Source organism: Manis javanica, chromosome 4 (assembly GCF_040802235.1).
Source record: "Manis javanica isolate MJ-LG chromosome 4, MJ_LKY, whole genome shotgun sequence".
In the NCBI taxonomy this organism is placed as follows: domain Eukaryota; kingdom Metazoa; phylum Chordata; class Mammalia; order Pholidota; family Manidae; genus Manis; species Manis javanica.
This window is the reverse complement of record NC_133159.1, coordinates 17,773,107-17,885,921: the sequence shown is the minus strand read 5'-3', so window position 1 is coordinate 17,885,921 and position 112,815 is coordinate 17,773,107. Positions and strand designations below refer to the sequence as shown.

The following is a 112,815-nucleotide window of genomic DNA, read 5'->3' as shown; positions in this document are numbered from 1 at the left end:
GAAAGGTGAGTCTGTGAGCTGTCACCTGCCCCTGAGGCCCAGCAGAGCCCAGCCCAGGAGTGAACAAGCAGTTGCGGTGGCGGGACGGGGTAGGAACGGAGCCCTGCAGCCCGGCAGTCCACTTCCTTGCTGGTGCATCCTCCCGCTAACCTTTCTGACAATTTGCATTACTGATACTTTGCAAAGGAGGAAAATGTGGCTCAGAGTGGTACTTGCCCAACTTGGTTTCCTAACTTGCCTTATCGTGAAAATCCCCTGGGGAGTTTACGGAAATTCCTGCTTCCCCAGCCCCACCCCAGGCCTGCTAAATCCAGGCTCCTGGGGAATCTGTGTCTTTAATCAACACCTTTGATGGGTCGCGGGCAAGCAGAGGGAACACTAACACCAGCCGTTTCCTGATCCATAGCCCCAAATAACCTCCCGAAAGGCCCCCCCTGTTATGCCCCCTGGGTGGAAAGTGAGGGCAAGGCTACTTGGGTGGCACTTCAGCATGTGGAGCCTGCAGACCCCTGGCCTCCCGAGCCCCAGCCCCAACAACATACTGAGGTTGCCTGAGTTTCCACCCGGGAATAGGGCCGATGGGTCTGGAGCGGATCCCTCTGGTCCCCTGGCCAGTCTGAGGGCCAGCCTGAATAAGGAAGCCATGGCCAGATATCACCACCAGTCTTGTCCCCTGTCGCTCTCCCCACCCCACCTTCCGGAAAGTGGGATAGAAACAATCAGCTGACGCAGAACTGGCCCCTGCCTTTTCTGCTGGTGCTGGTGGGCACAGTTCTGAGTCCCAGCCCCTGGGCTGCTTGAGGCCATTTTAGTTTCCCACTTTATGGAACAAGAGGCATAGTAAGACACATTTTGGCTTGTAAGTATGAGAAGAACAGTCATTGGAATTAAGGAACGGAGAGAGTGACAGAGGAAGGGAAGACAGAGGCAGGAGAAAGAAGGTAGCGAGAGAAAGCACCGGGCAAGACAGTTCTTCACTTAACCACCAGGTGGCGTCACTATCCCAAAAATGTGTTACTGTCTGGAAAATGATAGGGAGCTTCAGGGTGTTGGTAAGTGAAACACGATCCAAAGGTCTGTCCTTAACGTTCATCTGTTCAGGAAAGGCAATGAAAGGGGAAAGAAGAGAAGGAAAGGGAAGAAAGGAGGAAATATTTTGAGGAATACTAGTCATAAACCAGGTATTATACCAGGCAGTTTATACATTTTAAGTTCGTTTGAAACTCACGACCATTGTGCAAGAAGGGTAGTCATTCATTCACTCATTCATTTTTTAAAGAAGCACATATTCAGGGCCTAGCTGTATGCCAGTAATTCTGAGAGCTGGAAATACAATGAATAAGACAAGCAGGCAAGTTCTCTATAGTCAGAGCTTATCTCCAATTTGCAGATAAAGAAACTAAGGCCCAAAAAGGAAGCCAAGATATCCCCATTAGAGAGAGTTCAGGTACCAGAGGTCGGGATTTAAACCAAGGTTTGTATAACTCCAAGTCTAACTTCTGTTCTTCCTCATGACCTGAGGGCTGGCTGTGTTCACCTTAAGGCTCATCAGAACCTCCCTGAGGGGAGGTCCCCGCAAGGAGTGAGGGCATCGCAGGGTGTGGTCAGCAAAGGAGCCCGTGGGAATCCCACACCCAGAAGGAGGGTGAGAGAAAGCTCTCGGCATTCCTGGAGTGTTGGTGTTACCGGCGGAGCTCTCATTTAGCACCTCTGGTGGGGTCCACGTCTACTGGGTGCCGGGCACTGGTGAGTCCATGTCTTCTGGGTGCTGGGCACCGTACTGCAGGCTTCCCATTTCCCAAGTGAACCTTCTCAGTCAGACTGCAGTCTTTTCAATCAGCAGCCCCTCTGTACAGATAATAAAACTAGAATGGTGAAGTGCCCTACCCAGGGTCATACAGCTAGTAAACGGCGCCCCCACCAGGCTGCCTTGGGGATTACAGGACCAGTGTGAATGTCTGTCTCCCGGATTGGAAGCCCACTTACCACGGCTGTATGTAGGGATTCACACTAACCCCTCACAGAGAATGTGTAAATGTGGGTCTTGGAGAGCCTTTCTGAGGTTGGCTCAGTACAAGATGGGAGAGAGCCACAAAGTGTTCTCCCCTGAAAGATGCTCTCAACATGGCAGCCAGGGAGGAGGGGAGAGAAACAGGAGTGCTTAGAGAGGGGTTTTCAAATAGGGCAGGAGATTAAGATTTTGGATGAGCTCACTTGTTCTCTCTCTCTCTCTCTCTCTCTCTCTCTCTCTCTCTCTCTCTCTCTCTCTCTCTCCAGAGAGTAGTTCCTGAGACATAAGGAAGGTGACAGGCACAACGTTACTGGCCTCCTGGGGCCCCAGGAGGAGGCCAGGGAGGGAAGCCGTGCTATATGGACTGGAGCGGCACCCCCTTCCCCAATCCTCTGCTGAGACCTGGCTCAGGTGTACTTCCTCATCACCCCCTGTGGTAACTGCCTGTCTCCCAGCTAGATCAGGACTTCTTCTGTGTCACAGGAATTATTTTATCCCTTCTGCACCCTCAGTGCCCACCAGGCCTGGCAAAGTGTAGGTGTGAGTGAATGTGAGGAAAAGGACTGGAACAGGGTAGAGGGGTGTGGCAAAGCCTGGGAAGAAGGATTCCCCAAGGGCCACTCCGGAAGCCTGAAAAATCCGTACAGTGGAGGAAGAGATGGCTTTCCCCCACACCCCCCACACCCACAGTGATCGTGGCCAGGCAGGGCTGGGTCAGCAGCTGCTAGGGTGGTAAAGAGATGAGAAATAACCTACTTCCCTTGTAGTCAGTGATAACTTATGAGCACTGAAGACTTGTTTTTAGGTCACATTCCTCCATCCTCTTCATAGAGTCTGGGTGTCCATTCTCACTGCTTCCATCTTTCAGAAGGGGTATTGGATCACGGAAGCTGGATCTTCCCCAAGGTACAGTCAGAACAGCCACCCCTTCCTTATATGCTTTCCATGCAACCAGGCCTGAGCTGTTACCCTCTTTCCACTTTAGTGGGTGAGGGGGCAGAGTTGGGCAGAAGAGTTCAAGCACAGGGGAGGAGGATCTGCGGGAAGCCTGGTGGGGGTGGGGACGGCTGCACCTGTCGCTGGCCTGGGCAGTGCTGGACCGAGGAGAAAGGCCCCTCCCCCAGAGCTCCCGAGCAGTCATCACACTTTCTCAGTGCTGCTATATTTAAGGCCTGTGCAGGCTCCAGCACTGCATTCTTGTCCCTGTCCCTGCTGAGTCCGGGGCAAGCAGAGAGCAGGGACCCTCTCGTCCTCTGGAATCTTCTCCCCAGAGACACCTACGTGGGCATGGCTGCTTCTGTGAGTGACCTCCAGGCATCAGGGGTGTGGAGGGACAGCTCCAGGGAGTGAGACCCTCAGCTTTTTCACTGGGAAGTGGGGTGTGTGTGTTGGGAAAGGAGCCTGAGAGATTTGGAGAGAGCATCACAAGTGGGAACGGTCGGGGGGCGGGGGTCCCTAGCAATCCCTACCCCATCTCACTGTTCCTGTGTGGCCCGGGGTCTTCTGAGCTAAGCCCTCCGTGACATAAAAATGCAAAAGGCATTTGGGGATGCCCTGGGGAGGGGAGGCTCCCCTGCAATGGAGCGGGTAAGCTGGCAGGTCCAGCAAACGGGGGCTGTGCTGGAGCCCTGCTTGGCCAACGCAATGGGAAGACTAAGTCATCAGGACCCAGATCATCCAGCCTGGGTTCAGGGCCGGAACCTGAGGCCCAGCCACGGAAGGAGCGGCCTCAGCTCCTGGTGGCAGGGTCAGAATTCTGGAAGCTGGTGGAGCACTGAGAGCTGGTCCCAGCCTGCGTGGTCACACTCCGCCGGCTGCGTGTCTGCTCCCACCCACAGGCCCCAGCTTTCTGCCCTCAGGGCTCTGCCGGTCACTCGGCCTCTGGGTGCTTGTCTTTCCCTCTGGAGGAAGGGGACAGGCCACGTCGCTCGGCTGTCAGAGGGCTGGGTGGGGAGGCAGGCTGAGGCTTGGGAGGACAGGGGAGGCGAGTCAGGAAGTCCACGAGGCAAGAGATCTGGTCCCAGGCTTTGCACCCCAAGGAGAGGGAAACGGGGCAGTTTCCCCTCCTGGCCCACACCCCACTGACCCCTCCTCTTGGAGGCACACAGGGCTTCTGGAAAGCAAGCAGGGGAGGCTGCACCCTCATTGCTGCTTAATCCTGAGCCTCAGTCAGGGCTCTAAAAAGACTCAATGGCTCATCTGCTGAGACCTGGGGTCTGATTGCGGGAGGCCCAGCAGGTCAGGGATGTGTGCCAGGCCTGGCCCGCTGTGCCAATCAAGAACAGAGCATCCAGGGAATGGTGCCAGCAGCTGGTGCCAGGGATCGTTAACCCTCAGCTCCTGGAGCCAGCGCCACGGTACCCCAGGAGAGCTGGAGGGCCTGCCCTGTCTTGGGGGTACCCAGCAGGTTCTCCTCTTGCGCTGTGAGGAGGAAGGAGCAGAAAGAGCAGGCTGGCCATCCTCTGGGTGCGGGAAGAGCCTCTTCCTTGGGTGGGGCAGATGGGAAGCCCAAGGCACAGCTGTCCCTTTGCGTTCAGCTGAGGTCATGCACGGGGGGCTAAGGAGGCTTCAGGGGCAGCCCTTGGTCCCAGCTGACACTTGACAGTAATTGTCTCTCTTGGGTGTCACTTGTGGACACCCAAAGGGAACAAACTTTGGGAACTAGAAGGAGTAAATGCCACTAGGATTGACCGTTGGCAGTCTGAGCCCACTGACACCCCCAACAGGCTCTTCTCGACCAAGGATCTCTGACGAGGCCAGGGGCCCACCTCCCACGTCATGGATGTAGAAAAATGGTCACCCACGTGCCATGTTCACACCCAGGTGCAGGGTCAGAACACACCCTGCACCCCCACATGCACACACACACACACACACTCTCTCTGCCACCAACAGGCCGCTCAGCAGAGGCAGGGGCCAGGGCAGAGCTGGACCTCGAGAAGCAGACAGGATGGAGCTGTGGTGGTCTCCCCTTCTGCTTCATTCTTCTTGCTCAAAGTCTACATCAGGTCCAAGCCCAGCAGCGACCCTCCCAGCCCAGGGCCTGCCTGCCAGAATTCCTACTGTAGGAAGTGGAAAGCCATTCCAGGATCAGGAAAGCTATTCTAGGACCAAGTATCCCAGAGCTTCAGCATCAGACGGCTCGGGGACCTGCCGACACCGAGGCCCAGATTTGCGGAAGAACTTAATGCAAGAATGCAAAGCCAGCTAGCTCGCGGGCTTCCCGTTCTCCTTGCCTGCCTCTCCATATCCTGCCTGATCCCTGCCTCCTCCAGACAAGTTCAGTCCAGTCCTACCTGAGGGCCCAGACCTGAGCCTCAGGAATACAAAGGAAGATCCCTCCATTGTGATCCCCTTATGAGAAGGGAGGCCACTGCATCCCCAGCTCTCAAGTAGATGTGTGACAACATAGAAGAAGGCCAGCCAGTCATGGCCTCACCACCAACCCTCTGGGTGACCTTGGCCAAGCACTTGCCATCCTCATCAGTAAAATGGGATGCCAACAGTGTGTGTCATAAGGTTATTGAAGGAACTGGAGATAATGCATTTGAAAACGAACAAGCATCACACAGTAACCATTCACTGTTGTTACTTATAATTCACTTACATCTTGCTGAAGAGTAAAGATGTACAGATATGAATTAATTAAATAGTTAAAGGCAGCATTTTCTGAATCAGAGTTAAGTTGTGGAGTGCAAATAGAAAGCACAAAAGGGACAAACAGAGGGAAAATTCTAGGTGGCCTGTAGGTTTTCAGCAGGGCTTCTTAGAAAACTAATGTTAATGTCTAACGCTTACGTAGTGTTACGTGTTACTATTTTAACTCTGTGCGCCGGGCACCCATCTAACCTTTACAGCCACCCTCGGAGGTCAGTAGACTCATTGTACAGATAAGGACAGACACCAAGTCATAGAGTCTTGCCCGAGGCCACACACTTATAAGCTGGAAGGAGAAACTGGGATCACACTCACAGGGGCTGGCCCCAGAGTCTCTGTGCCCAGCCATTGTGCCAACTTAAGCACCTCAGGCTGGATTGTGAAGTAGGAGTGGGGTTAAGCTGGCCAGGAGGACAGGAAGGGTTCTCCAGATGAGAAACCCAGCGCAGGCAGAGGACTGAGTGTGGCATATGCAGAATGAGTGAGGCCGCCTGCCCATCTTGAGCCATCGACAGCCCTTGGACAGCACAGTGTTCGATTACTCATCATCTGGGAAGCCAAGATCCAGAGGAGGGAAGGCCTTGCCCCAGGTTGTGGAGCCAGGCAAAGGCCGGGCATGGCTAGAAGTGAGGGGCTGCTCCCCGATGAGGGGCTCTGCTCACTCAGCCGGAGAGCGCACGGGGTAGTGGGCAAGCCTGCCTCTGTCACCTTGGCAGGTCCCTCTCCCTCTCCGGCCTCCACTCCCCGCGTACCCCGCAAACCTCCCAGAGCGGCCGGGAAGGGGTGGGAAGATGCCAGGGGCGGTGACCATGCCCCTTGGCTTGGCAGGTCGTTGCTCTCACAGCCATGACTCTACCACACAACCCAGGACATGTGGGGGAGCCCCGGCCCCACCAGGCCATGGAGGTCCACAGGCTGGAGCACCGCCAGGAGGAGGAGCAGAAGGAGGAGAGGCAGCACAGCCTGCACATGGGCTCCTCGGTGCACAGGCGGACCTTCCACAGCAGGTGGGATCATCAGGTGCCCCTGCCGCGGGCGCGGCCCGCCCACAGTGTTCCCAGTCAGAGGAGGAGGAGGAACGCCCAGCCCTGTTCCCCAGAGACTCCTCTCCTAGGAGGCAGGCAGGAACAGCTTCTGTTTCTGGAGATCCCAGTCTGGGGTGGGAGGCACCACCTTGCCACTGGTGTCCCAGGACTGAGATGGTACATGCAGCCCTAACCTCAGGGGGCCCCCTGCCAGATCCCCAGCCAGTCCTGTAGGAGCCGCTAACTCCCATTTCCCTGGACAGCGAGGAAGAATACCAGTTCACTGCTGCGGACTACGCCCTCGCAGCAGCCCTGGCGCTGACGGCCTCCTCGGAGACATCTTGGTAAGTCAGGTGACCTTTCCAGAGAGCCCTGGGCTGAGCAGGGGCATCCTGCCCAGGCCACTGCCTACTGCCCAGGCTTCCACACTGAGCTTAAAGAACCTGCCTGAAGTTACACATGTAGAATACAGGACTCCACTGGGGTTTAAGCCCAGGGCTGTGTCACCACACCACCCTCTGGATGGGCCCATCCCCCAGAGAGTGGGCGGGGGTCTGCACGTCACCACCGCTGAGCAGGGTAGGGGGGGTGACTGGGGAGAGGGGGAGCAAGTGAGCAGCCCCAGTTCAGACGAGGGTCCTGAGCTGGGAAGGCCTGTGGATGTGACAGCATCCCCGGCTGCTTCCACACCCTGGGCCTCCAGGGTTACATGGTGTGCCTTCCTTACAGCCCAGCGCCTCCCTCCTAGGGCCCCACTTCCCCCCCAACAAGTTCTCACCACCCCACAGAGCCCGAAGCCAGGCCCCAAGCCTCAGGCCCCTGCCCAGCAAAGTGGGGAGACTAATGCCTGTCTGCTTGGTTGTCAGGGAAACCAGAGGAACAAAGGTTTGTGAAAGAGCTTTGTGAACCACATCGGTAGCATTTATTATGCACCTACTGTAAGCAGGGCACATTCAGAGTATCTCAGAGGAAAAAAAATGGAAAGCTGCTCTTGTTCTCAAGAAGCTTAGAGAGCAGCTGGCAATGCTGAGCATGCAGACAGCAAGGGCTGGGCTGCCCCCACCAACCCTGGGCTCTCAGCCCCTGATGGCTCTGTCACCTCAGGGAGGCCCAGCTCAGGCACCAGACTACCTCCGTGGAGCTGGAGGAGCGAGGGCAGAAGCGGGTGGGCTTCGGCAACGACTGGGAGAGGACGGAGATTGCCTTCCTGCGGACCCAGTGGCTGCTGCGCCAGAGATGCAACCGGAAGGCGCTAAGACGGCGGGTGAGGGATGGGCGGGGGGCCCTGGGACCTGGCACCTGGGGCCCATCACATGCTGCCCACTTCACACTGCCCCCTCTAGGAAAGAGTCCAGGCCCTGGACTTCCTCTGGGTTTAAATCCAGTGCCCCCACCCTCTAGCTGTGTGACCGTGGGCAAGCAGTTCGTTATTCTTGGCTAGTCTATAAAATAGATGCGTGTGATTGTACCAGCTTGAGGTGGGATTAAACGAGATGGGCTGGTCAAGTGGCTTTCCCAGCACCCAGGACAGAAGACCATCTGGAAATGCTATTCCTGACAAACGTCAGGGATCTGAAGCCCCATCCAGACCCCCTCCCCAGGGCAGTGAGCAAAGCTAATACTTACTTACAAGGGCTCTTTCAGTGCCCAGCTTTTCACATATGAACTCATTTAAGCCCCTCTGCAACCCCACAGGAGGGAGGGAGAATATTGCTATCATCCCCATTTCATAGAAATGCAGGACTTGCCTGTGGTCACACACCTAGCAAGTGGTAGAGTTTGGCTGTGACCCCAGGCCAGCTGGTTTCAAACCCCTGCCCTGTCCGCTGTGCCACATTGCCCCTCAGCTGCTGGTAAAGGGGGCTCCTGCACACGTGGGTCTGACTCCAGAGCCTGGGTGTGGTGGGGAAAGGTGGCAGCAAAGGTGTGGGAAATGCAAGCCCCTGGCTATCGGAGTCATGGACCCCTGCCCGCCTGCAGGCAGAAGAGAAGGTCCGGGAGGCCAAGGAGCTGAGAGAGCTGTGCTCCGGCCGGGGGCCCTGGTTCTGGATCCCACTGCGCTCCCACGCCGTCTGGGAGCACGCCACAGTCCTGCTGACCTGTACTGTCCAGGCCTCACCCCCACCCCAGGTGACCTGGTAAGCCACTGCGTCCCCACCCTGCTTCCACGCCCTGGGCCTCCAGGGCTACGCGAGTGTGCCTTCCTTACAGCCCAGTGCCTGCCTCCTAGGGCCCCACTTCCCCCACAAGAAGTTCCCGCCACCCCACAGACCCTGAGCTCTGCCCACCCCCTGCAGAGCAGCAGCTGCTGGGAGGCTCAGGCAGGGTTATTCTTAGCCTCCTCCCAGCCAGCCTAGGGCTGGAAGATGGGGCCACCAGTGAGCCAGCACTTGTAAACATGATTCTGGTGGCATGAGAAAGCATCTGGGTGTGTCTGGGGGCTGGAGGGACAGTAGGGGTCAGGGGAGCAGAAGAGGCGGTGGGAAGGGCCCTCCAGCGAGAAGGAGCTCAGGACTGGAGTGGGAGCCCCATGTTCCAGACTTAGCTCTCTGTCTCTCTGCTAACTCTGAATGTGGTCTTAGCCATGTCTCTTAACCTCTCTGGTCCTGCCTCAGTTTCCTCTTCTGTAAAATGGGTTGGAGACCTTCTGTCCAGCTTCCATGTGGTAAGGATTTAATGCCATGACAACATGGAAGCCCTCAGAACTCGGAAGGGGCTGGGAAAGCAGGAGACATCATTCCTGGGAGTGTAACCATAGCAGAACCACAGATCTAGGCCTTGCTGGCAGAGGGGACGGGAGGTGGCAGGGGCAGGTGTCTCCTGAATGGGTGTGGTGGATAGAAGTGGGCACGGCGGTGTCCCAGCTTGCAGCACTACCAAGGGAGGCTTGTCATCCAGGCACCTGAGCCCGCTGTTTACTCAGTTACTCCTGGGCCTTAGGCCCATCGTCAGGTGCACTGGGGGATGAGGAATATTCAACAGATATTTTCCAGGAGTGTCATCTGCCCCAGGCCTTCACTTAGGCAATGAGACATAGATATAAGCCAGACATGATCTCCCCTCAAGGAACATTGAGCCCAGAAGAAGAACATCAACCCACAGAGAGAAGTATCTTCATGGGTAATACTTGAGATAAAAGAGTGGGAAAGAAGAGGAGGAAGTAGTTGCCTCTACCTGGAGGATCCAGGAAAGCTTCTCAGAGGAGGTGACATAAAAGCCAGGTCTTGAGGGTAAACAGACTGCAGTGTCCTAGGAGAGAAGATAAGCACACAAACAACTGAGATCACAAAGGAAAAAGCAGCATTGCACACTTGGACCCACTTTATACTGACCCAGCCCTTTCCTCTCATTTGAGCCTTGGGGCCAATCATGGGGTACAGACAATCATCCCCATTTCTCAAGTGAGGATATCAAGGCTAAGAGAGGTAGTGTGACTTGTCTAAGGTCACAGAGCTAGTGTGAGCCAGGATTCAAATTTAGTCTCTTCCCTCCCCACCTGTAGCTTCTACTACTAGTCTAGAGAGAAGGAAAGTGATCGTTGCAGTTGGTTTTTCTATGAAACATACATAATGCTTCAGAAGTCAGAGAAACGAAAGCTCTTAGGCCAGGAGCAATCAAGAAAGGCGTCTTGAGGAAGGTGGCATTGGGGCTGGTCATTGCCAGACGGCATCCATTCAGGCAAGCGTGCCAGTACCGTGCTTGGCGCTGGAAGTCGTGGGGACCAAGGCAGTCCCTGCCTGCAAGGTGCTGGTCCAGCTGGAGGACTGCTCCCGCCGGCCAGCCTGTGCTGAGTAGGGGTCAGGCCCTCAGCTGGCCTGGCCTAGCAGCCCTGCCCTGCCCTACCCTGCCTGGGCACTGAGGCCCACATCCACGGCATTCTGTGGGACACTCTCGGAGGGGGACTCATTTTCACCCCTCCCAACAAGGTCGCTACAACAGGGAGCTGAGCATTCCTTGCAAATGGTGGAAACCAAGGCCAGGCCCACCTCCAGTGGGGGGGACCTCAGGGGGCCCCCAGTGCTCCTGGCTTTGGGGATCTGGTTTTCCATCATCTGTTGCCTTGGGCGGGGCCACACGTTGTCCTGGGACTGGTCTCCAGAGCTCTGTCCAGGCCCTGGTGGAGACCCAGCCCGCAGGTCAAGAGGAAGATCCTGGCTCCCCAGGCTTGTCAGGCGAGCACGTTCATGCAGCACTTCCTGAATGCAGGGGCGACACCAGGGCACGTTCAGGCAAGGCCCGGTCTGACCATGGTTATGCTGCAGAAGTGGGCCCTGGCCACGATTCCATCTAACGTCAGAATCAGTCTCCCAAGCCAAATAACCTTAGAGCAAAATCCAACACAAAAATGTGTGAGGGAAACAATTTACATAAATAACAAAAATCTCACTCTTCTATGAGAGCCCCTCTGAGCCACACTCTGGGCTGGAAGCCCCCTTGGCTGGCTCATGTGATGCTGTTCTGCTATGGGCTCTGCCTGGGATCCTCTGCCAGCCCGTGCCTCCAGGGCCTGCTGTACAGGCGGGGCACTGAAGCCCAGAGAAAGGGCAAGCGGAGTCTGAGGTCTGGTAAGGCAGAAGCTGGCCAGGAAGAGGTGTCTGGAATGTTCCTGACAGGTTGAGGTGGGGGGGACCTGACCTTGGCCCCCAGGCCTGGGAGAGTTGGAACCACTGGGCACCCGGATTAAGTGCCACCCTCCCCACAGGAGATCTAATTGAGCTCCTTTCAGAAGAGGGTGCAGCCAGGGGGCTGTGTGGTGGAAAGTGGGCACGGCTCTGTTTGGTTGCCATGGAGACAAACAAGGGTGTTGGGGAGCCAGGGCCAAGGAAGGGAATGCACTGAGGCTGGGGTGCCCTCTCACGGTCGAGGCCTCCTCTTCAACCTCAACTACCACTGGGGCAAACTGTCCATGGACACAGAGGCCCAGAGAGGGAGACTGACTTGGCCAAGGTCACGCAGCAGGCTGTGTCAAGAACTGAGGCCTCCTAACTTTAACAGACCCCTTAGGCCTTCAGACTTCCCTGATGGGCTGTGGACAGAGGCAGGCCACATCACTCTAGTGCTCGTGGCAGGGAGAATAAGACCCCAGAGTTCACCAAAAACAAACAGCAGTATCCAAGGTGCAGTGGGTGGGGCGACCCGCTGGGCCACCCTTGGGAATCACCCAGGAAGCTTTAAAAAAATACTGATTCTCAGGTCTTGTTCCCAGAAATTCCAGTTTCATTGATCTGGGATGCAGCCTAGGCAAGGAAATTTTTTTAGTGGCTTAAATTAAATCATTTATTTTTCTTTCATGTAAGTGCCTGATGTGACAGGGTGGCCCTGTTATAGCAACTGTACTCAGATTCCTCAGGGACTCAGGAATATTCTCCCTCACTGGAGGGCACAACCCTGGTCTTCCTGGTGCTGGAAGGCAGTCGTCAGGGCCATATCCTTGCTGCAGGATGGAGGGAAAGATGGCCCAGAAAAGGAGCAGAGTGTCACTGATGCAGCCGCATGGTACTTGTACTTATTTCTATTCACAAGATTTAGTCACATGGCCACACCTAGCAGAGAGGCTAGGAAATATGATACATATTGGATAGCTCAGCAATACATTCTGTTCCTTTAGAATAAGAGAAAGGCCATTGGGAAGCAATGAACAGTTCCTGGTGCAAATTCCCAAAGGCTTATGTTCAGAACCCAGGCGTGAAGATTTTTAAAGCCTCTCCAGGGATTCTGAGGAAAGCCGAGATGAAGAACTGCTGTCCTGAGGTGTTGGCAAGGGAAATAGGAACGGGGACACCCTCCTTGGCAACCCTGCTCAGAGAGGAGGGAAAAGCTGGGGTTGGGTCCCTGGTGGTAGCCCAGGTGTGGGGAGGGTCAACTACCCCTTATTACAGGCTCCCTCTTTTCTGTCCCCAGAAGGGGAGTGAGCCCCTGAGCATCTACAGTGTTCAGGGAAGAGGGAAAAGCTTTATGTATCTCATCCCATTTAGTTGTTCCAGCAACCCTACAAGGTTGGGGCTGTTATTACTCCCATTTCACAGATAAGGACAACTGAGGTTCAGAGCAGTGCTGTCCTGGGTGACATAAGCGACTTAGCAGCCCAAAGCTAAGGTTGAAATCCAGTCTGAGAACTCTGGATCCTTTCCAATGAGAACCACACTGCCTGCCACAGACCACCGTGTCTCCACAGGTACAAAGATGACATGCGAATCGATCTCCGCCTCTTCCCTGCGGGAAAGTACCGAATCACCAACAACTACGGGCTGCTGACGCTGGAGATTAGGAGGTGAGACTTTGAGCCCCAGCAAGACCCAGGACCCCCAGGGCAACACTACGGAGGCCAGAGCAGATTCCAACCCTTCCTCGGAGCTGCTAACCGAGTCAGCCTCATCTTCAGAAGTACCTGGGGTGCTTGTTACAGTCCTGGTTCATGGGATGGACCTCTTGCACCCAGAGAGTCAGAGGAAGCAGGTCTAGAGTGTGGGGCCCAAGAACCAGTATTTGACAGACACCCCCTTGTGATTCTGATGCCTTGGAATACACAGTGAGAAAGCTGGGCTAACTGCAAGGCCTGAGGCTGAGCTAGGCATGTTGGGAGAGCTCCTTGCTGGGAAGGAGAAAACACATGTATGTGCGTGCACACACACACACACACACACACACACACACACTCATGCAGGGACGCAGTTGGAGGGGAGAGAGTTTGACAGGCTTTTTAGGGGACAGTGAGTCTTAAAAATGGTTTTGAACGAAGAGGCAGCATGCATGGATGGAGGCCAACTGGGAATGTGAGCACAACCCTTTGTAAATATGCATGACGGCGTTCATTTGAGCTGCCATGTGTGGAGTTCCTCCCTGTGCCAAGACCTGTGCTAGGTCTTCACCTGTGTGATTCGATAATGCCTGCCATCACTGTCACAGGGAAGCACTGTTCATCCGTGTTACAGGGAACTGAGGCTCAGAAAGATGAAGGGGCTCGTACAGGTTACACAGGGTAGGGCCTGGGTTTGAGTTGGTTCTGTCCTTCTGGGGTCTTTCCAATGCACCAAACCCTCTGCCTCAACCCGCTTGGGCATCAATAGACACAAATATGAGCAGGACACTGATCCCACCCTCCAGAAGCAAAGTGGGGATCCAGGGACATTTAAATCCCTGCCCATATAGTTGCCCCATGCGTTGTGCAGTCAGGAAAGGCAGACAGGGCCAGGGGAGCCTGGAGGGGTGGGTGAGACCGGCGGTTGAAATGAGGATTCTTGCCCCGAGCTGGCCAGGGAAGACAGGGAGAACCAGGGCGCCTCTCTGCTGGCTGATGCGGCCAGATGTGCATCCTGCCAACTACTCTCTTTGTCCCCAAGGTGCCTGTGGGATGGAGCCAGCCCAAGCTTCCACTTGGAACAGGGTTGGCCTGGCTGGTGCTGAGACCCAGGCCTGAGAATGAGAACATCTGGGCATCTGGCCCAGTTCTGGCACAGACAGGCAGTATGCTCTGGGCAAGTCCTCTTGCCCTGCTCCTGCTCCAGGATTCTGATCTGGGGGTGTTGATAACACAGGAGGCTGTGCCTGGGATATGGCTTATCACCTGGAAGCTAGGTTGAATTCCAGTTGCTGCGTGACTCTGGACAAGTCATTTAACCTCTCTGATCCTACAAAGTCACTAATAACAAGATTTTCAAGGTACTTTCATCTTATGTCCCCAGTTTTTCAGAGAAGGACATGTGGCAGTGGCCAACCCAAAGACACACAGCTTTTCAGAGGCGGTACCTGAACTAAAGCCTAAAGGCTCCCCAGAAGCCTTCCCATGAGTCCCTGCCTTTCCCATCCACAGATGGACTTGAGTTTCACACAGAGCCCAGAAGTATTGGGGGCCACTCTCCCTCTCTCCTTTTCAGATGCACCATTGAGGACGCAGCCACCTACACGGTGATCGTGAAGAACGCCTATGGCCAGGCCTCCTCCTTTGCCAAAGTCCTTGTCCACAGTAAGTCGACCCATCCCCACCAGGCCAGGCCAGCCAGAGGATGAGCAGACAACGACGTGGGCCTGCGGTCATGCTCGAGGAAGGGCACAGGGGTGTTTGGCCTGGGGTGAGGTGACCAGGGCAGCCCTGGGGACTCACTTCCCCGGGGCCTTCGGAGCAGCAAGAATCGCCTCCTAAAGGTGCACAACCTGTACAACTCTCCCCAAAGAGCGTGCTTGTCCCACTGGGCTGGGCTCAGGCCCAGATCCAGCTCAGCACCTCTGGGGGGCGGCCTGGCCCTGCCAGTCCTGCTGAGGGGTTCCAGGAGCAGAAGCTGAGCCCGACTAACTCTCCTCCCGGCTCCCACTGCCTCGTTTAGGTTCTGGTGCGTATTTCCTGACTGTGCTCAGGCCTCTCCTCCCCAGGGGCATCTGAAATCACAGCCTACAGCAGGGGAGGTGCTCAGGAGTTAGCCAGACCTGAGGCCACATGCTGGCTGTGCCCCTGACGTGCACTGCGAGCCTGGGCAAGCCACCCCACTTCTCCTCTAAGGGAAACTCCCACTACTGCCCTCAGATGTTCACGGTGATTAAATGAGATGGTGTAGGTAAAGCTTGGCACGTAGTAGGCTTTCGGGGAGGAAATCTCCCTCCCCCACCCCATGACCAGGGCAGAGCACGGCCCAGGAAGCCACACCTCTGGGCCAAGGAGAGTGCCATGCCTTCCCCTCAGGACCCCGAGAGAGACAAGGTGTGCCCACACACACCCTCAGTGAGGGTGAGCCCAGCCCTCCTCCCCACCTCTCATCAGACCTTGTTAAACTGTCCTTCACAGTCCTCCCCACCCCTCTGCCCTGTTCCCCAAATAGCTCTTGAAAGCAGCTGTCCCCTCTGCCAGGCCAGGCTCTCTGCACAGAATCTGAGCCCTCCTTTTAGGTTGGGCCCAGAGTTAAGCCCAAGGTCAGGCATTGGGCCCTGCCTCCCTCCCTCTGCCCATCCTTCCTCCATCAAGGCCAGCAATTCTGGGATCCTCCAGGCTTCTTGGCCCCCCAGACTCTAGCCAGACTCCTCCCAGTAGCATCCACTCACCCCCATGACCACCCCTACCCTGCTCTCATCTCCACAGCAACTACAGTGGCCCTAGCGGAAGGCCCTGGGCTGGGAGGCAGGAGCTCTGGGTCCTATTCCCAAGTCTTCCAGTGACTGTGTGACCTTGGGCAGCCTCCTGGTCCTCTCTGGGCCCCACTCAGGAAGAGCCATTCCGGAAGCCAGTGTCATCTCATGGCCTCAGGCTGCCAGGGTGCTAGTTGGGTGATTATGCCTCTATTTCTTCATCTTTTTGAGAGGCTTATAATGGTACCAACAGACAGGGCTGCTGTAAGTTAATACATGACACGTGGTGTGCACCATGTGAACAAAAGCTGTTCTTATTCTCTGGTGGGCTGTGCCAACATCACCTTGGATTTCACCCTTAAGCCCCCAGATGGCTCTCCTGGCACTGCCCTGCTCCTGCCAGCTCTCTCTGGCTCCACCAAAAATCCCAGTCTGACCAGTCTGGCCTCTGTGAAGACTGATCCTGGCAGTGAGTTTGGGCTGAGGAAGGAAACCAGCATTTATGGAGCACCAACTATGTGTCACGCTCTGGCTGAGGGCCTTGCTCATGTGAACTCACTTGTTCAGACCCCCACTACCATCAGGTAGGAATCATTGTCCCAGTTTTACCAAGGAAGGAACTGAGGCCCAGAGAGGTGAGGGAATCTTCACCAGCCAAAGCAGGAGCCATTAACAGACCAGGATCCAAACACACTCCCCAGCCCATGCCTCCAAAATCCAGCGGGGACAGGGCTCTGAGCCTTCTCTGACTCTTTGCTCTGGGTTTTCAGCTTACCTGGGGAAGGATGCTGGCTTCGACTCAGAGATCTTTAAAAGTAAGGAGGCTGGGGGAGGGACGGGCTGTCGTAGGGACGTCATCTGGGACTCCTTGTCACCTCCCCCGCAGCCCCCTTTAGAATGTAGCCATCCATCGCCCACACGTGGGTGTCCATGTGGGTTTTATGAGCTGCTGCCACCTGCAGACTGGCTTTCCCAGATGCGCCAGGCACCCCAGAGCCGCCCCTCCTGCTGAGCCACCCAGTGGCTCAAACGGAGCAAGACAGGTAAAACCAAAAGGCAAATGGATGCGGCCTTGGATATGTGCTGTTTTGGCTTTCCTGCTCCCGCCTAGACAAACCTATTCCTCACCCCCGACCCCAGGACAAGGCCTCTCCTCCTTGTTAAGGCCACCTTGGGAACTGTGTACCCCAAGCCAGAGGAGTGGGGAAGTCCCAGAAGGGTTCTTGCCCCCATCTCAGCCCCAGACTAGGCTGGTGGCCTCAGAAAACTTTTGCCTTTAATCTCTGTTCCCACCCCAGGATTGAAACTTGGCCCCAACGTGGAATTCACATCAGTGCTAAAGCCAACTTTTGCCCGTGAGAAGGAGCCCTTCTCCCTGTCCTGCTTATTCTCAGAAGATGTGTTAGATGCTGAGCAGAACATTCAGTGGTTCCGAGATGGTGAGGACCCCGAATCATGGTCCCCGGCTTCCAGAGGCAGAGGTGGAAGCCAGAGAGGCCTGGCTCCATCCCCAACCCTGGGTCCCCTTCGCGGAGAGAGAAGCTTAGGCATGCCCACCCTCCAGTACAAGCCGAGTTATGGGTGCTGAAGAGGCAGAAGAAAGCAGGAGCACAGCCAGCTGCATTCAGACCAGGTGACCCTACAAAGGGTCCTCAAGCACCCACGGGTGCCAGGCCCTGTGCTAGGTGCCAGGGCAGGGGGAGGCACAGTGCATGAACTCAGGGGGCTCTCCGTCTGCGAGGAAGGAAACCAAACCGCAGTCATAGCCACTGCCCTTCGAGAACCTGCTGTGATCAGGTACCAGCCCAGCCCTTTACATCCGTGGGGTCCTCATCAGCATCCTGAGGGGTGAGGGTTGGCATTTGAAGCAGTGGGAAGAGAGGCCACGGCCAGAAGGTGGATGGCAGGAGGCGTATCAAGGAAGGCTGTGGCCGTTGCACAGGGCTTTTCAGAGTCGGAGTGTGGGTGCAGGTGAGTAATTGCTACTCATAAGCCAGATGACCTCCAGGGATGTCAGGGCTGGAGAAGGCTGGTCAGCCTAGGCAGGAGGAGGTGGCCCACCCAGGGAGGAGGAGGACAGCTGGATCTCCTGGCCCATCCAGGACCAGGCCTGCGGCCAGAGCACAAGGAGTTCAGCCCCGCCCCCAGCACCCCTGCTGTGGACCTGGTGGTGGTGGGGTGGAGGCAGGGGAGCCATAAGGAGCCATGAGAAACAGCTGCAATAACAAGGCCACGATGTTTACCCCAACCTGTAGATCTTCCAGAATAGAGGTGCTGACAGGAGGCAGGGGCCTTTGTGTGGGACAAAGAGCAGGATGCCATACTGCATGGCCTCGGGGCAGGCCCACTCCCTGAGTCCCAGAACCCCCTGGCCCTCTCACTGAAGGCACACCTCCTGAGTCCCCACTCTCTGCACTGACCCCCCTCAACAAACCCCCTACCTCCTCACTAACACCCCCGCTCTTTCAGTGAGCCCCACCCCTTTCCTGTCCTCCACCCCATCAGCAGCCCCCCACTCCCTTCATTAGGTTCATAATCCCCACCCACTGAGCCCCCGACACCGTCCTTGAGCCCCCAGACCCTCACAGAGACCCTGACCCTCACACAGGGCCCTGTCTCTCTTGTTCTCACTTTCTCATAGAACTCCCAATTCCTCACTGAGCCGCTGACCATTTCCCTAAGCCCTCATTCCCTGTTGAGCCCCAGCCCCTTCCCTGGGCCCACTCCCCAGGCCTTCGGCAGAGCAGATTCAGTGGCCATCTTGGCAGAGCCCTGGAGGTCACCACCCCCTGCCTCGAATCCCCAGCTGAATCTCAGGCTACAGCCATGCCAGCCACAAGTCGGCCTAGACCCCCAGAGCATCTGTGGGTTCCCAGGTGAGTCCAGGATCCCTTACAAGCTCACTCTGGACCCCTCTCCTCCTTAGGAAGGCTGCTGAGGCCCTCAGGACGCCGGCAGATCCTCTACGCAGACCGCCAGGCATCCCTGAAGGTGTCCTGCGCCTACAAGGAGGACGAGGGGCTCTACACAGTCTGGGTGCTTTCACCCCTTGGGCCCCAGGAGCAGAGCACCTATGTGTTTGTGAGAGGTGAGAGGGTGGGGTAGAGGGCAGGGTGTGCAACTGGAGCCCAGAGACTTGATGATTTGCTGTGGGACCTTGGGCAAGCCCCCTGCTTCTCTTAGGGGTTCCGTTTCCCTGCTATCAGTAGGAGTGTGGGTTAGAGGCTTCCGACAATCTCTGTGGCATCCTATGAACCTCCAGAAGGACATAGCCGAAGAATCTCAGACTTGGTGGAAGCTATGGAGGGAGGAGAGATGTGGGCTGGGATGACCCTAGTCTCCAGTTGATTTCTGCCTGCGGGCCTTTCAACCAATCTGGTTTCAAATCCTAGCTTTGCCACTTCACTAGCTGGGTGACCTTGGGCAGGTCATTTTGCCTTTATGGGACTCACTTGTCCCATCTGCAAAATGGAGAATTGCTACAGGGCTCGGAAATGAATTATGCAATTGTTCAACTGTGTGGTGTGTCATGGGCCCCTATTAAATGGTGCTCCCACCACCCACCAAATATTGTCTAAAAGAAGGAGGCTATTATTCAGGTTCTGGTTAAGATCAAAATTGAGCCCCTGGAGGGTTAACGACAAGAGGATGTCAGGCGCTAAGGGGAGGGGGCCATGGCCAGGAGGACATAGGAAGAGCTTACCCTACCTCCTCCCCCACCACCCCGGGTTTCAGATGCTGCAGCTGAGAAGCCAGGGGCCCCGGGCTCCCCTCTGAATTTGCGATGCCTGGATGTGAACAGAGACTGCCTCATCCTGACCTGGACCCCACCCAGCGACACCAGGGGCAGCCCCATAACCAGCTACTCCATCGAGCGGTGAGATGATAACCTCTTGATTGACAGAGCCCCAGGGATAGATCTCTGCCTGGTTTTGAGACCAAGAGTGGAGGCTATGGCAAAGAGGGGACCCCATACCCCACCTGGGAACAGGGCAGGAGGCAGACCAGGATATACAATTTAGGGGCAATAGAAAGGTATCCATGCCTCTAAACCTGTCCCACTGATACCTGGAATTCCAGCCCTGGACACTTTTCAGTGGGAGAGAGGCAAACATGAAATGCTTAAAACTTGAGCACATGTGGACTCGTTGGCTCCTTTCCTCCCTGAGTGACAATGACAGAGTAGCACTGAGCCCAGAGGGAGCAGGCACAGCAGGAGAGAGCCCACAGCATCCCACCTCCCTCCTGGGCGGCCAGCTGAGGCCTTAGCTTGAGTTAACACCTGATCCCACCAGGGAAGTGTTCACAGTCCGCGAGCCCCAAGCTGCATGTCTCATCTCACTGAATCCTTACTATAACCCTTCTCTAAGGGGGACGGGTTTCTCTAGTGCCCACTCTGCAGATGGGGAAACTGAGGTTCACAGGGCGATGACTTTGGCAAAGTCACATTGCTCATTAGTGGTGGGGTCAGGATTGGGACCCACATGTGACCACTGCCCCATAGAAGCAGTAACGTGCTAGGGTACCAGCTGAGGACGATGGTACCCAGAGGGCACAGAGAGCCCAGGCTCTGAGGGTCAATCTGGAAGGCATGCCATTTGAAGGAGTGGACAGCCCCAGGGTGAAATCCTAATTCTGTCCCTCACGAGCCATGTGACTCACGGTGCATCTTCTCAGAGCCGAGTGCGGATCCCGTTTGTAGTGTGAAGGTGACCACACCGAGCACCAGGGCTGAGAGGGGTAAGTGAGATGGCAGATGTGAGGGCACAGCACAGCTCCAGACACATGCTAGAACTCCAAGAAAGGCACCAGCTACTTTAATCAGCACCACAGTCAAGGGTGACGCAAAGGACTCCTGAGGGCCCGACCTGGAGCCAGGCTTTTAAATGGAGAGCAGGACCCTGACTGGCAGGGCTGGGCTGGGCGGTGTGAGTCATGGCACAGACCGAAGCTAGGGCCTCTCTCCTACAGGTGCCAGGGCGAGTCTGGGCAATGGGTTCCCTGCCATGAGGCCCCCGGCGGGACCTGTCGGTGCCCAGTCCAAGGCCTCATTGAAGGCCAGACCTACCGCTTCCGGGTGAGAGCTGTCAACAGAGCAGGAAGCAGCCTCCCCTCCAAGGCCTCAGAACCAGTCGTCATGGGTGACCGTGCTGAAGCCCAGAGGAAGACAGGTGGGGACAGAGGTCCTGAGGGGCATTCCAGAGCATCACAGGGCACACGTGGGACCCAGGCAGCACAGCCCCCATTCTAAGCCCTGTTCCAACTGTGAGAGACACAGTCCAGCCCTCAGGAACCCCTAGTCTGTTGGAGGAAACAGTGCTGAATTTAGGAAGCCCTCGCCTGAGGGGGAAGGCACCGCTAGTCTAATGGAAGAAACACAAACCTTTTCCACAGGCGATGCTAATCTGAGGGAGGGCTGCAGGAGCTTCTTCAGATGTAGTTCATCTGACTGAGGAAAACAACCCTGCCTCAGGGGCCCCAAGCCCAGGAGGAAGTGGGGGGACCCGGCCCTCTCAGCCCTGAGAAGTCGCCCTGACTTGGGCCTGCCTCCCAGCCCCGCGGTGCCCTAGGTATCTGACCCTGGGCGTGTCACTTCTCTCTGTCCCCGTTTGTCCCAAGAGGACAGAGCATCTCACAGGATCTACAGCAGCTGTGTTCCACTTTGGAGCCCTGAGAATCCTGGGGCCCAGAGAGGACCTGCCTGGGGAGAGGGGAGAACCGGCGCTGCCCAGACCCCTCCTGACCCCGCCTCCCACACACCCTGTACCTCCTACTTCTCCCCCCACGTGCTCCTTTCTCCACCCTAGAGATCTCCTTTGATCTGGGAAGGAAGATCACGGTCAGCACAGATGAATTTGAAGGTATGTGAACCTTCTGACAATTTGCCTCAAGATTCTAACCTCCTTTACTGGTCTGGAAACTCTGGGACACAAATTGGCAAAGAGGCAGGAGTCATCCACATGCAGGGTGCGGGGCGGTGAGGGCGGCTTAAGTCCAGTCAGACAGGGACAGGGTTCTTGGGTGGCTGTGGCCCATCTTGCTGTGGCCCTCACAGAGGAGGCAGCGTGTTGGGGAAAGTCCAAGGGAGACTGGGGTTCTGGCCCGGCTCTGCCTGGCCTTGTTGGGTGACCTGAAGCAACTTCCTGCCATTCTCTGGCCCAAGGTCCCTCCTCTATGAAATGAGGGGCCTCTGAGGGGCCATCCATCTCTGCCCCCGGATGACTCTTATTCCAGATTTTGTGACCATCCCCTCACCTCCGACCAATGTCCATGCCAGCGAGATCCGTGAGGCCTATGTGGTTCTGGGCTGGGAGGAGCCGCGTCCCCGGGGCAAAGCCCCATTGACATATTCCCTGGAGAAGGTACGGAGACCCCAAGGGCCCCAGTCCCAGGCTAGCCTGAAAAATGGGCATCTTGTGGTGCTGGGAGCGTGGAGTAGTTCAAGGAAGCACATAGAAGCCCCAGGCAGTGTCCCCCTCGGAGACCTTCAGAGAATAGAAGAGGATCCCTGGAAGGGCCTGAAGATAGCCCTACTTGGAGGCAGGGGGATAGATGAAATGACCTTTAGAGGTTACCCCAGCCTGAGAGGCCAGCTACTGATGGCATTTCCTGAGCCTGTTCATGGAAATACACAGAACTCAGAAACAGACGATAATTACAGTAAGATCCACCATTTCCTGGGTGCCTCCCCACCCCCAAGTCTGGCTGGCATCAGGTCACACATCAGGGCAAGCCAGGGCCACGTTGGGAGGGAAGCTAGGCTGGTACCCACCAGCCAGGGTCACAGCAGGACCCACAGGGCCTGGGGTGGGGTCAGCACTAGGAGGCAGTTCTCACTGGGGTCAGAGTCAGGGCAGGTGTCTGGGGACGGGAGGCGGCTCACATGTGGACCGAGGGGAGGCAGCATAGCAAAGGCAGAATGGTGTTAGGATCCATTCAAATCCTGACTTCTGCTGTGTGAACCAGTTTCCTACATTCTCTGAATCTCGGTTTTTCCAGCACAGGCTAGAGAACCTATCACATGAAGATGAAATCAGATGCAGACCCCAGAAACCCTGGGCATGTAAAGGCTTCCCAAGGAGATGTTCTTGTATCTGATGCCCCTAAAGGAAGGCACCAGGTTTCCCTTCTCTCGCTGTTCCCAGCATAGTGCCTGGCACATAGTTGGACAGTAGAGGTTTAGTGAATCAATGAATAAAAGATTTCCAGGGAGGAGTCGCTGGCTCTGGATGTTCAAATGAGTCTCTCTTTGCACACCCATGAGGGTTCCTATTTGTCTGACATAGAAAGTCACAGGTAGTTGAGGATTTGTTTTGTAAGCATGTAATGGTTAAGACTGTAGGGTCAGACTGCCTGGGTTCAAATCTTATCTCTGCTACTGCCTACCTGTGTGACCTTGGGCAAGTTATTTAGTCTATCTGTGCCTCAGTTTCTTCTCCTGTAAGACAGAGGTAATAATTATACACACTTATAGGATCAATATGAGGATCAGATGAATTAAAGCACATAAAAGACTGAGAACAGAACCCAGCACATAGGAGGTGCTCAGCAGTGTTCACTGTACAGCGGTTGCCTGGCCTAGCTGGGTTCTAGGCCACTGACAGGAGGGCGGGTCTTGGGAGGGGAGAACTTGCGAGGAGGGGCAGGGGCAGGGGCAGTGTCGCCCCCAACCCCCATACCCAGCACTCAGCAGAAGTGGCCCATTGACCAAAAGGCCCTGAACCTGAGTTTCTTCATCGGTGCAGAAATTAACACCAACTTTGCTGGGTTATTATGCGAATCCATCCATTTACTCATTTATTCATCTCGCATGCATAGACTGAGCACCTCCCACATGCCAGGGCTGTTCTCAGCCCTGGGGACACAGCAGTGGATATAAAAAACAAACCCCTGCCTCCGGGAGCTGAGATTCAAGTAAGGCATTGGGGGATGGAAGATGAAGAGGATAAATCAGTAAACTATTTAGGATGTTCACTAGTGGCCATCAGTAAGGACAAAGAAGGCAGGGAGGGGATTTGAAGTGCTGGGAGGTTGGAGGGGGGGGTACTGCTGGGGGACGGGGGTACTGGGAAGACCTCCCTGAGAAGGTGAATTTTGAAGAAAGGCCTAAAGGAAATAAGGAGCCAGCCAGAAATTTCTAGGGGAAGAATATTCTGGGCAAATGGACCAACATGTGCAAAGGCCCAGAGGCAGGAGTAGCCCTGGAGCATCAAGGAGCAGCAGAAAGGCAGAGAGCAGTGGGTGGGCAAAGGGGGAGTGGCTGGGGGCAGACAGGTAGCAGGGGTCAGGCCAGGGAGAAGTTTTCACCTTGAGGTTGATGTAGGTCGTGGGAGGGTTCTGGACAAGCAGGGACATGATCTGACTTACGTTGTAAAGGCCCCTCTGAGTGTCATTTGGAGAAAAGACTGACATGGCTTAAACGTATAAATGAACAGTCCAGTTAGGAAGCTATTAACATAACTCAGGTGAGAGATGATGGTGGCTTGGAAGAAGGTTGTGGCAGGCGGTGTGAGGGTGGTAAGCCAGGGCTGGAGTCTGGATAGATTTTGAAGGTGGAGCCAGCTGGGTTTGTCGATGGAGCATATTTGGGATGTGAGGGGAAAGGGAAAGAGTCAAGGACGGCTCCAAGGAGTTTATGGCTCTGACCCCACTGGACAGGTGTGGGGCTGAGGTCCAGGGCCGACTTCTAGACATGCTGAGTGTGATATGCTCAGCAGGCATCTAGAAGCAGTGTCACGGAGACAGGTGAGTCAGGGCTCAGGGGTCAGGGGCAGCCTGGGCCAGGATAGATGGCAGGGCAGCAGGTGTGACAGCCGCCCAGCACAGAGCTGGGCCCAGGCAGCCGCTTAACCAATGCAAGTCTCTCTCCTTTGTCACAGTCAGTCACAGGTAGTGGCACCTGGGAGGCCATCCGCTCAGAAACTCCTGTGAAGTCCCCAAAATTCGCCCTTTTGGATCTGGAGAAAGGGAAGTCATACGTCTTCAGAGTGCGAGCAATAAACCAGTACGGCATGAGTGACCCCTCGGAGCCCAGCGAGCCCATCACCTTGAAGGGGAAGCCAGGTACCCATGTGATGCAGGACAGGACCTGAGGACAGGCCAGATCAGGCTGTCAGCATCCAGGGCCCAGCACCCCATGGCTGCAGGGAAAGAGCTATGTCCGTTTCCCCACCCCTGACCCTTCCTACCCATCATGAAGGTGAGGAGCCACAGGATCTTAGGCCTATAAAGTTTTAGGACATCAGAGTCACATTTCTCTGGGCAGAAGGCTCTGGAAAGTATGGACATTTTTCCAGATTATCAATTCACAGGTTGCAGAATCAGCTGGTCCAGCACAGGAGCCAAGAGTGAGCAAGTGGCCCCTTAGCTGTAACAGTGTCTGACCAGCGCCCGAGCCTGCCTCGGGCTGCCAGCGGTGAGCCTGGTGGTGGTGAGCTGACCCACCCCAAACTCTGGCTCACCAGGCTGGGCACCGCTGATCGGCAGCACAGCGTGGGCCTGAGCAAGTCATTTTCAAGCCGCAGATCTTGGTGTCCTCACCTGCCAAACCCATTGTTCTGAAGGCCTCGTTCCTTCTCCCACCTCCAGCTGCTTCCTGAGATTCTGAGCCATGGCTCTGTCCTGGTCCCGAGCTCCCTCCCTCCTCTGAGGTCTCTGGATTCTGGGGCTCTTTCTGTTTTTGATAAGACCAGGTGAGAAGGTTCCCTGTGCAGCTGTCATCAGCAACTAGCCCTTTAAGGAAGCCAGTCCAAGAAAAGCCTGATGTGCTGCAGGGCCCATTGGGGAAGGTCTCAAAGTCCTAGATTTGTAATTTAAGGGAAAAAATATATTTTAAATATATATATATCCATAGAAACTATAAATGGGTTGGTGGGCAAATGGTGTTTTTCTTTGATTCTGGTCTGGTTAACATTTAGAGTGACCCAGGGCTGGCCAGTGAGCCGTTGGTGACTGGGTGTGGGCAGTCTCTGGACCACGAGGCCGCCCTCGGGCAAGGTTCTAGTCCAATTCAGAAAAGAAAACAGAGGAGAGGGGAGGGGAGGAAAAAGAAAAGACACTTACTTGTATCAAAGAAGTACAATTATATAAAAATGGGAAAATACAAAAGAAAACTCAAAAGCGAAAGAAAGAGAAGGAAGGAGGAGGGGAGAGAGCGGTATGAACGGAAAGAAGGAAGGGAAGCCAGAGAAACGAGTGCCCCACCCCATGGCCCCCCTGCTCAGGGTTGACCACCGTGAGCACCGAGGTGCCTGGCATCCAGCCTTTTGACCACACATGTATCAGTGCATCTTTCTCAAAGTATGACCAGACCATGTGTAGAGCTTTGCATTCTGCTTTTAAAAATTGACATTATATCGCAAACATTTCTCCAGGTCATGAAATCTTCCTTGCAATCATAATTTTTATATCTGAGGACTACTTCATACCATGGATACCCTCAGCTCAAGTTCTTGTATTTGGGTAGAATCAGGTCTCTTGTGCACAGGGGCTCCTTACATGGCCTCCTTCCAGCCTCTCCTTCCCACCCAGTCTTCACCCACTGCCACAGGTCTTCAATCTAAGAAGCTGAAGTTGTTGGCAAGATATTCCTGAGACCAGGACCTCCAGGCTATTTCTCAGTACCGCCACTGTCTTAGAGAGTAGACACTCAATAAATATTAGATTTATGTGGGACAAATGCTGAGTTCAGCCTTTCCTGTTGATTTGGAGGCACCACCAGAACACAGGGAGGGGTCCAGGGGAAATGGAAGATGAACGTCCAGAATTCAGAAGGAGGGCAGGGCTGGAGGTAAAGTCTGGTGAAACACCTGCAGAGGGGGAAGGTTGAAGGCATGGGAACGGGCAGGCCCTCAAGATGAGAGGAGAGGTTAAAAATGGAGCAAGTTAAGGAGCAGAAGCTTGGAGGAATCCCACAAGGGGAGATTAAAGAAGATGAGCACCAAAGATAGGAGTCTGAGAAATAAAGAGTGAAGGAAGATCCTGCACCTGCCATCCATCCATTCATCCATGCATCCATCTTTCCTTCTGTCTACCCACCCATTCGTCTGTCTGTCCATCCATCCATTCATCCATCTTTCCATATGTCCATTTGTCTACCTGTTCATTCATCTATCCACCTCTCCACCCATTCTTCTATTTATCTATCCATTCATCCATCCATCTTGGCATCCACCCATCTGTCCATTCATCCACCCATCCATTTGTCCATTCATCCATCCATTCGTCTGTCTATCCATTTGTCCATTCATCCATTTGTCCATCCATTCATCCATCCATCCACCCATCCATTTGTCCATCCATTCATCCATCAGTCCATCTATTCATCCATTCATCTAACCATCCATCCACCAATCCACCAATCCACCGACCCATCCATCTGTCCGTTAACACATCGTGGCAGGCCCTACCTCAGGGAGCTTTGTCTCAGGGAGTCATGAAAGTCAATAGAGAAGTTTCAAGGAAAGAAAATCAGACTTTCTAAAGATTGAATATAAAGACTGTGGAAAACTCTCAGATCTGGTGATTTCCTAGAGAAAGAGAGATTGTAATGATTAATTATTGGAGGCTTTAGTGAGGAAGCAGAGATATTTGGGCGTAAGCAGGGAGAGGACTTTAGAATGTAAGTCTGGGACATACCTGTGGGCCTGGGAAAGAGCTGCGCAAACCCCAGGGCGGACCTGAAATCCCCATGTCACCTTTGATTGCGGTGAGGGCTCCTCCCTGCTTCCCCCCACACCCCTCCCCTCCCCAGCCTGCTGTGACTCAGCGTCCTTACTGATCCCATGTCTCTGTTTTTAGCTACTCTCCCTCCTCCAGCTCAAGTTCAAGCTTTCCGAGATACACAGACCTCTGTGTCCCTGACCTGGGATGCAGTGGAAGGCGGTCCTGAGCTCCTAGGTTACTACATTTACTCACGGCCGGCGGGATCATCTGAGTGGCAAACAGTTAACAACAAACCTATCCAGGACAACAAGTGAGTTTGCCCGACCCGGCCCTGCCCAGGCGCATCCTCAAAGGAGGGGCCGGAATAATCACGAAGCCTCCCATTTCACACTGGGGTACTGGGCACTGAGCATTGTTCTAAGCTCTTTTCATATATTAGGTCATTTAGTTTTAACTGCAACCTATGGGCTTATTATTGATGTTTATTATATTATTTTTATTATAATTGTGCAGATGAAGAAACTGAGGCACAGAGCGGTTAAATAGCTTGCTGAAACTCCCCTAGTATCTAGGGGAAACTGGGACTTGCCCGGAGGGCCTCTTTTCGGCAAACACTTGCTGAGGGCACGCTGCTTGCAGACAGAGGTGGCTGACTAGCTCTCATCCCCCCAAGGAGCTGACACAGAGAGAGGCAGAGAGTGCCATAGGGAGGCCTGGGTCCAGCCTCTGCACCCACCCCTTGCTTGCCCAGTGCCCCTGCACAGAGACTGCCCTTCTGAACCTCAGTTCCCTCCTCTGTAAAGTGGCTGATGGGGCCAGACCCTGTCCCCTGGCCTTTCAACCCCCACTCCCCTCTGAGGCTGCCTCCTCACTGGGCAGCTCTGGTCCTTGCGGGCACATTGAGCCTCGGGGCTTCTGGGCTCACAACTTCTCTCACTGCTGAGGCTCCTTACTAAGGGGCTAGGAGGCGACACCCCTCCCCGCCCTTTCCACTGGGTGACTGGCCAGACCCTGTGCACACCTGGCTGGGCTCCCCTCACCCTGGGCCCTGAGCCCCAAGATCATCTTACCTAGAAATAGGGACAGGACTTTGAGCCCCACCTCACCATCAGCTGTGAGGGGTCACTCATAATTCGTTACTGCTGAAGTTCCCAAGCTGGAAAATAATTGGGTTTTTGGCAAATGAGCTAGAAGCCCCAGTTGTCCCCAGAATATCATCTCTCCCCCAACTTGTCATTTAATGTGCAGGGCAGAGGTTATAGGAGAGTCAGATGAAGGTGTGGCAGTCTGGGGCACATGTCACTCATGGGAGGAGGCAGGGAGGTGACATATTCCCCTGGTATGTCTGGATAACTCATTACACATGTGCACGTCATCAGGTACCTGCGTGATGGCTGGAAAGAGGCCAAACCCTGCTGCCCTGCCATGTCACCAGGGTGATGGCATAAAGGGAGCCCAGCTGGGCTGTGGTGCCCTGGTTCCCTGCCATGTCATGGGCCCCACAGAGCCAGGCTCACAGGAGGTGCTCAAAAAATGTCTGAATGAATGGATCAATGGAGGGATGGATGGATGGATAACGGATGGCTGGTGCTGTGTGGGGGCTCGGGAGACCTGGGCTGTTGTCCAAGCTGTGTTCCTAATTGGCTGTGTGTCCTGGCGCACCTCTTTCTTTCTGGGGGAGCCCTTCGCCACCTGTAAAATGAAGAAAATTTGATCCCTAAGGGCCCCTCCAACATTCCAATGCTCAACCCCATCCTCATCTCCAAAGCAGGGGTAATTAATGGTACCTTCCTCAGAGGGTGTTGCGACGAGTGCCTGAGTTTGCACAGCTAGTATTACACAGAGTCAGTGCTAAACAAGTGCATACTATCACTATCATCCTTACTGTCACTGTCATTATCTGTCATCAACAGGGGCTGGTCTGGGGAGTCACCCCCAACCTCACCTCCTCAGGAGCTCCTGAGCATCACACCCCTGGTGCTTCATCCCTCTGGTTAGGGCATGTTCCCCAGTAGATGTGCAAGTCCCTGGGCAAGAGCTTGTTGCTGTGTCAGTTATCTACACTTGATTTAAGTCCCCAGGGCTCCTTGGGGGCAACTGGCTACAAGAAGCTCCTGGTAGAACAAGATCTGCTACAGGAAAATGTTGATAAATGAAAGAGAAAAAGAAGTCCACAATTTGGGTTTTATTGAAGGGACAGGATGAGAAGGACATTTTTCTCTAAGCCAGAGTGTCCTGGCATGTCTCTGGCTGATGGTTCTCTTTGGGAGTCTTTAAAAGGACTCCCTGTTCAGGAGTCACAGCCTTCGTACAGGTAATAAGAGCCACTTGTTGAGTTTCAAGGACAAGGCCCGAAGTCCTGGGGATGTTCCAGGGAGCCGAGTTCAGGGGTTGGCTACCTTCCCAGTATATTCCCATTTTAGGGGTGGGCTCTAGAAGACCACATCCTTTAAAATACTTTTTTTTCTAGTTTTATTGGGAAATAATTGACACACATCACTATTGTAAGTTTAAGGTTTATGGCATGACAGGTGTATAGGCTTGACTTACATATATTGTGAATATTGCCACAGTAGGTTTAGTTCGCCTCCATCATCTCACATAGATACAATAAAAAGAAAAGAAAAATAATTTATCCTTGTGATGAGAACTCTTAAGTTCTACTCTCTGAACAGCTTACCTATATGTCACACAGCAGAGTTGGCTCTAGTCATCCTGTTCTACCTTATATCCCAGTGCTTGTTTATCTCATAACTAGAAGTTTGTACCTTTGACCACCTTCCTCCAATGTTTAAAATCTTAAGGACTTCATCCTCCAGGAAACAGGCATCATTTGGGGAACAGGGGCAATATCTTCAGGTAAGAACTGGCCCAGAACTCTTAAAATCTACCCCACTGGTGGCCACTTACCCCACAAGGTTTGTTATAGAAAGTTCAGGAATGTCTGCAAGCTGTTTGGCCATCCCTGAAGACTACACATTTCTTTCCCAGGTTTACAGTTCCTGGGCTGAGGACAGGGAAGGAGTATGAGTTCTGTGTCAGGTCAGTCAGTGAGGCCGGGGTCGGCGAGAGTTCAGCTGCCACGGAACCCATCAGAGTCAAGCAGGCGCTGGGTACGTGCGAAGGGGCAGGTCCAGCCTGCAAGCCTCTGGGGGCAGCCCTGGACTGGGAGAGCATCAGGACCTTATAGGCCACATCTGGTGGTGGTGGTCGGGGGGGTGTCCAATCCCAGAGGCAAGGGATTGAGGGTAGCTGGAGCTGACCCTGACCACCCTTTCCTTTGAAAAGGAAGTAACAATGGCCTGAGGCCATGGAGTGAAGTCTGACTGGCTCTGAGGCCCAGGTGCCCTCCAGGTAGAAGATGCCAGCTTAATTAGTGTCCCCAGGGCAGAGTTGGCACCCTTAGGCCCCACTGCCCTATCTGGCCTCCCCCAGGAGGCAGCAGCCCTCACCTCCTTGCCTCCCCGTAGCTACACCATCTGCCCCATATGACTTCGCCCTCCTGAGCTGTGGGAAAAATGATATGGTCATTGGGTGGAAAGCCCCCAAGCGTTGTGGAGGTGGCAAGATCCTGGGCTACTTCCTGGACCAGCATGACTCAGAGGAGCTGGACTGGCACCCGGTCAACCAGCAGCCTATGCCCACCCGAGTGTGCAAGGTAAGGTTGGAACGTGGCCAATAGCCAGGTGTCCTGGCTTGCACAGGGAAGCCCAGAGCTCCCTGCTGGAGGTTCTGAGGCAGAAAGAGGCCTCAGCTTCCCTGGCCTCGATAATCCAGCTAATTTTTAAGGGCAAACCCACTCGACAAACCTTGTCTAAAGCCCACGGACTTCCTGCCCTGACACTCTCCCCCGCCACCGCTGTGGCACCCCTCCCCCTTTCCTCCCCAGACTCCGCTCTCACAGTCTGTATTTCTGCTCCTCAAGGTCAGTAACCTTCATGAAGGCCACTTCTATGAGTTCCGTGCCCGGGCAGCCAACTGGGCAGGTGTTGGTGAGCTGTCGGCGCCCAGCAGCCTATTTGAGTGCAAAGAATGGACAATGCCCCAGCCAGGTGAGCAGCCTGGAGGCGCTGAAGCCCAGCACCCGCCCCGCCTTCCCTCCTTCCCCGAATCTGACCCCTGAAATGAACCCCCGGAGCCATCTGTGCATCAGGCTTGCTCTCGTAGGGCAGGACCTCAGGCCTCTGGCCCTTTCCACCAACTGACCCCGTAATCTCTGACACAGACGGTCATAACCACGCCTTAGAGGGCCCTTGACCTTGGCCATCAGCTGACCTGTACACCCAGCACAAGACGTAGCTCAGCACACATCTGAGCTCTGCTTCTGGCTACAGACCGCTCTCAGACCCCAAAGGCACTCTGCTCGGGTGGCCACCACCCTACACACTGCTCCCACCACCCCACCGGCCTTCTCATCCACGAGCCCCTCAGCTGCTCCCGAGGAAGGAAGGATCACAACCTTCCGTCATTCTGTTCAGCTCAGTTCTGTTTTCTACACAAAACTTCTAACTGATGGCAGATAACTGGCATGCATGATGCTTTAGACAATTACAAACAATATTCATTAGGTATTTACTAAGCACTGACACTTTCTGTAAGTTATGTCATTAATTCTCCCAACAGCACTCTATTATAAGAACTATTATCATCCCCATTTTACAGATAAGGAGACAGGAATGTAGCTGCTAAGTAACTTGTCTAGAGTTCTCATAGCCGGAAAGGCTACCCTCAGCTGGGACATGAATCCCCGTGATCTGACTCTGAGGCCACATCCTTAGCCGCCCCTACACTAAACGGTGATATGGCAAAGGCATCAGAAGAGTTAATGCTGTCTGGGGTAGGGGTGGGTGGATCAGGGAAGCTTCAGGAGGAAGTGGTGCTGGGCACATGTTGAAGAGTTAACCCTATTTCAGGCTCAGACCAAGCCTGTCATGAACGCAAGGCCTGCTGGTCCCCACTCTGCCCAGAGAAGGTGCTGCCAGGCCTGGTTGTGACTGATAGATAGACAAGCTTGCTGACTAACCGCCCAGCTCACCACCCACCTGTCTGGATGGCCATTTGGCTGCCTGGCTGCTTGCCTGGTTGCCCAACCCCTCTCTACCCATGTCCCACAGGACCCCCGTATGATGTGCGGGCGTTTGAGGTGCGGGCCACTTCCCTGATGCTGAGGTGGGAGCCCCCACTGTACACGGGGGCTGGGCCCGTCACAGGCTACCGCATCAGTTTCCAGGAGGAAGGCTCTGAGCAATGGAAGCCAGTCACTCCAGACCCCGTCTCTGGCACCCACCTGAGGGTGAGTCCCAGCCCAGAGTCCTCTGACCCACCCTGAACCTTCCCTGCCACTGGACACGGCAGGACTACAGAGTATCAGAGCTCAGAGATCATTGCCCTCACTTAATGGCAGCTGAGAACCAGAAAGGGGAGCAGCTGACCCAGGGTCACACAGCGAGTTGGAAGTAGGTGTAGCTGGCAGGCAGTCTTAACCTGCTCCGTGCTAGGCAGACTTCTCCCTAAAAACTCTGAATCAGCCAGGTATATCAGCATTTGGATATGCATGTCCCTTCAGCCAGGAATTCTACCTCTAGGATGGAATTGTAGAGAAATAATGAGCCAAGTGTGCAAAGACCTCAGGACAGTGGTGCTCAGTATAGTGCTGCTTATAAAAGCAAAAGCTGCCAACAACTTAAATGCCCATCATAAGTAAGGGTTTGCTTAAATAAATCACAGTGTGTCCTTAAAGGGGAACCAGTACTAACTAGGATAGGGACTGTGGATGTTTAAAAGACAACAAAGGTAGGCCTGAATATATATACTGACATGGAAATATATCCATCATATGTGGCTAAGAAAAAAAAGAATAATACAGACTGGGATTCTTAGGTAACATGTTAGATAACATACCTGTGTATCATGTCATACCTGTTACCTATGAATGAACATACATGCAGATAGATGTTTCTTAATTTAAATGAGGCACAAACCCTAAACTCTTTGGATAAATGAGAAATCTAGCAGAATCATTGGTTTTCTTCACCTGTCATGGTTGTTAGGACTTCCACACATGGAGGAGAAAGGAAAGCATAAACAATTCTCTCCTGGCATAACGGAGGCAGCTCACACATTTGTTTCATGTCAGAAGACTCAGTTGAAGCATTCAGAGCAGACACAAGTTATGTACAACCGGTCAATCAGGATCACGGGTTTCCAAGTCACAGGGCATTTTCACCAAGCACCTCTGAAGCAAACCTATCTCACGGGCCTCCTCCATGTAAGAAACGTTTGAAAGGACAGTTCCACGATGTGGATTCGATTTTTTTTTTCCTGTAGCTCTAGGGAAACAGGGAGTATTTTCTCCAACTCACCTTCCTGAGGTGTCCTTCTCCAGGAGGTGGAGGGGAGGGTATGCAGTTTTCAGGACCACACATTAGCGTTCCATTAGTGCCCAGAGAGAAGCCCATGGTCTTTCCTGCATGGGCCCCTGTTCCTTTCTGCATATGAGGGCTGGGCACCCCAATAATCAGCCAGCACCTGAGCTTTCAAGAGCCACTCGATTCTGATCTGACAGCAGATCTGCAGGGGGTACAAGAGCCCCTTACCGAAGCTGTACTTTCATGTCTTATAATTTCAGAGAGCCCTGTGCTCGTGTTCGAGAAACCAGAGATGGGTTTTTGCGTCTGTTTGCTCTCTCTCTCCCCATGTCCCCTTCAGTCCAATGGCGAGGGGGGCGGGAAGGGTGAGCCTGCTGTCCTCAGTGCTCACTGTTGTCCCCATCACTTCCCGCCCCCAGATTTCTGACCTGCAGCCGGGGAAGAGCTATGTGTTCCAGGTACAGGCCATGAACTCAGCGGGTCTGGGCCAACCATCCGTGCCCACTGACCCTGTACTCCTGGAGGACAAGCCAGGTACGGGCAGGCCGAGGGTGCCAGCGCACGATGGCCAGGCTGTGCAGCCAGGATGGGTAGAGCCCCGAGTAGAGTCAGTCGACAGGAGGAAGCACAGGGTCTGCAGCCAGACAGGACCTGCTGGGACCTCTTACATTCCCTCAGCCCCACCTTCCGCCTCGCCACCCCCACTCCCACCCATTGCTGTGGGATCCTGAGATACAGATATAGCTCTGCCTTCTCTTTGATGGTTTCCATTCTTCCATATGCTTTATTCATAAACTCATGCAAGTCCTTGTGGGTATATAAAATAATACCCAACCCTGTTTCAGATACCACACGAGGTTTTATCAGTCTTGTGGTCACACTCCTGAGGTCTCCTCCCGCCGCACTTGCCAGATGCTGTGCTAGGTCCTCGCACTGGCCTGGCCCTCCCAGCAAGCCCCTGAGTGAGGGATCATTGTCTCCCCCTTAGAACTGATTTTATTGTAGCTCAGAGAGGTTAAACGATCAAGCCACGCAGCTAGTGCCTTCCAGGCTCTCTCAGCTCTCAACTATAAAGCACCTTCTCCTTCCATTCTTTCAATTATTCATTCATTCAACAAATATTTGGTGATGGGTGTTTTGGGCTGGGAGAAAACAAGGTCCCTGCTCTGGTGTGCGGGAGGGGCAGGGTGGATGGCCAGCAAACAAGGAAGCAGTTATGCAGGGGAAAAAAGGATTTAAGATGCTGATAAGTGCTATAAAGGAAATGAAACAGGGTGATATGGTGAGGTGAGGGGACCAGCCAGGGTGGTCAGGGAGGGCCTCTCTGAGGAGGTACATTTGAGCTGAGAAGGAGTTGGATCATGCAAACCCTTGGAGGCCACAGCAGGGAGTCTGGGTTTATTCTTTTATTCATGTGCTATGGGCAGCCTACGGAGGGTTTAAGCAGGGGAGAGGCATGGCCTAGTTTGTTATTTCTAAACATCTGATGCCCTCCGTTGGATCCTGCCCTCAGATGCCCGGGAGATTGAGGTTGGTGTGGATGAAGAGGGCTTTATCTACTTGGCTTTCGAAGCCCCCGAAGCCCCCGACTCCTCGGAGTTTCAGTGGTCCAAGGACTACAAGGGCCCACCAGATCCCCAGAGAGTCAAAACCAAGGAGGAAGTTAACAAGTAAGTGAGGGGATGGGGGTGCACAGCTAGGGTGCAGGTCCCAGGTGTTGTCAGGTGGTCGGCAGAAGCTCGTGGGGTTGACCACCCAGCAGGACTCACAGACAATGGGCTAGAGAGGGGCGGCTTGGTCTCTCACTGAGGGTGCTGACTGCCACCTTAGGGACAGTGCACTTGGTGAGCTGAAACAGCAACATTCATTTGGAGATTCTTTTCATGTAAGTGACTGTGTGTGCCTCTGTTGGCATCTGACACACTCTTGCAGGTTCTCTGGGCTCAACGACCTCATCTGTAAAAAGAGGGGTTGGGTCCAGATGACCACAGGGGTCCCTGCCGAATGCCTCCATGTCTCCCTCCTTCCCTGCCCAGCACCCGGGGCTGCAACCCTGTCCAGATGAAATAAAGCAGATGATTTGAACCCTGGGGGCAGTGTGGCTAGCAAGCAGGCTTTGTGACAGAGAGCCTGGCTAAAGGGGCCACTGAAGGTGCCAGGGCAGAGCTGCCCTGAGCAGGGGACCCTGGGGAGTATCCCTGCCTCCCAGGTCCGGAGTGGGGTGCACGAGGCCCCTTTCAGAGCCTCTGCTCTCCTCTCTCTGCCAGGTCCAAGATCATCCTGAAAGAACCTGGCCTTGAGGATTTGGGTACCTACTCGGTGGTGGTCACCGATGCTGACGAAGACATCTCAGCGAGCCACACTCTGACCCAAGAAGGTAATGCCTCGGCTCCACTGCCATCTCCCCAGAGAGACAGGCCCAGATTAAGAGTCCCAAACACAAGTGCCCCCAGAGACAGGCAAGAACCAGCAGAACTTAGTAAACCAGCCATTTCCAGAGAAGTAGGCCCACACCCACTCATTCAGTCTGCCAGTCAATTAATAAATATCTGTTGAGCACCTACCATAGGCCAGATCCTGTCCTAAACACTGGGGATTACGTCAGAGAACTCAGCAAGCAAAAATCCCTGCCTGATGATTCACATTCTGCTGTCTCTCTTTCCTTTTCCTACTTTTGATAAATGCAAAGGCACCAGAATTATTTCACTTCCTTCTGTAGCCTCAAAAAAACAACAGTGCAAATGTAATGACAAATTGCAAATGGCAGTTGGTCTGAGGAATGAGGACAATAGTGAGCAGTGAGGACAGGTTGGCCACAGCTAACCAGAGCGTAGATGCTGTGTCCAGTGGGTCATCCACCTTTAATGATTTAAACAGAACTGAAACAAATGCTGATGAGTGACAAGACTCACTCTGCTGTTTCCATAGCAACTGGGAGACAGCCCATTGTTTTCCCTGCTGATTGCCTTTAGTTTTGTTGAGAAGCAGAAGCCTGACAGGCCCAGATTGCTATTCTAGTTCCACAATTTTCTGGTTCTTTGTTCTTGAGCAAGTCATGTTACCTCTCTGGGCCTCAGTTTCCTCATTTATAAAAAGGGGATTTTAATCCCTGGCTGCCTCAACTGAAACAATGCTATGCAATATAATTAGATGATTCAATGCAAACTAAAGCCATCCATAAAAGGGATAGGTTTTTGTTTGCCTGGATGCTTGCGAGAGTCCAGACTCATCATTACTAAGGACTCTGGGGCTTACACGAGAACATGAAGTATGGGCTCTGCCACTGCCAATTTATTCAGGCAGTGCGTGTTTACTGAGCACCTACTGTGTTCTATACACTCATGTAGGTCAGAGTTCAGCTTACCAGGAGAGACAAACTGAACACAAAGAAGCAGTTGGCCAATGAGACAGCCCTCTGCAGAACCGCCCGAGAGGCTTGTGGACTGAAGTGCTCAGTGTGGGGGCCAGACCCACAAAGACAGGGACAACATATCACAGTGGGCTGCCAGTAGGGCTCAAGAGCCAGCAGGCTTGGGCTGCTTGGAGGTGGGCAATAATGCTCACGCCATAGCATTGTGTGAAGAATACCGAGATAATGCAAGGCCTAGCACACAGTAGGCTCTTCTCTGGTGAGGTAGCACTTGACCTCAGGGCAGCCTGCAGCAGCCTTGAGCGTGCCCCTCAGTGCCCTAGGGCTGAGGCCCACAGTACTCAGCTTCAGCCTCTGCATAGCCAGTGACCCCAGGTGGAGAGGGGGTCTCTCCAGACTTCACCAAGCATAAGACCCTAGGAGGGCTCCTATGGACCCTGCTGGCCTGGGTATTTCATTCTTTTTTGTTTTTCCCTTGCTCCTCCCTGACCCAGAGCTGGACAAACTGAAGAAGTTGAGCCATCTGGTCAGAAACCCAGGTAAGCAGCCCAGACCACCAGCCCAAGCAGCCCCCACCAGGGCCGCTGGGGTGTTCAGGGCAGAGCTGAGTCAGTCTGAGAGACAGAAACTAGCCCGGGGGCAGAGGATGGGAGCTTGATGGGGCTGGAGGGTCAGAGCCCCGGGAGTCAGCAGTCCAGAAAGGGCAAAGGGCAGCCAGCAGGGTGGAGAGCGGGTGCAAGGAGGGTTTCTTCTTGTAATTGTTATTACTGGCTCTTGAGTCATCTGGCTTTGGGGTCTTCTAAACCTCTGCTTCCCTCCGTGGGCCAGGAGTAGTGTGGAGCAGGGCTCACAACAAATTTGGGTGCACATTGGAATCACCCTGGGAGCTTTTCAAAACCCTGGTGCCCAGGGCACACCCCGGAGACATCAGAACCTCTGGAGCTGGAGTCCGGACATTTGTGTTTTTGAAAGTCCGTGGGGATGCAGTGCCCAGCTAGGGCAAGAACCAGGACCCCAGAGCTGTAGGAAGAGGAAAGGTTTCCCTGAGAGGAATTCAATCTAGACTGAATGCAGAAAACCCTCCTCGGACCCCCACCCAAAGTGTCTCCTTCAGATTCTCAAGCATGTCGCATGTTACATGCCAAGGGGAGCTCAGGGTGGGGCTGGATGGGAGCAGCGGGGCAGGGAGAAGGACGCCCACCCACCCCTGCCTGGCCTCTGCCTCCCAGTGATCAAGCTCATCTCCGGCTGGAACGTTGACGTCCTAGAGCAAGGAGAGGTGCGGCTTTGGCTGGAAGTAGAAAAGTTATCTCCAGCCGCTGAGCTGCATCTAATCTTCAACGAGAAGGAGATCTTCAGCTCACCGGTAATTGGGGCTCAGAATTCCTAAGAGAGGTCGCCCTGCCCAGGACAGGGCCCCTCCAGGCAGTGGTTCTCCACAGGCTGGCACCGCCCCCTAGCGGACGCTTCAGAAATGGCCACATGCTCTAGCTGCTCCGTGATGGGGTGCAGTAGGTATGACACTGGCTTTTAGTACCTGTGCGCAGGCGGCAGGGAAACTAGTTGCCCACCAACGCAAGGGACACTCCCACAGAGGATTTCCCACGCCTTCCACAACTTTTTTTTTTTTTTTTTTTTTTTGAGAGGGCATCTCTCATATTTATTGATCAAATGGTTGTTAACAACAGTAAAATTCAGTATAGGGGGGTCAACGCTCAATGTACAATCATTAATCCATCTCAAGCCTAATTCTCGTCAGTCTCCAATCTTCTGAAGCATAACGAACAAGTTCTTACATGGTGAACGAATTCTTACATAGTGAATAAATTCTTACATGGTGAACAGTACAAGGGCAGTCATCACAGAAACTTTCGGTTTTGATCATGCAATATGACCTATAAACAATCAGGTCAAATATGAATATTCGTTTGATTTTTGTACTTGATCTATATGTTGATCCCCCATTTCTCCTACTATTATTATTATTTTTATTTTTAATAAAATGCTGAAGTGGTAGGTAGATGCAAGATAAAGGTAGAAAACATAGTTTAGTGCTGTAAGAAGGCAAATGTAGATGATCAGATGATCAGGTGTGTGCCTATGGACTAAGTATTAATCCAGGCTAGACAAGGGCATCAAGACATCCACGGATGCAGAAGATTTCTCTCAAAGCAGGGGGGGTGAGGTTCTGAGCCTCACCTCTGTTGATCCCCAAATTCTCACCTGATGGCCCCCCTGCGACTGTGCCTGTCTTAGGTTGTTCCTCCCTTGAGGAATCTTACCCGTCTCTGGCTAACCAGTCATCTTCCGGGGCCATACAGGGAAATGTAAAGTTGGTAAGTGAGAGAGAAGCCATATTGTTTGCAAAGGTTAGCTTTTTACTTCTTTGCAGATTTATGCCCTGTGGCTTCTATGCCCAGCACTTGTCTCAAGGTATCTTTACCACCTGGAGGAATTATGATACTCGGTAAATTCGATATGAGGCACGAATTCTATTTAAGGGTTGTAATTAGGAAGGAAGAAGAAAAGCTATAGATGTAGCATACGAAGGAAACTTGGGAGGATTGATTATTTCTTTGACATATCTTCTTGTATAGTACCTTAAGTATGTATAGGTTTTAAACTACTAACTAATTTGCACACATATATTAACATAATAGGAATACGGTGACATAAACAAAGCAAATCTATAATTACCATCCATCTCCAGTGAAGCCAAGAAAACCATTTAGGCACCCTAGGCATTTGTGAAAATTTATCTATGATATGATGGATATTGTCCAACTGTACTTGAACCATCAGACAAATTAAAGCAGCCCATTTCTGGGATCTGTTCACATCCCATATGTTCTTTTAACCATAGATAGTCTATAGTCATGAGATTTTGGAGTGCTACAACTTGCACCCCTCCCAACTCCTGGTTGAGTTCCAACAGTACAGATCCGGTCAAATTCGTTGTCTCACTGTATGCACATGCCAGCCTAGACATCTCCCTCCTCATTCTTATGGCAAGTCCAGGAGATGGTGGGCTGGATGCAGCCACAACCGCAGCATCGTCCGAATCCCTGTGGAGGCTTTTTGATGATCATCCCCCGGCACAAGTCCTCCAGAGAGTGCTGATGCCGGAAGCTCCTCCTCATATCGTATCTTAGTTCATTTTCTGGGTATCCAAGCTAGGCCTTGATCTCCTGTTAGTCCATTTTTGGGTTCTGTAACTTCACTGCTGTTTTGTTCCTTCAGTTTTTCCTTTGTTCCTATACTCCTCAGATGAGTGACATCATTTGGTATTTCTCTTTCTCCGCTTGGCTTATTTCACTGAGCATAATACTCTCCAGCTCCATCCATGTTGCTGCAAATGGTTGGATTTTTCCACTTCTTATGGCTGAGTAGTATTCCACTGTGTATATGTACCACATCTTCTTTATCCATTCATCTACCGATGGACATTTAGGTTGCTTCCAATTCTTGGCTATTGTAAATAGTGCTGCGATAAACATAGGGGTGCATCTGTCTTTCTCAAACTTGACTGCTGCGTTCTTAGGGTAAATTCCTAGGAGTGGGATTCCTGGGTCAAAAGGTAGGTCTGTTTTGAGCATTTTGATGAACCTCCAAACTGCTTTCCACAATGGTTGAACTAATTTACATTCCCACCAGCAGTGTAGGAGGGTTCCCCTTTCTCCACAGCCTCGCCAACATTTGTTGTTGTTTGTCTTTTGGATGGCAGCTATCCTTACTGGTGTGAGGTGATACCTCATTGTAGTTTTAATTTGCATTTCTCTGATAATTAGCGATGTGGAGCATCTTTTCATGTGTCTCTTGGCCATCTGTATTTCTTTTTTGGAGAACTGTCTGTTCAGTTCCTCTGCCCATTTTTTAATTGGGTTATTTGTTTTTTGTTTGTTGAGGCGTGTGAGCTCTTTATATATTCTGGACGTCAAGCCTTTATCGGATCTGTCATTTTCAAATATATTCTCCCATACTGTAGGGTTCCTTTTTGTTCTATTGATGGTGTCTTTCGCTGTACAGAAGCTTTTCAGCTTAATGTAGTCCCACTTGCTCATTTTTGCTGTTGTTTTCCTTGCCCGGGGAGATATGTTCAAGAAGAGATCACTCATGTTTATGTCTAAGAGGTTTTTGCCTATGTTTTTTTCCAAGAGTTTAATGGTTTCATGCCTTACATTCAGGTCTTTGATCCATTTTGAGTTTACCTTTGTATATGGGGTTAGACAATGGTCCAGTTTCATTCTCCTACATGTAGCTGTCCAGTTTTGCCAGCACCATCTGTTGAAGAGACTGTCATTTTGCCATTGTATGTCCATGGCTCCTTTATCAAATATTAATTGACCATATATATTTGGGTTAATTTCTGGGGTCTCTAATCTGTTCCACTGGTCTGTGGCTCTGTTCTTGTGCCAGTACCAAATTGTCTTGATTACTATGGCTTTGTAGTAGAGCTTGAAGTTGGGGAGTGAGATCCCCCCTACTTTATTCTTCTTTTTCAGGATTGCTTTGGCTATTCGGGGTCTTTGGTGTTTCCATATGAATTTTTGAATTATTTGTTCCAATTCATTGAAGAATGTTGCTGGTAATTTGAGAGGGATTGCATCAAATCTGTATATTGCTTTGGGCAGGATGGCCATTTTGACGATATTAATTCTTCCTAGCCATGAGCATGGGATAAGTTTCCATTTATTAGTGTCCCCTTTAATTTCTCTTAAGAGTGACTTGTAGTTTTCAGAGTATAAGTCTTTCACTTCCTTGGTTAGGTTTATTCCTAGGTATTTTATTCTTTTTGATGCAATGGTGAATGGAATTGTTTTCCTGATTTCTCTTTCTATTGATTCGTTGTTAGTGTATAGGAAAGCTACAGATTTCTGTGTGTTGATTTTGTATCCTGCAACTTTGCTGTATTCCGATATCAGTTCTAGTAGTTTTGGAGTGGAGTCTTTAGGGTTTTTTATGTACAGTATCATATCATCTGCAAATAGTGACAGTTTAACTTCTTCTTTACCAATCTGGATTCCTTGTATTTCTTTGTTTTGTCTGATTGCCGTGGCTAGGACCTCCAGTACTATGTTGAATAACAGTGGGGAGAGTGGGCATCCCTGTCTGGTTCCCGATCTCAGTGGAAATGCTTTCAGCTTCTCGCTGTTCAGTATAATGCTGGCTGTGGGTTTATCATATATGGCCTTTATTATGTTGAGGTACTTGCCCTCTATTCCCATTTTGCTGAGAGTTTTTATCATGAATGGATGTTGAATTTTGTCAAATGCTTTTTCAGCATCTATGGAGATGATCATGTGGTTTTTGTCTTTCTTTTTGTTGATGTGGTGGATGATGTTGATGGATTTTCGAATGTTGTACCATCCTTGCATCCCTGGGATGAACCCCACTTGGTCATGGTGTATGATCCTTTTGATATACTGTTGAATTCTGTTTGCTAATATTTTATTGAGTATTTTTGCATCTACATTCATCAGGGATATTGGTCTGTAATTTTCTTTTTTGGTGGGGTCTTTTCCTGGTTTTGGTATTAGGGTGATGTTGGCTTCATAGAATGAGTTTGGGAGTATTCCCTCTTCTTCTATTTTGTGGAACACTTTAAGGAGAATGGGTATTATGTCTTCTCTGTGTGTCTGATAAAATTCCGAGGTAAATCCGTCCGGCCCCGGGGTTTTGTTCTTGGGTAGTTTTTTGATTACTGTTTCAATTTCTTTGCTTGTAATTGGTTTGTTTAACTTTTGTGTTTCTTCCTTGGTCAGTCTTGGAAGGTTGTATTTTTCTAGGAAGTTGTCCATTTCTTCTAGGTTTTCCAGCTTGTTGGCATATAGGTTTTCATAGTAGTCTTTAATAATTCTTTGTATTTCTGTGGAGTCTGTCGTGATTTTTCCATTCTCATTTCTGATTATGTTGATTTGTGTTGACTCTCTTTTTCTCTTAATAAGTTGGGCTAGAGGCTTATCTATTTTGTTTATTTTCTCAAAGAACCAGCTCTTGGTTTCATTGATTTTTGCTATTGTTTTATTCTTCTCAATTTTGTTTATTTCTTCTCTGATCTTTATTATGTCCCTCCTTCTGCTGACTTGAGGCCTCATTTGTTCTTCTTTTTCCAGTTTTAATAATTGTGATGTTAGACTATTCATTTGGGATTGTTCTTCCTTCTTCAAGTGTGCCTGGATTGCTATATACTTTCCTCTTAAGACTGCTTTCGCTGCATCCCACAGAAGTTGGGGCTTAGTGTTGTTGTTGTCATTTGTTTCTATATATTCCTTGATCTCTATTTTGATTTGTTCATTGATCCATTGATTATTTAATAGCATGTTGTTAAGCCTCCATGTGTTTGTGAGCCTTTTTGTTTTCTTTGTAGAATTTATTTCTACTTTCATACCTTTGTGGTCTGAAAAATTGGTTGGTAGGATTTCAATATTGTGGAATTTACTGAGGCTCTTTTTGTGAGCTAGTATGTGGTCTATTCTGGAGAATGTTCCATGTGCACTTGAGAAGAATGTATATCCTGTTGCTTTTGGATGTAAAGTTCTATAGATGTCTATTAGGTCCATCTGTTCTAGTGTGTTGTTCAGTGCCTGTGTGTCTTTACTTATTTTCTGCCCGGTGGATCTATCCTTTGGGGTGAGTGGTGTGTTGAAGTCTCCTACAATGAATGCATTGCAGTCTATTTCCCTCTTTAGTTCTGTTAGTATTTGCTTCACATATGCTGGTGCTCCTGTATTGGGTGCATATATATTTAGAATGGTTATATCCTCTTGTTGGACTGAGCCCTTTATCATTATGTAGTGGCCTTCTTTATCTCTTGTTACTTTCTTTGTTTTGAAGTCTATTTTGTCTGATATTAGTACTGCAACCCCTGCTTTCTTCTCACTGTTGTTTGCCTGAAATATGTTTTTCCATCCCTTGACTTTTAGTCTATGCTTATCTTTGGGTTTAAGGTGAGTTTCTTGTAAGCAGCATATAGATGGGTCTTGCTTTTTTATCCATTCTATTACTCTATGTCTTTTGATTGGTGCATTAAGTCCATTTACATTTAGGGTGACTATTGAAAGATATGTACTTATTGCCATTGCAGGCTTTAGATTCGTGGTTACCAAAGGTTCAAGGTTAGCTTCTTTAATATCTTACTGCCTAACTTAGCTCGCTTATTGAGCTGTTATATACACTGTCTGGAGATTCTTTTCTTCTCTCCCTTCTTATTCCTCCTCCTCCATTCTTCATATGTTGTGTGTTTTGTTCTGTGCTCTTTTTCGGGGTGCTCCCATCTAGAGCAGTCCCTGTAGGATGCCCTGTAGAGGTGGTTTGTGGGAAGCAAATTCCCTCAGCTTTTGCTTGTCTGGGAATTGTTTGATCCCACCATCATATTTAAATGATAGTCGTGCTGGATACAGTATCCTTGGTTCAAGGCCCTTCTGTTTCATTGCATTAAGTATATCATGCCATTCTCTTCTGGCCTGTAGGGTTTCTGTTGAGAAGTCTGATGTTAGCCTGATTGGTTTTCCTTTATAGGTGACCTTTTTCTCTCTAGCTGCCTTTAAAACTCTTTCCTTGTCCTTGATCCTTGCCATTTTAATTATTATGTGTCTTGGTGTTGTCCTCCTTGGATCCTTTCTGTTGGGGGTTCTGTATAATTCCATGGTCTGTTCGATTATTTCCTCCCCCAGTTTGGGGAAGTTTTCAGCAATTATTTCTTCAAAGACACTTTCTATCCCTTTTCCTCTTTCTTCCTCTTCTGGTATCCCTATAATACGAATGTTTTTCCTTTTGTATTGGTCACATATTTCTCTTAGTGTTGTTTCATTCCTGGAGATCCTTTTATCTCTCTCTATGTCAGCTTCTATACGTTCCTGTTCTCTGGCTTCTATTCCTTCAATGGCCTCTTGCATCTTATCCATTCTGCTTATAAATCCTTCCAGGGATTGTTTCACTTCTGTGATCTCTTTCCTGACATCTGTGATCTCCTTCCGGACTTCATCCCACTGCTCTTGCATTTTTCTCTTCATCTCATCCCATTGCTCTTGCATTTTTTTCTGCATCTCTGTCAGCATGTTCATGATTTTTATTTTGAATTCTTTTTCAGGAGGACTAGTTAGGTCTGTCTCCTTCTCAGGTGTTGTCTCTGTGATCTTTGTCTGCCTGTAGTTTTGCCTTTTCATGGTGATAGAGATAGTTTGCAGAGCTGGTACAAGTGACCGCTGGAAGAGCTTCCCTTCTTGTTGGTTTGTAGCCTTTTCCTGGGAGAATAGCGACCTCTAGTGGCTTGTGCTGGGCAGCTGTGCGCAGACAGGGCTTCTGCTTCCTGCCCAGTTGCTTTGGGGTTTATCTCCGCTGTTGCTGTGGGCTTGGCCTGGCTGGGGCTGTTCCTCCAAAATGGTGGAGCCCCGTTGGAGGGGGAGCGGCCAGGAGGCTATTTATCTCCGTAAGGGGCCTCTGTGCTCCCTGCTGCCCAGGGGGTTAGAGTGCCCAGAGATCCCCAGATTCCCTGCCTCTGGTCTAAGTGACCTGTCCTGCCCCTTTAAGACTTCCAAAAAGCACTCTCCAAACCAAAACAACAACAGCAACAAAAAGGAAAAAACAAGTGATTTTTTTTTTTTTTTTGTCCTCAGGTGCCGGTCCCAGGCACCCGCTCACTGGTCCTGCTGCCCTGTCTCCCTAGCACCAGGGTCCCTGTCCTTTCAAGGCTTCCAAAAAGCACCCACCCACCGGTCCCGCAGGGAAGGAACGCTCGATATTCTTTGTCCTCAGGCACTGGTCCCAGGCACCCGCTCACCAGTCCCGCCGCCCTGCCTCCCTAGCACCGGGGTCCCTGTCCCTTCAAGGCTTCCAAAAAGCACTCGCCAAAAAGAGAGGAAAAAAAGGGGAAAAACGTGCGATTTCTTCCGTCCTCAGGTGCCGGTCTCAGGCACCCACCCACCGGTCCCACAGGGAAAAACGCGGGATATTCTTTGTCCTCAGGTGCCGGTCCCAGGCACCCGCTCACCAGTCCCGCCGCCCTGCCTCCCTAGCACCGGGGTCCCTGTCCCTTTTAGGCTTCCAAAAAGCACTCGCAGAAAACAGAAAAAAAAAAAAGGGGAAAAACGCGCGATTTCCTCTGTCCTCAAGTGCCGGTCTCAGGTACCCGCCCGCCGGTCCCGCAGGGAGAAACGCGGGGTGTTCTTTGTCCTCCAGCGCCGTTCCCAGGCACCTGCTCACCGGTCCCGCCACCCTACCTCCCCAGCAACGGGGGCCCGTCCCTCTAAGGCTTCCAAAAAGCGCTCGCCAAAAAAAAAAAAAAAAACCACTCCGGCCGGTTTCTCTCCACCCGCCGGGAGCCGGGGGGAGGGGCGCTCGGGTCCCGCCGGGCCGGGGCTTGTATCTTACCCCCTTCGCAAGGCGCTGGTTCCTTGCAGGTGTGGATGTGGTCTGGATGTTGTCCTGTGTCCTGTGGTCTCTATTTTAGGAAGATTTTTCTTTGTTATAGTTTCATAGCTCTATGTGTTTTTGGGAGGAGATTTCCACTGCTCTACTCACACCGCCATCCTGGCTCCCCACCGCCTTCCACAACTTTTGAATGTCCTTCCAGACACTCTTAAAATTGAAAACCTATATTCATGCTTATAATTATCTAAGCCTACACTCTAACTCAGATATAAAGGTTTTTTGTAGATTTATTATAGTGAATGACAGTTTTCATTCTATTAGACCCTTGACCTGTGCCCTGTCATTAATTTTCCTGTTCTTGTACAGAATGGCTTTTGATCTTTTTTCTTAATTCTTTTACATTCAAACCAATTCCCTATAAATCAATGCAGACTATGCCTGAGCATCTGCTATTGAAATACTTATCACTGTCCTCTCTTCTTCATATGGCAGTTGTGGTATTACATTGGTTTTTTAAAAGGTCATGCATGCAAGTGGGTTGTATTCGATTGAACCGTATGAATTGCCCACATTCAACTGTTCTTATTCACAAACAGGCCGATTTTTAATCTCAGGAGAGGTTCAATCATGCAATCATATTATTTGTGAATTTCATCTCCAGACGACAAAGTGGCCAGAAAATATGTGTTATAGAGAGGAAGACTGTTCGGACATAGGAGAAAAAGAGGGCAAGATGTCAGGAGACTCAAATTCACCCGCTGTGGGTTGTGTGCCCTTGGGCTGGCCCCTTCCCCACTCTGTGCCTCAGTTTCTCAATCTGTACAGTGGGGCTGGGTTATCCAGGATCAGGAGGAGCAAATGAGAAAATGGACTTGAAAGCTCTGCACAAAGACGAAGTGTGACCTTGGCACGTGGTAGAGGAAGTGTTACAAAGTCTGTACTTATTCATACCCAGCATTGGAAAGACCGGTTGTCCCTATAGAAGAATAAAAGTAGGTGGCTCCCTCAAATTGTACATACAAAGAAGCCAGAGGGGATACAGTCCCAAGTGTGGAAAATAAAACTTAAAAAAAAATGTTGGATTACAACACAACGTAAATGAGGGCTCATTCTGGGCAGAAAGCACACAGGCTTTTTTATTATCCTTTATACCCTTATGAGGAATGTTTTTTCTATTAGATTCTAATAGAAGGAATTAGAAGTAGAAAGATAACAAAGAATGTAGAAATAGAAGTAGAAAATAACAAAAAATGTGGCACAGTAGGGGTCGGGGGCTTATTATTAATTGCAATTAACTCTAGCACCCAGGACCCTTTCCTGTGCCTGCTGGGCCCCAGAGGTATTCCCAGGGGCCACGTGGGCCAGACCCCAGTCTATTTAGGTGGTAAAAGGACCTCCAGGATCCCCTCCTCAGACTCTGAAGGCTTTTAACTATGCACATATCACCCTTCAAGTCCAACTATGCCCCAGCGTGTGCCCCAACACAAATTCCCTAGGATAGGAAAAGGGCAGAAATGACTCAGGGTTTGTTCTTCCCAGAACCGCAAAATCAATTTTGACCGCGAGAAGGGCCTGGTGGAAGTGATCATCCAGCACTTGACTGAGGATGACAAGGGGACATACACTGCTCAGCTCCAAGACGGAAAAGCCAAAAACCAGATCACCCTGGCACTGGTGGACGACGGTCAGCCATGCCCTCTCCTACCCTGCGCACCCGACCTCGGCCTCGGCCCTGGGGTCCTCTGTGCCGCCTGATGCCCCTTCTCCGGCCCTGAGCTCCTCTTGACTCACGCCAGTTCCTCCCTATGTGTTCACAGATTTTGACAAACTACTGAGGATGGCAGATGCTAAGAGAAGAGACTGGAAGAGGAAACAGGGTAAGAACTGCTGGGGTGAAGTTCAAAAGCCTCAGCCACCAGGCCGGTGGGCAGCGCTGGGGCACTGCTGGGCTGGAGGGTTAGTAGATCCCAGCCCTGCGGGACCCCTGAGGGAGGCAGTTTTGTCCCAGTTCCAGAGCAAAACAGCACTTGCCCAGCCCTGAGAGTGAGCACCCCCTTGCCTCTCACCCCAGTCGCTGCCCGGTGGGGAAACAATCAGCGGTCAGGGGCCTGTCGCTAGCAGCCCCCTCCCCAGCTGGCTTCCCGTCTCACCACCAGGTGGCGCCCTGGCTGAGCCTGGCGCTCTGACCGGTGTGTGCGTTGGTTTTGTGCCGGCAGGTCCCTATTTCGAGGAGCCCTTGCAGTGGAAGGTCACGGAGGACTGCGAAGTGCTGCTGACGTGCAAGGCAAATCCCCGCCCCTGCCCCCAGCCCTAACCCCCAAGCCCGTGGGACGAGACCTTTGGCTTGTCCCCAAGCCTGGTGGCTGTCCTTGCCCCACGCCCCCAAGTACCATACTGGTGCTTGGGCAAACCCAAGGGAAGCAGCCCCACGGGGACAGCATTTACCTGGAAAACAAAGCCGTGTCTCGCTGAGCCCAGGGAACAGGATTAGCGAGAGTTGGGTCAGCCTTCAGCAAGGGCTCCCAGCTGCCCCAGGAAGGGGTTCTGTGGGGCCAGGGCGTCAGGGAGCAAGTGAGGGGTCTCTGTGTTGAGGGGACTCCCTGGTGTTTATGGTAGCCTTGCCAGACTCTGTGCTCAGTGCTTCAGAGCATTTCTTTATTTCCTCTGCCTCACAATCATCCACAAGATAAGCATTAATTATCCTTACTTTATGGAGGAGAAAACAATTGTAAAAATAGCTCCAGGCCACACAGTAGGAGGTGGTAAGAGGTCTTCAGCCCAGGTGTAACAGTCTGACTCCAAAGCTGGTGCCGCTTCTCAGGAGCCTGCAGCCTCTTTAGATAAGTGGGAAGGGCAAGGTGGGGGAGGGCGCCCTCCAGGAACATATCCATGCAGCAAACTATGCACCACACACTCGGCAAGGTACTGGGCATTCAAGGGTGAAGAAGTGGCCTCCGTAGGCCTCTAGGAGCCCACATGTACGTACGAGGCAGGATCATTGGAAGACAGCATGCCTCCTGCTGTGAACAAGACATTGCAAGAAATTGATTAATAGCGATGGGGGGGGCACTCTGGGATACTTCAGGAAGGCTTCCTGGAGGAAGTGACATCTAACATGAGTCTTTAAGATGCAGAGGCATTTACTAGGAAAAACAGTAGGGAAAGGATCAGGAGGCACAAGGAACACCATTAGCAAAAGCTCAGAGAAGGAATAGTGTGAGGAAGGAGTGGCTGAGACTTAGGACTTAGCCTGAGGGTGCGTACACACGGGAGACAGGGGCAGTGGGGGTTGATGTCACACTTGAAAAAAGAGTTCTAATGAGCTGAGTTTTGATTTAAAAAAAGAAAGCCTGATGGCTGTCCTCATTCCCACCTTCCTCAGGTGACCAACACCAAGAAGGAAACCCAATTCCAGTGGTTCTTCCAGAAGAAAGAGATACCGAATGGTCAATACGACCCACAGACTGGAGGAGGGCTTCTCTGCATCAAGGAGGTAAGTACAACTCCAGCCTCAGGACTCACACAGCCTCCAGGCACTGAGGGGGGAAAGGGGGCGCAGGCCCAGGACGGGTGAGGCAAGCGAGGCACTCCCCTTGAGCCCAGAATCTAAGGGGACACTAAAACCTCAGTAATCAAGATAAACAATATTTCATACAAATTTTTAAAAATAAAAATTAATGCCAAAAAAAAAAAGGACCCTGGGGGCAGGGTGGGAAGGAAATACCAAAATTTTAAGTAAAGACAGGACCTTTTGTTTGGACTCCAGTCTTGGCCCTGCCACTGGATGCGTGGCCTTCAGCTGGGCATTGTCCCCATGACCTCAGCTTCCATCTGTAACAGGAGCGGGTTACGTGTTAGGAAGGAAAGCAAAGATTTCTTCCTGCTGAGCTCAAGAGACTAGGATCCAGGCCAGGAAGGTTTCCTCCATGTGGGGCAGGTCTGGACAAAGCAAAGTGGGCCTGGAGTTCTCGTACCCACGTCCTCCCTATGGCCTTAAGAGGAGTGTGACCTGGCTAAGATAGAAACGCGAGGCTTGTTCCCAAACATTCAGCGTTTCTCTTTCCTGCTGCTGGTTTCCTGGGCGCCAGGGAGGACTGGAGCAAGTGCAGGTTTGCTGAGTAGGAAGGAAATAATGATCTCAGGGTCTTCTCTAAAATCCTGGCCAGGACAATACCAAGTTGGCCTTTGTCACCACAGTGCAAGCTCCTCACACTGGGCTTGGAATCAAGTAGGTGCTTGATGGCTACCGAGTCTTGTTAAACTCATCCCACCCGTTGGTGCAGAACTTTCTGGCCTCTGAAGAGTTACCTCCCTGAATCCTGGCAGCAGTTACAGCACACAGCCAGGGAGAGGACTGTGCCCCCATGTTACCAATGAGTAAACTGAGGCTCAAATGGTTTAAACACAAAGACACAAGGTTAGAGGGTGGGGTCAAATTTCACTCCAGGTGCCCTTCCCAGGGTTTGGCTAGGACTTTGAAGCCTTCCGTGGGGGTAAGGGAGACACAGGCAAGGACTGTTGGGGCTCAGCACATCCATCCCCAGGTTAAAAGCCATCTCTGCCTCGAATCTGCCTCAAAACACACTATGTAGAGACGGTTGGGGTGGGAGGGGCTTTTTGAGGGGATGGAGGGTGTAGGGGGGGCAGGCAGACAGCACTCCCAGGCCCTGAAGGAGACACTGAGTAAGGAGAGGCCACTTCTGGCCTCTGGACTTTGCTTCCAAAGCACAACCCAAGTTCTTGCTTTGCTGAGTGATGGTTCAGGCTTCATTTGGGGTTGACAAGCATGTTCTAGAAAGGACCCCCTTCGTCCTGGGCAAAAGAAAACATGCCTACTTCTAGAGAAGTGTGGAGGGGTCCCTCGTCCCAGGGCAGCTCGGGTGGAGGGTGTGTAATCCACGAGGGAGGCGTCCTGTGCTCAGCGCAGAGCAGCTCCCTGAAGTGCAGATGTGGGGTGTCTGTGTCTGCCCGCACTCCCCCACCCCAGCCCGCCCTCCCCTGCCAGGCCCAGGCCCAAACAAATCCTGAGCTTGGAATCAAAAGGCTCTGGAGGTGAAAGGAGCCCTACCCATTCTAGATGGGTAAACGGAGGCCCAGGGGAGAGAGGGTCTTGCCTGAGGCCGCACAGAGTTGGGGGCAAGCCCGGAGCCCAGGCTGAGCTATTGCCCGCCGCTCCTTCTGGAGCCCGTGCTGCCCCACCGTCACTCACCCTCCTTTCCAGCTGTCCAAGGAGGACAGGGGGATTTACAGAGCGACAGTTTCTGACAGTCGAGGGGAGGATGACACCATGCTGGACCTCACAGGTGAAGGTAGGTGCTGGTGAGGTTCGAGACAGGCCAGGAGGCCGAGGGGGTCGCCCTGAACCAAGACACTGTGTTGTGACCTACGGGGAAAAACCTGTGGGATGCCCATGTCACCTGGGACAACTGGGACACAGAGAGGTTAAGTGAACTGCCCATTGCTGCACAGCTAGTCAGTGGCAGGGGCTTGGTCCACAACACTGATGCCCATGTTCACTGCCATACACTACAGTGAACCTAGGCTTCAAGACCTAAAGCCTGAGTTCACCCCTTTGCCCCACCCCGGGCCCCAGGCTCCTCATCAGGCTCATTGGCCCAGCCTGCAAGAAAACTGTCAGGTCAGCTTATCTGTCCTCCAGCTGTGGCGCCCTCCAGCTCCATTAGCCACTGAGCGCCCAGCTCCCTCCACCCACACGCTGCGGGAGTCCTCCTGCAGAGCCCCTCATGCCTGAGAGCTGCTTGTCTGTCCCACCAGTCTCTCCCAAGGATGTCCCCACTCCTGGTGCATCCCTAGGGGGGCCCTACATCAGCTGACCATTCTTTCTGTCTCCTTCCAGTCCTGGATGCCATCTTCACTGAACTGGGCAGGATTGGTGGTAAGCAAGCCCCCCTCTTTGCTCAGCCCTGCCTTGAGGCCAGATAGTCTCCAGGGGCCTCCAACAGCCTTAGCTACCAGGGGTGGGTCGGGTTTCCAACCTCAAAGACTGGGGGAGAAGTTTCTGCCCCTCAGCACTGCATTCCCCCCACCACACCCCCAGATATGGCCCCAAAATGTGCTCCCCAAAGAGCCTTAACCTTCTGCTCTGCCTCCCCAGCTCTCTCTGCAACCCCCCTGAAAATCCAGGGAACTGAGGAGGGGATCCGGCTCTTCAGCAAGGTCAAGTACTGTAACATGCAGTACATGAAAACCACCTGGTCCCACAGGTATGCTGGCCTCGCCTGGAGCCCTGGCCAGGCGGGAGGGGGCCCAGTCCCAAGGGACTGGCAGAGACAGGGTCTCCCACCAGCTGTGCCATCCACAGAGGGAGCTGGGGATAGGGAACAGCAGTTAGGGGTGCAGGAGGGAGGTTCTCCAGGGAGGTGGGAACCCTGGCGGTAGGACCATTTTTCAAGAATACCTATGATCACAGAAGGATCATTGTCGTAGAGCATCATCTGGGAACTGGGGAGGGCAGGATGCAGGAATGGGAATAACCAGAAGATGAGTTGGGTTGGTGGTGCCCTTGTGGGTCTGTGCAGCCACAGCAAACTCGGGCAGCCAGGCTGCGAGGAGAGGTGGAGGTAGAGGGCCCTGTGGGGCTCGTTACTGAGTGAGGGCCAGCGCTGGAAGGCAGGGGAAATAGGGCCTCCACAGACACCCAGCCAAGAGCTCAGTGGCCCAGGTAGTTTGAGTGCAGAATTTTCCCAGTGCTTCTTATCATTTGAACACCTCAGCCTTGTGGGGCAGACATCACTGCATCCATTTTGTGGAGAAGTCTGTACTGATTCGGTTAAGTTGTCAAATGAGTGAGAGCTGGGCCAAGGGTTCTTTCCCCAAGCAGAGCATCTAGGCCCAGAGGAGTCATTTCTATAACACTACACTGGGGACAGGGGCAGGATGCCTCCAGGAATGAAATTTAAGTAGAAGGGAAGGAGTTTATATGGTTTCTAAGGTCCAGCAGAGGGGGGTTGTAGGGAGGAGCCCTGGGAGGGTGTAAGTTGAGGAGAATAAGGTGGAGAGGGAGTGACTCCTGAGGTTGGGGGAGGTGGTGGTCCCTGACCGCGGAGCACGGGTTCCTCAAAGTCCCAGCCAAAGGACCTGTCAGAAACACTCAGCACTGGCATGCACTTGATGTACCACAAGAGTTGATGAATGAATTATGGGTGGATGGATGGATGGATGGATGGATGGATGGATGGATGGATGGAAGGATGGATGGATGAATGAATGGATGGATGGATGGATGGATGGATGGATGAGTGGATGGATCTTTGTGACATGTTGCATGGACAGTCATGACCTTCAGCCCACAGATCTGGAAGCAAGAGCCCAGGAGAGGAGTCGGGCGGGGGCGGGGGCAGTGTGCAGAGGTGCCTGTACACCTGCAGACAGACAGCCTGTGCCAGGCAGCACTGATGGGCTGAGCCCTGTTAACCACTTCCTGGCCCTCACGTCAGAGAGAAGCGCCTGGAGAGTGGTGACCGGCTGAGGGCTGGCACCACCCTGGATGAGATCTGGCTCCACATCCTGGACCCCAAAGACTCAGACAAGGGCAAATACACCCTAGAGATAGCTGCTGGGCAGGAAACCCGACAGCTCTCAGCTGACCTCTCGGGACAAGGTAAGCTGTTCACCTGTCAGCCCACAGAGAAACCTTAGAAAATCCCATGGCCTTTTATGGGGACTTCTGGCTCCCCACCCAATCCTGGCAGTGCCCCGAGAGAAGGCTGGAATGGGAGGGCGGAGTGAAGGAACAGCCAGCCCCAAGCCCTGTGCCTGCGGGCCAGGGGTGCAGAGACCCTGACGCTCCCCTCCTCCTCCCCTTTTGCCTTCTTGCAGCTTTTGACGACGCCATGGCTGAGCACCAGAGACTGAAGTGAGTGCCATCTGTGTTCTCGTGTGACTCATAGACCCCTCGGGGTATAGCATGAGCTGTGCGTAGGACCCCTTCCTTCCAAGGAGACCCGGCCGGCTCCATCCTTCCCTGCCACCCTCTCACCCCCGACCCACGCAAGACTGTCCTTTAACAAATGGAGCCCTGAGCCATTTTTTCTTTCCTGTTTTTCAGAGCCTTGGCCGTCATTGAGAAGAGTAAGTCCACCCATATTTCTGTTGTTTTCTTTTCTGAGCTGGGACCAGTTTCCGGGCAGCTCATGCCTCCTGGGAGGCTGCTGAAGTTCCCGTCCCCGAGCGGTCTGTGTGGCTCTGGGCTGTCACAGAGTTGCTGGACGGTGCGGATGTACAAGGAGTTGAGGATACCTGAGCCTGTGGGTGGGGAGCACCCAGAATGGGCCTGGTGCAGAGCAGGCCTGCAGACCAAGTCAGGTGCTACACCAGGTGGGACCCAGCAGGCAGGGATAGACAGGAACGAGGCCAGGCTGGCCTTTCCGAGTGAGGTGTGGGGAGGAGACGACTTCAAAGCTGAAGCTGGTTCTGGTTCTCAGGGCACTGGGGCCTCGTCTAGTCCAGGGCACAGCCCCACACCCTGAGAGATGTGGCTCAGCCTCAGAGCAGCCCAGGTGCCACATCCATGCACTTGAGCTTCATCAGGTGTCCCCCAGCCAATTCCAAACCACCCAGTTCTAGGAGCCCGGCCTCCTGGGCTCACCGACCCAGCAGATCAGAAGCAGGAATTCCCATGAGAGACTTCGGGCAGCAGAGCAAAGCAGCCCCTACAACTTGGCACCAAGGAAGGAGACCGAACAACTGTGAGAAACGGGAGAGAGCCAAAACCCCGATAGCTTGGGGCATTTGTGGGAGGGGATGGTTCACCCTCCATGATGTCAGTGCCCCTGAGTGTCCCCACTTGGCAGGAAGTGCAGGCCTCAGTGCTCCTAACTATAATCTGGAAGGGGGCAACTGGGCATCTAAACAACCATGAGAAGCCCTTGCAGGGGGTGACCCCCCAGGTGGGAGGAGCTTGGCCCGGGACCTGCCTGCTCGGCTGACTCATGGAGGCCCTCTCAAGCCCCTCACACCACCATCTAATCACTGGCCCAGAAGAATGTCCCCTGCCATCCATAATGCTCTGTCCCTGGACAGGGCACCTCTTCCAGGACCCTAGCAGAGGGAAGCTGAATTCACCAAAATATGGTTACTGGAACTTGTGAATCAGGAGTCGGGGGAGTGGATCATTTCACCCAGCTGCCAACAACCCCACAAACATTCCTGCCCACAACAGCATACATTTCTGGGGCCTCCCCCACCCATCCCCAAATCAGGACTATGCTCCCCTTATGTCCAGGACAGACATCATCCATCTACTTTGGACTCTTTGCACTTCCTGGATCCATGCTCGGGGGTCCAGGCTGCCCACCCATCTTGATCCCACAGCCTCAATTGTAGCATAAGGAATACATTGGCTTTCTGCTTAATCATTTATAACCATAATCTCTTCCTGCCCACCTACAGTGACCACCAGGTACCCTCCTTCTCCAGAGTTAGTGTCCCAAAAGCTGCATCCTGCTTTTCCTGCCCCCCAACCTGGGGTTTTTCCTTAACTGGCTCATCACACCTGTTGTGTGCATTTTGTGGGTTTAAGCCTGGGCACAATCTCATTTCCCTTCTTTCCCGGTTCTCGAGGGGAGGGGCACCTCACTGTCACCTCCAGGTACCACCAATCATAAAGATGACCTCAAGTCAAGGACAAGAACACATGACATCCCCTATCTTTTGTTTATGAAGGCAGGAAAACATGTGATACAAATGGAAAGATTTCCACCCCAAATGATGAGAACAGAAAAAGAAGCATTGCTGAAAAATAAACCTCAACTCTGTGGCACCCGCTTCTGGGAAGCAGCTGATGGGAGAACATCACTGGGGGTCTTGTCTTTCCCTTCCAGATCGTGCCAAAGTGGTGAGGGGCCTGCCAGATGTGGCCACAATCATGGAAGATAAGGTACAGACCCACTCCAGCCCATAGCCAGCACTCCCACGCTGTTAATGTTTTTATGGTGCTTTCTTGAAGGCACTATTCCATCTGTGCACATATTTTAGCTTGTTTAATGATCAAGGCAACTACATGAAATAGGGTATTATCACCAGACACATTTACAGCTGAGAAAACTAAGGGCCCAGAAAGGTTATGGGACTTACCTAAGGTCACATAGTTTAAAGGGACTGAACTGAGACTCCTACCCAGGCAGCCCAGGTCCAGACTGTGTGTTTGACCATGACACTGTAATGGTGATCTCTGTATTAGAGCTTCAATTACATGTGGAATCTAAAAAACAAAACAAATAAGCAAACAAACAGAACAGAAATAGACTCATAACCACAGAGAACAGACTGGTGGTTGACATAGGGGAGGGATGTTGGGGGATGGGAAAAATAGGTGAAGGGGATAAAGAAGCACAAACTTCCAATTAAAAGTTAGTCATGAAGGTCAAAGTTCAGCATAGGGAATATAATAAAAAGAAGAAATTTCTCCAACTCAATTTATAAATCTTTGTATTAAAGCAATAGAGTCTTACTTGCACAGTAAAATCACAATGACAAAATATATATGACAAAAAGCAATAAAGCAAAGTCCAGGCCATTCTGGGGCAGATACTTTCTAGTGTTAATGGGCTGAAGTTCTAACTACTAAATATTCCTGCACAAAAATTGAGGATGGAGGACGTGAGTTAGAATAAAATGTCTCTCCCTTTAAGGTTACGCTGTTACGGGTTACAGTAAAACACACATAATGAATTTATCACAAGAAGCAACTTGTACTGGGGAGTGAAGGTGAATGCCAAGGGTTATTACAAGGAGGTGACACTGAGCATTCCCTTCCCTTCCTTTCAAACAGACCTTGTGCCTGACCTGTGTCATCTCAGGAGATCCCTCCCCTGAAATCTCCTGGCTGAAGAATGATCAGCCTGTCACCTTCCTTGACCGCTACCACCTGGAGGTGAAGGGGACAGAGGTCACCATCACCATCGAGAAGGTCAACAGTGAGGACAGCGGGCGCTACGGTGTCTTTGTCAAGAACAAGTATGGCTCTGAGACGGGTCATGTCACCATCAGTGTGTTCAAGCACGGGGAGGAGCACAGGGTGCTGGAGAAGATGTGACGGGTGTGTTGGGGCACAACTTGAGGTCTGTCTGCATGGACCAGTAGGGTCAACCAGTGGGTCACAGCCTGGCCAAGGCCATGGGGGGTGGGGCTGGGTAGGCCCAGGACAAGGTGGTGAGAGCGGAGGGGACACACCAAAGTGGAGAGGCAATAACCTTGCTGGTCTTGAGAGGCCTCGGGAGCCGCTGAATCAGCCCTGGCTTGGAATGGGGGACCTATGTGCACGACCCAGTTGCAACTCTAACCTCTCTGTGAGCCTTGCCTTGCTCACCTATTAAATGGGAATTTCTACCCCAGGGATTGTTTATGAAAACCCTTTATAAACCATATGCCAGTGGTTCTCAGCAGGAGGTAGTTTTGTCCCCCAGGGAACATTCGGCAATGTCCCAATTTTTGGTTGTCACAACTGGGGGTAGCTACTGACATCTAGTAGGTAGAGGCCAGGGATGCTCTCTACCACACAGAATCACCTGTCCCTACATGTCAACTTGGGTGCTGAGGTTGAGGAATCCTGACATAAACTGATGTATCACAATATTCTTCCTTTAGGAGTCTATGTGTTCAATTCATTTAAGTTCCCTGAACGTTCATGTGAAGTCTACTGTATGCCAGGCTGAGGATATTAGTGAAGCATAAAGATAAATCATATGCAGCTCCCTCTCCCAAGGAGGCCTCAGCCCAGTAAGAGACAGAGCGGGGTGCACAAGGCAGATGGTAAGGATGATAAAACAGATCCAAATGAAGTGCTGCTAGTGGTCAGAGAAGGGAGACAGATGTTTGTCTCAGGAGGGGAAGGTGGGCTTTAAAACACCTTCACAGAACTGGCAGAATGGATGGGGGACCCTGAAAAATGAGTCCGATTTGGTGATGGTAACGGGCAAAGGACATTCGAGGAACAGAGCCAGGTGAGAGCAAAGGCAGGAAGGGGGATGACACTGCCTGGGCGGGTGGCATTGGGTGGCAGGCCGTAGAGTGGGGTGACCTTCAGGACCTCTGCCTGGTGTGACAGATACTGGTTGGCCTTGCTTGATGGACCTCAGTTCAGAACTGGGCAGCTCACCACCCTCCAATTTCCTTCTTTTTTAAGATTTGGAGGGAGTGGGGTTTATAAAGTCATAGATGTTTGTTGTAAAACTTTGGAAAACCCTGAAAATTATAAAGGAGAAAATAAAAATCATCTATATTCCCAGCACCGGGAGGTAACACCAGTCTCTGATTTCTGAAATGACGTCTGAACTTAAGGATGAAATTAATCACGTGTCTGTCTACCACCTACATGGGCATCAAGGCGTGCAGGGAATTTGTATCACCCAGCGGCTTGCATTCCAGGTGGCACGGTGCAGTTTGACCAGGTGGTCAGTGAAGAGGAGTGGGGGGCCAGGCGGCAAGGGGAACCTGACTGTGCCCTGGCTGGGAACGAGTATGGGGAACTGCATAACACCCCTGGGCTTGAGGCCATGCACTCACTGTGTGATTTGGGCAATTCTTGTCTTACTCTGGGCCTCAGTTTCCTATCTATAAAAGAAGGTTGAAAGATCATTTCTAAGGGCCCTTCCAGCTGAGAGAAGATTTTTATTAACTCCTAGAACTTGACTCTCCTTTGCTTTGCTTTCCTCATGACTATGTGGTAAAGAAAAAGGCCCCATCGTAGCTCCCACTCTCATACTTGGTTTCTCAGAGAGGAGATCTGGCTTCTTTTGTGTGTCAATTAAAAAGGTCGCAGTATCCATTACTTTGTCCTTAAAATCATCACTTACATATGGCTTACATATGTAAAAAATCAGCCTTACATATGGCTATATTAGTAGTTCATCTTCACACAGCAGCCTGCCCTCCTCCTCCACGTGATCCTCGCCCCAACAAGGGAATTAGGCGCAGATCACAATGATGTCAATCACATGGGCACAACACTTAAAGGGGTATGCAGCATTCTCCTATCTCAGTGCTCATCAGATCGAATCGGACAGCATCACTGGCCCCGTTTTTACAGCTATGGCAGTCGAGAACCTGAACAGTAAATGGCAGAGTCAGGACAAGAACAAGAGTCCGTGGGTCCTGGTTCAGAGGATGTTCTGATCTGCCACACTGCCCCTGAGCAATGCGGAGGGGTACATGGAGGCCCCAGAGCCCAGAGGTGAGTCGTGCCTAAGAACTCAACAAACACTTGAGCATCCCTAAAGTAATGAATGAGCAAAGCCGTGAGTAGATGGATAAATGGGTGTGGCTTCTTGGCCCCATTGTCCGTGCTGGGGATGGCTCAGCACTTACCCTTCCTGGGAAGCACTTATCCTTCCTGTTGGCCCTATGGAGCATGGTGGGAGTGCCCTCTGTCGGTGGGAGTGTGTTTGCCCTCTAAGAAGCCCCTGAGAAGCAGTGCATCATGGGCCTAGAGGTGCAGTAAGCTTGGAGATTTGGTGACAATCCAGTGTGGGAGCAGGAGCTGGTCCCTGCTGTGCTGCAGGGACATCCCTTTCTCTGTGTCCGGAACCCTTGGATCAGAGTACCCAGGGCAGCATCCGTAAGCAGCCTTTCTGAAGACTGGAATATCCCCCTCTGGTCTGCTCTCTTTTCCTGGCCCCCACCTCACGAAACCCAGGCTCAGCCACGTTCTCCATTAGGGTCCCACCCAGGAGAACTGTGGGCAGGGCAGGTCCCAAGGGCGGGGCAGCAGGGATGGAGGTCCCTGAGGCCTTTCATTGTTTTCTCAGTTCTTCCTGTTTAATCCCAATCAAACCTCGAGTACCACTCAGTAGGAGAAAGTGGGGTGAGCTAAAGGATATTGTGATATAATTTAATAAGTAAATATTTGGTCTTTGTCCCTGGTTCCTGACAGTTACTAAAAACCTTTGGAACCTCCAGAGCCATGAGTGTCTTTTATATGCTAATGAGATGACTGGTGAATGGGGATCCTTAGATGCTTCAGGGGGGGTGCTGGCCTCCAGAAAGGCCAAGTCATGATTGGATGGTCGGAACTATCAACAGCAAGCCAAGCTCCAGGGACTGGAGAGGGGCTGGAGATTGGTTTAGTCACTAATAGCCAGTGATTAACTCAACCATGCCTAAGTAATGGAACCTCCATAAAGAACCCTAAATGACAGGATTCGCTGGGCTTCCAGATTAGTGAATGCATCTGTAGGTCCTGGAAGGGTGGTGCATCCAAAGAGAGCCCAGAGGTGTTGGGAAGGAATTTGGTTCAGAAACGCAGGGAAGTCAATTTGAAAACAAAGTCAAGAAAGCAAAATAAGTTTTATTATTATACTCTGTGACAGAGTAACAGAGCGGGCCTGCCTAAAGTTAGACATGCAGGCTGTTTACTATGAAGCTTCTTTTTATGGGGTTTTTGGCAGAGCAGAGAAGTCCTTGATTGACGGGCTTTGGCCTTGGAGGCCTGATCAAATTGGTACAATGAAGACATGGGCTGTGCTCTGATTTCTTTATCTGGGGAGTATTTGTGCTCTGATACTATTCTTTATCTGGGGAATTGTTTTTCATCCACAGAATGTCTGGACATTCTAAGACACTCCCTGCTTTTGAAACTTCAACTAAGTAACTAAATAACTCTGAGTCCTCTCTGGCTTTCTGGTTTTATCTGGTTAACTCTTTGAGTCCCTTTCAGTGGGCTTTACTGCCTTTATTCTCTCCCCGCCCCGCTCATGTCTGTCTTTCTGCTGAACAGAAGCACCCTAGTCCTTGCCCTATACCTCTTCCCTTGGCTGTTTATTTGTATCCTTTATAATAGTTTGTAAATGTAAGTCTGTAAATGTCTGTAAATAGTCTGTAAATAATAAGCCAGTAAATGTAACTAACGTGTTTCCCTGAGTTTTGTGAGCTGTTCTAGCAAATCTACTCCTATCTGAGTAGGGAGTCATGGGAACCCCCAATTTATAGCCAGTTGGTAAGAAGTACTGGTGGCAACCTGGGACTCATGACTGGCATCTGAAGCAAGGGCAGTCTTGTGGGACTGAAGCCTTAAACTAACTCTGGGTAGTTAGTGTCAAGACTGAATTAAATTGTAAGACACCATTTGGCCTGGGAGAGTTGAAGAACTGGTTGTTGGTGTGGAAAACCCCCATACATTTGGTGTCAGAAGTGCTGTGAGCCCAGACAGCTCAGAGTTATTGTTGGGGGGACATTGTGTATTTTCCTCGGTTCTTGTCCCCACCGCAATGAAGAATTGAAGGGCAGAGGCACAGTAATTAAGCAGAGCAAAAGTTTTATTTAAAGTTCCTTAAAGAGAGAAAAAGTGGGACACCTTAGGGAGGAGAGGCACCCTGAAAGGTTTAAGCTTTATTTAAAGAGAGCAAGTGCACACTTGGAGAAAGGGGAGTGTGAGCTACCTCACAGAAGAGGTGCACTGAAAGGCTGAGATAAATTTTTAAGGCTATGCACTTAGAAAGTGCAAGCGACCTCGGAGAGAGCAGCCTGCTGAAAGGTTTAGGGTCTGGGGTTTTATAGGCAGTTGAGGATTTTCAGGAAAGAGACAAAGGGCCAGGTGTGGACCTGCCAAATGGTCTCAGAATGTCCATCTTTGATAAGGCATTTTCTTCTTTTTTAACTTAACACAAGAAATATACTGCCTTGATTCCTTTCCAGGATATAGCTTCTGTCTGGAAGCATATCAGTCAAGACTCTGCCCTGCCTCCAAGATGGGCTGCGCCACTGTCCATTTGATTAAAATGCAATCTTAGCTTTAAGAAAGAATTCTTCCTGAATAAGCTGGGCCTTTTAGCAGGTGCTAAAGTAAATCTTACAATGGTATTTTCTAATTGACACAGTGAAACATAGGCTATGCTAAGATACTTTTCTTTATCTGGGGAGTATTCAAACTTCTAGGCCAAGTTGCTCCTGGCCTTCTGAGCTGTCTATTTTTAACTGGTTAACTCTTTGAGTCCCTTCTAGTGTGGGCTTTACTGGCCTTATTCTCTTTCCACCCTGCTCATATCTACTTTCCTGCCTAACATTATGAACCCACCACCTCCCCATGGGGTCTTGTCCATCATCATCTGTTCTATGTTTTCTGAGCCCAGGGAAGGTGGGGGTATACCATCATGCAGGAAAGCCAGGCTCCCCAGCCTCACCTCATTCATACTCATCAGTCTGAACACCAGCCTTCCCCTTATTCTCCCCTTCCCAACCTGTTCCCAATGGCCTCCCCTCCTGCCCTTGATCTGGTCTACTGCCAGACCCCTCTGGTTCCTCCTTAGCTACAATCCCTACTTGCTTCTTATATTATTCTTTTCCTGGCTCGTCCTGGGAGACATTCCAGTTGATATCGCGTGGTCCCTGGTACCCTGCATGGGACTCAGAAAGTCAGGAATTTGTCTCTTATCTTGTGGAGCCCCTCAGCAAATACAGGATCCCAGCAGAGCCCAGGAACATTTAGGCTGTGCAGGTTAAAGGAAGGACAGCCAGCCACTGAGCTCCCCCTTTACCACCACCAGCTTCTGCTCTCCACACCTGTTCTTCCACCTTTCACATACCAGCCCTGGGTGTAATCCTTGGCCTAAAGCATTAAGAACAGTCAACTGCAAGAAGATGAGGTGGGGCCGGTCATGGGGCGGGGGCCAGAACTGTGATGGGAAATGCCTGGCCTGCATAACAATTAACCTCTAGCCACTCTCAGCCTCAGCCACCAGTCTAGTCAGATGCTTTCAAAACCTTAAAATTTCCAAATCACTTCCAGCAACTTGGGTGATGTTTTCATGACAAAAATAGTTTCAGAAGTGACACTCCCCAGATGTCTCTAGCAAGAGGAAGCCAGATATTTTATTTTCAGAATTTGAGAAAAGGATAAATGTTGAGGCCCGAGGAGTCTCAGCGAAGGAGTGCCCTGGGTTGAGAACAAAACAAATTGCACAGCCTGCAAAGAACATAGCCCTTCGTCCCCTGGGCCTCTAGCCTGACTTCTATCCATACACCCCTAGCCTCACTTTTCTATCGATGCTTCCTGTGCTAGCAGATCTAAACAAAGAGAAACCAGGGCCACACAAAACCCTTTTCATTCCAATCAGAGAAATGTTCATGATGAAATGAGTCTTTGCTTTAAAATACTCCGGTTTAAAAAAAATGTGGAAGGGACATTTTAAAAAAATCTCTTGGAGCTTTCAAATACCTATTAAAGTGTTTAATATTTTGTCCAGATCCATTTTTCAGAAAGGAAAGGAAAGGAGATAAGTGAAAATGTCAGCAAAACACTGATGATTTTTTGAGCTGGGTGTTGAGTACACAGGGGCTCTACTGTTCTCTCTACCTTTGCAAATGTTTGGAATTTTTTCATAATAAAAAATTTTAAAGACCCCATGAGAAATCCTCAGCTATCTTTTCATCTGGAGTCATCTTGTTTTCCAGCCATTAGTCAAGGACGCTAGATATAGGCAAGTGAACGTAGAGTTCCCTTGCAGATAATTTATATAGCGTGTTGTTTTTCAGTCACACTAGTTAAAATGGATGGTAACATAGATGCAGTACAAGAAATAACTATCAAGTACTGGTTGTAAAAAAAAAAAGAATTACATAACCAAGTGATTCATCTACTCTGCAATCATTCAATACAGTCTTTACTGATCTTCCTATGTGGCAGGAACATACGAAATTAAAGCTTGGTGCTATAATCTGAGATACAGCTTTGCTTTCCTTGATGTATGGCTCAAGTTGTTTAAGCTTTCCGCAGCTCTCCTGTAAAGGACGCTGCCGTGAGAAGTAGGTGAGGGGATGCTTGCCGAGTGACTAGAACAGTGCCTGATTGGGATGTGGGGGGATCCCAGTCTACTGAGGAGGATAGATGGGTCAGTCCAGCTCCCACAGAATTCAACAGTTCCTTCTACACAATCTTGACTTCCAGAGATGGGAGCCCGCAACCACAAAGGTTTTTTAAACTAGTATCTGTTGCATTTCTTTCAATTATAGAAATGATGTATGCTTGTTGTAGAATACTTGGGATAAAACAGAAGAGAACCAAGAAGAAAAGTAAATATATCCATAAACCCACCAACCAGAAATAAGCAGAGTAGACAATACTGTTTATTAACTAACATAACAGATATTCCTGCCCCTTGTCCCTTCCACTCCAGAGACTAGGAAGCTGCATATTCACTTCCCCAGGCTCCCTTTTAGGTAGAGGTAGTCACAGGACAAAATTCTGACCAAAGAGACTGTAAGGTAAAATCGAGCCGAAATAACCAGGCGAGGAGGCTACAAAGGAGCCAAAAGTTTAATAGGGCGCAATCCCGGGCAATGTTCGCCGGTCTGGTTAGTCACAGGCCAGGGAAGTCGCACCCAACACAGCAGGCAGTGAGTTTTTAAAGAAGGTAGGGGGAGGCGGAGCTTAGATTTATAGCGGCGCGAGGATTGGCTAGCCTAAGGCACCTTTTCCAGGTTGGGAGGGGGTGGTAGCTGGGGATTTTGGCACTTCATCAGGCCAGCGCTGATGTGCTCACTCCTCCCTCTGGTGCCTCCAGCCTTACAGAGAACCTGGCAGAAATCTTCTGGGGCACTTTGGTGGGCTCCTGATGTTCTTGAAAAAAGAGATAGACACTGCAGGTACCATGTGACTTTCCTTCCTCCTTGCATCAAGTCTGGACTTGATGCCTGGAGCTGGGGCAGCTGTCTTGTGACCATACAGAAAAGAGAATTGCAGAGATACCAGCCTGAACATAACCAAGCTGCTGACGCCAGGCTGTCAGGCCTGCAGAGTACTTATGAGAGAAAAATAAACTCTTCTGTGTTTAAGGCACTGGAAGTTAGGTCTTCAGTTCCTTGGAGCTGAAAGAATTCCCAAGTCACACATCACTTGTTTATTTTTTTTGTTTTTTTGGTATATTTCATGCTAGTTTTAACAGAGTTGGGCAATCTTATAATTTTATGTTCTGGGTTTTTCATATGCCATTAAATCATAAGAATTTTCTCACACTATGAAAAAGCAGCCTAAAACTACATATTTGTGTTTGTCTATCATATAATTAGTTATCATTTCCATATCACTAGAAGTCATTTCTAATTTTTCACTATTACAAATCAAGCTAGGATGAACATCCTTGTATATAAATCTCTGCCTGCCCATTTCTGAAAAATTCGTCAGGATAGATTCTAGAAGAGGAATTATTGGGCCAAAAGCACACCACCTACACGGCAAGAGTGGAAGTCAACAACCAGTCACGGTACCCTAGGCCTTCCCCCGAGAGGCACAGGTTAAAAATTAGTCTGACCAGGCACGTCGCAGGGGGGCCATCAGGTGAGAATTTGGGGATCAACAGAGGTGAGGCTCAGAACCTCACCCCCCCTACTTTGAGAGAAATCTTCTGCATCCGTGGATGTCTTGCTGCCCTTGTCTAGCCTGGATTAATACTTAGTCCATAGGCACACACCTGATCATCTGATCATCTACATTTGCCCTCTTACAGCACTAAACTATGTTTTCTACCTTTATCTTGCATCCACCTACCACTTCAGCATTTTATTAAAAATAAAAAAAATAATAATAATAAAGGGAGAAATGTGGGATCAACATATAAATCAAGTACAAAAATCAAATGAATATTCATATTTGACCTGATTGTTTATAGGTCATAATGCGTGATCAAAACCGAAAGTTTCTGGGATGAATGCCCTTGTACTGTTCACCATGTAAGAACTTATTCACTATGTAAGAATTCGTTCACCATGTAAGAACTTGTTCGTTATGCTTCAGAAGATTGGAGACTGATGAGAATTAGGCTTGAGATGGATTAATGATTGTACATTGAGCATTGACCCCCCTATACTGAATTTTATTGTTGTTAACAACCATTTGATCAATAAATATGAGAGATGCCCTCTCAAAAAAAAAAAAAAAGTAGTTAAAAAAAAAATTAGTCTGACAACCAAAACATATGTTTACTGAGTAGCTTTTTCATTTCAAGCTCTGTGCTTTGCTTTGTCAGTGTAGATGAACACAGTAGACGTGAGCCCTGCATACGTGGGAAATGCCATGTATCAGATGGCTACCCAGGGAGATGGCAGCTGGTATTTTTGGACCATGGCCAGCTGAGGAAAGTGCACCATAATTGGCATAAAAAGCAAAACCCAACTGAGGAAATTATTCGTGATCTATATGGAAAATATAAGGCTAGTATACTTAATATACAATTACAGTTCAGCCATATGATAACTGATATGCCATCACAAAAAATGTTGTTGTAAAAAAATATTTTTTTGGAAAGATGCTCAGGATAAGTTTTGAAAGCTGAAAGGGTAGATTTCAAATTTTATGGAGAGTGTGATCTTATTTTATTAAAATAAAATCATATATATTTTAGAAGATGAGAATAAAAGCATCAAAATGTTAACGGTGAATTTTCTGGGTGGTGGGATTACAATTGATGTTTATTTTCTTATGTTTATTTTTTAGTGAAGTATAGTTGATATACATATTGTATTGGTTTCAGGTGTATAGCATGGTGATTCAACAGTTATCTACATTATTAAATGCTCACCCCAATAATGTAGTTACCATCCATCAGCATACAAAGATATTACAATATTATTGACTCTATTCCCTATGTTATACTTTCATCCCTGTAGCTAACTTATAATTGGAATTTTGTGCCTTTTTACTCCCTTCACCTATTTCATCCCCTCTCCATTGCCCTCCCCATAGCAAACACTGGTCCCTTCTCTGTTTTGTTCACTTACTTTGTTTTCTAGATTCCACATATGAGTGAAATCATATGGTATTTTTCTTTCTCTGCCTGGCTTATTTCACTTAACATAATAACCTCTAGGCTTCCATCCATGTTGTTGCAAATAGCAAGATTTTGTTCATTTTTGTATATATGTACCACTTCATTTTTGTCTATTTACCTATTGATGGACACTTTGGTTGCCTCTGTATCTTGGCTATTGCAAATAATGTGGCAATAAACATAGGGGTGCACAGATCTTTTTGAATTGGTGATTTTTGTTTTCTTTGGGTATTTTACCAGAAGTGAGATTACAGGGTCATGTATTTCTATTTTTAGATTTTGAGAAACCTCCATACTGTTTTCCATAATGGCTGCACCAACTGACATTCCCTCCAACAGTGTCAGAGGGTTTCCTTTTCTCCACATCCTCGCCAATACTTGTTATTTCTTGTCTTATTAATATTAGCCATTCTGACTGGTATGAGGTGATAGCTTTTCTCTGATGATTAGTGATACTGAGCATGTCTTCATGTGTCTGTTGGCCATCTGTATGTCTTCTTTGAAAAAAGGTCTATTCAGGTCCTCTGCCTATTTATTTTAATTGAGTTATGTGCAGGGTGGGGGGGATTAGTGTTGAGTTGTGCGTTATTTATGTATTTTGGATATTAGCCCCTTATCAGATTTATCATTTGCAAATATATTCCTCCATAGAGGAGGTTGCTTTGTTGTTTTATTAATGGTTTCCTTTGCTGTACAGAAGCTTTTCAGTTTGATATACTGCCACTATTTTTGCTTTTGTTTTCCTTGCCTGGGGAGATGTATCCGGACAAAAATTAAAATTGCTGAAGTTCAAAAATTTACTACCTGCTTTTTTTCTAGTTCTATCATTTCAGGTCTTACATTTAGATCATTAATCCATTTTGAGTTTATTTTTGTATATGGTATAAAACAGTGATCCAGTTTCATTCTCTTGCCTATAGCATCCAGTTTTCCCAACACAATTTATTAAAGAGACTGTCTTTTCTCCTTTGCATAGTCTTGTCTCCTTTGTAATATATTAATTGAGCATAAAAGCATGAGTTTATTTCTGGGCTGTTTTGTTCTATCAATCTATGTATCTTTTTTTTTGTGCCAGTACCATACTGTTGTGATCACTGAGCTTTGTAGTATACCTTGAAATCAGGGGGCTTTGTTCTTCTTTCTCAAGATTGCTTTGTCCATTCAGGGCCTTTTGTGGTTCCATACACATTTCAGGATTATTTGTCCTAATTCAGTGAAAAAATGCCACTGGTATTTTGATAGAGATTAAATTAAATCTGAAGATTGCTTTGGGCATTATGGCCATTTGACAGTATTGATTCTTCCTATCCATGAGCATGGAATATCTTTCCGTTTGTGTCTTCTTCTGTTTCTTTCATCAGTGTCTTATAGTTTTCAGTGTACAAGTCTCAGCTATTTGGTTAGATTTACTCTTTTTGATGCAATTGTAGATGGGATTGTTTTCTTGATTTCTTTTTCTGCTAGTTTGTTATTAGTATATGGAAATGCAACAGATTTCTGTATATTGATTTTATATCCTGCAAATTTACTGAATTCATTTATTAGTTCTAATAGTTTTTTGGTTGAGTCTTTAGGATTTTCTGTATATGATATCATGTCATCTGCAAATAGTAACACTTTTACTTCTTCCTTACTAATTTGGATGCCTTTTATTTCTTGTGTGATTGCTGTGGCTAGGGCTTCCAGTACTATGCTGAATAAAAGTGGTGAGAGTGGCATCCTTGTCTTGTTACTGATCTTAGAGGGAAAGCTTTCAGCTTTTCACTCTTGAATATGATGTTGACTGTGGGTTATGGCATTTATTATGCTGAGGGATGTTCCTTCTATACCCACTTTGTTGAGAGTTTTTATCATGAAACTTTTGTCAAATGCTTTTTCAGCATCTATTAGATGATCATATGGTTTTTATTCTTCCTTTTGTTAATTTGGTGTATCACATTAATTGATTTGTGGATATTGAGCCATTCTTGCATCCCTGGAATAAATCCAGCTTGGTTGTGATGATGATCCTTTTGATATATTTCTTAATTCAGCTTGCTAATATTTTGTGGAGAATTTTCGCATCTATGTTCATTTAGGATATTGGTCTGTAATTTTCTTCTTTTTTTTTGTAGCATCTTTGTCTGGCTTTGGCATTAAGGTAATGCTGGCCTTGTAAAATGAGTTTGGAAGTATTCCTTCCTCTTCTGTTTTTTGGAATACTTTTAAGAAGAATAGATATTAGCTCTTCTTTAAATGTTTGGTAGAATTCACCAGTGAAGTCATCTGGTTCTGGACTTTTGTTTGTTGGGAGTTTTTGATTACCAGTTCAATTTTGTTACTAGTAATTGGTCTGTTCGGATTTCTATTTCTTTCTGGGTCAGTCTTGGGAGAGTGTATGTATCTAGGAATTTATCCATTTTTTATAAGCTGTCCAATTCATTGACATATAATTTTTCATAGAATTCTCTTATGACCCTGAGCATTTCTATGGTGTCAGTTTTAACTTCTTTTTCATTTCTGATTTGTTTATTTGAGTCCTCTCTATTTTTTTCTTGATAAGCCTGGCTAAAGGTTTGCCTATTTTGTTAATCTTTTCAAAGAACCAGCTCTCAGTTTCATTGATTTTTTAAAATTGTTTTCTTAGTCTCTATTTCATTTATTTCTGCTCTGGCCTTTATTATGTGCCTCCTTCTACTAACTGGGCTTTATTTTTCTTTTCTTGTTCCTTTAGTTGTAGGGTTACATTGCTTATTTGAGATTATTCTTGTTTCTTGAGGTAGGCCTGGGTCACTAGGACCTTCACTCTTATAACTGCTTTTGCTGCATTCCACAGATTTTGAACTGTTTTGTTTCTGTTTTCATTTGTCCCCATGTATCTTTTTATTTCTCCTTTGATTTGTTCTTGATACACTGATTATTTAGTAGCATGTTGTTTAGCCTCCTGTGTGTGTGTGTGTGTGTGTGTGTGTGTGTGTGTGTGTTTTAATTTTTTTTTTCCTGTAACTGATTTCTAGCATTATACCATTGTGGTCAGAAAAGATGCTTGATTCAAGTTCAGTCTTCTTAAATTTATTGAGAATTGTTTTGTGACCAATGTGTGACCTCTCTTGGAGAACATTCCCTGTACACTTAAGAAGAATGTGTATTCTGCTACACATTGAGAAGAATGATTTTGAGTGGAATATACACACACACATATATATATACATATATCTGTTAAGTCCATCTGGTCTAATGTGTCATTCAATACCACTGTTTCCTTATTGATTTTCTGTTGGATGACCTATCCATTGATGTAAGTGGGGTGTTAAAGTCCCCCATTTTTATTGTATTACTATCAATTTGTCCCTTTAAGTCTGTTAGTATTTATCTTATATATTTAGATGCTACTATGTTGGGTGCATAGATATTTACAATTGTTATATCCTCTTGTTGGACTGATGCCTTTATCACCATGTAATGCCGATCTTTTTCTCTTACTACTTTCTTTGTTTTAAAGTCTATTTTGCCTTATATAAAATTGCTACTCCTGTTTTATTTTTCACTTCTATTTGCATGGATTATCTTTTTCCATTCCTTCACTTTCAGTCTATATGTCTTTAGGTCTGAAGTGAGTCTCTTGCAGCAACATGTAGATGGATTTTGTTTCTTTATCCACTCAGCCACTCTATCTCTTTTGATTGGAGCATACAGTTAATTTACATTTAAAGTAATTATTGATTGGTATGTATACTATAGCTGTCTCGTCCTGCAGGACTATCAACAGGGGTCGACAACCTGGAGGAGAGAATTGAAAAAAAAAAAAAGAGAGGCAAGGGACACAAAGAACAACCAGCAAGACAGGATGTCTGATCAAGCTGGCAGTTTATTGTTTGCAGGCTCAATTTATACAGGTTAGCAAGTAAGGGGTGGGTCAGGAGATAATTGGACCTTAGGTGGCACCGGCGGGGAGGTGTAGAGGGGTGATTGGGTCTTGGTTGGCGCCGGCGGGAACGGAGGACCCGGAAGAGAAGCGGGGAGTTCGCCATTTTGGGGGTGGGGGCCCTTGGGAGGGAGGTTTTAAGGGAGGGGCTTTCCCCTGGGGCAGAGGGTGTTTCTTGATTAACAAAGGACAGAAAAAGCACATGTTGCGAGGTAGCCTAACCACTAGCTCTAACCTAGGAGTTCACTAAATGCGTTTCTTGGTAATAGGGGAAAACTTGTTTCTAACGCGTGGATGGATTCATTGTTGCTGACTTTACAGGAAAGACTTTACTCAAACGTTGCTGTTGTCTTAAGGCTTTTGTGACCGAGTCTGCCTAAAGGCCCACAGGTTTGCTCCCAACAATAGCCATTCTGTTATTTTTTTTTCTGGTTGTTTTTGTAGTTCTCTGTTCCTTTTTTCTTCTCTTACTCTCTTCCCTTGTGATTTGATTACTTTCTTTCATGTTAGGCTTGTATTCCTTCTCTTTATCTTTCATGTCTATTATAGGCTTTTGGTTTGTGGTTACCATAAGGTTCATTCTTATATAGCATCCCATATATATATAAACAGTGTATATTAGGTTGATGGTTGCTTACGTCTGAATACATTCTAACAGCACTACATTTTAAATATTCCCCCATCCACATTTTATGTATATAATGTCATAATTTGCATCTTTTGATTTTGTGTATTCCTTGACTAATTTTTGTGTATGACTGGTTTTATTACTTTTGCCATTTGCATTTCATACTTGCTTTGTAAGTGATTGGTCTGCTATCTTTGCTGTAGGTTTTCACTCATGAAAAAAAACTTTTTCCACTTAAGAAGTCCCTTTTACAGATCTTGTAAGGCCAATTTGGTAGTGATGAATTCTTTTAACATTTATCTGGAAAACTTTTTATCTCCCCTTCAATTCTGAATGATAACATTTCTAGATAGAGTATTCTTGGGGTAGATTTTTCCCTTTCAGCACTTTGAAGTATTTCATGCCACTTCCTTCTTGTTCTGCTAAAAAAAATCTCCTGATATAAAATACTCATCTTCTCCTGAACATAGGAGAGAAATAACAAATCACCATGAAGAGATGGAGGCCTAAGTAACATTCCAGGTAAGAGCTTTGTTAGCAAAAAGGAGCCTTCTTCACACTTGCCCAGACCTCAGGAAGGAGGAACCCCATGGCTGGCAGAGTTCCCCTGCCCCGCAGCTGGCGAGCCCTCCCGCCAGCCAGATGCTGGTGTCTTCCGTGATTCAGTCCAGCCTTCCGCTGATAACCCAGCACGAAGCAGGGCCGATCCACTTCATCAAGCTTTCAGGTGAATCGCAGATAAAAGGTGGCTCCTTAAGTATCAGGGATTAAGCTTTCAGGAAGTAAGTATTTTTTATAAATAATATTTAATTTCATTAAATATGGCAATTAAAGCTTTACCCTGTACAAAAAAAAAAATCTCCTGATAGCCTTGTGGGGTTTCTCTGGTAGGTAATTTTCTGCCTTTCTCTTGCTGTTTTTAAGATTGTATCTTTATCTTTAATCTTTGCCAGTTTAATTACATGTCTTGATATGAACTGCTTTGAGTTTTCTGGGGGACTCTTTTTGGGGACCCTCTGCACTTCTAGGACCTGGATGTCCATTTCCTTCCCCAGATTGGGGGAGTTTTCAGCTATTGTTTTTTTTCAGATAAGCTTTCTTCCCCTTTCTCTCTTCTCCTTCTGGGATCCCTATTATGAGAATGTTGTTTTGTTCAAATTTGTCACAGAGATCACTTAGCATCTTCTCAGTTTTAGTTCTTTCTTTCTGTTTCTCAGTTTCCACTACCCTGTCTTCCAGATCAATGATCCATTCTTCTACATCCTCTAATCTGCTATTTATTCCCTCTATTGTATTTTTCATTTCAGTTACTTCAGTTTTCTTCTGCTCTGACTGGTCCTTTTTTAATTTTCTATCTCTTTGTTGAAATCTTCCCTGAGTTCATCTATTCTTTTCCCCAGTCCAGTGAACATCTTTATGACCATTTGAATTCTTTTTTTTTAGTTAAGATGTCATTGATATGCAATTTATGAAGGTTTCACATGAGCAACATTGTGGTTTCAACATTCACCCATATTATCAAGTCCCCCCACACACCCCATTGCAATCACTGTCCATCAGTGTAGTAAGATGTTATAGAGTCATTACTTGTCTTCTCCGTGCTGTGCTGCCTTCCCCGTGATCTGCCTATATTGTGTGTGCTAAATATCATGTCCCTTAATCCCCATCTCCCTCTCTCTCCACCCACCCTCCCCAACCCCTTCCCTTTGGTAACCACTAGTTCCTTCTTGGAGTCTGTGAGTCTGCTGCTGTTTTGTTCCTTCAGTTTTGCTTTGTTCTTATACTCCACAGTTGAGTGAAATCATTTGGTACTTGTCTTTCTCTGCTTGGCTTATTTCACTGAGCATAATACCCTCTAGCTCCATCCATGTTGTTGCAAATGGTAGGATTTGTTTTCTTCTTATGGCTGAATAATATTCCATTGTGTATATGTACCACCTTTCTTTATCCGTTCATCTACTAATGGACACTTAAGTTGCTTCCATATCTTGGCTATTGTAAATAGTGCTGCAGTAAACATAGGGGGCATTTATCTTTTTCAATTAGGGATCTTGTTTTCTTTGGATAAATTCCTAGGAGTGGAATTCCTGGGTCAAATGATATTTCCATTTTTAGTTTTTTGAGGAACCTCCATAGTGCTTTCCACAGTGGTTGAATTAATTTACATTCCCACCAGCAGTGTAGGAGGGTTCGTTCCCCTGTCTCCACATCCTGGCCAGCATTTGTTGTTCCTTGTCTTTTGGATGTTGGCCATCCTAACTGATGTGAAGTGATATCTCATTGTGGCTTTAATTTGTATTTCCCTGATAATTAGTGATGTGGAGCATCTTTTCATTGCCTGTTGGCCATCTGAATTTCTTCTTTGGAGAAGTATCTGTTCATATCCTCCACCCATTCTTTAATTGGGTTATTTGCTTTTTGGGTCTTGAGGCGTGTGAGTTCCTTATATATTTTGGAAGTTAACCCCTTATCAGATAAGTTGTTTAAGAATATATTCTCCCATAGTGTAGGATGCCTTTTTATTTTGCTGATGGTGTCCTTTGCTCTACAAAGCTTTTTAGTTTGATGTAGTCCCACTTGTTCATTTTTGCCTATGTTTTCTTCTAAGAGTTTTATGGTTTCATGAATTACATTCAGGTTTGTGATACATTTCAAGTTTACTTTGATGTATGGAGTTTGACAATAATCCAGTTTCACTCTCTTACATGTAGCTGTCCAGTTTTGCCAACATCAGTTGTTGAAAAGGCTGTAATTTTCCCATTGTATATCCATGGCTCCCTTATCATATATTAATTGGCCATATATGTGTGGGTTTATATCTGGGCTCTCTATTATATTATTGATCTATGGGTCTGTTCTTGTGCCAGTACCAAATTGTTCTGATTACTATGGCTTTGTAGTAGAGCTTGAAGTTAGGGAGCATAATATCCCCAGCTTTGTTCTTCCTTCTCAGGATTGCTTTGGCTCATTACTTTGAATTCTTTCATCACTGCTTATCTCCATTTCATTTAGCACCTCTTCTCATGTTTGGTCCTGTTCTTTTGTTTAGAACATATTCCCTGCCTTCTCGTTTTGTTTAGTTCTCTATGTTCGTTTGTATGTATTTGGTAAATCAGCTATGTCTCCTGGTCTTGAAGCAGTGGCTTTATATAGTAGGCATCCTGTGGTTCCCAGAAGCACTAAATCCCCCACTCACCAGAGCCAGGTGCTCCAGGGGTATTCCCCATGTGGGCTGTGTACACCTTCCTGTTGTAGCTGAGCCAAAATTGTTCTTGGTGGGCTGTGAATTAGGCCAGCCCCCAGCCTGGTTGCCAGAAAAGGCTGATTACCACTGCTCTGCCTTTGTATGCTATGCTGGCATGGTTCAACAGGTGGGCCCCCCTCTGCTACCGGTGTGCTGTGGGTGGGGCCCACACTCAGCCTGGTTGCCAGCAATGGTCACTGTGACCTTTGACCTAGCTGGGCATGTTGTGGTGGGCACAAATCTGCAGGGAATGATGGGGCAGAGAAACCAGGGTGGATGAAGAGTTTCATAACTAGTTCCTGCAAGGATCTGGCCAGCTAGGCTAAGGAAGGGCTGGAAAAATGGTGTGTACCAGCCCTTTCTCCCACAGAGAGAGCTCCTTCAGACCCCGACTCCTCTAGCACACTTTCCAAAATTAATAAATCTCCTTTCAAACTGCTGCTTCTGTGTTGGGTCTCTGAGCAATCGACACAGCACACTTGTCGTCCACTAGCAGAGACTTAACTTCCAATGGCTCTCCTTGGCATTTAGCTTCATTGATTTTCAAAGCCACATCCTACAAGGATTTGTCTTCCTGGAGCAGATCCCCAGGCCTAGGTGTGCTGAGTTCCCAGGCGTTTATCTCCTTTCCCCTCCATTCCTCACCACTTCCCTCTTATAGGTTGGAATGGGGGAAGGGCTTGGATCCCAATCAATTGTGGCTCTGCCCCTTTCCCTCAATGTGGTCTTCTCTTTTCCATTAGATGTAGAAGGTCTTCTCTGGTCTTCTGGTCACTTTCAGAGTTGCTGTATTAGATGCAGTTATTTCCTTGGTGTGTATGTGGGAAGAGATTATCACAGTAACCTCCTATTCTGCCATCTTTCCAGAATATGTCTTACGTGTATTTCAAAACCTCTATAATAAACTTGCATTAGATTTTAAACAAAAGAGAAATAAGACTTTTAAATGTTTTTTAAAGCTACCATGGACATCTGCTCCATCTCTGCCAAACTAGCCTCTCCTTATTCCCTGTGTTCCTGGTTCTAGGATCCTGTTTATTTTGCTTTTGTACTTCATTCATCAGTGGTATCTGGCACCCCCACTTCTGGGTCCTTTGAGACTGAAGCCTATCCAGTGACTTTTTAAATTTCAAATATTATATTTTATAGTTTTGGGTTTTCCATTTGGTTCTTTTTCATAGTTTCTATTTCTCTAACGAGACCTCCTATATTTTTCTTTATTATAAATATGTTTTCCTTTACAGCAAAGAGCATAGCTATAATATCTGCTTTAAAATCATTATCTGGTCATCTCTGTGTCAGTCTCTGTTGATTATCTTTTCTCTTGAAAATGGACCGTATTTTCCCTTTCTTTGTATGTTAAATAATTTCAGATTGCCGTGTGAATGCTATGTTATGGAGACTCTGGGTAAGAGTGCTGATTGTTGTGGTTGTTGTTTGGTCAGGTAATTGACTTTGTTGAACTCAGAACACAAACACTGCCCTTGGACAAGAAGCTCAAATATCAATTCACTTCTTTCATCCTCAGCTGATCTGCTTATAGTCAGTCCTATATACATGTGATTTAGAGGTCAGCCAGAGATTTGGCCAGAGTTCATAAAGAACTTTCAGCTCCTTTTCTCTCTGACTCTCACCCTTCCAGAATTTCCCTCTCACTGTCCAGTGGCTGTGGTTCCCCTCAGTTCTGTCCTCCGGGTTTTCAAGCTAGAAATACTGCAGGTTTTCTATTGGAATATTAGATACCTTCAAATGGTACTCACTTCAGAGTACCAAAAGCCATTTAAAAAATGAAAAACTTTTCTGTGTCATTTCCGTCCTACAAATGTTGACCACTCTCCAAAAATCTGCCTGCTTTTGTTTATTCTCCAGTGCTCCAGGTAATTTTTTTCTTGTCCAAAGGTTAATAGCTGCAGTCTGCAGAAGGATCAGTCTAGTTGGACCTTACTTGGGCATACCATAAGTGGAACACCTCATTGTGACTTACTCTCCTGGCTTCAATCTTCAGTAGCCCCTTCTAGGTGAGTCCACATGGCCAAGATGACATGTCACTCAAGGCAGCCCCTCCTTCTAGAAATACTACAGAGATTTTTGGCATCTGCCTTCTGTTCTAAAACACAGATTCTAGAAAGGGTTGGGCACCCTTCACCTTAGCAGTCCATAGACCCAGCAAGCTTGACCCTAAGTGACCACAACTGGACAGTCAGAACTCAAGGTACATTTTTCTGAATCAACTCAGTGGTAGCAAATTACTGAGCTTTGAGGATGAATCTATTTTCAAAAGCTGTTAAAAACAATGTGGAGAAAACAGAATTGACCTTGCATCCAGACAAGAAGGTCTTCTTCTCTGGAGCCCATGTTTCAGTGGGTACTTTGACCTCCGCTGGCTGAACCCCTCTCCACTGGTCAAGGAGTCCTTGGAGCCAAGGGACCTGGCCACACAGTCTGTGACATCTTCCTTTTCCAAACTGTACACCCAGTACCCAGAACCCAGAATTCACAGGCCAAAAGTCCTCAAACTCATTTCAGGGACCTGCATGGACTTCTCCTTCAGATGTAGAAGGTAGAATAGTGAATCCCCAGAGATGTCCACTTAAAATAAATTTTAATGGTTGGACAAGAAAGACATAGTCCAGATACAAAGAAACAGATCTCCATTAGAACAGGGAAGCAGCACACAGTCTGAGTAGGGAGCTAGAATGGATTAGGAATGTGGTGAAGACGGCACATGTCCCTTTTGGGAAAGAATGTAGCAGTTAAGCATGTGGATACAGGAGACAAGCTATCTGCATTAAATCCCAGCACTTAACCTCTTTGTGGTTCAATTTCCTCATCTGTAATATCAGGATACTATTGTACCTTCCTCTGTGAATAGCTGCAAAGATTAAATTATTATGTGTAAAGCACTTAGTAATGTGCCCAGTATGTGGCAATTGCTCAACATTTAGTAAATTTTATTAGCTTCTCCCAACAAGAAAATAGAAGATGAGAAATGCCAGAGGGGAAAATGGTGTGGGAAAGACAATCCAAAAATAAAATATTCATGGCTTTTAATACTTGGTGAAATGTATGAAAAAAGAATCCATTTGAAATGAATCAGGACATTCTCACTGAGTAGCATTGAATTAGTAGAGAAAGAAATGCCATTCCAGCCCATTACTTGGCTCTATTTACACATGATAATGTGTAAGCTCTGTTTATTGGAGGCCAAAAGATAACAGCGGAAAGCTGATAGAAGAGCAAAGAGGTTTATGAAGCTCAAATTCACATAACATATTAAATGTGAACAGGAAGAGAGAAAACAGAGGTGGTGTAGCCCACAACAAGAAGTCCATAGAAATGTCTTAAATCAGTATATTGAGAAATAACCACACAAACCTATCTTTAGAGCTGTAGGCTGACCACTAGTAGAACTAGAACCAGAACCTTTTAAAGTGGTTCTTTGATTCCAGATTGCTTTCTGAAGATGGGAAAACAACTAACAGCATATAGTTTATTTAGTATTTCTGTAATAACAGTCTCTGGTCCCTAAAGCAGCTTCAGGGTCAGGCTATGTGGGTTCAAATCTCAGCTCATTTATCTTGGCCTAATCACTTAACCTTCCCAGAGCACAGTATGCTCATCTGCCACATGGTGACAGATACTCTCCATTATCAAAGGACTGCGTGGAGCTAGGCTTTGAGGCAGTTCAGCTTCCAGCAGAGACTTGCCCTATTAAATTCTAAATCAGAAATTGTTGTGAATATGCTAACATGACAGATTACAAAAGTATGTGGCTTGCTGGCCAAACAACTCAGATCTCCCTGGCAGAAATAACCCACACTGGCTGTCAGCTGGGGTCAGGCCCAGTGGGCAAAGGGACTGGGGACTCAGGGAGATTTGCTCCTCCTGATTTTGATCAGATGAGTTGCTTTTCCTGTGACATCTTTAGTTGCTTCCTGCTTGCTTTTGTACTGACTCACAGGGTACTAAAAACGCTTAATAAAGTCATCCCATTATCTATCTGGTGCTCCTATATGACAATATTCCCAAATTGTATTTCTAGGGAAATAAAAGCATTTGAGTACCAGCTTTTATACTAGGTAATCTTTTTCATACATACATATATATACATATACACACATATATAGAGATTTACAAGTATACACACACATACGTATCTCATATATGCCACACAATAGGTCTTTACAGTTGCCCTTTGACTGATATAAACCAATCAGTGAAAGAAAAATCAAGGAGGTTAAGTGATTTACCAGCGACTATACAGCTAGGAAACAACCAAACCGAGATCCAAACCCCCGGCTACCAATGCTAAGGCTCTTTTGACTATATCCCATGACACCTATACAATGCCTTTTGCATTCCTCAATATTTACCCTGAAAATTTGACACATTAATCATTAAGTTCAAATAGCCAACTGGCCCTGGCCAATATAGCAGCCAGTAGCCACATGTAGCTATTGAACACTTCGAATGTGGCTTGTCCAAATTGAAATGTGCTGAAACATAAAGTATACACCAATTTCTAAAATTTAGTACAATGAGAAGTATTATAAAATAGCTCATTAATAATTTTTATATTATTACATGATGAAATAATATTTCAGATACATTAGGATAATTAAAATATGTTATTAAAATTAATTTCAACTATTTCTTATTTTTAATGTGGCTGGCTCCCAGAAATTTTTTAATTCTGTATATGGCTATGTTATATTTCTATTAGATCCAAGCTAGACTGTTCAAGTAACAGAGATATCTGTGGTTCAACAGAAAACACTGATGGTGAAGTCAGAGGACCCAAGTTCAAGTCCTGGTTTTTACATTATCTAGCTGTGTGATCTTCAGCATACCACTTACCCTCTCTGAACCTCAACCTCTTCACTCTAAAATGAGGGATGGGATCAGATTATTTCACTAGGCCCGTCCTGGCAGTCTAAGTTTGTACCAGCAGAACTTCCCCCGAAAGATTCACATATTACAATTCCAAGGAGCCTGAAATGAGAGTGTAATTCAGTGAGAGTTTAAACAACCTCTTGCCACCCAATAGGCAACAGGTGAAGTGAAAAGCTGAAGGGTTGGTATCTTCTAGCGCAGGACTTCCTATCCTACTTGGATCATCAGAAATAGCAGAAGAATATAAGCAAAGGGGCAACTTTTTGTTCTGGGTCTATTTTCACCCATTTGGACCAGGCCCCCCAAATTACATGATCAATTAGGAAACTAGTTTGATTAAAATTAAAACAAGTGAATTTACCCCATGAACAGTGCCTCTGTTCTCTTTTAAGACTATGTTTAGAATTTAATTAAGTTATGAATTGCCTGAGGATAGATGCAGGTCTTGATCATCTTGATATTTGGTGCCCTCATGGCACCAGGCAAATTAGAGAATGTCAAAAAATCTTTGCTAGCAACAGAAAGCTAAATAAGAGCCAAAAGCCCATTACAAAGTCAGAAACTTGGACAGGGGAAGTGTTTCTTTAGAATTAACATAAACTGATGGTGACTATCTGCTCAGGCCCTGTGCTAGGACGTAAGTGATTGCATGTAGTCCTCTCAATGGTTCTATGAGATAGGTGACTATTACAAGCCCTAGTTAGTGTACCTGAGAAATTCATTTGTTTCAAAAATACATATTGAGTTTCCACTGTGAGTCAGGCATTGTTCTAAGCAGTGGATTCTCTATTCTAGCGGGAGACCATTAAAAAGTGAACAAATAAACAAGAATATCATCAATTTCACTCCTAAGTATGTACCCAAAACAATAGAAAACAAAGACTCAAACAGATACGTGTATGCCTCATAGTAGTTTAATTCACAGTAACCAAAAGGTAGAAACAACCCAAGTGTCCATCAACAGATGAATGAGTAAGCAAAATGTAGTACATACATACAATGGAATACTAGTCAGCCTTTAAAAGGAATGAAATTCTGACACACGCAATAACACAGATGAGCCTTTTAAGGCATACACAAAAGGACAAATATTGCACGATTCCACTTATGTGAGAAACCTAGAATAAGCAAATCATAGAGACAAAAAGTAAGATGATGGTTACCATGGGCTGAGAGGGGGGAATGGAAAGTTACTGTTTATTGGGTGTAAAGTTTCTGTCTGGGATTAACAAAAAGCTCCGGAAATAGATAGTGGTGATGTTTACATGACATAGAGAATGTACAATGCCACTAAATCGTACACTTAAAAATGATTAAATTGAGAAATTTTATGTCATGTAGGTTTTACCACAATAAAAAAATCAAATAAAAAACACAACAATTTCAGATAGGGCAGAGGTGATGGAAATTAAGAGCAAGAATGGAGCTTTTTTAGGTTGTATTATCAAGGCAGGTCTCTTTGACAAGGTGACATTTGAACTAAGACTTGCAACGTGAGAGGGGGCCAACCATGTAGAGAATGTCCCAGGGGAGGATACTGCAGGCAGAGAAAACAGCCAGAGAGGCTCTCTGACAGTTGAAGGAGCCCAGTGCAGCAGGAGCCTTGGCAAACAAGTGGGAGAGTCCTAGCATTTAACCCCCAGTCCCCAGGAGCCCACTCACGTAGGGCCTTGTCGACCATGGCTAGGATTCTGTAGTTTACTCTAAGTGTGATAGCGAGTCACTGAAAAGTTTCAAACAGTGCTGTCATGCTGTGTGGAGAATGAGTTGGGAATGGTTAAGCCCTCTGAAGCCAGATCTGTTAGGAGGCTACTGCAATAGTCTAAGCTCTTCTCTTTCCTGTCTATGCCCTCTCCCCAGATTATATCTCCCAGGTTCCACAACTTTAAGGTGCATTTATGTGCTGATGTTATCCAACATATGTCTCTCAATTTGTGAATCAGATTTGTATGAGTCATAGTCTTACCAAGGCCCAACCTCTACTTATTCAAAGGATACAGACAATGGAAAGACATAGGCAAGATATTCCATACTTGGAAGCATCTGAGACCATCAACACAGCTCTACATAAGTCCTCCCTCCCCCACATAGGACACATTTTGGTGTGGATTTAACATGTTAGGTTTAAGTAATGACATACACTGCCTCTTAAACAAGGGAGCTATATTGGTTATGGAGCATCTTCTTTTTATGCCCCACTAACTGTAAGTATAATTTTCCAGCAAGCTATGGCCCATAAATCCATAAATTCCAAGTTTATTTATAATAAACCATCTAGGCAGACCAAGTATATATTGCTAAATGCATTTTACAGATAGGCTCACTGTTATCTTTCTACTAGTAAATACCATTTGTTTTCTTACCAGAAGCTCTGGCTACAGGGGTGTTTGCCAGGAGATCTGAGTGGGAGTCCTTCCCCCCCCCTTGTGGGGAAAAAAAGACTAGATTATAGTCCTGCTGTTGGAACTGTAAGTACAGAGTTATTATGGAAAGTGACTATATTCTCACTGTAAGAATTCAAACAGTACAAGAACAAATATAAAGCTGAAGTCTTCTCTCTGCCTCCCCTAGTGTCACAGACATTCACTGACCCCCGCCTTCCAGGAGGTAACTGCTGCTAACAGTTTGCAGTATATAATTCCAGTCCTGTTTGTACATTCACATACATGTCTGTATATATATATATATATATATATATATATATATATATATATATATACCCACATGTACATTGACTTTCATATAAATAGAATCATGCTACACATAATATTCTACTTACTTTTGGAACATAGGTGTTGAAGATTTTTAAAGACACTCCTCATCCTTTTTAACTGAGGTTTAGTATTTTATACCATGTACCAAATACTGTTAAACCATTCTTCTATCAATGGACATTTAGGCAATTTCCTATTTTATATCATTTTTCATAATTTCAAGCAATGGTGAACATTGAATGTGACCTTTGTTCACATACCATTAGGATCACATGGAATATTTCCAGAGAATAGAGTATTCCTATAGGGTAAAATATTTCTATTAGATAAAATCTAGAAGTGGAATGGTACCATTCACTGTGTTGAATGGTAGGCATATTTACATCTTTGGCAGATATTGCCACATTGCTCTCCAGGAAAGACTACTACTTCATACCCCCACTGCAGTGCACAAAGTACCTATATCCCCACACCATTAATCAGCCCTCATTATTTTCAAACTTTATAATAGATTGGCAATCCAATGGCCTAAAACAATTCAATAATTAATGGATTTGTCCTATAAATATTTTTGGGGCTCCTACTAAGTCCTGATCTCTAGGGAATTGTGAATAATGGACAGAGAAGAGGGAGACTGGCACATGATTCAGAGGCATCCAAAGGCAGATAAAAGAAAGATCCCAGGCACAGAGATGGGCAAACGCACAGCGTGGGTAGGAGTCAGTGAGGAAACTGATGGTTGAAGTTAAGAATGGGGAGGGGGCATGTTGGGAACAAAGCTAAGTGGTCAATTACAAATGGCATCCAACACCGGAGAGCAGAATTTGGACCCTACTGGGTGAATGGAAAGAAGCCAATGCAGCTTCTTGAGAGGCAGTGACAAGACCGAAACAGTGTTTGTCTTACTTTGAGTTCCCCAAACACAGACCCTGAGACAAAGATTCGGGTGGAAGTGGTTTATCTGAGAGATGATCATAGGAAACACCAGTAGGGGAGTGGGCAGGTCAGACAGGGAAGGGGAGAAGCCAAGAAAGGGTACGACAGTGAGCAGGTTACTGTTGTGGGCCACTGGGACCCAATCCCATTGGGGACCCTCTGAGATATTATTCCCAAAGGGCAGGGAAGCTGGGGTATTTATCCAAAACGCCATCCTACATTATTGGGGCTTTAACTCTCCAACATTTCTAGTGTTCCTGTGCACAAGCCAAGCATGTTCCTGGGGCCTGAGAGCAACCTCAAGCTGGGAGAAACAAGAAGCTGTTCATTTAGCAATGAACAGGAAAGGCTGCAGGTCACCCCCAGGGTAGGTCAGGGGAATGCAAGCTGGGCACTCACAGCACCTATGACAGAATTCAAGGACAGCTGACTGGCCTTAGTACCATGAGTGCAAAGGGTCCTGAGTAACAGTATGTCTAGCGCTAAAGGAAATATGCTGAGACTGTTGTGTAATTTAACCTGACCAGCAACTTTCCATCCAAAGTCTAACCTAATCAAACATTGCAGTAGTTAAGACAAATGGAAAAATAACTAAGATTATCTTCATAAAATACAATGAACTAACAGCAATTAGCCATTTCCAAAAATTAATTTACCAGTTGTCCCTTACTGATTTTCCATGTGCCTCATGAGGTCCTATGCTCTATATAAATAATCTCAGATCCTCTACGAAGACATAAAGTTTCTTCCCAACTTCACCAACTGCCCTCTACCTTCCTGTTCCAGAATGGATTTCAATGATATGAGCAAGAAAACTTGGTCAGTTATCTAGGAGTTCATGGTAAACTGGACATCATTGTTTTTGAGGCTAGACTGGTTTTTGAGTCGAGTAGTGAGACTAAGTGAGAAAAGTCACCTGGCCTTTGTGGTTTCCTGGAAAATTTTCTCCAGCTTGGAGGTTGATGTGAGTGAGAGTCCTCAGGACAAATCGTGGTGGCAGGGATGGGGAGTGGGTAGCGGGGTAGCAGGAAGTGCGCAGGGACTAGAAGTCAGGAGTCCCAGATCTTAAGGCTCCATCACTTATTTATTGCAAGTCACTTAATTTATCATTGAGTATTTACTTACTTCATTTAAAAACTATTTTTCTGAGCATCTCCTCTGTGTCAGGCCCTCTACTAGGTGCTAAAAATGCAAAAAATAGCAAGCTTGGGGCGGGGGATCATATAATCTTCTCAATAGAAGCAGAAAATGCATTTGGGACAAGTCAATATCCATTCACAATAAAAATTCTTAGCAAGAAGATCGATAAATCTGATAACACTAAAATTTCAAACTGCAAGCCATAGAGTGGAAAAGATATTTGAAATACCTAAAACTACCAAAGACTAGGATACAGAATAAATGAAGAACTCCTACAAGTCAATATGAAAATGACAGGCAGCCCCACAGAAGAATAGGCAAGAGATTTTAATATAATGTCACCAAAAAAAGTGATACAAATGGCCAGTAAACATACTAAAAGGGTTTCAATCTCATTAGTAAGCAGCTAAATGCCCATTACAATCATGAGATACCATTACACACTGCCTAAAAAAGTAAGTTTTAATCGGATAGCAAGTATTGGTGTAATTGTAGAGCAGGACAAATATCATCCATTTTTTTGGTGGGAATGTACATTGGTTGCAACTACTTTGGAAAACAGGAATTATCTTGTGAAGCTGAAGATATCCAAATTCTTTGACCTAGAGATTCCACTTCTAAGTATGTACTATAGAAAAACTTTCTCAGTTATAACTAGAGACCTGTGCAAGAATATTCATAAGTGCATGGTTCATAATAGCTAACAACTGTGAACAACTCTGTGGTCCATCACTGTAAAATGGATACACTATATGTTATATACTCTTTCAATGAAATACCAAACAGCAATGTAACAAATGACTTACAGCTATGTACAATGGCACGGATGAATCTCACAAACCTAAGTTATAAAAGAACATATCCAATAAGACTGTATTCATATAGAATTTAAAATATATATAATTGTTTGAGGATGCATTCATATAGACTAACACTATAAAGAAAAGCAAGGATATCATTATTAGAAAGCTGGGATAGTTGTTATCTGGAGTGGGAGGGGGAGTGATGAAGATGGAACTGTGACTGGGCAGGGGGCATGCTGGGAATTTTAGGGTGCTTACAATGTTCAATTTCTTGACCTTGGGGTGGAAGGATACATAGGTCCTCTTTTTAATATTAATAATTAAATTGTATGTGTGTGTACTTATATGTAAGTGAGAGTCTGAGGAAGGATATGTGACAAATATATAATATGGTATTAGGATTCAGAATATACAAAGAATTACTAAAAATCAATAAGAAATAGACAAATATATTAGCCAGGGCCAGTCAGTGAACAGAAACCACATAGCAATTTCAACATGTAAAGGATCATTAATGAATAACAAGGAGTTAACTATTAAGGGGTAAAGAGAACTCCAAAAAACGAAGCAGCGGCAGAGATAAACTGTAAGACTGAGGCAGAGCACCCGAGGAAAGAATGAATTTGGAAGAGATTCAGACCTCCTTGAGGAAGGTGTGTCTTGGCTGCGGCCAGAGCTGGCAAGCAGAAAACTACGCACTTGAGGGCCAACAAAACTCACTGGGAAACTGCTTGTTGGAGAAGAATATCTGGGCAGCCACCCACTGGATACCAGCAAGACTCACTTAGAAGATGCCCACAGGGTGCCTCTGAAACTCACTGGGATGCTGTGCACCAGGGTGACCCTAAAACTCACTAGGAATTGGTTGTCTCACATCTCACTGGCCACTGGCCACTGCTGGCCACCATACGTCACAGGAGCAAGAACACAAGAATCAGAAGAAGCCCCCTTCCTCCTGCACTGCCCACCCCACCCCACCGTGCTGTACACACAGGCTGAACATCCTGGCAGCTGGCAAAGGAGAAACATTTACAGGGCCCCGTTTCAGGATCACAGGCAGGGCAATGAAGTGTGGCTCTAGTGCTGAGACACAACTGTTAACTGGCGCTGTAAACAATGACACAGACTATCCTTAGGAGGATAGCAAAGAAACTGGTAAAACGTTTACGTCCACGGAGAGAAGTTTAAACTACAGCAGGGTAACGGTGTGTGCTTCCCACGGGCAGACCCCAAGAGGGCTGCCAGGTAATACAAAAGGAAACCTGTCCAAGAGGCTTCCCCACCAGAAGCCAGGTGACACTGGCAGAAAGAGGCTGGATATTGGGCCATCAAACACTGAAGCCGGGATGGGGGGTCCTCCAGAGGAGGCATTCCCCTCTCTGTGGAAGTTCAGATGGAGGGCCCCAGACTTCCCCCACACCCAGAGGCACCACCAGCAGATTACAACTGGCACCAGGAGGAAAGACCTTTCCAGCCCGACCCCCACCCGCTCCACCCCTGCAGGGGCCTGAAGCGGCAGTCAGTGGGCAGGGAAGAAGTGGACAGGGAAAAAGAGAAAATGCTACCACGACATTGGACGAGACTCTGCCTTCTCATGTCAGCCTAAACTGGACTTTTTACTACCCCGTCCCCCACAATGAGGGTAAGGCCACAAGGGTGGTGAAGGATGAGGCATAAGATCTTGGGCCCTTCCTGCACCTCCCAGTGACGTTCATTCAGTTCCTATGGCTGATTCCTATCAACCCTCTTTCAGAACTAAATGAGATGGGGCTTTTTCCTGGAAGAACCTAAGCCCTCTATGCACAAATACTGTCTCCGCCTTTGTTGCTAAGAAACTCTTTTAAGATTTTAATCTCCACTGGAGACCAGCCTCTCTATGTCAAGCAATAGAGGTACTCGTTTTACTTGAAAGATTGTTTTTTAAAAATCTCAAAATTCTTCCTGATTTAACATAATTTTATATTATGCCTGTGATTCCTGGAGTTCAGAAGCAATTTAAAATTTTGTTCTAAATGACAAGTTTAGTTAAAATACACACCACCACAAATATTAAGTGGCCTGAATCACCCTCTTTGGGCCAATAAACATTGCAGAAACTCCAACACATAAACTGAGCTCATATCATCTTGTCAGAAGATGATACATAAAAAATAATCCTGATTTACCCCTACTATTAAAAAACAAAAAAGAAAACAAACCAAAAAGGACCTTGAAAAGCACTCAAAAGTTGTAGGGTCTTGTGAGATCTTATTCACAGCACCACATATCCTTCTCTGCTTCTGCCATCAACATACTTCCCGACTGGTAGATTTACTTTCAAGACTCCCAGAGGAAAATTTCTTTAGTTTCAGGCTGGAAAAAAACCTTATCTTGTCCTCCTAAGCCCACAAACTTCACTGAAGCACCAGGGCTTTATGACATGGGTACTCAAGTTCCTCTATAAAGATACCCACCCCGTGCAAAGACTCAGGGGATCAGACTCTTCTTAAAGCATTTAATAGATGTAATAAAACTAGTAATAAAAGAGAGGACACCAAACACCTCTCTATGCAGCATCACTGTAAGTTAAAACTTCATCAGAAAAAAAGGCGACCAAAATTTGCTTAATGATCACATTACTTCCTGGAGAGCCAAAACTTAAAGAAATAATTGTGACCTATAGTGCTAAATAAGTAATGTATTTTCTGACTAAACTGTCTCCATGACAGGCTTGCGACAGTATTCAACACTCCATAAAAAAATAGACAATAAAATCTTAGAAAGAATTTTTGGAGGTCCAAACCAAAAATGAGACCCTATCTAAATGGTGTTTGACGAACTAAATGAGCGAAAACATTATTTTAACAAATAGTGACTTTCTGAGTACCTCTCCAAGGCCCCTATGGACCCTAATCACTCAATTGTTCTCTGATCAAATGCAAAATGTTGGCATTACTTTTGTTGTGTGGACTAATTGTCACTATGGCCTCGCGGGATCTTATTGCTTCTAGATGGAGTGTTCTCCATTCCTGTCTCCATGACTCAGAGATTTCTCTCAGCGATCTTGCCCTGACTATATAAAACACTGGTTTCCAAAAGCAGAGTGCAAGGCTACTGGTCAGCCCAGACTGAGTTTGCCTTAAGAGTATTTTGTTAAATATATTGTTTTCTTGAGCTGACCACTGACCAGAGTAATATTCTCTGCTGTCCCCATCATTAGTAGCCTTATACTGCTTTTCTATCTTCCAATCCAGGGGGCTCCCCAAAACTTCCTTAGATGAACCTTAGCTGTGGGGACTACCTCCATCTCAAAAATGAACATGACACACTATTTTTTTTAAACCTTTATTTAGTTAATTTGTGCTCAAAACTAACAAAAACCTAAACAGAAAACTCAAATAATTCCAGTGAAATCATGAACCAACAACCCCTCACCCAAGTCATTCACTCAGCCTGTGAGTATTTATGGAGCATTTTTAAAGTGCCAGGGGAATTTCTAGTGCTGGGGGATGCAGGTAGGAGGACGGGACTGTTCAAGTCTAACTTAGAGGAGGTCCCTGCAGAAGTGAAACTCAGACTCTAAGGAGGAAGTGATGCTTGGCTGGCGCTGGCGGGGGGCAGGGAAAGGGGGACAGTGAGGCTGCTTCTGCAAGTGTTTGAATCACCACACGGAGGATTCAGCAGCTGCTACAGAAAGGACGTGCCACCATTGGGGGCGACGTTTGGGGTGGATGGGGGAGGACCTGCTGCTGGAGAGGTCTGCACGCCTGCCAACAGGAAGCAAACCAGCAGGAGCCAGTCCCTTCCTCCCCCATCCCTGCAGCCTCGGTCTAGCACGGGCTATGGACGGGGTCTGACAGGGAGCTGCTGGCAGAGCAGAAAGGTAGCGGTTCGCTGCCCAGTCCCACCCTAGCACCACAAAGAATCTAGGAAGGTGGGTTTGAGCTAAATGGCAATCTCTTGTAACTGGCACAAGAATAAATAGATTAAGTTATGGTAGATGATGATAAGGGCTATGGGGGAAAACAGAGCAAGGTAAAGAAGATGAGGAGAGGGTTAGATTTTAAATAGGGTCATCAGGGTGGGCCTCATGGAGAAGGTGATGTCTGCACTGTAACTTAGGGCAATGAAATTTACCATGACTCTACCAATGCTCTATCCAAGGTGCCCTCAGGGTAGCCGCTGCACTCCCAGTAACTGTCTGGGACTAGAAAAATCGACTCCTTGTTTTTCTTACCCAGGTTTATATTTAAGAGACAGAACTGGTCCAATTTCTTACTTGTTCCTTCCCAAACCTATACAAACATTCTTTGTACTGACTCCGGGATGCAGGCTTACAAACTCCTTTCCTAAAACTGAAAAGATACCTGATCTGAGGGATGTATAAGTGAGACAGGGACCGTGGATGTAGTCAGAGTAGGGTGAGGGCCTCCAGAGGGGGCAGGGCGGGATATATGTAACTGCATGCAAGGAACCCCTCCCCCCACTAAAACTCTATGTTAAACATTAAGCTCTAGAATCATTCTTCAGTGAGATCAGTTAATGTTCCCCAGATAAAGAAGAGTAGCACATGTTTTATTATGCTAATCATTTGTAACCATGTGTAAGCTTCACTTTAGCCTACTAAAAGGCCTGGGCCTATGTGCTGTCTATCCTCCTTCAGATCTGAGGAGGTGATTTTGCAAACTGAACAACTAACTTAGCTGCAGACCCAGCTGTAGACGGCATGGTAAAAGGACGGAAGAATTCCATCTTAAAAGATTGCATTTTAACACCCAGGAAGTTTGAGAGGCAGGATTCTTTAGCAAATAGACAATACCTCAGCCCACCTTGGGGGCTGGGCAGGCGGCCTTTTGATGTGCTCCCAGACCAAGACACCGGTATCCCAGAGAGAAATCAAGGCAGGAAATTACATATGTTAAGTTAATTTTTAATATTCAGGACCACTTAACAAGTCCACACCCCTAAACTCTTTTTCACGTTCCCAAATATCCTCAACTGCCTATAAAACCTCTAGACAACGTACCACCACGAACTCGCTTGTCCCCTCCTGGTGTGAGTCGGGAGCTCTGTCCTTTCACTTTATCTCTAAATAAAAGCCTGTACCTTGCTTGCCTACCTTGAGTGTTTGTGAAGCTCATTCTTAGGCTTCGTGAACAAGGACCCCAGCATCATAAGGACATTATGGAGAAAGCTTCTTCTCTGAAACAGACTCCTAGGTATAAACACACACACATGGCACACTTAAGGCTATATACTGGTGAAACACTGGAAAATACTGGTGCCAGGGCTGGGAATAAGAAAATTGGTAAAAGCTGTTCAGTCATCTCAGAAACCATTTCAAACAATTGGCATATTCCACTACACAAAATACAAGAGCTTTTCAGATAAAAAGTAAAAGCCTGGTGACCCACAGAATCAAATAGCCTTGACGTACAAACTAAACCACAAGGCAACACCACAACACACCCCTCGGAATGGCTAAATTAAAAAGACTGACAATGACAAGTATCATCAAGGACCTAGAGCAACTGGAAAGCTCAGATCTTGCTGATAGGAGCATAAAATGGTACAATCTTTTCAGAAACCTTGTTTAGCAGATTTTTCTAAAGCATGAATTCATGCCTACCTTCTCATTCAGCAGTTCTAGTCCTAAACACACACCCAAGAGAAACAACTGCACAAAGGGATATGCACAAGGATGTTCCTAAAAGCTTGATTTATAATAGCCAACAAGTAGAAACAGAGGAATGGATAAACTGTGGAATACTACTCAATAACAACAACAGAAAGCAGCAATGTGTACACTCAACAACATAGATGAATCTTAAAAATGGAATATTATGCAAAGGAAGCTCCACACAAGAGCACAAGCTACAGATACAAGAACAGGCGAAACTGATGATAAGTCAGAATTGTGGTTACCTCCAGCAGGGAGATAATATAGACTGAGAAGGGGCTCAAGGAAGCTGTCTGGGTTGCTGAAAACGTTCTCCATCTTAATCTGGGTGGTGGTCATGCGGATGTGTGTATATGTACAAATCCATTGAGCACTTAGGATTAGTACAGGCTATGAACTTTGCAATATGTATGTTCTCAATAGAAAAATGAAAGAAGAGGGAAAGGGAGGGGGGCAAGCATCCTTCCTTACGAAGCATGGTAAGAAGTAAAATAGTCTATCTATAGCATCTTACTATCCTGATGGACAGTGACTGCAGTGGGGTATGTGGTGGGGACTTGATGATGGGGAGAGTCTAGTAACCACAGTGTTGCTTATGTGATTGTATATTAATGATACCAAAATTAAAAAAAAAGAAATAGTCTATAATTATCTGCTGACTGCTCAAAGAGATGTGCTTAAATCTATCAAATATGATGTGGCTTCATAAATTGAGATAAACACATCAGAACCAATTATAAACAAAATTCAAGCAGCTGTAAAATCTTTAAAGGTTATTCTAATCAGCTCCACAAACTGGACAAGTGCACCTGATGGACCCTGAGAAGAAAAATCCTTTAAGTACTAAGAAGTTTGTCCCATTAGTTTTATGCTTGTTTCTATTTGTGAAAACTAATGTTGCCCTAAATCTTCCTATGGACAAATAAAATAGGGTCTAATAAAAAAAAAGGCAGTTAACTGAACATATATGTAAATCGAAAAATAAAGGAAACAAAATAGTTCTGATCCAACCATAATTTCATAATTATTCGATCGAATAATAGAAGAGAGTATGGAAGTTTGGCAGATACTCAATGTTTGGGCAAACGTTTCAAAAGTTATGTCTCCTCAGTAAAATAGAAATATTTGAAGTCACCTAACCAAGCAGATGACAAAAGCCAGTTCATTAACTGCAAGACATTTTTCAAACAGCTGGTCAGCTACACAAGCTTCCCCACCTTCAGACAGTTCAAGAGCTATAAAAAGCATTTGATTTTTAAACTGAAGGAACAAAACAGCAGCAGACTCACAAACTCCAAGAAGGTATTAGCAGTCACCAAAGGGAAGGGGTTGGGGAGGGTGGGTGGAGAGCAAGGGAGAAGGGAATTAAGGGGCACTGTAATTAGCACTCACAATATAGATGGGTCACAGGGAAGGCAGTACAGCACGGAGAAGACAAGTAATGACTTTGCAGCGTCTCACTACGCTGATGGGCAGTGACTGCAATGATGGGGGGTGAGGACTTGATAGTATGAGTGAATATTGAAACCGCGATGTTGTTCATGTGAAATCTTCATAAGATGATTTATCATATCAATGATACCGTAATTTTAAAAAAAACAGTTGACTTTTAAAGAAACAACACAATGTCCAACATTCAGGGTTACCTGACTTAGTGGTGATACAGCCGTTATCTTGTAATACCTTGTAGCACTTAAAAATCATGAAGTAAAAAAAGAAGAAAGAAAAAGAAAAAGAGAAAAAGAAACAACAACAAAAAAGTCATGACGTAGAAGTCTACTTACTGACATGGCCAATAAATATATAAAAAGATGCTCAGCTTCATTGAAATTCAAAGAAATGTACACTTAAACCTAAAGATATGTATATTATGGGATTACTTGTAATAAAAAAAAATCTAGGAACAATTTAAATGTCCATCAATAAGAGAATGACTGCATAAGTTACCGTGTACCCATATCAAGGAATACTACGCGGCTACAAAAGGAATGAAGTAAATCTATATACATTGATAAGAAAAGGTGTCTGTTATATATAATGAATTATTTTTAAAACCACAGAATAATAGAGAGAGAAAAGCCTTCCATTTCAATTTCAAAGTCTACAGATTCGCCGAAATGAAAACTCCAGAAAAAAAGAACGTCAACTCTTCCTTCCACCACCAGATGGCGCCGGCTATAGAGGTCGTTTTAGACTCACCGTTGTTCACAACGCAGAGTCCAGTTGCCATCCTTGCGCCCAAGTGATTTTTCACACATTATCAACCTCATAAAAACCGGTAAGTGTAAAGCCAGTGGTAGTCTTGAAGTACTAATAAGAGGCAAACAATTACAAAAGAAACACATTAGAAATAACATTTACTTTGAAACTGGTAGGAAGATGAGCAATGTAATGTTGCCCATGCACATGGAAGGAACTGTCACAGTGGAACTCTTAAAGGACAAAAAGAAAGCGTGCAATACAGCAAAAGCTGTAATGACTCAATCAAAAATAAGCAGGAAAAAAAAAGGAAAAATGAGTGATAAAATGGAAAAATGAGCTAAATAATCAGAATCAAATTAGGTAACTATCAGTTAATTTGTCTGGAAGTAAGTAGTGGGAAAGAGTTAAAGTTTAAGCCCAAATTTTGGTCAGTCCTTATAAATTTAAGGCGGGGAAGCAGCTGAACCCCAGGGTCAGGAGTGTCACCACCACAGGTGTCCTCAGGTAACTGTGGACGGTTCCTGTGGACACAACCCCACCAAGAGGCTCCACGGTCAAGGCTTCACCTCGACCTGTTAGAGAAAAGAAGCCCTGGGAGGAGGCAGTCTCCCTAAATTGGTTCCACAGCCCAGGGAAAGAGAGAAGAGTAAATAATGCTCCCGCTTGCATCCTAACCCTTGCAGGGCTTTTGAACTGCAAACACCACCTCACAGTTACCTGTCTCTGAGGAAGGTGAAGATTTGTCCTAAGACACTGTGGGATGGGGGAGCGGCGCAACGCAGGCCCATAAACCAAACCGAACAAGTCCTAATCAAACAGGCAGTTACCTAAAAATACATATAAATCCCAAATAAGGTAGCAAAATCCATTTCCTCCAAACCCGCCTCCAGCTCAGGCTGCCGCTACCAACTTCCCACACTTGAGTTCAAAGCAGCCTCAATCTAGGGGTGGAGGCGGCAGGGCAAAGAGAAGGGAAGGAAGGCCTTGTTGTTATTTTCAGTTGGTTCTGGAATTAATGTTCCCTCTGGCTTCCATAGTTTGGTTCTCCAGGGTTGATTTTAAGGAAGGAAACTAGCAACCCAATCTAGTTCATCATATAAAAATTTTTTTTTGGTGGTGGGGAGGGGGAAGTTCACTGTGTCTTTTATTTTATTTTTTTTAATTATTGTTGAAGTAGAATTTCCATGCAGAAAAATGTAAACATGTCTTCCGTATACAGTGTGATGAGTTTTGACAAATGCATAAAACAATAATATCAAATCCTAAGACAAGATATAGGACATTTTTATCAACCCAGAAGATTTCTCCGTGAACATTCATGAACCTTTGTGGCCAAGCCCATTCAGGAGTGACCACTATTCTGATTTTGACAGCCATATATTAGTGTCCACCTGCTCTTGAACTTCATGTCAATGGAAATATACAGTATTATTTACTCTTTTATATCTTGCTTCTTTCTCTCAACCCTAAATGTATTTTTTAATCTAATAAAAAGTTTACTTTTGAAGATAGGCCGGAGGGTGGCTAAACTCATCTAGCTGAAATCCTGTGTCAGCTAAGTACCATTTACTTTGGGGGTACCTCACCTCACTTAGCATGTGCCCCACTCCACTTATCTGGGGAAAAAATATATGGTACAATGATTCATCTTACACAAAAAATATAACTGACTGCAAATAATAAAGCAAACGTTAAGACCATATATAAAAATTGACTATCACTTGAAATCCAGGTTTGAAATGATCACTCTTGGTCCCCAGGGCACAAGCAGAGACCCTTCCTGTCCTGGCTTCTCAACTTTATGCCCTGTTTCCAGCTCTCTTCCCTGCTGACGGGGCTTCCTTGATATCCCAAGTGCAGGGGGAGCCTTCCAAGTCATTTTCCATTTACTAGAATTTTCTGTTCTCCATCTTTTTTCTCCTCTTCAAAAGGAAATTTTCCCTCCTACTGGAAAGAAAGATTTAAAAATCCTCTAAGTCAAGAGGTCAGAAACCATGACTTCCAGAGATGGTCCCCAACAAAGATTCAAGTTCTTAGAATCTCCAAGAATTGCCACAGTAAACACAGGGGTTTGCTTTGGTGGTTTGTGTGTAGAAACAAGGTCCCATCAACAGATAGAAAGACTGTGATTTCAACAGCTAACGTGTGAAAAGGCAGGATGCCAGCTGCCTTCTCCCTGGGGTTCCTGGCCTCCCCAGGAACCATATGTCTATAGGGACTGCCAGGGGGTTGCCCATGGTTCTCTGCCCACATCAATCTGCTCCAGACTGCACAGGTTGCTAGCCCTCTTGGACCAAAGCCCCAGTGTGCCCCGGTATGGCACCTAAGTTACCCTCAAACACTGCCCAAGCCACTCCTGCCCCAGGGTACCAGTCCCATTGTGACACCCCCACACACGCACACACACACAGGCACTGTCATCATCACACTGACACCCAGCTCAATTCTGATTGCCCCTCATCCCAGCTACAGCTTTGGGTTCCCCGTGGCCACTCCCAACTGTCAAAGATAAACAAGGCCAGACTTGAGTTAAAGTGGCGAAACCACATTTTATTCAGTAACTCCTGACAGCAGGGAAAATTGCTGAGCTTTGTTCCTATTTTGCAGAGGTGACTAGGTATTGTAAAGGGAGAATGAGGGGAGAGGGGAGAGACTGGGACCACCATGGCCTTAATCTTCCTGAACTGCTTTTCAAAGGAATGGCTCTCAGGTCCTTGGAAAAGGCACTCCTGGTTTGCAGGAGCGACAAATATAACTCAAAGGGACAGAGGAAGGAATTATAAGTCCCTTTTAGCAAATGCTCCAAGAAAGGAAGGCCTCTCAGGTGTCGGCTGGAACAAACAGTAAATTCTTTTGATAGCCATGAGAGCTTTCAGAGAGAAGCTCAAAAGGTGGCTGTCATCCAGGGCCACCAGCCTAGGCTGTTAGAAGCCATGCTAGGGTTGATCACGTCATAGTGCAGGGGCTTGGACGGAGCTGTCACTTGCCAATTCTTGCTGTTCTCATCACCCAGCTCCCCACCCCTGGGCTACTGACCTTGACATTGCCACTTGCCTGCCTGCCACCAACCTCCATTTTTGCTCACAAGCAGCGAACAGTACCACCGCTGATCACCACTCATATATCTGACTGTTGCTGGCAGGGGAAGGACTTAACTGTCTCCATTGCTTGGGCTCCCAGTGCCACAACTCTCAGCGTTTACATCGAGAGTATTCTCCTTCCCCACTGTATCCCTTAGCCACCACCAAGGGGTTCCAGCTACAGCCTCGCCATGGGTGTGCAGCCCTTACTCACATCCCACCCAAGGCCCCATGTCTGAGCTGAGAGCAGCCAGAGTCCTTCTCCCTGGAACATGATCCACCTACAGTTGAGCATGTGTGGATCCACTCCCTCCACCCCCACCCAACCCCATGCCAAGTATGTCCAAGTAAATTCTTTCCCCAAGTGAAAGCAAGGCTCAACTTATTTCCCCTGGTGCTCCTAGGCCTATGTCAATAACAGCTCTAGCCGTGCAACAGAGTACTATTTTACAACATTATCCAAGGTGGATTTTGTTCCTGAATCCTACCCCTCATCAAGAAACAGCTAGGGCATTGGAATCTCACCCTTTGGAAAGCGGTGGAGAACACAGCAGAACAAAGAGTCCATTCTTAAGTTTTGAGTTTCAGAAATAGACCTTTGAAATTTATGGCCAAGGCTATATTTGAAAAAAAGAAAGAAAAAGCAGGGTTGGAGGTGGGGAGAGGGAAGGAGGGTGTTGAATTTTAAGATCTAAGTCATGAAAGGTTCAGAGCATAAAATTTATGTCTCAATAAACTCAGAAGAATGTGCAATAAACCAAGAGCAGTTTAGTTTTTTTCCATGCCCAAGACTGAGAGGAGAGCAGAGAAGCTCAGGTGTTGCAATGCCACTGAGAAGGGGCCCTGCTCCCTGCTGTCCTCAGTCCCTGGCCCTTTCCCAAGAATGAGAATGACAACAGAATCCCATGAAGGCTCTCTGAAGACCCGAGAGCAGACAAGATCGGAAGTGGATGTGCTAGGAAGCTCAAGCTTTGGGCCCCTCACTTGCAGAGGCCTCTTCCAAGGCTCTATACCTGATTTTATATTAGTAGATTTATATTATATTTATATTCTTTAGAGATGGCCCAGAACTCTATAAACTCCAGGATATTCCCCTAAAGGGCCCTGAACCTCACTCCTAAGCAAACTCCAGGGAAGCAGCAGGCCCCAGAGGACCTAAGCTAGCCCTGCGAAGAAGTCCAGGCTAGCCTGTTGGAGGATAAGACCACAGGGAACAGTAACTCACCTGAGCTGAGGCCCCCCAGCCGACCTGCCAGCTGCCTGAAGTTCTAGCGTGATCCCAAGCAAGACCAGCAACATCTCCTAGCCCAACGCAACAGCTGACCCACAGAAGCCTGAGTGAATAAAATGGTTATTGTTATAAGTTGCTAAAATTGAGAATAGTTTATTACACAGAAATAAATCACATAGTGAATTTGGGCAAAATATTTATTGTAAAAAGGAAATCAGCAACATAATCATTTCTGTAGCATTGAGTCATATTTTTAATGATGGGAGTATCTATGTATTCTTTGTGTATGCAGAGAAAGTATCTGGAAGATCACCAAAGAGACTGAATAGTGGCTGGAGAAGGGAGCCGTGGGAGAGGGAATCATACTTTATGTCTGAGCATTTACAAATGTGCCTCACCTTTATAATAACAGGGAATTCACTGAGTATTTGGCTATGTGCTAGGCACTGTCCTAGGCACTAGGATTAAAAAGTATGCTAGACATTCCCTGCCCTCAGAAAGCTCTCAGCCTAACTGTGGCAGACATGCAAACAGACCAGCTGAGAAGCAGCCACTGTGATAGCAATCTGTGTGGGGAGAGGGAATCCAACAAAAAGCAAAGGTGAGTAATGGGTGTTTTTCCTGAATGTTTTGAGGAGAGAATTATAGTGTCCACCACATAGCAAACCTCCCCCAAAATCTTGGCTTTCTCAAAGAAGTAAATCACCAGTTCTAGGGGGCAGGATGGGGAATGAGCACACCAGGACAAACTGAAAAAGCTCAGATTGGAGAGGCTTATAAATTAGTAAATGCTGGTTGAATAACATAGGGGCAAAAGGAGTGGGACTTCCCCTCCCTGGACTTCAGATCTTCATCTCTAAAATGAGGGAGTTGGGCTAAGTTATCTCGGGGGCCACTTCCAGTTATGAAGCTCTAGACCTTTCTTCATATTCCTCACATAGTGCGAATTACAAAATTAATACCATATCCAGGGAGCATTCAACATGTGGACAGAGCTGTAAATCAGGACTCAGTGATGAGTTTCTTAATCAGACCTCTGAAGGCAAATATTGTTTTGTGCTTCTGTGATTCAAATGCTGCTTGTGTGGATTTTGGATGTCCCATGTAGGGGAGGAAATCTTAAGTCCTCAGCTGGGGTTCTGTAACAAAAGACAGATCAAGAGAAAAACAAACAGAACTTTATTAACATGTAGATCCCGTGCGTGCAGGGGAAAAATTTAAGGATGAGTAACTCGAAGAGGTGGTTTAGAACTCGGGTTTATGGAGCATTTTCAACAAAGAATAATATGTTTATAGACAAAGGAAATCTGTCTTAGGCTTCCAAAGGAGGCAGCCTATGACAATAAATAGATGGGGAAAATTAATGGAGTAAGGTTGGTTTGCAGTCTCTGGGCTGACAGAGTCTAAAGTCATCTCCAATAAAGGGAAATTTATATCCTGTCTTTAGGCAGAAAGGGGAAAGGTATAGAGAGCTTTTCCAGCATTTGCTGTTTCTTAATTGCCTTCAGCTCCAAACAATTTCTATGTTAAAGAGGCATATTTTGGGGAAACATAAATGGCTTTCTTCACAGGTTATATGGGCCATCCATCCATCTGCAGATAGAATCACTGAAAAAAAAATGGAAATTACCAGACAGAGGACAATATCTTATCATGGCATATAAGGCAAATTCCTAGAACCTTTGCAGGACCCTACAGTGAAATGGAAAAGAACACGAGTCAAGAAACTGAGCTCAAATCTGTGTGATCTTCGGCAAATTATTCTCTCTTAAATCAATTCTTCTGTTTCTCCACTTACACGTAACTCAAATGTAACTAAGCCTCCTTGGACTGACCCAAGACTTAAAGTCAGTCTCACACTTAATCCACATTAAAAATATGTGTACCGACACACATACACACACATACATCCAAATCACATTTTCCTGAAAGTTTTGAGGAGGGAATTACTGTGCACGTCACATAGCAAAACTTCCACCAAATCTTAGCTTTGTAGGGGAGGAAAAAGAATTTCTCCCTTACATTTCTGAGTTCTTAACTGAGATCCCTGTAATAAAAGACAGAAGAACAAGAGACAAGGAAACAGAAGTTTATTAACATGTATATATTATATATACATGGCAGATACCCAGAAAAATGAGTACTCCAAAGAGGGGCTTTAGAATTCAGGATTAAATGCTATTTTAATAGGAAAAGGGGAGGGAGGTATAGGCCTCTTAGGGGAGAGTAAGTGAATTTTAGGAAAGATGAATGGGCCCTTAGAAGAATACAAGAGGTGTGAGAGCTTGTGACAAAGTTTATCTGGGTGTGGTGTCCGCTTCTAGTCTCCTCTCCTGGGATAAAAGCCAATCTTCCCTGGTTGATGAAACTCCCAGGAAGGAGATTGATGATACATGGGTTCCTTTTGGAGGACTTACCTTTAGGCAGATAGGGGGAGTTCAAATAAAGCTTCTTCCTGTAGTGGCTTCTTTTCAAGTGCCTACACCTCAAAATAATAAATATTTGGGGTGTGACACGTCTAAACTCCTGCAGTCATATTTTGGGGTGCCATGTTCTGCTGCCCTTCAGCTCTTTCCTCAAATTTCTCTCTCTTTAGCAGCTGCTCCTCTCAATCTCTCCCCACCCTTCTCTTTCTCTGTGTGTTTCTCTGTCTCCCCCAGCCCTTCTCTCTCCCCCTCACTCCCACTAATCTTCCAGCCTCTCTTCATCCTCTCAGGTGTTGATACCCCCTGGATCTCTACCCCCCAGGTCTCTGCGTGCAAAACCAATTGCATCCAGTGCTGTCTCAAACCATGCTGTTTGGCAGCTTCTTATAAAGTTAAACGTGCTTTTACCACCGTAGGATCCAGCCATTCCATTCCACTCATGGTATTGCCCAAAAGAAATGAGAATGTATGCTGACACAAAGACTCATACACAAATGTACATAGCAACCAAAACCTGAAAACAACCTGAATGTCTATCAGCAAGAGGATAGGCAAATAAACTGTGGTCACTCCATACAATGGAGCACTAAAAAGGAATGACCCACTGATATAAACGGCCACTCCCATGAGTCTCAAAAACATGCTGAGCTAAAGAAGCCCACACAAAAGGGTACATACTAGATGATTCTATTTACATGAACTCCTAGAAAAGGCAAAACTAACCTGTTGTAACCAACAGCGTATCAGAAGTTGCCTGGGGCCCCGAGTGAGGGAGGCAGAATAACTGAAAAGCAGCAAGAAGAAACACTGGGGGTTGATGGGAAAGTTTTATGTCTTGATTGTAATGGTCACTACCTGTGGGTATACATTGTCAAAACTCATCAAACTGTGTACTTAAAATGGGTGCCCTTTATTGTATGAGAATTATATCTCAATGAAGTTGAGCTTTTAAAAAATATTCTGTTCTAGGTGGGCTGTCAGAGGCAGGCTCTGAATATAACAACTCAAAGAAGGAGCTGTCCAGTGAGACAGAGCAGAGAAATGGGGCACCGGATAATGCCCTTGTGAAATCTACTTAGTTTACAAAAAAAGGCCCATCTTATTCCCTTTTTTTTTTTTTTTTTTTACTATTTTTAACAGCTTTATTGAGGTATAATCAACATACAGTAAACTGCAAATGTGTAAGTTGTAAGCTTTGATATAAATATGTGAAACCATCATCACAATCAAGATCGTTCAGGGCACAGGCTATATCTATGTTTGTTTTTTTTGTTGTTTGTTTTTTGTTTTTTTTCAAAGTAAACAATTTTTGACCTTTTACCATTTCATATAAATTTTAGAACCAATCTGCCAGTTTCCATGAAATTTCTTATTGGAAATTTATTGTCAATGTGTAGTCTGCATAGCCAATCTGTAAACTGTAGTCAATCTATAGATTTGCTGAAAATTACCCTAAGAAATACTAAGCATTTTTCACTGCCAACATAATCTGTCTTTCCACTTCTATTAGAGGTTGTAAAATGTCTTTCTTTATTTTATTTTATTTTATTTTATTTTATTTTATTTTATTTTATTTTATTTTTACTAAGGTATCATTGATATACACTCTTATAAAGATTTCACATGAAAAACATTGTGGTTACTACAGTCACCCATGTTATCAAGTCCCCCCACACCCCACTGCAGTCACAGTAAGATGCTACAGAGTCACTAATTGTCTTCTCTGTGCTACACTATCTTCCCCTTGACCCCCCACACACCATATGTACCAATCATAATACCCCTCAATCCCATTCTCCCTCCCTACCCACCCAACTCTCCTCCACCCCTTCCCTTTGGTAACTGCTAGACCCTTCCTGGAGTCTGTGAGTCTGCTGCTGTTTTGTTCCTTCAGTTTTGCTTTGTTCTTATACTCCACAGATGAGTGAAATCATTTGGTATTTGTCTTTCTCCACCTGGCTTATTTCACTGAGCATAATCCCCTCTAGCTCCATCCATGTTGTTGCAAATGGTAGGATTTGTTTTCTTCTTATGGCTGAATAATATTCCATTGTGTATATGTACCACCTCTTCTTTATCCATTCATCTACTGATGGACACTTAGGTTGCTTCCATTTCTTGGCTATTGTAAATAGTGCAGCAATAAATATAGGGGTGTATATGTCTTTTTGAAACTGGGATCCTGCATTCTTAGGGTAAATTCCTAGGAGTGGAATTCCTGGGTCAAATGGTATTTCTACTTTTAGTTTTTTGAGGAACCTCCATACTGTTTTCCACAATGGTTGAACTAGTTTACATTCCCACCAGCAGTGTAGGAGGGTTCCTCTTTCTCCACATCCTCACCAGCATTTGTTGTTCCTAGTTTTTTCTATGTTGGCCATCCTAACTGGTGTGAGGTGATATCTCATTGTGGTTTTAATTTGCATTTCTCTGATAATTAGCCATGTGGAGCATCTTTCCATGTGCCTATGGGCCATCTGAATTCTTCTTTGTAGAAGTGTCTGTTCATATCCTCTGCCCATTTTTTATCATGTTATTTGCTTTTTGGGTGTTGAGGCATATGAGTTCTTTATATATTTTGGATGCTAACCCCTTGTTGGATATGTCATTTACAAATATATTCTCTCATACTGTAGGATGCCTTTTTGTTCTACTGATGGTGTCCTTTGCTGTACAGAAGCTTTTTAGTTTGATACAGTCCCACTTGTTCATTTTTGCTTTTGTTTCCATTGCCCAAGGAGATTTGTTCATGAAAAAGTTGCTCATGTTTATATTCAAGAGATTTTTTGCCTATATTTTCTTGTAAGAGTTTTATGATTTCATGACTTAACATTCAGGTCTTTGATCCATTTCAAGTTTACTTTTGTGTTTGGAGTTAGACAGTAATCCAGTTTCATTCTCTTACACGTAGCTGTGCAGTTTTGACAACAGCAGTTGTTGAAGAGGCTGTTATTTCCCCCATTGTATATCTATGACTCCTTTACCATATATTAATTGACCATATATGCTTGGGGTTTATATCTGGGCTCTCTAGTCTGTTCCATTGGTCTAGGGGTCTGTTCTTGTGCCAGTACCAAATTGTTTTGATTACTGTGGCTTTGTAGTAGAGCTTGAAGTAGAGGGAGAACAATTCCCCCAGCTTTATTCTTCCTTCTCAGGACTGCTTTGGCTATTCAGGGTCTTTTGTGGTTTCATATGAATTTTAGAACTATTTGTTCTAGTTCATTGAAGAATTCTGTTGGTATTTTGATAGGGATTGCATTGAATCTGTAGATTGCTTTAGGCAGGATGGCCATTTTGACAATATTAATTCTTCCTATCCATGAGCACAAGATGTATTTCCATTTATTAGTGTCTTCTTTAATTTCTCTCATGAGTGTCCTGTAGTTTTCAGAGTATAGGTCTTCCATCTCCTTGGTTAGGTTTATTCCTAGGTATTTTATTCTTTTTGATGCAATTGTGAATGGAATTGTTTTCCTGATTTCTCTTTCTGCTAGTTCATCATTAGTATATAGGATTGCAACCGATTTCTGTGTATTGATTTTGTATCCTGCATCTTTGCTGAATTCACTTATTAGTTCTAGCAGTTTTGGGGTGGATTCTTTAGGATTTTTTATATACAATATCATGTCATCTGCAAACAATGACAGTTTAACTTCTTCCTTACCAATCTGGATGCCTTTTATTTCTTTGTGTTGTCTAATTGTCATGGCTAGGACCTCCAGTACTATGGTGAATAAAAGTGTGGAGAGTGGGCATCCTTGCCTTGTTTCCCCATCTTATTCTTTATCTTAATTTATATGCTGTTATTCCTCTTCTTCAAGCCCCCTAATCAATTACATAATTTTGTAACCAGGATGAAATACAGACCTCCAGAGTGTAAACAATCCTATGTGAATAAAGAATGTCAAGATCCAGATCAACACAGTCACCTAAATAACCATATTCTTAAGACAAAGCTCCAAAGGAATTCTTAATCGCCTATATGCATCATGCCTTCTACTGACCCCTACCCAAGAGACCCCTATAAAACCCCAAACCCGGAACCCTTAAGTGTATCTCTTCTCTGAGGTTATCTGCACTCCCATCGGAGTGTGTACTGTCTTAAGTAAACTTCCTTGTTGCATGAGCCTATTGCACTTTGCCTCTGAATTCTTTTTCACGCTAAAAACAAGAACTGGCCTCCACCTGCAGTCATGTCTTTGTCACCTGGCTATTTCATTCAGCTTTCTAGTCTTAAATGCAGTCCTTTTCCCTCTCCCTGTTTCATTTCAGACCAGAATGGAAGCAGCTGCAGGAACCTCTGGAAAGGGAGGAACTTGCACATTCCATCTCTTGGGTGACCCAGATGGAACTGCAGCCATTCAATCACGTTCTTTAGCAGCCTGCCCGAAAAGTCTCCTTTCTTTGCTTTGGAAAGTTCTCAGAACATGAAACACTCCATCCAGTGCTCTGCTTCTCCCCCAGATTCTGGGGTGGTAGAGATAATTCCCACACCGTACAGGTAATGCAGGTATTGGAAACCAGGTGACCCTGACTTAGGAGTAGACAAGGTATTTGCCCTATGCGATGCAGGAGTTCAATGAACTTTCCTTTTCTCCCTCTCTTCTTCCTCACTCTCTACTGCCTGCATGGCTGCACAAATAAGAGCCACTTTTCCTGGCACTATGCAACTCTGACAGTCACTACTGCTTTTGCTTTAATGAATTCCTTTCTTGCTGGCCCTTGTTCCACCTGATGGTGAATTTTTTTCCTAATCAGAGTCAAGAGCCCTCCCCCACCAGGGTTGAGGTTTTGCCTAGCGTGCAGGGAAAGACCTCCCCAGACACAGCTGCCCAGCAGCACCAGTATCCTAAGAAAGCCATCCCCAATTTTAAATCTGGGGGACACTGGAGCACATTCCTCAGAAGTCTTTTTCACTCAGGGCTCAGTTTGCACAAAATCAAGAGCTGAGAGAATGAGCAGGTTTCCTAACTGAGCTCACTAGGCTAAAGTTCATCCTGCTGGGGCTGAAAGCAGACCTGAACTATTTCAGGCCTAAGGGCAACATCCTTGAAGAGTTCTATCTGGAAAGAGAGAGAGATCGCCATGGCAACCTGCCTGAGCCCCAGCCCTGGCAGGGCTCCAAGGCACACAAATAAAGCCATTGGAATGTGGTGCTGGGCTTAGGGCAGGGCAACCAGGAAGTTGCCAAGTTTCCATGAAAATCAACTATGTGAGGCCTCAGCTTCGAGAAGGTGTCAGTAGAGAAGCTCAGATCCCAGTAGGATCAGGCCAGGGAAATATAATACATGCACAGATGTACACAACACACACACACATGCACACACACACACACACCCTCTTTGGAGGGTGGCAGCACTGTTTCTTGAAAAAGAGGCCTGATGAAATGAGAGCACTGGCTTTAAAGCCTGAGAAACAGCAATTCCAACGCCCACTGCCACTTCCTGCTAACCTCAGATGAGTTTCAGAACCAGGTATCCATGCGGCCTCCCCTCCTAATTTTGTACCATGGTCACCTTCTCCTGAGACCTTCCTTGATCAAACTGCAGCCTACCCCAACAATTCCTGCTCTGCTTAATTTTTCTCCATGGCACTTAACACCATCTTGCTTATTGCCTTGTTATTATCAGCTCCATGATGGCAGGGGTTTTTGTCTGTTTTGTCCATGCTCTATCTTCAATGCCTATAACAGTGCCTGGCACACAGTAGGTTCACAGGGAACATTATAGAGTGAAAGCACTGCCTTCTGTGAACATCAGTTTTCTCATCAGCAAGATGGGGATAATTCTACTTGCACAGGGTTAACATGAAAGTTAAAGGAGTGGGTATAAGGATGTGAGTTAGTTCCTAGTCCTTAGTGGGGACACTAGTGTTATTTGCAGTTACAGCCCTCATTCGGTGAGGCTTAATCATGAACAGGCTCCTCAGTACCATTGATCAGCACTTTGGTCCACATTCAAGAACACCTTTCCCAGGATCTTACCACAAATTTACCTGTGTCCTAGTTCTGCAAAACTGCTAGGTATTAAAGAAAATGGGATCAGAGATTGGGTCCATAGACCATTTTCCTGTCTCTAAATATTTGTTAGAAGACAGAGTAAATTAGCTAATTAATTCATAGGAAAGCAAGGGGTTCATAAATGTAAAGATGATTTGAGCAAATAGGAAAGTTTAATCTGTGAAAGGGGAGAGCAGGTATTTCTTGCATCCTTAATGAGTGCCAGGTGGCGTGTTAGGCACCCAACATGTCTTACGGTGTTTCACCCTTCCATCAACCTTACGAGGAAGGTATCTAAGAATGAAGAAACTAAGGCCAAGAGGTTAGGACACCAGCCCGAGACCTCACAGCAGTAAGCAGTGGGGCAGGAGCTGAACTCAGAGTCGCTCAATCCCCAAAGCTTGTCTTCTTCCTGCTGTCCAAACACAACATTGAAAACTCATTTGGTGAGAGGCCTCTCTGCCAAGCTTGGGAGTTTAGATATATTCTGTAGGCAATTCTAAAAATATTTTAAAAGGCGCTGAGTAAAACTGTATGGGAACTACTAAGAAAGGGGAATTTTTTCTTCTTGAGGGAAATTAGAAAAGCTGCAGAGAGGAGGTAGGACCACTCAGGGACTTGTATTTCTGGTTCATTAACTCACCTTTGCACAGACCATCACTGGGTTTTGGTTCCAACACATGACAACAAACAGCACTTTCTATTCATAGGAGTTTTCTACCTTATCATGTTTTCAGCAGGCTATCCCTTTGGGATCCTTTATTTTTAGTTATAGCCTTTTACATCACTTCATTGCCAGAATTTCACATTTTCTGGCAGCAGCCACTTTCTCAGGGGCTGGAGTCTCTGACACTACAACCCTTTAAGAAAGCAGAGAGTGTGGAATTTGGAACCTGCTTGAACCAAGCCTCATGTTCAATGACATCATGTAGCTTGAAATAAGCCGAGATGAAAGTATTTACACTGCAGAAATTGACAAATACTACAAGTCAAGGCTTTTCTTTTTATTCTAAAGAGGCAACTGCTAAACATTGTACCAACATACAAACTGGCTTAGCTCTTGTGAAAGAGGAGAAAGAATCCTGGTTAGAAGTCGGAAAACTTGAATTCTGGCCTGGTGTCTTTACCAGTTCACTGTAAACCTTGGAGAAGTCATTTTGCCACCCTGGGCCTCAATTTCCTGATCAATTTAATGTAGGGAGATTGACTAGATTAATTCAAAAACTGCTAGGTCTTGAGTTGTTCCTCCAAAAGAAAACAGCTTGGAAATTCTTGAAGCAGTTTTCAATATTATAAAAAAAGCAAAGGAAAACATGCATTAATCTCCTGATAAGCCCAAATAGGTTAACTTAATAAATAGTGTTTAGTGGTTAAAATCTTTCAAAATCTAAAACCCAAGGGAAAAGATAATAAAAGCTTTCAGCTCTCTGTTCCCTTCAGTCCAATGCACTGAGCACCTGAAATGAAGCAGCCACTGTGGGACACTGATGCTATCATGCTGAAGGAGACACAGTCCCTGTCCCTGGGAGCTTACAGCCTAGGGAGGCAGACAGACAGACATGCAGTGTCATGAATGGGATCCATGCTCTGGCAGGGTAAGAACCAGGCTTTAAGAGAGCATACAGCAGGGGCACTGTCAGTGTTGGGAGGGCCAAGGATGGCTTTTTGGGGAAAGAGACATCTAATGAGGATTAAAGTCCAAAGGCCAGACACTGTAAGAACATTGGGGGTTGTAGTCATGTAGAGTAGCTGAAACGCATGGCACAAGCAAGGCTGGAAAGGCACATAGGCCTTGGGTATCAGGGAGGGATGTTCACGACTTACCTTTAACATTGAAACTGGGAAACTGTTGAGATGTGTGTAAATAGGGGAGTAATTTGAGCTTTAGAAAGCTCATTTGGGTTATTTTATGGAGAACAAATGGAGAAGCAGCAGCAACACTGGGAGCTAGGAGATTAGATCAGAAGCTCTGCAGCAAAATAAGAGTCTGGTGACCTGAGGTGTGCAGAGGGAATTAATTAGGGTCTTGCATTGCTCTGATTTATAATAAGAAATATATATTTGGTCTTCATCCCCAGTCCCTAACACAGGGCTCCTGAAACCCTTAAGTTCCTAAGTGATAGGAACGGTAGGACCATCTTCCATTCCATTGAGGCAGCTCTGCGTGGGCTCCTGGATGGGGTCTGCGCACTGCAAAGACCAAGCCATGGTTCAAAGCTTGAAGTTCTCAGCCCCACGCCCCATCCTCCAGAGAGGCGAGCTGGAAATGGAGTTAGTAATTGACCAGGCCCACATGAAGCCTCCATGAAATCCCAATACTGTGGGGTTTGGAGAGTTTCCAGGTGAGAAAACACATCCACATACAGGGAGGGTGGTGCACCCCAAGTCCACAGGGATGGAAGCTCCTGTGCTTGGGAGCCTCCCAGACCTTTCCCTGTGTATCTCTTCATCTGGATGTTTATCTGTATCCTTTATCACATCTTTAATTAACTGGTAAATGGGTTTCTCTGAGTTCTGTAAGGTATACCAGCAAATAATCAAATCCAAGGGGAGGTCATGGGAACCTCTAATTTGTAGCCCAGTCAAACAGAAGTTGTGGGTAACCCCAGAAACTACTACATGAGATTGGCATCTGAAGTGGGGGGCAGTCTCAAGACTGAGCCCTTAATTTGTGGGATCTGATGCTATCTCCAGGTAGACAGTATTGGAATTGAGTTACATTGGAGCTAGTGTGGGGGAAAAAAAACCCTGACGTATTTGGTGATGTGTTCTATGTGAAAATAAAGGGGAAAGACCAGAAGAACTCTAAGTTTTTCCAATGTAGGCATGTATTAGTCCCCTGGGGCTGCCGTAACAAAGGGCCACAAACTGGTTGGCTTAAACAGCAGAAATGTGTTATCTCACAGTTCTGGAGGGTATTAAGTCCAAAATCAAAGTGTTAGCAGGGCCATGCTCCCTCTGAGACTCTGGGTGGACTCTCCCTTCCCTTTCCTCAGCTTCTGGTGGCCATCAGTAGTGCTCCCTTAGTGGTGCTCCCTCAGTGGTGGTCATTGGTCATCAATCCTCAGTGGTTCCTGGTTTGCATCAGCCCAATCTCTGCCTCGGCCATCGTGTGTCATTCGCCCTACGTGTCGCTGTCTCTTCACATCACATTTTTGGATTAAGGGCTCACCTGCTTCAGCGTGGTCTCAACTAATTACGTCTATAATGACCCTATTTCCAAATAAGGTCACATTCTGCAGTAGTAGGGGTCAGGACTTCGACATATCTTCTTGGGGAACACAGTTTGACTAATCACAGAGGGAGATTTAAGACACTGAGTCAATAAGGCTTGACTGATTATGTATTTGGGGGCAGGACAAATGAGGGACAGAAGTCAAGCATTACACACTGATTTCTACGTAGATGTTGGTCAAACAAACTAAGTAGGGGAGACAGGATGAGAAGTGGATTTCAGAACAAAGGTGATGAGTTCTGTTTTGGATGTGTGTCAGCTGCCTTTGGGGCTGCACAGGTTGTGCTGTACAGCCCTGGGGGCTCTCTGATCTTAGCAGCCCCCCTCTGTTTGCTCTAGCTCCGTAAATAACTTTTATCAAAAGATCTTGTCCAGATAAAGCTGAAGGGTGGCAGAATATGACACCCCAAAAGATGCCACTTTGGCATAAGGATTATTTTGAGCTAAACACACTTGATAAACAGCAAGTATAAGAAGGACACTCTGACCACCCCCTTTTTCTTCCTGAAAGCAGGAGATAAAACTCCCATGTGAAAGACACCCTCCTATACCAAAGGAAAGAAACATTCTTATCACCAGAGATGGGGAATCAAAGCAGAGAAAAATCTGTACAAACAGACCTTGTTAAAATAGCTCATCTTCTTTTAGTCTCCCCATATATTTTAGTTGCTTATCCATAATCGCCTCTCTTCATGCAATCCATATATAAGCAGTTGGGCCTATCCACTTTTTGGGTCTTCATTTTTCCTATGTAAAAATCCATATTTTTGCCCCCATGTCCATGTAAAGATCCATATGCTTTTCCCCTATTAATCTATCTCAGTCAATTTAACTCTCAGGCCCACCCGGAGACCCTAAGAGAACAGAGGTTAAATTTTGCCTCCCCTACAGAGCCTTCAGAGGTAAAGACATGATTTTTGCCTCTCTATTCTGCCAATCCTCTCCTCACAAAAAGGTCTTTGTCTTGAGACAATCCAAAATAATAGGTGGAGGAGGCCTGGAATGGGGAAGGAAATGCCCTTAATGCCCTCTCTGCTGGTAAACTTAAGGCCTTGGACTGGCAGATAATTCTTAAGGAAAACTCTTTTGAAAGACCTGACCCTCTTTTGTACTAAAAGGGGCAGAAAATCACCAGCACACAGCAACCTTCTAAATTTTTTCTACCATTTCCTCTAGTTTTGATTGGCATGACTCTATACCAACATATAGCAGGAAATAAATATCTATTGACTAAATGCGACTGCATAACAAGGGTCACCAGCTTTCCAGCCTGCAGTGCTCAGGACCTCATTAACTACCACTGCCTCTTCCAGGCAGTTAACTTAGGGTCTGTTATTTCCAGAAACCACTTTAAAATACCGAAATCTGTATGCATTAAGGATCCAGATTGTAAGCAACAGAAGCTGATTTTCTGGATGATTAAGCAGAAAAAAAAGAAGTATAAAAATGATATCAATACCCTACAGAATCTGTGTGAAACCAAAGAAATTTGCTCATAATTAAGCTTCCAAGAAAAATAATCTAAAACCAAAAACCTGGCCTGATGAAGAAACTGCCGCTTCTGCCCCACCACCAGGAGGCACTAAGGCCATCATTTGCTCTTGGACCAGCATCTTTATTTAACTACAGCCATGACTGCATAGTAAGGCTCTCACTTCCACATCAAGAGCTCAAGTCCACTCCCAACTGCTGCCGCCCTGAAAGCCCTTCACCTCTGCTACCACCTTGCCGGGGAAATGGCTTCCGCTCGAAGCTTCCTTCCTCAGATTCCTCCCTCCTAAATCAAAGTCTCACGTGAATGGGTCTCCCTGGTAGAATAGCTCACGGGTCTGACTGCAAGGAGACTGGGAAAGGCCTTTCAGGGTTCCACCTTGGGCTGGAAATTCCACTCATGAGGCTGGAAATTCCCCAAACAGAACAAAAAGTGCTGAGAGGCCAGAAAACATGAACTGTTCACTACAAGGTTTATGTGGGGCATTCAAGCAGAGCAATCCATTAGATGCTGCGTATGCACATCTATAGTTCTGGAGAGCTACCTGGGCTCAGGAGCGCAGAGATGGTATGACGGATTGGACTGTATCTCCCTCCACCCCCAACATCAATATATTGATGTCCTAACCTCCACTACCTCAGAACGTGCTCTTATTTGGAGATAGAGTCTTTCCAGAGGTAATTAAGTTAAAATGAGATCATTAGGGTGGGCCCTAATCCAATATGACATGTCCTCATAAAAAGGGGAAATTTGGACACAGGGAGAATTCCAAGTAAAAGTGAAGGCAAAGATCTACAAGCCAAGGAACATCAAAGATGGCCAGCAGACCACCAGAAGCCGGGACAGAGGGACAGAACAGATCCTCCCTCACAGCCCTCAGAGGGAACCAGCTCCACGGACACCTTGATCTTGGACTTCTAGCATCCAGAACCGTGAAACAGTACATTTCTGGTTTTTGAGGCATCCAGTCCTGTGGCATTTTGTTACAGCACCCTTAGGAAACTAAGACAGATTATAAATTCAACCTGGGATTGGATAAACTTGCTAGCCTTGCTTGGGGATATATTGAATGGAAAGCATCTCTTCCTTTCTGAAAGGAAGGAGAAAAAGCTGGATGCAGATGGCCTGAGACTGGGATCCTCAGAAGCAGACCCTGAGATGAGGATTCCTGTGCAGTGATTTATTAGGAAGCATTCCCAGGAACAACCTGTAGGGAAGTGGGAAGAGAGAGGAGGAAGGGGAGAGAGCTGAGCAAGAATGCAAAGACAGCAAAGTACCATGAAGGTGAACTTGACTTCGGCCCACCCCACAGGGGAAACTCTCATACCTCAGCGTTATCCCAATCTGAAGGCAAGGTTGCTGGGGTATATATACTCCCAAACCATCAAAGGTTAAGGACTGCCCTTTGCAGGGTGGAGAGTGAGGGAAATTCCCAGCTACTTCTTGTTTCCTGGGCAGGCAGGCTTCAGGCAGAGGCAAAGGTGCTGGCGGGGGCGCGAAAGCACACGGGCAGCTGATGTGCCCCCAGATAATGAAGGAATCTGAGGAGATGTGGGCAGGACTCTGCAGCTTCTACCATACAGACGTGGATTGGCAGGATATTAAGAGATTAACACATGAAATATCTACTCTTCTATTCTATAGGGAGAACATTTAAGGAAACTGAAGAAGGTTTAAAATATGAAAGGGAAAACTGATCAGGAAAATACCAAAGGGTTGCCAAGCAGCACTGACAACCCAGTTGAGAGAGAGCCCTTGACCTTGTTATGGCACCAGGCACCAGTAGCATCCAGGTAAGACAGGGTGGTGGGGCGAAAGAGGAGTGATCTGCAAAGAGGTGGTGAAGGCATTCAGTCTTCAGTGGGCAGCAAAGGAACCTAAAATACAGAAAGTGACCAGAAAATCAGAGGGACCAGGTACGGCAATTTGAGC

At 47.1% G+C, this 112,815-nt stretch overlaps 1 protein-coding gene and 1 long non-coding RNA gene across 2 annotated transcripts; one reads left to right on the top strand and one right to left on the bottom strand.

The window, feature by feature from the left end:
- The first annotated feature begins 3,156 nt into the window (after positions 1–3,156).
- Positions 3,157–58,768, top strand: MYOM3 (myomesin 3). Its single transcript, XM_073233406.1, has 37 exons — positions 3,157–3,310; positions 6,497–6,675; positions 6,957–7,037; positions 7,798–7,957; positions 8,674–8,831; positions 12,869–12,964; positions 14,568–14,656; positions 16,518–16,562; positions 17,046–17,186; positions 18,674–18,835; positions 19,483–19,624; positions 20,719–20,918; positions 21,555–21,608; positions 21,982–22,109; positions 24,627–24,810; positions 27,547–27,721; positions 30,403–30,524; positions 30,882–31,069; positions 31,337–31,463; positions 32,526–32,704; positions 34,199–34,313; positions 35,293–35,449; positions 36,047–36,156; positions 37,644–37,688; positions 38,379–38,515; positions 48,058–48,202; positions 48,336–48,395; positions 48,735–48,802; positions 49,901–50,011; positions 51,740–51,827; positions 52,376–52,414; positions 52,634–52,742; positions 53,976–54,139; positions 54,358–54,394; positions 54,587–54,609; positions 56,361–56,416; positions 57,311–58,768. The coding sequence occupies exons 1-37, from the start codon at positions 3,299–3,301 to the stop codon at positions 57,572–57,574; spliced, it is 4,350 nt and encodes a 1,449-aa protein (XP_073089507.1). The 5' UTR covers positions 3,157–3,298; the 3' UTR covers positions 57,575–58,768.
- Positions 48,810–97,828, bottom strand: LOC140848848 (uncharacterized). The gene is made up of 4 exons (XR_012130064.1): positions 97,724–97,828; positions 56,614–56,740; positions 50,267–50,349; positions 48,810–49,538 (listed from the first exon to the last, which is right to left on the bottom strand). It is a non-coding gene; the product is annotated as an uncharacterized lncRNA (long non-coding RNA).
- Between the last annotated feature and the right edge of the window lie 14,987 nt (positions 97,829–112,815).

Excerpts from the sequence above, each read along its gene's own strand:
- MYOM3 (XM_073233406.1), top strand. Across the intron at positions 36,157-37,643 it reads CCACACTCTGACCCAAGAAG|AGCTGGACAAACTGAAGAAG; the intron begins GTAATGCCTCGG and ends TCCCTGACCCAG. Across the intron at positions 54,395-54,586 it reads GCTGAGCACCAGAGACTGAA|AGCCTTGGCCGTCATTGAGA; the intron begins GTGAGTGCCATC and ends CCTGTTTTTCAG.